Source organism: Streptopelia decaocto (assembly GCF_964273445.1).
Source record: "Streptopelia decaocto genome assembly, chromosome: 13".
NCBI classification, from domain to species: Eukaryota; Metazoa; Chordata; class Aves; order Columbiformes; family Columbidae; genus Streptopelia; species Streptopelia decaocto.
This window is the reverse complement of record NC_138668.1, coordinates 6,876,307-6,986,936: the sequence shown is the minus strand read 5'-3', so window position 1 is coordinate 6,986,936 and position 110,630 is coordinate 6,876,307. Positions and strand designations below refer to the sequence as shown.

Below are 110,630 nucleotides of genomic sequence, written 5' to 3'. Positions count from 1 at the left end.
AATTAGTTCTGACACACACACACTAAACATCATAAACTCAAAGCGTTTGAGAAACTCAGCTTGGAGTTTATGGGAACAACAGGCAGTAAAATTTGTGGTTTGCTGATGACCTGTTGGGAGGCTGTGAAGATGCTCAGAGGCTGGAGCTGCTCTGCAGTGGGACAGGCTGAGAGTTGGGGTGTCCAGCCTGGAGAAGGCTCTGGGAAGACCTTAGAGCAGCACCAGTACCCAAAGGGACCTACAAGAAACTGGAGGGGGACCTTTGACAGGGGCCTGGGGTGACAGAACAAGAGGTGATGGCTTTGAACCGAAAGAGAGTGGATTTAGATTAGACGTGAGGAAGAAATTCCTCCCCGTGAGGGTGGTGAGACCCTGGCCCAGGCTGCCCAGAGCAGCTGTGGATGCCCCATCCCTGGGGGGTTCAGGGCCAGGCTGGATGGGCTCTGAGCAGCCTGGGATGGTGGTAGGTGTCCTTTGCCCATGGCGGGGGTGGCACTGGAGGAGCTTTGAAAATCTCTTCAGCCCAAATCATTCTGTGATTCCACGATATCGCTTCCTCCGCTGCCACGGTTGCTGCTCTGGTGGTTGGGAGGGATCCTCTGTCTCTTTCCATGGGGACAGTCCCCAGAGACTCACGCTGTGTTGGGGGAGCCCCCAGCCCCAGGCAGGGCTTGGGGCTCGGAGCCGGCAGCCCCTGCTCCCAGGGCCGAGGGGAGCGGCTGTGACACCAACCAGCACAGCGCCGGCCGGAGCACCGCAGCACAGCGCGGCCTCGGTGCCGGGCGAGGGACGGGCTGGGGAGAGGTGTTGAAACAAACCACAGCGGGCAGGTGCCGGTGTCTCAGGGGAAGGCTGCGGCACAGGCCGTGCAGCAGGGATGTAGCTGCTGAGGGCACAGAGTGGTGGGTGAGGAGGAGCTGCTGGGGGCTGAGGAGCTGCAAAATCCAGCTGCACAGAGAAGGTTTGCGCCTCCCCCAGCAAGTGATGCCCAGACAGCAACAGGGTCTGCAAACACACGGAGCATGATGGCCCTTTGCTGTCCTGCTGGGAAGGAGACACCCCCACACCCGCATTGTGGGGGTACGGCCAGAGCCAGGACCAGATTCATCTTGCTTAACACACGATTGCCCAGTAACAGCCTTGAGGGGCACAGACCCAATCTGATTTTTCCAGAAAAATCTTCCCAATTTACCCTAATCCCATCAGTTTAGGTGTTTTGCTTGTGAGGGTGCCTGATGTCTGCACCTGTCCTGAGCTGCCCCCACAGAGGAGCACAGCAAGGGCTGTGCGGGCGCTTGTTCTGCCAGGAGGGTTTGTGACATGCGTTTGTCCCAGTGCAGTGGCAGCGCCCACAGGGCAGGGACCAGTCCCAGCACTGGCCTCCGGCCGTCCCTGTGCTCCCGCTCTCTGACACCGCTGTGCAAACACCAGCTGCCAACACCACAGCGAGGAGCAGCCGTGCAGACAAACCAGCTGCAGCAGCAGGACCTGCTGCTTCCATACTTTCGAGAATCGAAACTGCTTGGCAAATGCTTGTCCCAGGTGGAAAACAAGACTCTCACCCTGACTCAGCCTGTTTCACTCCTTGGCATGAACAGCAGCCCAAAAGTGACTCACAGACAGGATGGCCAAATACGGACAGATGTGAGGTTTCCCTGACAGACAAAACTTCATCTGGTGATCAAGAGAAAAACGGGAGCATCCAATCTCCCAGTCAACTGCAATGAAAAACTTGCCCAGGATGTGACAAAGAACAATAAAGCATGGATTCCTTGACAAACCTAAGACACATCCTGACCCCATCCAGGTCCCAGCTGGACAAGCACTGTGTCCCCAGCCCCCAGGGACGTCAGCCTGGGGAGGACACTCCAGCCTCCCTGGAGCCAGGGACAACTCAGGGCTGCTCCAGCCGGTACAGCCGGGCAGCACCCATGGGGTTAAAGGCTGCCTGGGCCACCCGGGTGACACTGCAGTGGTCCACAAAGGGCTTGGGAGTTAAATGCCTCATTAATGTGAATGGGGCTGGGAAAGGCATCTCCAGCACATGCCTATGGAAATGCTTCCAGGCTTTGAGCCTCCACAGTGCCCTGGAACCAGCTGCAGCCCTGGGAGGGCCTGGACACAGAGCTGGAGATTGTGGATGTTTGAATTTCACGCTTCCAACTTCAGCGCAGGGTGAGCCAGCTCCGTACCTGCCAGCATCAGGAGGTTTCTCCTCCAGGCAGCCAGGAAGGTGCTGGTAGGGCTGCGACTGCATCCCTGGTCGGACCCCCCGGCAAACCCACAGAGCCCACCGGAGCCCCCGACAACCAGGGCATCAGTTCAGCCCCTGGGCGGGACACCGGAGCTCCAGCTGCTCCCGATGGGCAGCAGTGACTTGGCTGGAGCCACAGCCAGAGTCCCCGACCAGCACTGCTCCAGGGCCCAACCCGGCTCTGAGGCTGCAGCCGGCGACTGTGTGACACTGCAGGTGCTGGCAGATGAGAACTTTGTTGTATGAAATTGTTGCCTTGGCTTGAAAGTCCCACTGCCCCTCTCGGGTGACACCACACAGCCAGCGCTGGGCCTCCCAGAGCGGTGTCCCAGGTCTGAGCTGTCCCCACCAGCCCAGGAGGGTGCTGGGAGCTGGAGCATCCCCAGCACGGACCTGAGCAGTGGCAGAGCCAGAGGGTTTCAGGCGAGCGTGAGTCAGGGGTGAACCCGCGATTGCAGCAGCTCCCTCTGCAGCGACGTGCCAGGACACGACTGCGGCGCTAATCCCGGGGCTGGCATCTCCCGGAGAACCGGCCGGACCGGGAGGCGCGGAGTCACCGGCCGAGCCCCCACGCCTCTGCCAGCACACACGGTAAAGCCGGCAGTGGGGCTGGGCCAGCAGCGCCGGCAAACCCCGGCAGCAGCAAGAGCTGGGGCTTGGAGGGGAAGGAGAAGAGAAATCCCAGGTCGTGTCCCCCAGAGGACCAAGCATCCCTGTGCTGCCCAGTGTGCAGGCAGGATTCCAGGGGTGCAGGAGGGGTTCTGGGGGTGCAGACAGGCTGCCAGCCCTGCGCAGCTCCCCACGCTCTCCCCCAACACCATACCCTGTGCTGCCCCAGACAGCACTTTTGCCCTGGCAGCCCTGCTGTCAGGTGACATTCCCGAAAGCAGCAGGATGGGACATTCAGCAACAGATCCTCTGTCCGGCTGAGTGACACAAACTGTGACATCCCTGACCTGCCTCCTGCTAGAGGACAAACCTCAGCAGCTCCAAACGCACCCAGCCCCACCCAGCACACTGATACGTGATCACTTCTGTCTCTTTACACTCAGGTACTTTGCCCAAATATATTTCTACAGACAGAAAAATGTGTATATTCACTAAATTTATTCACCTGCAGTTTAAATGCGCCGCAGTCCCAGGGATATGCGGTCCCTGTGCCGCTCGGCGGGGTGCAGGTGCCAGCCCGGGCCGCGGTGAATCACTCTGTTTTCACAACGCCTCTCACTGCGGTACCTTCCCTGCTTGTGTTTTAAGACCTTCTCACCCAAGTTTACATAATGAATCCTGATGGGTACAACCTGTTCCCCTAGATAATCACAACGGGTAATCATTCCTCACTCTTGTTATAAAAATTCATCAGTCACAAAATATTTCACATTTCCCCCAGAACATGGGAGAGGACTATAAAGCACCGGCCCATGGGGATCTTTACGGTGTTGGCGCCACACTGGCGCTGCCTGGCCTGTGCCAGGATACCATGGCATCCCTAGAGCCCACCGCAGCTACGGCATTGTCAGAGGTTGGAATAATGGCAGGCGGGTTCATTTTTCCAGTAAACTTCTACAGCAGACAAGGCAAATGAGTGCAACTAATTCCCTGTCACAGGCATTAGACAGGGATGGGGTCCGGGGAAGCCCCATGGGTGGTGCCCGAGCACGCAGCCTGCGCATCCTGTGCCCAGAGCCGCAGGTTCCCCCAGGCACGGAGTGCAGCCGGTGGGGTGGACCGGGGTGGGAACTGGTGCTGAGGCTGCGGCTGAAGGGAGATGGACCTAAGCTGGGCCTGAGATGGGCTTGAGCTGGGCTTTAGCTGGGCCTGCCGCATCCCCGCAGTGTGGCTCGCACTGGGGTGCACAACAGCGCCTGGCAGCGTGGCCCCAGCACCCACCAAGCCCCCAGCACCGACTGAGCCCCAGACACTTCCCTCGCCTCTGCTGCTGCTTGTAAAACAAAACCAGCCTCGGTTTTACTGCCTGATCTTTGTAACGCAAACAGAGGTCAGTTAAAAAGGTTTTATACGCAGCAGTTACCGGTACAGGTTGGTTAGTGAGATGCTCGCTATCATTTGACTGTGATTTTACTGGTCACAACTAAATTACTCTATTTTGTTTAGTGACAGTGTGTCTCTGAAAGTGCACCTGATAAACCAAGCTATTAAAGTGCTGAATGAGGCTGTTTGCACCCTGCATGGGAACGGGCGATGCCCGGCTTCCCTCGGCAGAGCGGGGCAGGAGCAGCGTCCCCGCTGCCAAGGCTGCTGTGCTAACGTGGGGCAAGCGACGGTGACAGGGACTGGTGACTGGGACAGGTGCTGGGATCAGCACACTCCTCCCTGCACACCCAGAGCCATCGGATGGGAAGCCAGGCTGCAGACGTGACTAATGCTGCACACATACATCTCGCAGCTCCTGCTGCATCCCGTGTAATTAGCAGGTGCACGTGGGCTGGCAGTGCCAGGCAGGGTGGCCAGTCCCCCTGTCCTGCACCCTGGGAGAGGGGCTGCCCGGGAGGGTGTCCCGCAGGGGCCGGGCAGGGACACAGGACTCACAGCGCTGCTCACCTCCTGATTCTGGAGCCCCAAGAGCCTTTCTGGGTCCTCATCAAACCTCGGAGCACCGAGTAGTGACCTCAGGTCTGACGGCTGCCACCACAGCTGGGACCTCACCCACCCACCATGCCCAGGGGCATAATCTGGCCCAAAGCGATGCACACACAATCAGATATGAACGACTCATGTGCTTTTTCTATGGACCTGGACTCAGCCCTCTCAACAGGGCTGGTTTTTTGGGGTGATTTCCTCCCTACAGAGCTGTCCTGGGGTCTCTGCATTGGGCTCCAGAAATCCTTTCAACCTTTGTATCTGCTCCAGTCACCATTAAAATATTTTCGTTTTACCAGATAAATTTAGGACCAGCTGATATTTTCGAAACACTACAGCTTAGACCAATGGTGGTGTTTTCTGGGTGACTTGTCCCGTGTATCCAGTTTCTCAGCTGTATTTAGCTGCTGTCAGCGGTGCCTCACGCCAACACAACACCCCAACTCGGAACACAATGCCAGGGGTGCACAGGAGCTTGCCATCATGGTTTTCAGCTGTATTTTTAGCAGGAGGGTTTTGCTTATGAAATAAACTTTCCCATGAAGCAAGCGAGAGAGACAACGCAAAGTCAAGCCAAATTCAAGGTCATTTGGCTTCACTGGCTTCACAGCTGATGCTTCAAACCACCGAACAAATGCAGCCTGCTCTATTTTCAGCGTTAGAGCTGCCAGTGCTGTAACAGACATTGTTCTCCAGGGAAATAAGTAGCGATATGAGGGCAATTATTTTGACAGGACAGAGGTTAGAAACTGGGTAAGTCCCAGTACTCTCCATCAAACCTGTTTGTTCTAGCTTCACTTGGAAATACTGTTTAATCACAATCCCGCATTCTACTTCTGACATAATGGCAGGAGGTACACTTGTACAATTTAAAAATAAAAATCCCTTTTGTTCCGAAACAACAAAACATGAGGACATTTGGGAAAGTCTGACCAAGTCCTGATTGAACAAGAACCTGAGATTACTTCTCCTAGTAAGAGGCAATCATTACCTCTGACAATGCTTTGCTGCTCTCCAGTGATTTATAGTTCCAAGGGGGTTTATACACATTTGCTGTTGTGTTGTGAGGAGTTAACATCTCCCACAGTCATTCAAGATGCTCAGGGTTTTACCTCTAAACCCTGTTTGTCCAGCAGTGTTGGGTTCAGGGATTTCACCCTGTGCTGTGCAGCACACTGGCCCCAGTGCAGGAAAACACAGAGAATAAATGTGAGGGGCATGTGTCTCCCCAGCTGCCCTGAGGGATCAACAGAAATCAGCGTGCAAGACACATAAGATTAAGTCATAAAATGCAGAAGCCCATGCTAACCACCGTGAAAATCGCAGACAATTAGCGTGTTCATGAGGGCACCGGCCCTGTTCGAGCCGCTCACGTTCCACCCTCAGAAGCAAACAGAAAAGCTGCTTAGTCTTTAATTTCATTGTCGTTTTATGGAAGCAGAGCTCATTGTTCCTGGCAAGAGATCATCACCTCTCGGGCTCAGCCGCCAGTGCCACCGAGGCAGTGTCCTGACCCTTCTATTTGAGCATCAACATCTTCTGAGGTCCGCACTGACAGACGCACAGTGTACAAAACACTCTCAGGAAAGCATGGCCAGCAGCAGGCTTGATAGTAAACACAGCTGTTCAGGGAGTCTCTTCTTAGGAAAAAAATAAAGCGTAAGATCTTATACTTCTTTCTTAAAAAAAGGTTATAAGATCTTAAAAAAAAAATTAGATCTTTTTTAAAAAAGGGTTATAAAACTGTTTCAAAATCCTACTGGTCATTTGTCCTGTGCCAAAGAGCTGGCACTGGTGGTGGCTGGCACAGGGGAAGCCACAGCAGCCAGGTGATGTCCCGGCGCCGGGGACATCTCAAACCAGCCCAAGAAGCACCCGCCCTTCTCATGGAACTTTTTAATTTTGGGGGGAAAAACAAGGCCCGGTGTTCATGTCCTCGCAGTGGGATGGAGGCGCAGCTCCCCTGGCATCTGCGGGGGGTACGGGCAGCGTCCCGGGAGGTTTGTGCCGCTGGGACTGGGGCGGGAGCAGGAGAAGTAGCTGCGAGTCCCGGGGGGGATGTTGGGAGCAAGTTAAAATTTCTGGGGGAAAATTCAAGCAAGCTCGCAAGGAAGCCTGGACGAGTCCCGACTGAAGCGGAGCCGCTCCGGCTGGAGGGAGGTTCAGAGGCCCCGTCGGAAGCGCCGAGGGGCGGGATGGGGCGGGCGGGGGCGGGGGAGCCGGCGGGGCCGCTCCCGCCCGCACCGGGAGCGCTGCCGGAGCCGCACGGGCAGGTACGGGGCACAGGAGGGGCCGGGGGGCCTGGGAGGGCGATGGGGCGCTGGCTGGTCCCTTGGGTACCGAGGGCACCCGGAGGATGCCCGTGGCGACCGGCAACTCCCGCGAGGGCTCGGGGCAAAGGGACCGGCGGGGACCCGCGTGGGTCAGGTGAAATGTCATCGTTTAAATGTCACTCGGGGTTTTGTTCCCCTGCTTCTCGGAGTGGAGGATGCGGGTTTAAGACATAGTATTGTTTATGGAGGGAGAAAAAGAAGGGGAGCCCTTTGTTGACATTTTTTGGGGGGTGGAATGACAAATTGAAGTCAGGTCGCCGTGTTTCTGCACCACTCCAGCACCTCAGTGTCGCTGCTTCTGCAGCCACGGGGCAGGTGTTGTGCTGGTTGGGTACCGTGGATGTGCATGATGTGCACTCAGGTGTAGTCGTTCTTATTTAATCTCCATTTATACAGGGTTTCTTTAATAGCCCTGATAAAAGGGATGGAAGCAAACAGCAGCTCTCTGAATATTTCACTGCCCGTTTCCTTTGTTGAGGGAAATGTGCATCCACCCCTGCTGCTGTGTCCAGGTGGGGGCAGAGGTTGATCCCTCTCTGGGACATCGGCCTTGCTGCAGAAAGAGAGGGCTGGGGTTGGGGAGGGAGCTGCTGCAGGGTTTGCTCCACTTACCTTCCAGGATTCACCTTATTCATTGCACAAGCAGCAGAGTTAATTCTCAGCAATGTGACCTTACTGGCACGTGGGGAGGAAGGCTTGTCATCATCCTGGGGGACAGGGACATCACGGGAAATGCAGGGTTAGGGAGGCAGGGGAAGAAGGGATGGACGATCTAACATAGGGAACAGAAAGTCAGTCAAATGCTATCTGAACTTCCAGAGTGTAAATACTCTTGGAGTGCTGTATGTGTGCCAGTCAGGATTAGAGACCTGAAGGTGCCTGCATGGAGCGGGGCAGCTGTGGCCGTCTGAGCTCTCTGTGCACACACAACATGAGGCCAAGCATCTGCTGAGCACCCTGTGACCCGGGACTCAGAAAGGGCTTTCATTGCTCACTGACACGTTACTGCTCCACTTGTCCAACTACCAACCTGTAAACTTGTGATGCAATCAAAACCTTTCCTCCAACTTGCAAAAATACCACAGGATAGCATAAAAGTTCCCTCTGGGAAAACAAAGTCTTTTCACCAGGCCCTGGAGAAGGTGGCTGAGGAGCAAGTGGTGCCCTAAGAGGCCAGACTGTCTGTGTCCCAGTGAAGTCCTGATCAACTGCAGAGTCAGGCTCAGCGGTGCCGGGTGGTTCTGCAGCTGAGGTACCATGCCGGGTCCCCCAGCAGTGTGCTGGGTTTTGCTTATGTCTCTGTTTCCCTGAAGTGGCAATTGCCCAGGAAAACCCCAGAGGAGATTTGACACAGCCAACACCATCATTTCCTAATGTGGGAGTCTGATGTCAGCACAAAGTGGAGGAGTTTCACCTGGGCTGACATGAGGTTGATGTTCTTATCTGCACATTAGGGACTGGGTCTGCAAATGGAGCAGTGTGAAATAAAAACTGCAAAGGAGAAAGAGGACTGAGGGAGCCTGATGGGTGTGTGTTCCTCTCCCCTGACTGAGGCCTTGGAAGAAGCAGCCAAACAAGAAATAAAACCAGTGAGTGGCAGCTGGGAGCTGCCAAATGTCCAGGCTGCTGAGCTGCCCACACTGTGCAAAAACTGCGGGTTTTGAGGGCAGCAGCAGGGACATGTTTCTGGAACCATTTCGATGCCCTGCATGCCGTGTGTCCATCAGGTCCCCAGTCCTGCTCTGCTCCTCCACTCCCTTTCTCTGGGGGGCTGGGAAGGGGTTACCTGTGTACTGATGGAGGGTGGGTCTGGTTGTCCTTCATGTGTCACTTCTCTGCTCCAGGCACAGCAGCCGATGGGGGAGAGCAGGACAGGCTCCAGGCTGGCACCAAACCCAGCACCGAAGCCCCTCCAGCCCACTACAGCATCCGAGCACTGAGCATCTGCGCCGGGGCGAGGAGACCCCCACAGCGGGGGCCTGGGCTCCTCATCGCACAGGACACCGTGCACAGAGCGGCTTTCACAGAGAGAACGAAACAACAAGGTCACTTGGAAACATTCTGGAAATAAAGGTAAGAAGAATACTATTAATGTGAGAAAAAAGATTGAAAAAAGTCATCCAAGTATGGCCAAGCACAGCTTTTGCTTAAAGCCATTTCTTTATCAAATGAGCTGTTAAATCACAGTTTATGCCTAAAGGAAGAGTAAACCTGAGTCCTCCACTCTGCTGCCACGTTAAGATGCCCCCGGCAAAACCAGTGACAGTCTGCTCGGCTGTATTGCCAGCACACCTTTGCTAACTTGGTTTCTTAATTTTGGGAGCCGCGTGTTTTCATGGCGGGCCAGGGATGCTGCAGGAATCTTGCCTGAGGATGTTCTTCCAGCCATCCCTGTCCCCATCCCTGTCCCCATCTGCAGCCCCATGCCTGTGCTCCCTCTGGCAGGTACCTACGTTCTGAATCAGTTTCAAACGTATCTAAAAACTAGTTTAATCTTATTTTCCACACTGTGGCCTGAATCTAACTTAAAAATGTGAAAATGCTGTCCTTTAGCACAGAGTTTTTACGGTTGGTGAGCTGAAGAGATAAAGTGAAATAGAAGGTGTTCCAGTCTTTGCTTAGAACTGATTTTGAGCTGGGTGTCCTTCCCCAGCACAGCACCAGCCCCGCGCTGTCACCAGCGTGCTGTGCCTCTGCAAACAGCACCCTCGGGTTTGCTGGTTAAATGGAAATAAATTCAAGGTGGAGAACAAGTGTATTGATGGCTTCTGCAAAACCGTGAACAAAGATAAAGCAGCATTAAAATTAGCTGTGCGGTATCTTTGACTTTATGAAAGTAGAGCTTTTACTCTGTGTGTGCTCCTCAACAAAGTACATGTCTCAGCATTGCCATCAGGGAAAAAAAAAAAGCTAAAATTCAGCCTTAGGAAACAATAAAAAAGAGGATCTTCCCACAGTGTCAGGTTGATGAGCGATGCGGAGGGATGTGCAGGACACGCGGGGTCCCTCCGCGGGCCGGCGGCTCCGGGCAGAGCAAACAGCGGCCGCAGGGCATGTGGCCAGGCAGGTCCTGCCGGGCTGGAGCTTGCCCAGCGCCGCGTGGGTGTGTTTGAAATTTTAATCTAATCTAAATCATTTATTGGACTTCTTAAAAGGTGGAAAATATTTACTAGTTTGCCTTGCTAGTCTCTCTAGATTTAAATGTATTTTGCCAATACAGTTTTATAAAGCAGAGGCTGATGTTGAGGTGGTGCCCTGGGATTGGTTTGTGTTCGTGCCTGCAGAGGAAGCTCGGACAGAATGGCCACACGTGTTGTGTCTTCCCTTCAGCAGCGGGTGGTTAAGCAGAGGCTGAGGTTGCTGCTCCTGTTTTCATTATAGTCCTGCCCAAAAGCCAGTGAGCACCCAATGTGATGTGAACTGTGAACAAACCTTCTGCAGGAGGCGGGTGGGAACTGCTGCAGCACAAGCTCAGGGAGGACGAGCCCAGGATGAACTGGTGGGGTGGGGTCTGGGACGTCCAGGAGGTCTGGGAGGTCTGGAAGGTCCGAGTCCCAGGACATGTGTTCCTTGGAGAACAAAACACTTTCCCATGGGAGCAGAGCCTTCCCTCCGATCCTGGAGGGAACTGCTGGAGTTCCTTCCTTCCTTCCAAAGTGCTCTCCCTTCAAGAGAGATGTTCAGTGTTCCGCTGTGTCCAACATCACTTGGAATAGCGTGTGCAATGAAAATCATCTCTCTTTGCATCACGGAATGAGGCGTCATAAAATCTATTGGGCTTATACTTTTATCAAACTCTGTATGTACTACTCAGGAGATTTTGCAGATCTGGCCAATAAATCAATGAATCAGCATTAGATTTTTTTTTTTAAAAAAAAAGCAGGGAGGAGCCGGTTGCCACGGCTCTGCAGAGACCTGTGCCCACCCCTCAGCTCTGTGGAACCTTTGGAGTTTATCTGCAAGTAACTGTGTGTTAATCTAGTTCCTGCATTGCTGAGTGCTGCTCATTATTGAAATATTGCTGTGTTATTTCAGCACTCTTTCTTCTACGATGCTGAGTTATACGCAGCATTAATCTTTAATTCTGTTCTCTTACCGTTTAAATCTGAAAAATGTTCTAAACAGCTGACTCGGGTTTGTTTTGAAATCCTGCCTCGGGATATCAAGATTTAGTAACACAAATTCTCACCTTAAAATAGCAGCACAAAATGTTCTATTTACTCCCAATATGAATGTAAAATATGCAGCATCCCTCACATGAGCAGCGGGAGCATACCGATAGTATCTGAAAGACAAAGGAATTTGGTGGAAAAAACCAATGGGCTGTCCTGGCTCTGCGGGCAGCAGCACCAAGCACATTCCTGGTGCTGGGAAAGGTGCTGCTGGCGCCAGGGCCTCTGCTCCTGCCCCTCTGACAGCCTGCTGCACCGTAATGCTTTTTTACTTCTAAGGAAAGTTGTCTTAAGCCTTGTATTAGTTTGAATACTAAATGCTGTTAGCCTGAATTCTACCTGACAGCAGCTCGTGTGTGCACTGCTTGGTTCATCCAGTGCTGGCAGAGGTTGCAGACGATGTCAGACATGTACCTGTTTGCACAGAAAACACTCACATCCAAAAAAGTGTTGCCATTTACTGCAGCCCGTGGCAGCCCCGGGTCGGTCACCGCAGGCACAGCCATGTCCCACAGGTCCCACTCGCTTCACCCCTGTGGAGCCAGAAGGGATGTGACAAAAACCTTCACGGCTTTGGGAACTGCAAACACAAACCTCCCCGCGTACCCTCTGGGGAGGTGCGGGGCTGTGTCACTGCCCCGGGGGGACCCTGAGCAGCATCTGCTCCGAGCTCCTCCCGGGCGATAAACCCACCACAGAACGACCCGGCTGAGCTTTGCTGCCAACACCAGCACCCCTGGCACAACACGAACCTGCCTCTCCGCACAGCTGTTTGTGGCTTTCTCCCGCAGGCAGCAGGATGAACCTGAAGAAGTATTTAATCCGCGCACTGCACCGCCTGCAGAAGGGCCCCGGCTACACCTACAAGGAGCTGCTGGTCTGGTACTGCGACAACACCAACACCCATGGCCCCAAGCGCATCATCAAAGAGGGGCCCAAGAAGAAACTCATCTGGTTCTTCCTAACGCTGCTCTTCGCATCTCTGGTCTTCTGGCAGTGGGGCATCCTCATCAACACCTACCTCTCCTATAACGTCACATCCTCTCTCTCCATTGGCTTTAAGACCATGAAGTTCCCAGCAGTCACGGTCTGCAATGCCAACCCTTTCAAGTAAGTTTTTCTTCACCTAATTTATGCCGTTGTGCTCTAACACCCTCAGATCTACTGCTGGCATAAGGTACCACAGACCCTTTCCTGTCTCATATATCACGTTAGGAGCATCAATGAAAATGATCCAGTGCCATTAAAAACAAAATAATGGAGCACAACACAGAGACGATGGCTCAGGTCCAGAGGAGGCTCCATGTCCTGTGCGCTTGCCCGGATGTCCCACTGTACCAGTTAATCTAATGATGGCTATTTCCTCCTGCAAACTTTCCCTGGCTTGTGTCAAAACTTGTCACAACCAAAATCAGTCTCTCAATCTTTCCCCACAATCCCTTTCTTCCTCCTTCCTCGCTGTGAACGTACCTCTTATCGCTCACACTCGGCCATTAAGAGCTGGTTAAACATTAGTATCAGCTGGGACCTGCAGGGATAGAACTCAGCCTAATTCCAAAGGAGTAACTGATCTTTGTAACAGTTGCTTTAAATTTATATTCGTGCAACAGTTCAGCCCAAGGCAAGATGCTCTCAACTAACACACAGGAATTACTTTGGGGTTGTTTTTTCTCACTGCTGGCTAGAGATGTTTTGTGTAAACCACAGTGATTTACTGAAATACAACCAGCTGCGTTCTGCGCTGGCGGGTTCACCACCGCAGCACTCTCTGTTTATCCTTCCACTGGTTTTCCACCCAGTTGCAGCTGCTGGGATGCCCGTGTCGAGCTGGCCGTGCTCTGTTGCTCCCCTGTTGGTCTCTCGGCAGCAACCCGAGGGCCCCGGGAAGGTCTGGGTCAGCGGAGCCGCAGCCAAGCTGCTGCACATCCCCACCGCCATGACACCGTCTGGTAATGGCTCTTTGTCCTGCAGATACTCGGAGGTGAAGCATCTGCTGAAAGACCTGGACAGGCTCATCGAAGCGGCACTGGAGAGGATCCTGCAGCCCACACCGGGGAACAGCAGCGAGAACATCTCCACACCGCTCAACATGGAGCTCTGGAACCAGATACCCCTGGTCCTCATCGATGAGCATGACAAAGACAACCCCATCATCCTGGACATCTTTGAGAGCAACCAGCCTGCTGTGGGCAACCAAACTGTGGAGGGCAATCGAACCACTGAGGGTAACCAAACCACTGAGGATAACCACACCTCCATAGGCAATGAAATGGCTGAGAGCAATGAAAGCTTCATGGGCAACGAAACCTTCATGGGTAACAAAACCTTCATGGGCAACGAAACCTTCATGGGCAACGAAACCTTCATGGGCAACGAAACGACTACTCCACCTGCCCCAGCAAACGTGACAACGGAAGAGAAGAAGTACAAGCTGGCAGTGAAGCTGGTGAGGGTCCCGCGGGAGGTGCTGGGGGGAGAGGGATGGGTGGTGCTGGGACCAGGGACCACCTGTGCTGGCAGCACTCACGGCACCAGGCACACAGAGCCCATGGGCGGTTTGCCCGTTATGGTGTGTTGTTTCACGGCTTCAGGTCTGTCTGCTTGGGTTTTTTTTGAGGAAGGCAGCAGAGAGGTATTTTAAGGGTTTTTTTTTTTACATTTCAGAGGGTATGTCTGATCCCCTGCAGGTTACACAGCCAGACACCTGGCTGAAGATGCTGGATGTCTGCATGTGGGGCCTCCAGCAGGATCATACCCTAAATATACCTCCCTGAATGAAAGGAAACCCAGCAAGGAGCTGTGTTAGTTTAGGGGCAGGGGCTCCCTGCTGCCTTCCCCTGCCTGAGGGCTGGCACCCAAAATGCTGGGGAAAGGCTGCAGCTGCTGCCGCTCACTGGGGCACATGCGGGTCTTGTGACCTCCACCCTCTGCACCCAGAGAGGCTCCAGGGACCCTGCCTGGGCAGCCCCAGCCTTAAAGAATGGACCCAAATGTGATGCTTTCCATGAGCTTGTGAAGGTCCCACTGGGACTGATGGAGAATCTGCCCAGCTGGGTCCCCCAGGGGGACCCGTCTGCAAACACCTGCAGATGTGACAGCAGATGTGACAGGTCCCGGCTAGCCCCAGCCCTCAACCCCCAGGGCAGTGGGCAGGGCTGGCACCTAGCACAGGGACAGGGGACACGACATACGTCCCTCCTGCCAAACCCCCACAGAACAGGGACAGACCTGCCTGTGTGTGTCCTCAGTGCAGCCATCAGGGCTCGGACAACTGCACGTACCGCAACTTCAGCAGCGCAGCGCAGGCGGTGAGCGAGTGGTATGTCCTGCAGTCCACCAGCATCCTGGCCAAGGTCCCGCTGCAGGACAGGATCCGCATGGGCTACCAGGCTGAGGACATGATCCTGGCCTGTCTCTACGGGGCTGAGCCCTGCAACTACAAGTAGGTGCATGCTGAGCTCCCTGCCCTTCTCTGTTACCTCGGGAACGGTACAGGACACTAAAGGCATGACAGCCTTTTGCTTTCCTCTTTTTAAGCTATATATCAGTTAATAAAGAGATTTCTGCTGGTTCTTAACTCTAACAACACTTCCCAGAGGGTTTCTGGATTGAGTTTTAGTTTTGGACGGGCTGTTCTGCTCATGACACACCGAGACTCACAGCATCAGCGGGACCTTCCCTGGGTATTTTGCGATAAGCAGCTGCCAGCCCAGGTGCTGGGTCAGCGAGTGCCTGGCGCAGCACTGCAGCCCCGGTACAGCCCCCCAGCTTTTACACGAGGCTCTGAGAACACACTTTAGCCATTGCTGTTTCTTATGAATGTCATATTTATAGATCCAGTTTCAAGAAGCACGAGTGCACAGCAGCAGCCCAGGCTGCAAGTCCTGCCCCTCTGCAATGAGGGCAGCAGAGAATTGTTATCAACGAACGTGACATGACACCAACCAAAACCCATCACCATAGCTCAGACCAAGCAATTATTGCTGTCTCCTCTGTGTGAGACAATTCCTTTTCATCCCAACAAAGCATTATCCCCATGGTGTGTCTCGGTACACACAAGTACCTTGTTTTGCTTTTTTTTTTTTCCCCAACAGTAGATTGATTGAAATTATATCTGCTGAAATTTCTATACAGCCATTCAACAAACTAAGCAATTTAAAATTAATCCCAGCCGTCACTGCCAAGCCCCGGTTCCATCAGTTGCATTGTTTTATAGCCCTTTAGTCCTTCCCGAGAATCTGAGTTTTGTATGTGTGATTCTTCCAGGAATTTCACCCAAATCTATCACCCGGACCATGGTAACTGCTACATCTTTAACTGGGGCATGGACGAAGAGGCCTTGAATTCTTCCAACCCCGGAGCCGAGTTTGGTAAGAGATCTCACTGAGGAAGGGGGAGTTGCTCTGTCCCCCTGCCCATTTCTGTTCTATGGACCAGACGGATTAGTGCCGTGTCTCTGGAGCTCTGCAGCGGGAGGAATGGTTTTCCAGAAGGGGAAAAGCCCCCAAAAGGGAAATGTGTCACACAGAAACAAGTAACGTGACTACAGATGTTACATGGAGCAGAAGGACAATATGTGGAGAGCTGAAGTATCTGGGGCAATGTCTGAATATTCTGTTAGCTGAAATATCTGAGGCAGTGTCTGAACATTCACTCAGATATTTCCACCCTGAGCATTTGCCATCGTGGGTATTTACACACAAGGCTGTGGTGAATCCGTCCTGTCCCACAGAACAGACATTTCTGTGCACAGTAAAAAGAAAATAGGCGTGTTTTTTTTTTTTTCCCCAAATATTCCCATTTTGACATGACTCCTGTTCTGAGTGTCGTGTCCATGTGCCAGGGCTGAAGCTGATCCTGGACATCAGCCAGCAGGACTACATCCCCTACCTGTCCTCAGCGGCCGGGGCACGGCTGATGCTGCACCAGCAGAAGAGCTTCCCCTTCCTGAAGGACCAGGGCATCTACGCCATGGCCGGGACCGAGACCTCCATCGGCGTGCTGGTGGTATGTCTGGCATTCCTCGGGAGCACATTGTCTGACAATAATGTTATCTGATGGGACCGCAACCAAGTTTGTGTTAAGTCTTGGCTGAACTGGCTCAAACCAAAAGAGACGAGGTGTGGGCTGGCCACAGGCTGGAACCGTTTATGGAGGCTTTTATGTAACTGTCCTGGCTAAGCACTTTACTGAAGCCAAAATATTAAGCTCAAGTCATTGTTCCCCTTCTCTTAGCATGTCAGCAGGTGCCGTGTTAAAACAAGCTGCTCCCAAACCACCTGCTCGGCCCTGATCCGCCCAGGGAACGGGCTGCAGCTCCTCTGCTCTGCCCCTATGGCTCTCTGAAATTTATCAAACCTGCAGGGTATACAGGAATTACAGTCTCTAGCAAACAGGCAGCAGGGCCCTGGGAGGAACAGTAACCACTGAAGTCTGCGTGTTGGTTTTCTTCAGGATGAACTGGAGCGGATGGGCTATCCCTACAGCGACTGCACCATGAACGGCTCTGACGTCCCCGTGAAAAACCTCTATAGCCAGTATAACACTTCCTATTCCATACAGGTAAAACATGTTTCTAAATCAAACAAGACTGTTCGGGAAAAATCGTCAAAGCACTTAAAATCTTTGACTAGTCTGCAGGATTACTGCAGCATCAGCAATGACAAAGTAGAAAGCATAACCTGAATCACAGGAACCTTCTTGTCTAGTAATGAATCCGCACTCGAGTCTGAGCGCTCAGTAGCCCCAGGTTTGGAAAAGATCCCAGTGGATCCAGTGGGATAACTGTGCATTGCAGGAGCAAGACCTAATGATGCAAATATTAAAACTTGCACCAAAGGTAAGGAGTGTTGTTCTGCAGGCAGCAGGCAGCACAGTTCAGTGTGACCTTCAGTTTTCATCCTCACCCCAAACAGTTACTGTTCCCTCAGCCACGTGGGAATTTTGTTTCATTCTGAGAGAAAGAAAATAGTCATTTTTCTAATTTTCTCAAAAGCCAAAACACAGCAAACCCCCTGGGATCCCTGTTGTTATTTAAGTCCCTGCTATATGCGACCTACCAGCAAAGTCCAAATTACCAGACAGAAAAGCAAATATTTTCACCTCCGGGTAGGAGCACAGTTTAATGCTGGTCCTTTCCTTGTACCCTGCAGCTCGGAGCTCAGCTCCCCAAAGCGGAGAGTTCCCACTTACAGCAAAACCAGAGCAGGGTGTGCCTGGGGCCCTCGGTCCCTGAAAACCCCCAGTTCTCCCATTGTCCCCCCTTTTGGCTCCTGAGCAGCCCCAATTGGTCACTGCCCGGCTCAGGGGGCAGAACCACGGCACCAGCCCATGGACCTCGAGCCCCCGTCCCACTGACATTTCCCCAAAAACACCAGCTTGTGTGCAGGACATGGAGACTGACCTTCTGTTCTTTACCTGGAGAGCAGGATGAGAAAGTTGAGTGTTTGTAAACCTTGAATCTGCAGAAAAATAGAGTGTAAATGTTAAGCACTGGTTAATTTGTAACAGGCTTTAACATGGAGGAGAAGCGTTTCGGGAGGGTGAGATACGGCAATAACAAAAACACCAAAACCTGAAGAATACACCCCAAACAAATGGGAGGGCTTTGGTCTGGCAGGGTTTGTTGATATTTCTGCCTTTATATAATTATAACAATTGGACCACTTACCCTACTTTTTAAGATGCTTATATAATGTTCAAGCAAATACTTGAAAGGATTGCATTATTACTTAAAAGTTGCTAAGTGCTGACTGGGGTTCTATGGCACATAATTCACATCACTCCAGAGACTGCTCAGCAAAATCAGGCTGGTCCGTCACTCCCCGATTGCACTGAGTTTTATGAGCATTTTCTATCCCACAGAAATTCTCTGGTTGTTCTACCAAGCTGGAGCTGTTAAATTTAATTATCTTTTCATAGACTTTGTTATTGCTTTGTGCACTGTTTCGTTCAGAATCCCCCTCCGATCCCAGCCAGTTGCCTTCACGCCTGGCTGAGCTGAGCCCGCACGCTGGGCTGCAATCCTTTCGAGGGGAGACGCAGATGTACAGATAAGATAATTCAGATTTCTAAACCCTGCTCTTTATGTTGAGGTATTTTTAGAGTCCCAGCTTTAAAGTGGAAACCAGCCCTTTGTCAGTATGTCCTATGAAGCCTGGAGACAGCAGCAGTGTCTAGGGGCATAGTAGAACATTTTCATTCCTTTTTGGAAACTCCATATTTCTTCCATGAAGCCCTAAATAGTTCAGAAATGAGCAGTTCCTGGTGCAATCTGGAGCAGGCACTGAGTCCCCTCCTGCGAGGTGACACCCACGGGCAGCTCGTCACCAGGATGTGCCTTCAAATGTGGAGGAGCAGTCACCAAAATGCATCAGAAATAAAAGGGTCCTGGCAGCATAGCCACCCACCTCCTCTTGCTGCTGGGAAGCTGGTGTCACCTGTGCCAGGTTGCAGAGCCCACTGTGCCACTGGTGATGCTCAGTGCCGTGCCGCCGGGATGCTCGGTGTGTGCTGTCAGCGATGCTCGGTGTGTGCTGTCAGCGATGCTCGGTGTGTGCTGTCAGCGATGTCAGCGATGCTCGGTGTGTGCTCCCTCTGCAGCTTCAGCCTTCACTGTGTGCAGCCACAAAATCAGCTGTTCAGGGCAAAGGAGAGAAAACACCTCAGAGCTGAGCAATTCTCCAGGCCAGTGCAGACTCAGATTCAGTGCAGATTCAGCCCATATCTGACCATCTCCCCCTTCCCTTTTTCAGGCTTGTCTGCGCTCTTGTTTCCAAATTCACATGATTGAAACCTGTGGATGTGGTCACTACATGTTCCCTTTACCTGAAGGGGTAAATTATTGCAATAATGAAGATAACCCAGGCTGGGGTAAGAACATGAACATCACTAACTGCGCAGCCTTCTCTGGGTCTTGGCACATGGGGGGTGGGAGCAGCCACAAGTGTTGTTGCTGTTGTAAATGCAGGAGGTGGATGGTTTTGCCTGAGTATGATTCCGCGTGGACATTCAGGTCGGTGCTGGGGTGAAGGGGCGAAATCTCCAGCCAGGGACAGCAACGGGAGCCCCTGGGTACCAGGGGAGCAGAGGGGACGCTGCAGCATCGGCTCTGCAGGGATGCGTGAGCTGCGGGACGATGCTCCCCGGGGCGGGCAGGGCCGGCAGCTCTGCAGGCAGCGGGCCAGGGCTGTGCCGAAACCACGGACACGGGCGACCTGGCTCTACCGACACTGTCTGCAGAAAAAAAATACTCTAAATGTACTATTAAATCGTCTGACTGCTTTGCCTGAGTTTCTCAAGGCAAGGAAGGTTAGAGAGGAAGATGGCAAATCTTTGCAGTAGGCTCATACCTAAACATTCGTTCTGTTACACAAAATGGATATAATCCAGTAAGTGGGGTCCTTATCTAAACAGACACTTTGATTTTTTGTTTTCACCAAACAGCATATTGCTATTCGTCACTGAGATCAAGCATAAGGGACAGACAGATCTGTATTGACTCCTGTAAGGAAACATGCAAGTGAGTACCTGGGTGCTGGTGGCTGGGACGGTGCCGGGGATCCCACATCCCGGGTCCTGTCACTCCGACCTTTCTAAAATGGCAGCAAATCACGCGGGGCTGCTCTTCTGCGTGAGAATTGAAGTTCCAGTGACTTCAGAGGAGGAGAAACCTCCGTGCCAATGCTCTCCTCTCCTCTGCAGTGACACACAGTACAAGATGACCATCTCCATGGCAGACTGGCCATCCGAAGCCTCAGAGGTAACAGCCATTTCTTGTTTTGGAACAGTCATTAATAATTGCCTGTTCTTAGCCGCATGAATCACTCTGTATTTTGTGAGCTAATGTCCAGGTAGCAAGTGCTTCTTTGCTAAATTACACATTTTCAGCTTGCAAACACACACCAGTGCCAGGGCCTGGGATGGAGCGGGGACATCCCCACGGCGGCTCCTCCTCGGGCTCCTGCCCCATGGGTGAGGATGCTTCTTATCAGCTCTGAATAAATTTTGTTTTCCTAGGACTGGATTTTCCATATTCTGTCTTATGAAAGGGATATGTCAACAAATGTGACTCTGGACAGGTGAGCAAAAGGAACAACCACTTTATCATCTCTACTGAGCCTGTTAACATTAGATTAACGTGAGCCTTGGCAATGGGCCAGAGCACGCGTGTGCTAATGCAAAGGAAGGACAAGATTTGGCACATGTTCGCCTGGAAGATACAGAAAGCAAACCTGAAACACACTTCACACATATCTTCTGCTCCCCGTAGCGACAAAGCGGGTCAGACAAACTCAAACACTTAAAACTGACATTAACCACAGCCCAGCTCTGCACTGAGCTGCCATTTGTCCTTTACAGAAACGGGATCATCAAGCTCAACATTTACTTCCAGGAGTACAACTACCGCACCATCTCGGAGTCGGCTGCCACCACGGTGAGTGCCCATCCTGCCCCCCCGCTGGTGCCACCATGCGCCACAGTGCCCGGGAGCAGCCGCAGAAATGTGTCACCCGAACGCACAGACGGGGCTCAGCCTCTGGGGCTGCTCAGACCTGCCGGGAGACGCCCCTCGCTGGGACCTGCTCCCAGTGCTGCTGCTTCACACGGCCGTGCCAGCACAGCCACCTCCACCAGGGGGTTTGCAGCCCCCAGGTTGTTCTTCCCCCCCACCTCCCATCCCCAGCACGGGGCATCACAGATCAGCAGCACCAGCTCCCCGGGGAGCACAGCACACACACTGAGAGGGACCTGCAGGTCCCTGCGGCAGGAGCATCCCCTGGCTCAGCACCAGCACATGGTGATGGGCAGGGATCAATCAGGGACCAGGGTCACTGTCACCGCCGCGGCTCACCCCTGCCCTCCTCCCGCAGATTGTGTGGCTGCTGTCGAACCTGGGAGGCCAGTTTGGGTTCTGGATGGGGGGCTCAGTGCTGTGCCTCATTGAGTTTGGGGAAATCATCATCGACTCGCTGTGGATCACCATCATTCACATCATCAGCTGGTGCAAGGGCCTGAACCAGAAGCGGGCGCAGATGCGGTACCCGGACGCGCCCCCAACAGTGTCGGAGCTGGTGGAGGCTCACACCAACCTGGGCTTCCAGCCCGAGGACACGGGGACCCTCCCCAGGGACGAGGCGCTGCCCCCCGAGCCTGGCACCCCCCCTCCCAACTATGACTCACTGCGTGTCCAGCCCCTTGACATCCTTGGTCCCGACAGCGATGCAGAAACCGAGTGAGTGGTGTGTCCCATCACCTCCCGATGGCAGGTGGCCGTTGCTGTGCTCAGTGTCACATCTGCCATCACCGAGCTCAGGGTGTCACTTGCTGAAAAATCTTCTGCTCTCCACCAAAATCAGGAAGGAACTAGAAAGCCCTGGCTGTCCTCCCCTCCCCACCTTAAAGTGTTCACTGTGAAGATTCTCCATCTAATAAACCCTGTAATAAATCTCGAGTCGGTGCCAAGCTCTGGCTTTAGCACATAGAGTGTGTATACATCAGTATTTTGCTATAGAACCGTTTCTGGTGCCAACACCGTGTGCTGTCTGATGCCAGGACACAGCTCAGAGTGTGCTGCTGTGCAGCCAGAGCCTTTGGCTGGGACCCAAAGTACCTTTGATGGCTGAAGTTGCTGTACTTCCACCCCTAAATGTCCACAACAGTAACAGTGAAAGAAAACGGTCCCTGTGCTCTGGAGCCCATGGTGCCGTGTCTGCGTTTGCTGCCCAGGGTTTGTTACCGCTTGCAGCACAGGCGGGCACGGCTGTTAATGTGTGTCAGAGACAAATACTCCAAACTCCATAAAGGCCCAGGTGTGGGGAGAAAGTGCCAAGCCCTTGAATAGTACCACACTCTCGGTAATAAATAAATTAATTTAAAAGTTGCGTTTAAGTTTCCCGTTGGCAGTGGGTGCAGTTCAGCACCAGCACATGCTGATGGCTGATGCAGGAAGGGCAGGTGCTGCGCTCGCTCCGACGTGAGGGGTCAGGGGTCTGGCGACCCCACGGGGCCGGGAGCTCACCTGGCACCCAGTGCTCCCAGGAGCCCATCACAACCCACCGGCACCTGCCTCCCTCAAGTACTTTTGCAAAACTTCAAGAGGAAAAACAATCGTGTGGTTAAATCACGCGCCCAGGAACACGATGTCCTGGGCAGGGTGCCCAGCGCAGGCTGGTGGGGACACTGCGGCCAGGGGGACCCCACTCCAACCCCCAGCACGGGGGCAGAGCTGTCATGGTCTCCCCACCTCCCCTCGGCCGGGAGGGGGTCTGGGTGCTGACAGGGACCGGGGGACGCTCTGCCAGCTGAGGTGCCGCCAGCTCGGCTGATGCTGCCCCGCACAGGGGAACTTCTGACTGCAAAATTCACTGATAAAGTCAAATCCTTAATCACGGCTGTACAGCTGCTCTAGGGCTGCTGCAGTAGTTACAAGACAACGTGTAGAATATCTGCAGCATTAGTTTCATAAGACTTGGTTCATGAATTTTTAAAATTTTATGATTAGCTCCAAAGGTAATGGCAACCAACGCTGCTCCGAGGAAACCACCAAACCCCGGGCACGGTGTGAGCTCAGCCAGCAGTAAAACCAGTGGAGCGGTGACAGGGCAGACGGAAGGTGGTTCAGACTCTCGTATAGACAGAGGAATACAGCTCTTACAAGAGCCATCCTAGGCTTATCCTGCCCTTCTCCCCAGAGGGACTTTTCCCTCCCTGAGCACCACACACCGGTCCAGCCTCCTACACCATAACGGAGAGACCTGGGCAGTGATTGTGCAGAGACTCCAGTAGTGACTGCGCTGAGACCTGGCAGTGAGCACACTTCATCCCGCAGCGTTCGTGTACGCACACCAGCCAATACTGATCTGGACAAAGACCTCTAACAGTCCAAACCCCCTGCTCCCAGCAACAGACACAACCGAGCAATATGCTTAAAACACTCGAGAGCTGAGAACAAAAACCTGGGCAACTATCCCCACGCTCTCCCCAACAGAGAACACTGTAACATCACTGCCAACATCTGCTCACGGGGGAACCCAAACAGCCACAGAGGCATCAGATGCTCTCCCTACGAGCCTGCTGCTTGTGCCATGAAGACTTGGCTGCGATGCGGAGGGGGTGGGATGAGAAGGGTCAGTCAGGCTGTTTCCCAGCCCCCCTGGGCACTTCAAACACAGTGCCTGGGCTGCGGGCGTCTGGGGTGGGCTCTGCGTCAAACCACCAGCAAAGGTAGCGGCCGGGCTGGGTCCACATCCAGCCCGCACACCTTCAGCCCCATCCAACCCACACACCTTCAGCCCCAGCTGGGTGCCTGCCGGGGCCATGTGCCCTGAGAACCGCAGGAGCAGCGGGCAAGGAACAGCCACAAAATCCTCCCAAAGGGACTGGGCGGAGGGCAGAAGAGGCACAACAGCAAGATGCGCCCGTCCCACAGCCAGGGTGAATCGGAACAGCATGTTCTTTGGCAGGACGCGGACAGTTTACTATTCCAGTTACTGCTGGTTTATAGAGGGCGTCTGACAACTAATAAAAGTGGAAAGTGTCTTGTACTTGACTTCAGCTCTTTCCCAGCCCGGCTCTCTCCCCAAAATGAACTGATTGCAGACAAGCATGTGCCTGCAACAGGGTTTTTGCTCCTGCTGCAGCAGCGGTGCAGCCGCTGGAAGCCTCAGCTGAGCGCTGCAGGGAGCGGGCACAGGGAACAATTCACAAATCACAGCCAAACAAGACAGCTGAGAAGTCCCAACTCAATACAGGACCCAATTTCCCATTCATTTAGGGATTTTTTTAATAGACTTTTCATACTCAAAAAAGTAAACATCTAACTAAAAACCTGCCAAGAAAAAAAAAATTCCAGGAGATACATTTTACTTCCCTGTTCTGAAATTTTTTTAGGTGCCAAAATTTCCAAAACCCAAAGACCGTTTACAAAGCACCTCTGCTCACCTCACTTCCCCAGACTGCAGTTTTGGTAGTAAAATGTCACTAAAGTCCAGCTGAGAACAGCAAAGGAATCCAGCTTCACTCCCAAAATACACCACTGGTAAAATACAATCCTCCCTTGGCAGGTTACCTGTGCCACAAACCAGAGAAGACATTGGGGTGACAAGCCAGCCAGGGACTGCCTGGAGGAGACGAGCCGGGGCAGCTGAGCACAGTCACCCAGGGGAGAACGTCAGGCCACCGAGTCCCAACATCAGGACCAGAAGTGACAGAACCGCGGCAGCGGGTCCAGACAAGGGGAACAAAGATGGTTTCCCCTCCAAAGCAGAAGCGTTTGCCTTGCGGGGTTTTCCCCAGCAGCCCCACACTCCAGCTCCAGGACCTCTCCGTGTTCTGTCCTATTTCCCCTAAGAACGCATACTTAGGCTGCTGATTTGTTTTACACAGATCTATATACCAAGCTGTAATAAATTTTACAAGAAAGCAACACTTCTGTTAAATTTCTTATAAACTTCATTGCTTTCAGTATAATACATTAATCACACAAGGAATGACCTACAAAACTGGTTTTATTCTCAGGGCTGAGCTTGATCATGCCTCAGCTGCTAACTGATGAGACCATCTTCTTGACTTGGTGAATAACAACAGACTTGAGCAACGCCAGCTGCCTCCAGGTAGAAGAGCTTCCAGTTGGTCAGTCTTGGTTGCACCTACCCCATAATTCTACATTCAGAATTACTGAAGTTTTCTGCAAAAGCCAGTCATCTCACCGCCAGAAACACGGCCTCCCCAGCGACCGGCAGAGCGTCTCCAGTCCGCGGGCAGCCCTCAGCCTGCTCCCGTCCACACAGACAGGTTTTGGTGAACAAAGCTGCCAGACATCTCTCCTCATTTCGGAAGATGGAAAAATGGAACAAGCTGTTCGTAGCCAAAGACATTTACCAAGAGTCATTCAGAAATAAATTCCCCTAATCCCCAGAGATATTTTCACTGTCCTTGGAAAGTTTACAGGGAAATAAACCCAAGCGCAATGCCGGGCCCTCGAGCTGTGTCGGCGGCAGGGCTGGGTCAGCTAACACTCCAGGCCCCGCATGGTGGCGATGCTGCTGGCCATTCTGCGGGGGACGCCTTTGGCAGCTTGCCGGTAGTCCTCTGGTTTTGTCTTCAACAGAGTTACAATATTTTGCAGCGTTCTTGACGGCTGAAGACCAAGGGCATCCATCACGTTTATTAGATAATCTGTAAGATAAAGGACAAACATGTTTGAACAGGTCATGGACACCGTGCAGTGACAGTTATCCTTCATTCTTCACAACAGCAAGAATCCTGTCACCGTCAGCTCAAGAACACCGAAAATGGCCACGTGTTTGGAATCTAGCTGTACTGACTGCTGGAGACTTTCATCTCCCTGCACACTAGTTGAGCCAACCATCTGTTTTGTTGAGAGGACTGAGACACATTCTGCCACATTTCAGTATCTTCATACAACATCCTCGGGGTGGCTGGTCACCACGGCCACAGATAAAGGACCACGGTCACACTCCCAAAGGCAAAGAGCTCGCAACAACGCTGGGAAGTTGTGCAGAGCTAAAGGGCTGTTGAGGCAGGAGGGAGTTCCAGCTCACTGATGTGAAGTCAGCTGGGGAATTATGGATGGCAGGGAGGATGCTGAGCAACCAGCCCTAATCCACTGGTTTGAAGCTGAGTGTGGTGGCATTCAAGCACGCTTCAAGGCAAGCTGAGGAGATGTTCCTGCTCTGACAGGGGGATTGGACTAGATGATCTTTCGAGGTCCCTTCCAATCCCTAACATCCTGTGACTCTGTGTGAGAGATTGTCTGTGTCCTCATTTTTGAGCCTGGCCATGGGGAAGTCAGCATCTGTGACTGACAGCAAAGAAAGGACTAACCAGCATTTACAACAGCTGCAGCGGTCTTGTGGTGACACTTCCATCAGCTTTGGATAAGAAAATCCCATCTCCTCCACACCCTGCAGAAACTCCTTCCCCAACACTTTCCCTGCGTCACTCAGCACAGCACAGGGGAAGGCAGAGATGAAGAAACAGTGCCAGCTACGTCCCACTTTGTTGCTGACAATGTCCCCATGTTGAAAGTACTTCACTGAAACAGCTCTGCCAGAGCAGCAGGCGGTGAGGGAACAGCGGCAGTGGAGCTGATCCTGGAGGCTCTGGTAAAAAGGATGCTGGGCAAGTGCTCCACAGCAATTTCTAGAAGGCCTCTAGCTGATCTTCTCTACTTCAGCTACCAAAGAGTGGAAGAAATCAACCTGCTGCTCCCTCCAGAATCCACCGGAGCACTTCCCAGCAGGCTTGGCATGTGCTGTGTGTCCCCACTATGGCACATACTGGCAGCACCGGGCACCCAAGCAGAAGGGAAAGAGCAGTGCCATGCTTGAAAAGATCATATAGGGATCTTTCCTGCTAAGACTGGCTTGTAAGGGAACAGTCTCAGTTTGCAATGACTTTGACTTGGTCAGTCAGAAACACAAGCAGTGAGGAAGCTGGAGCACCAGTGGAACATCACCCCTCCCTCCACCAGGGATGCGAGAGAACACTTGGCAAGAGGCGCTGTGAACCACTCCACCATGGAGGGTACCAGCCAAACACGGTCACGGTTAAAGCAGAAACCCTGGCTGCAGTTTGTTAAATCTAATGAAATGACAGAGGAACTCATGTGCTACGGCAACATGCGCACCGCGCTTACCGATGTCTGTGGCGAGCTGCTTGGCCGAGTGCACGGTGAGCGTCGGGATCTGCAGGATGGCCTCGCAGTACGTCTGCATAGTCGCTCTGGCGATGGAGCCCAGCCAGTAATCAGCCATGTTGTCCAGCTCAGGCACCTCATCTCCTGCACCGAACATTCTCGTGAGCTGTCAGCACTCTCACCTGCATTGGCTGCTTTTGTAACAACCTCTTAGAAGTTGATTTAAGTCACTTTACTGATACATTTTTGAGAGAAAGAGGGCCAGAAAGAAAAAAGTGAACACTTTTCTGTGGGGTTAATGAATGGAAACTGCTCTGCTGTGGAAACAGCACAAGGGTGAGGGCAGGAGGCAAAGCTGGAGCAAGGCTCCCCGTTCTGCGAGCTGTCACACAGTCAGAGCCACTCCGGCCAGGTGGACACGCAGCACACGCCGCAAAAGCTAATGGAGGAGTCCCTGGGGATGGATGGCTCAGCGCTGCCCTGTGGGCTTTGGGAACTGGCCCTAGGTACCTCCTGTTTGCTCCCTGCACCGAGATGAAATGCTGCTCCAGCTCTGGAACAGTCACATCGCAGACCCTGAGCCCGAACCACAGTTTTAATCAGCACTAAACCAGACCCAGCTAAAGTTTCTGTTTTAATGAAACCAGAAGACTTTTACTCATTATTTAGAGGCTCCTCCTGCATATTACCAAGAAACTCTTGGAAGAAACAGCATGATTAGGTGGTAGGAAACGGAGCTGGAACAGCTTTTTTACCATAACACATGACATCCATCTCGTGTCACAACATGACAGTTTTCCCCAGACACGCCGAGCCTTCGGTCTCACCTTGTTCTGGGGGGTAAGGCAGTTTTCCAGCATGTAATGCCAGTTCCAAAGCAGAATCCTCTTGAGTGACAAATGGCTCAAGGTGGAGAGGAAGCGACATAATATATTGCCCAATCTAGAAGAAAAGCACAAAGAGCTGAGTCACTGAACAAATGTGAAGCAAGTACTTTGCTAGAGAAAAATAGTCAGCTGCGGTAATACACACCTGAAAGCAGAAACCTGAGCTTGACAGCCACTCACCAGCCTATATTTGCTCAGAAACAAACTGTCTCTTGCTCATCATTACACTTTGTACAAGAAATAATTTTTACAAGGTCAGTGAACGAGTAATTGAAACAATCACGTTAAGAAAAACCTGTACAGAGAACTGTTACTCCACATAAAATCTTTGATCTCTGAAGTGTTCCTGGAAATTTGTTTTCTACAGATGAATCTAAGAGACTGAACCAAACAAAACCACAGAGAGGAAACACGGCTTCAAGTGACAATATAATAATGAATTACAGAAACGTATCACTCCCAAACAGGGACCATGCTCACAAATTCACATGCATAAGCTACATAACTTCGGGTGTACAAGTACTGCCCTGTTTATAAAGTGATTATCTGTGCCGCAGAGAACCCTCCCAGGTGCAGACACAGTTCAGAGGACTCTGCCTCCCCACGCTCAAAATAGCTTTTTCCTGAGCTCACTGAGCTCCTGCCTTTTCTTCTACACAGCACACGTACCACACCAGTTTGTTTCTAAACTCTACTTTAGTATTTTAGTTTTCAAATTTACTGCACAATGCAGCAGTGTTATTTCAAGACTATGCAAGAGAACGCCTTGGCTCAACTCGGCCCATCTATCACCTAGCAGCAGGACAGAGGGTAGATCTGAAAAGATGTCAGAAAACATACACTTTGTATCTGAAATTTTCTGAAGTTCCTGAGAGTGTCCGTGACCACCATAAAACAATGCTAACAAATAGTATGAACTGGGAAACACAGAAGAGGTTCCCCTGGCACTGGGCTCCCAGCGCGTGCCCTCGCGCGCTCTTACGTTGCTGATGTACTCCAGAGGAGTCAGGCTGAAGTTGGGCAGGTCGTCTGTCAGGGTCTCGCCAATGCCGCCAGAGCTCCAGCTCTGCAAGGCAAAACGTGCAGAAAGAATCTTTGAGTTTCTGGAGCATGAAGTCTATCGGTGTTCTAGGAAGGGGTCAGCCAGCGACATGAACTGTGACTAGCCAAGGACATTCTAAAAAGGAGAAAGGAACCACCACAGGGACCCCACTGGCAGCCCTGCCGGTTCAGGTCAGATCGATGTGCATGTCACTCACCTCCATCTTTGGGACAAGCAGGAGTTGTTGTTTGATACGAAGAAAAACAGAGTCAAAAGCCAAGTGGTGTGCCAGCTGGTTGAGGCGGCTCAGGGCAGATCGAGATGAAGACAACAGGTTGTGGTTACTCGTCCCTTTTTCCTAACACACACAGACACAGAAAAATGTTTACATACAGAAGTCATTAAAGTGACTGAAGCGAACCTATGTCAACATTCTTAAAGAGGTCTTTACTAGGCCAGCCTAACACAGAAGAGCCTTCCTCTGCACTGGCACAGCTTGTTTCCTTTGGGATGCCCTATTCGAACCAGTTATTCAAGGCATAAACTGCACACTACTCCCTCAAATGTAAAACAAAGAATCAGCATCACATTCCAGCTGTGTCATGCACCTGTACAGGCTGAATTCTGAGGAACTCACAGAGACAATGGCAAACTGCTTGTTACTTACAGGGCACAACTATCTGATTCCCTGTGAGGAATTAAGCAAAAGTTTTACATGAAGGGTACCTATGGAACTTGACTATTTAGCAAAGGTTTAACGTCAAACATAACACTGAGGCAGAGCTGTACAAGTTGCAGGTAGATTAAGTACAAAAGAAATCAAAACATTTTTAGGAAATAAGAGACAGAACTCACAACCCTGACTTCACTACTACATGTGACTGACGATGGCATAACTTAGATCCACCAGAAGATAACGAGTCATTCTACCCTGTTCACACGTGCATGCATGAATGATCCTGCAGAATTATATTTCAGAATGGATAAGGTAGCAGAATGTGAGTGGCAAAGAAAGTCTTGAGAAGCCAGTATGTGGGCTCCAGAGTTTGAGGTGGCTCCAACACGATCTTCCCAATGCTTTCTGCAACAAAATCTGCCTGATCAGAACTGACACGGGCACGTTCACAAAACACAGGCAGGATCTGTGGAGAGATGGAATAAGTCCAGACTTCCTGGGCTTGGACATTTCAGCTCTCCGTGGATCAAGCAGTGTCTCTGCAGAATACTTGGAATGTAGCCCATCAAAAGGCTGCAGCTCAGGATGAAAAGTAATCAGGCTGTGGGGGAAACCCAGGTCTCAGCTACCAAATGTGGGCCAAACAGCCCCCGGGACAGAGCCCAGCTCCCCCAGGCACCAGAGCTACCTTCAGGGTGTAAAGCGTTTCCATAAGGCTGGCATACTCGGATGGATTCTCCTTCAAAAGATAATTGTATTCCTGCCAGGGATTCTTTACAGAGCTCTTCTTATCTGCTGAACTGGTATCCTGAAAGCCAGAAAAACTACAAGGGCTGTAGGAGTCTGAGAGATACTTCCCAGCAGCTGATAAAATCCTGAAAACACACAAAACCACAAAAGTCACCAGCAAAACCCTCTGAAATCAGCACTGTTGTTCTCATGTTAGCCCAAGGACCAAGACCACTTTATGGTACTTCAAGGGAGAGAGTATTCATTGGTGGCAGACACTAATTACAGCCAACTCTCACGGCTACTGTGCAACTCAAAAATTGCAAAAATACTGAAATTAAAAAGGAAGAATTGTGTCCTCAGAACATGTAGCAAACACGGGACAGGCCCAGCCTCCCGTGCGCTGCAGGCTGCTGTGCCCTACACAAAACACAGGTACTCGAGTCAGACCAGAGTGTTTCAGCATACAAGAGGCTGAACAGTGCCCAGCTCACCAACAACAAAAGATCTACGTGCTGCCTGTGCTTGACACTCCTCAGGTTACAAGGAATCGATCAGTTAAGGCACACCTAGATTCAGTTCAGCAAATAATTCATGCCCCATGTCACAAGGGGGGTAAGAACGTTGCCAATTTGATCTGGTGGAAAATTCCTTCCTGACCCCAATCTGGCAGCCCGATTGATGCCCAGCCAGGTGCCCAAGAAAAAGGATTTGTGTGCCCGGCTCAGGACACACGACTGAGCGGAACAGTCTGTGAGCCCTCGCTGGCAGTTCAAAAGCTGGGGAGGGGCTGTGGGGGAATCACGGTGCCTCTGCTTTCCCTTCACCATCTATGCAATGAAAGCACCTTGGGATTTGTTTTCTTTCAACTTGGTACCTATGCTGACAGCTCACGAATTAAGTTCAACGATGCTTACCTGTTGGCCAGTTGCTGCTCAAAATCTCCACACTGACGAAGGAGCTCACCACAAGTACTAATTATCCTGGGAAAGAACAAGACAAAACCACATGTTGTGAGATTTGAGGCAGACAATTCCAGACCCCCACCCAGACAACCCATCTCAGACACATGTCAGCTGATTATAAAACACAACGACCAAACCACAGCCCACAGGTAACACATCCATCAAGAGTTAATTTGGCTATTAACTCTGCATCCATTTGATAACATAATGAATTTTTTTGCCCAGCCACCTCATCCACGTGTTACTTCTTGTCATGGTGGCTAAGGCCAGTTCAGTGTCACTGGGAAAAATTTGCAGAGCTGCTGATATTTCAAGTGATATGCCATGTGGTCTTGCTCCGGACAGGGTGGGGAGCCTCGCAGCACTTGCTGTGCAGCAGCAACCTGAAAGCCTGACAGCACTGCAGCTCAGCGGGCACAGCCATGCGTTCTGCACTGAGAACCTGGGTACACTGACCCTGAGTCACTCCCTTCCAACTCTGATACAAAATCAGTTCTGAGCCAGGACAAAAAAATGCCCTTTACCGGACAGAGTTTTGGAATGCAGTCCAGTCCTCCTGGAAAAGTGAATCTGACGGGACATCATCCAGTTTACATTTCTTTCGTATAGACTGCAGTGTATTTGTGAAGTCAGATGTATACCTGTAAAGAGAGAAGCACCAGCATAAGAAAACAGGCTGCAGAGCAGCATAACTGCGTGTCCTGCCATTTGCTCATTCCATCCTCTACAGGGGCCAAATAAGAACCAGAAATATTAAAAGTTGTTCAGGAGAGACACTGTTGTTCCAGTCTGAGCACACGGATGTGAAGAACTGATCAGCCACGGCCCTCTCCAGCCTACACTATTGATGGAAGACAGCAAGAAGCTCCGAGTAACAGATGCTGTGTGGCTATTTCCATTTGTTGTATGCGGGTTACTAGGAAGCCTCCCCTCCCCTGACAAGGTATGAGTAAGCCAGTCTTGTTACCACTGCACTAGTCACATTTCCTAGGAAAGGCCAGAAAAAGTTTACAAGGCTACTGCTAGCCCAGCATCACTTGGCCCTTACTCCAGGAACACAGTTACAACAAATCTCATGAATTTGTTTTCTCAGCTACTCCCCAGATGAGAACATGGATAAAAAGGAGAACATTTTGTTTCCCACACACCCCCTTTTTTTAATAATGCCCATAAGCTGGAGGCATGCACACTGCTATGTAATTGCCTATAAAGAAGGTGAGCTCAGAGCAGTGTGCTTTCCCCTTCCCTCCTCCCCACAGGGCAGCAAGGTAAGAGTCTGATTTACACCTTGTGAGCAGCTCTGTGGGTATCAGGAAAGAAGAAGGAGGTCATCGGTACCGGAACATGAACTAAGCAGACTGCCACCGATACTTCAAGACATGAACTTACAGCCAACCTTGCTCATTAGGGTGTCTCACACTTTCGGGTCGATTCGGGACGGGAGGTCACTTGTCCCAGTAAGGAGACATTTCCTCACTGAGTTTTACTTTCATCAGCCTCATTTGTCTTTGTCTTACTCTGTTTTGGGAAACTCCAAAAGTATCTATTAAAATGAAAATTCAGTCCAACCAAAACAGAAGACCGCTGATAAAAGCCTCACATTTAGCCACAAAAAGCTTTAATTTTTCCCCTTAGCAGCAGTCATTGCCTGAATGAGCAGCAGGAGGGGAAATCAGCTGATTCATTTACGGTTACAGACACTTTACACTCTCAGCCATTTTTCATAAACTCCAAAGCCCTTGGCCAGACGCTGAATACGTGTAGAGCCTCGGGATAAAAGCAGTGGGGTAACCACAAGTAACTTACTTTGTGAAGAGAGCTTTCAGCGCCAGGAGGAGGCCCCCGGCCCCCAGCCCGTCCGTGAGCTTCACACAGTTGTCAATGGCTCCCAAAGCCAGAATGAAGAGTTTGGTGACCGAATGGTTCAGCTCCTGGACACAGTCAATCACTTCCCAGTGCTCCTAAATAACAACAACAAAGCTGAGCCCGACCCTCCTCTCGGTGAGTGTCCAGGCATCCAGGACACCTTGTGTAACACGTTCCCTCAGCATCCTCCAGCCTTTGACACACTCAAGGGAGAACAATGCTGGTTGCTTCCAGCCTCCTGCACAGCGACTGCTGATAAAGGTCAGGCTGCCACATCCTACACTTGCCAGGTCTTCAAGGAAAAAACAGTTCTGCCAACAGCAGAATCTGCCACAAAAAGGACTTTCCTCCCCCGACCCTGTTCTTAATAAATTGTATCAAACCTCAAACAGGTTCTTGGTTGATTTTAGTAAAGTTTTTCTCCCGCAGATCTACACTGTGCCAGTTAGTGGGTGAAGGAGAAGAAGGAAGTTACCTCCCACCTAACAGTGCTCCTGAAATCAACCTTTATTTCTTAAACAAAATTTACTTAATAGTATAAAAATATACTGCAAACAAGAAATAAGACCAAAAGATTGCAGGAGGAAAGAGAGCAATAACTATGACAAGGACTCCAGTATTCAGCAGAGGTTTCAGGCCTCTGGCTGTGCAGACACTCCTTACCAAGGGCACCGCGCTGATCTGGATGAGCAGATTTTCTTCCTCCAGGTCTCCATACTCAAGCTGATAGGGCTTGTACGGACCATACACTGCTTCTACCAGTTCCATCACTTTAACCAGGTTCTGCTCCTCTGCAAAGAATCAGATGTTTAGTCTACAAATAGATAAGCATGGTACTAAAACCCTTGTTCCAAGCACCATGCAGGACCTCCTCAATTAGAGCGTGCTGCCTACACAGGCTTGGAATGTTGCCAAACAGCTTTAAGTCTCAACTACACAGACTTTTTTTTTGCATTTTTTAAAAACAAGGTTATTATCTCTACCTGCTTCCTAAAACCAAGATGTTCTACCTCAACAAGTGCCTCGAGAAAATTATCACTCACTGCTCCAGAACAGCCTGGGTGACAAAAATCTATTAAACACTCCGACCTACAGCAGAAGGAAAGTAATGAAATCGTTTGAGAAGTGAAACACATTACTCCCACAACGTAAAAACAGGGGCAATTCTCATTTATCAGAAAGTCTGGTTCATACTTAAAGTAATTGACACTAACTCAACGCACTTAGCAGTACTGCTTCACGGTGTTCAACCAGAGCTGAACCAGATGCGCAATCCGGGCATTTCAGTGCTGTTCTGTGGAGCAGGGAGCTGCAAACCCCCACAAAAAACAGGTCTGAATGATTATTCCTCAAATCAGAACTGGACACTAGCTGTTCTTGTCAAGTTTTGGCAAACTCAAACTAGCAGCAAACCAGAATTACTTTAAGTCCTGGATGTAAGAAAACGCTGTTATGCACTGTGGTCTGACAAGCCATGGAGCAAGTTGTCCAAGGCCTGGGCTGTCTCTGTGTTTGGACTTTTTCAAGATCGGGCCGGACAATCCCGTGAGTAACATGGGCTGAACTCGCAGCAGATCTTGCTGGGAGCAGGAGGTTGGACTAGATCATCTCCAGAGGTCCCTTCCAACCGGAACTGTCCTGTGAATCATAACCGAACCCTCCCCGCGCATACACATGGAGGAACTGGTCTGACTCTGCTCTGCTGACTCACCTGGCGTTTCCATTCTCGGGATATTTCTCTTCCCAAACATCTTACCCAACAGCAAAAGAGATGGAAATAAGAACTTTTCTTTTTTTTTTTTTAAAAAAAAACACACTCAGATAACATTTTCAGCAACATACTCCATCATCTTCTAGAACTTGACATTGTTTTTCCAAGTTCTTTTTAATAGTTTTTATTACAAAACACAAATTAAATCAAGCCAAGGATAGAAAATTACTGACGAGAGTATGTGATCACAAACACGACAAAACCAGACATGACAGTCATACTCCCTGCAATTGTAATCATAATTTACGTGACCAAGTGAGAAGCAGTTTAAATAGCTCAATACAATGTTATGAGGAATGAAACAGAGGAAATACAGCATTAGGAATGCCCCATTAGCTTTAATTTAGGATTTTCCCATACCTGGTCTTTGAAGGGGGTCTACCAGCTGAATAAAGGACTATAAATAGCCAAGAGCCCAAGTCAGGCACAAACCTATGTAAACACAGCACCACACCACTTTGTGGTTTGTGGGAACTACTCGCCAAGTCATGACCAAAATGAGATGACAAACATCACAGGGTAAGGAAAGCACAGGTCAGACTTCAAATTAAACGCTGAGGATGCTGCTAAGGAATAAACTACTGACGGTTCACAAATAATATTTGGCCCTGCATTTTCATTTGATTAAAACATAAGCCAGCAGCAACAAAAAAAAAAAAAAATCAAGAATCCAATAGATGCAGCTTTCAAGCAGGTTTTCTCTTGTTCAGTAAGGTGTGACTTAATTCCAGGAAACTCCTTGACTTTTATGCTTTGTGATCTTTCGCAATGGGTTTCACAGACAGCTTACCAGAGACATTTCCTCGTCCGTTAGACAGAAGAAATACTAATGCTTGTAAAAGAAAAAGTGCTACATGTTATTTACCCAAGACAGTAAGCCTGCTCAGAACAGGTCTGCTTCAGTAAACTCATTCAGTATTGTGTCAATATCTTTAGTGGTAAGATATATAAATACGCACACACACAAAGTTGCAAATGCCATGTAACTGGTCAACATTGTAGAAGATAAAATCCCTCCCTGCGTGTAAAACTACGCAAAATCCCACAACGGAACTTTACCGAAGAGTTGGCAGAACAGAAACACAAAATTCAGCACAAGAACCTTACTCAGGTTTGGTAGCATCGCCACTTCCAGCCCTTTGGCGAAGTGGATGGTGGCATCGTAGAGCTCCAGCAGCTTGTTCAGCCTGGCGTCCCGGCCCGTCCTCTCCATGGCGGTGCCCAGGCAGACAGGGATAGAGGGCACCAGCGCGCCCAGCGTCTGGATCAACAGCACAGTCACCACCTCATGGGGGTTCTTGAAAACCTGCGGTCACAGAAAAGCTGTTAGCACAAGCACGTTATCTCTGAGAAATGTGACAGGCAGCAGCAGCTCCCAGAGAGCTCCTGACAGGGAGGGACAGATGAGGCAGAACCCACAGGTCTGCAAATGCTGCCAGCAGAGCTGGGCTGCACAACCGGGCACACAGCTGGGGAACAGCAGCAGCAGCCCGGCCTGGAGGTTCCACAGCCAGGGCAGAAAACCACGCGGGGTGTGTGCTTCCTCCTGGTAAAGAACTCATAAAATTACCTATTGGTGAAAGACAGTGATACACAGATCAAGAAGATGCCATTTTGTGCACTAACAGGTCACAGATTCCTCAGATGACGTGAGCTCTCAACCCAAAGGGAATGAAAACAGATTTGAAAAACCTCTCGAGGGATAAAAAAAAACCCACGAGAGGTCTGGTCTGACTGCAAGAACCTCGCTGGCCCAGCACACAGGACAGCTGAGCACTAAAGTCAGCATCAATACGTATTATATCATTGAAAATGTGCTCCAAATACAGCAACCAAGAAACCAGAACATAGGCACAAGTCAAAAACTGAATTCAGCAGCACAGTGGCACTGTAGTAATTCAAAAAACCACTGGGCAAAAAAGGGCAAAGCACGTGGTTTACAAAAAGATGCAGACTGGTAAAACATGAAGAAATAGTACTGTCTCACCAGCCAAATCGCTGATCAGATAGGCAGAAGTCAGTACTGGAAAGGCTAGAAAAACTGAAATCAGCTCAGAACTTTTATTTACATGCACCACCCCCAACTCCACTAGCACAAAATGCCTTACAGCCTTTTATTGTGACTCTTTTGTCAGCTGTTCTTTGCTCTGGAAGCTGGGATCACTGCAAATCTCCCCAGCAAGGTCACCATGGATACTGAACAGCATGAGAAAGGGCCAAGAATTCTTCAGAAAGCAGAAGCAGCCCAGGAGACTGAGTGACAAGAGCTTTGCCCCATGTGCCATTTCTCTCTCTCAATCCCCAGTTCAAAGAGTATCTGCTAAAATGTAAACTGACATCTGACCTGTAAGTCACATCGAATCATGGGGCAGAAAAAATACATTTCAAGGAAACACTGAGCTCCTCTGCAGTGCAGGCCAAGCAGTTGCACCAGGCTTCATAATAAAAAGATAAGCATCTCTTACCCTTCATGGATGAAAAACTCCTACAGGCTCAAAAATATGAACTTATTTCTTCATTTCACTAAAGGACAATAACTTTTTTTGGATCCCACATAGTTCTTGGCAGGAAAAACAAGCACCCAGACTCCAGCGGGTGATAGCAGAACCCTAGATATCTTACAAAGAGTGACACAGATCACTCCAATACGACCTTGAGGGCTCCTCTGGGCCAAGTGATAAAGCAATCCAGGCATTTCAAATGCCTTGTAACAGAACACATTTGCAACACCAAGAAATTAGATTTAACTTAAGATACAGATGAACCTGATACAGCAGCTTGAATGTCAATAACACAACAACCTTGCTGTTGGTACAACACCAGAGATCAGATCTTGTCTAGGAGCTGGTCAAGAAACAGCAGGCAGGTCCCCGGCCTGTCCTGCATGGAAAAGGCGCAGAGCGTAACTGAGCAAGCACCGTGAACTGTCCGGAGCTCTGAGAGCCAAGAGTGTGTTCAACCTCGTCCTCTCCCACCCGCGGACCAACCCTGAAACATCCCCGCACCTGCGCTGCCCACTGGAGCTGTGAGTGCCAGGTCCCCAGCAGCGTGTCGTACAGCTCTGTCAGCTGCCGATCCAAGCTTAAGTCACTTTGGCAAAGATCCTGCCACACTGCCACCAGCTGCACCTGTGGGGCAACAAGAACCATCCTAAGAGAACTGACAGTCCGCAGATCCAGCTTCTGTTATTTCACACCCAGAACTCCCCATGCAAAGCACTTTTGCTAAAGCACAATGCCCTCCCTGGGTCCTCTCTGCACATTTCAGCATAACACGCTCCTATAATTCAGCACCACAGAAGGAAGTGACTTTCAGCATGAAGCTAGAGGCTTCTTAGTTGATTCAGAGATTTAATTAACATTGGTATTTTACTCATAAAATGAGACTGTAACTGATACCCTCACATAATAGTTGAAATACTTGGCAAGCCCCAGCCCTGAACTTAATCCTCAAAAGTCACAGTCATGAGAGAACTTTGGAGGATCAGGTTATGGCTACAGAACTGTCTGGAATTCCAGCTTTTAATCTTACCTGAAAAGAGTTTACAGAAGTCAGCAGCTGGCAAGTTGCAGCAATAAAGTTATTGCTGACATAGCCACATCCAAGAAAAGCAAAGTAAAACTACAAAGCACAGAGAAATCCAGCAGTACACACATATCCTGTGTCTGTTGAAGGAAGGAACACAAAGCCCTGAATGGAGAATTACTCCTGAAACACGGGGAGTAAATAAAGCTGCTCAGAGCCAGAAGGAAAAGTCAGAGAAACAAACAGGGAAAGAACAGGTTTCACCTTCCTTCGAAAGGGAAAGGTACAATATGTGATGTAGCAGCCCCACCTACAGCCCACACCATGCAAAGACTCACATGTTTATTCTGCCATATCAAAATATTATCAAAATACTTACCTTGTGACATTTGTAATAATAAGCAAGAAGCTGGGGCATCCGATCGATTTCAGTGAAGACTTTAACAAATGTTTTTGCCTGATCTAAACAAAACAAAATCATAAGCAGTTACAGAGGTTGAGACAACTGAGCAAGAAAATTCTTCTTTGGAGGGGGTACACACAATAGCCTGTACAGAAAGACACGCTTTCACCTTTTATTCATTTATCTTCTCAAATAGGAGCAGAACTCCCTAAAAACCTCACTCAAACAAGAACAGGGAGAGACGAGGAATGAACGTAACTTCTTAAATTTAACTTCTTAACCAGCAAATGGATCTAGCATTAAAGACAGCTAAAACAAGAGCATTTTCTAGAAGGAAATAATTTTTCAGAAACAAGCTGTTCTCTACAGAACTAGAACACACCTCACAAAGTCCTCAGCTGTGCTGTCAGAGCTCCTCATACTGACACCCACATCAGCTCCCTCCGGTGTGCTCTGACACAAACCTTTCAAGTCCAAGTTCCTCAGAAGTCTGTTTTGTACTGTATGACTATAGTTCTGTCCACAAAATACGTCTGGGGTTAGAGAAATTAGTTAGAAATAGACCTTGTTTTCCAAACAGGACCCAGAAGGCAGATAAAGCAGAACACTCCATAACCTGACATGCTCTTCAGCTGTGGAAGTCACAGCGTATAGACTCCCCGCGGACACGTTTACTGCTTTGTGTTACATTTATAGGAGCTGCACTGCACTCCACAGTAAACAGAGAAAATCTGTTCAATGGGAAAAAGCCAATGTCCCCACATGTCCAGAACAGACTTAGAAAGAGAACGCAAACCGTGCTCCAAGTGAATAATTCTGAGTAGCAAGGCTGAGCAAAGGACCTCGCAGCAGCGCCCTTGCTGCCAGCAGCTTTCTTGCAACTATGGTGGAGAACTCACAAAGCACATGAATATTCAATTTGCTCTCATCCTAAGCAGATAAAATATTCCAAAACGTCATCCTTTCTCTTGGGTAATGCACTGCAACAGTAGAAAAGAAGGCCTGGGACCTCCTGGGAAGGTGATGATCACAGTTCCAGAAGACAGGACACTTCGCAAAGAAAAGCCAGCAGAGGAATGGGAGAGAGATGTCTATGCAAAGGATGAAGCATGTTTCTTAGGAGCACAACACTCAGTGCTGCGTCCATCCTCCGCTTCCCGCTGCCCATGGTCACACTCCGCTGGCCTTGCCTGTCCCCAAGCTGTGCAGCAGGAGCACCCACCGGGACCTCAGGGTGCAGGGACAGCAGGTGACACCTGGAGCAGGTGTTTCTCAGAAGCACTGTGACAGAAGGAGTTGGAAGGAGGAGCACAAAGAACAGTCCAAACAATCAAATCTTCTGAAGGAGAGTTTATAAAACAACTTTTACAAGGCAGTAAGGAGTTAGGACATTTCCAAACAAATGCCCTTATTGATTACAACTCCAAGCTGTAGCCCAGTAGTGCTATGATAGTGCAAAACCAGAGGCCTTCTGCTCACCTGAGCAGCACTGCCCATTTGGAGTGCTCCTGTGCTTAACTGAACCCTGACAGCTGGGCTATCCTGCCTCCACATTCCCATTCCACACACCGGCACAGCCCACAAAACCAGCCCCACTTTCCCTGTTTCCCACTGTGGCCACACATTCAACAAGCTGCAGGAGAATCAAAGATGCACTGGACCGCAAGGAGCTGCAGAGCGCAGAATGTGTGTCAGCATCCGGCTTCACCAGAAAAAGCACAAAACCCAGCACCAGGAGCCTTCAGGACATAAACTCCCCGCCCAAACAACATTTTACTTTTTAAAGAAAACAAATTCCACACTGATAGTAAACAACACTGAGACACACTGACCTACAGCCTGGGAGTTGAAGGCAGCGACGATCTGGGGGCTGGCCATGGCCTCCAGCCGGTTCTTCAGCGCCTCCAGGTGCACACACTTCTCCGAGTAGTCCGGCGTGTCCACCAGCATGGCCAGGCTGCTCTGCATGCTCGTCAGCTTGGCCGAAATCACAGACACGTCCTGCACGAGGGAACGGCGACACTGTTACCAAATGTGACCTTAGAAAGCATTACTACCAGCTTCAAAATGACCATTTCCAAGCAGGTACATGTTTCAAAGTTACTTGGAAAACCTACTTCTAAATACAGTTTCCCTAGACAGCTGAAGGCACAAAGAACAGAAAGAATAATGGGGGATCTACCTGTGTTTTAAGAGTCTCTTCAATGTCTGCACTTAATGTGCTCCATTTATCTGCTTCCTGAAGCGACTCAGCAGCCAACTGCATTCTCGATTTCACTCGGTCAATCTCTACCAGAACCTGAAGGAAAAAAATAGTAACATTGCCCATCGAAATTAAAGACAGGTGCCACAGATACTTGTATTACAGGAGTTATTGTTGGTTTGATTTTTAAAACTGGGTGGAACGATCATGCCCGTTACAAGGAGGAGGGAGCTGGCTGAAAGAGCTGGACATGTTAAATCAATTTCCAACATCAAACAACAAAGGGTTAGTTTGAATTCTGGATTTGCGCTTTTAGTATGCACTTTGCCTGAAAAATCCTACGTGCTCCAACTACCAACAGACAGGAATCTGGGCAGAAATCGGTGTCCCAGGTAACTGTCTGAACTAAAACATGACGAGCTGTTTCGAAGGAAATGCAGATTGCACTGCTCTGTGTCACACCTGCTTTCCTACTATTCATGTTAAAAGAAGCATTTTTTTCTATCTTGAGATTACACAGCTGTTTAATTTGAACAAGTCTGGAAACTTTAGAATTTCACAAGTTGCAAATAAACACTAAGCAAGACAAGAACCTGCCTGCATTGACTGAGCTGTGTCTTGTTCAAATTTCTTGATATCTTCTTTAACAAGGATCATTTGCTCCTTCAGGAACGTTGCCTCCTGTTTCAAGACCTCCACCTCCCGCAGGACGCGGGGCATGTTCTGGAGAGCCTGGTGGCTGGTTTCTGCAGGAACACCAAGCGGGACAGTGAGGAGGCCTGAGAACCCTCACGGGGAAGAGAGAGTTTTCCAGTAAACTTGCATAATCTTCCATGCTTCATAAGAAAACCAGTGAAAACTAAAACTTTATTTATTTATTTATTTATTTATTTAATTTAAATATGTACTTTCTCATAGAATCATAGAATCATTTTGGCTGGAAAAGACCCTGGGGATCATTGAGTCCAACCATAACCCACCCCTGGCACTGCCCCATGTCCCTGAGAACCTCATCTCCATCTGTTTAACCCCTCCAGGGATGGTGACTCCACCACTGCCCTGGGCAGCCTGTTCCAATGCCCGACTGCCCTTTCCGGGAAGAAGTTCCCCAAATCCAAGGCAAAGCTCCCCGGGCCGGGCCCGCGGTCTCACCCTCCACGGCGTTGTTCACCTCCTGGATGAAGAGCTGCAGCTTCATCACCAGCGTGGCGGCGTGAGCGTCCACCTTCCCCGGGGCCTCCTGCTGCACGGCCCGGAACGCCCCGTTCACCCAGCCCTTCACCTCGAAGTCATCCGACAGGAACCGGGAGAAATCCATCGCCGCCTCCGGGCCCGCCTGGGCACCCGCGGGGGCGAACCGACCACAGCCGCGGCCCCGCCACGCACCGGGAAACGCACCGGCAAACGCGGCACCAGCCCCTGCCGGCCACCGTAGCGCTGCGGAAGGCCCTGCCGGCCGCCGTCCTGGGCGGGGCCCCGCAGGACACAGGTCCCTGTTCCCGCCCCCCGCAGCGGCCAGAAACACCACAAGTCGTCTTCCGGCGGGATTTATCAAAGCCCGGCCTGAGAGGGGGCTCAGCCCGGCTCCCCGGCGGAGAGCGGAGCCCTGGAGCCCGCAGAACGGAGCCGGACGAGCGGCGGGACCGGGGCTGTTGGGCCGTTCCTCCCTCCAGCACACCCGTACCGACCCCATCCCTCCCTTTGTGCCCCGCTCTCACCGCACAGAGCAGGCGGCCCCGGAGCGCCCAGAGCCTGCCCTGGCTCCAGCCGCTCTGCTGCCAAATGGTGGTAGAGGGTTGGTTTGTTTGTTTTAATTCAAAAATAAAAAGTAACAGGAGAGAGGGAAAACTGGCCGAGGAAGCAGCAGGAAACACTTGGATGGAAGAAGCGCTTGGGCTCCTGGGGAGCAGCGGCAGCTCCAGCAAAGAGCCAGGGCGGCAGCAGCCAGGTCACCCTCAGTCACAGAACCACAGAAGGGAGCTCTGGAGATCATCCTCCCGCCCCACACAACCCCGCGGGAAGAGACGGCGGATCCCGTGGACAAGGGCCGTTTCGGAGTCCAGGTGGCTCACAGTCCCACCCAACCGCCACGGAGGCAACACGGCAACGTCCCAGCTGCTGAACTCAGCTCCTGCCCCTGAGCACCGCGGCTGGGAAGCCGGTGACCTCTCCCACCTCGCTGAAGGGCTGCACACCACGCGTGAAGGCCAGTCGGTACCTCAGCCGGACGGGATCCTGCGGCAGAACGGAACAGAGAGGGGCATGTCCTGGGGGCAGAGGGCTGTGCCCCTTCAGCCTCACCCCTCGCAGCCTTGCTGCCATGAATCGCCCTCTGAAAAACCTGATTCAGTGGGAAAAATGTCTTCCCAGCACAGTCCAGACCGCTCTGTCCCTATCCTGCATCTCCCCATTTTTCATACAAGCACCGCACCCACTGCAGTGACAGTCCCAGTGCTCTGCCAGCCGACTCCATCACTGACCCCATCACCGCACATACCTTGTGGGGGTTGGCAAGGAGCAGGACCTGGGACACCACAGCGGGCGGGACGAGCGGGCTGAAGGCAGGCAGCTCAGAGCCTGATGGCGGCTGTAACTTGATTTGCATGGTCTGAAAGAAGAAAGAAGAGGAATGCTTTTTGCTCCATGCTGAAAAAGTGCTGGGAGCATTACCAAGCCACAGAGCTGGTTAAAGATACGTCAGCCAGATTTTGTCATTCAGTGAGAAGTGTGCCCTTCCACAGCCTGCATCTAATGGCAGATCCCCCTCAAGAGACAATTCTGTGCCGCACAGACCCAGGCAAAACAAGAGCCATACCCAGGATGCTAAAGCAGCATGTCTGGAGCCCTGTCCAGTTGTCTCAAGACCAGGGACACAATCTGCGAAACAGGCACCACCATGCAACAGATTCACCATCCAGAGCAAGAAATGGCAAACTCTCTCCTCAGGATATTTCTGAGTAGCCCTGCTCTCTCCTACTCGTCAGAGGCTTCTCACCTTTGGGACCGCAGCTTGGAACACGATGTCCTTAACTGGCTGAGCTGATGTGCTCAGCATGGACAGAACCATCACCAACACGTCAGGGCGGCCAGGAGCTGGTTCTCCGGAGAAATGGAGCATGGCCTTGAACCCGTGCCGGTCGTACACGGTCAGCGGGCAGATGCTGCCTGCAGGGGCGAGAGGAGAATAGAAACAAAGCATGGATTCCCTTCCCTTCTGGGGGCAGAACAGCAAGGATGGGATAAAGAACAGCAAAAAAGAAAGGTGAGTACGGACTTTTACTTCCTCCAGCAAACTCACAGACCAAGCAGCATACAGCACCTGCCTGGGATTTCCATTTTACCCCTAAGGAGAATAAAGGAACCTGAATGTCTAAATTAGAGATAGGGAGACTAAGAGCTCAGATTTTAAGTCAGATAGAGATGTCAGGTATGAGTCCAAAACAGATTTGATGGGCATGTACAAGACTCAGCCTCCTGTCACCACAGAGTGGTGAATCCCCACACTGGTGTCACCATTAGCCCATCCAGACCATCCAGATACATCAAGTCCTTCATGGAATAGCCATTACTTTTGTCCAGCCAACCCACACAGTATGAAGCTACTTAGGCATGTTTCGCTGCAAAAATCACAGAGGAGCTCTAGTAAGCAGAGCTGGGGCCCAGAAATCATTGCACTTACTCGGTGTAATTGAAATTAAAGGAACAAAAAGATTTTCTAGAGATGCGCCACGGACAGCTGGATGCAAAGAGGCAGAAGGCTGTGGCTCCTGGCCAGGGCTGGACAGTGAAGTGTCTGCTGTTGAGCTGGCTGGAGGATCTGGAAAGGGCAACTTCACTGGTGAGAAATCCCTGGAAAGAAAAGCATGTAGAAAGCTTATGTTAACTGGGGAGGCTTCACGGTATATACCATCTTCTGCTGTGTCCGTTTGTGTTCTAAATCCCTCATCCCTTTTAGGTGTAAACAAAGTACAAGTTTACCATCTCTGGCTTGTTGAGAAATTTGAAAATTGCCTCTATTTTATATGGAAGAAGCTGCTGTATCAAATTCTTTAAGGCAGACTTTGATTTCTGTTACTATCATGCAACTTCATTTCAGGGCTCGGGAAGTCTGCTCTCCCTGCGCACAGTCTCTCTGGAGCTCTACTCAGTGAGATTAAACTAAATTCTAGCTCAGGGACAACCCGAGAAGCTGGGAGTCTCCAGTACACTTTCCTGGCTTGCATTACGGCAGACTAGACAAGTGTATCGTAATGGTCACCTGCTCTGAAGATTTAATGATTTAATTTGGTTCACAAACCATTAGGTTTCCACTGAATGCCTGGAAACTACTTTGTCACAGCCTGCAGAACACTGGGGAAAGTGGTTTTTTGAGTCACAGGCTATTACAAAGTAAGGTTTTTGTTCCTTTAGCTCAAGGTCCCCTTGTTACTAAGCCATAGGATTTGTCTCCCCAAGTTTCTGACCCTCAAAAGGTCTTAGTTTGCAATTACACAAAGTGCAGTTAACGGGTGCAGAGCTGCTGCTTCAGAGCCAGAGCAGGGATGGACAGCTTGCCATCACTAACCAGCTGTAGCTGAAAGGTTTTCCCAAAACTCTGTGCTGTAAAACACTATTTCTCATCCCCAAAGTCAGGCCGTATAGGCAGAGTTTGCTTACAGGGAGAAGGTCTCGGTGCTGGGTGGTGGAGGGAGCTGATCAGCCCAGCCCTGCGACTCCTGCAGCCCCAGCGCTCCAACTGCGCTCACCGCTGCACTGTGGCCATTGTGCACAGCAGGCTGAAAAACACGGCATTTCATGCTATAGACTGTCAGCAAAAATCAGACTTGTTGCACTGAAAAGAACCTCATTTTTAATCGCACTACTTAAAGTAGAAATGAGTGATCTGGTTGCAAACTGCAACTGTGAAATTAATTGTAGGAGGATTCCAGTTTCCTTACAGAATAGAGTGGTGTAAAAAAAAGGCTGTCAGAGAAAGCAAGATCAAGACTCGTGTCTGATTTTTGCCCTTTGAACCTTATGGACTAAAGTATCTGAGGATCACTCACCTCTGCTAAGCCAAAATCAGGTGGTGGTTTCTGTACAACAGGAGAGTTGCTGAGACCTAAGGAAGATGCCAAAATGCCACAGATCAATTACAGAAAACAGAGGATTTCCACAGGTTCTTCCTTTGTTGTCTAACAGCAGTTTCACCATGGTCTAACAACATCAAAGAAACTACATTCTTGAAAACTTAGAACACTCCCCAGCTAAAAGGGTCTCATTTCCCTTAGGACCAATATTAAGTCTACGTTCTCCTCTCTTTATTAAACGGCACAGGGCAACACTGCACTGACTTGTACATACAAACCTAAGGAGGTTAAATCCTCCTCAAGCAGACAGGCAGAGGTTGTGCTGCTGTGCCGGGAGGTGGTGACCATTGCAAACTGGTCTTCAGGAGACTGGGATGTTGCCTCCAGCTCGGAGAAGTCAATCAGAGCATAGGTCTTCGTGCACTTTGGGGCTGGCTGGCATGCTGGAGGAACAGCAGAGAGTTAAAGAGAAACCTCCTGAAAGGAACGGAATGTTTATGACAGAGGCACACCTGAAAGGGCTCACAGTGAAGAACTTCAGCAATATTTTCTATCAACCATACGTAAAACCAGATGGTCACATAACAGTTTTCCTGTGTTACAGGGTTTTCTCCACATTTACTCTCCGAGCAGCACTTCCCTTCCGGACACCGCTGGTCCCCGACATGTGGGAGCAGAGCGTGAGCGCTGCCAGATGCTCGTTACCTGTGACACCCACGGGGCCGGGGGCTGAGCCACCTGCACTCCCGTGTTCATGGCCAGCGACCACCTGCCTGTGCCGCCCCAGCGCCTGCATGAGCTCGTCATTGGCCTGCAGAATTTCAGCTGGAAACAAGACAAGAAACAAAATATTGATGTTCTAGGAGGGGAGTCAGATCCCCAGCCTTTCCAGACTGCTCCTGAGGAAGGTACTGTGCACCCACGGACCTGCCTGGAGCATGGGCTGGTGGGACAACCTCCCCACAGCTCCCGACTGCTTTTCATTCCACTTTCTGAAGTGCAGCGTTTTGCATATCCATCTGCTGATTTCTGGCCTCTCTCTAGTTACCATGATCACTTTGAAATCTGATCCTGTCTCTAGAGCACTGACAGTTCCTGCCACCTCTGTGCACTTTATCATTCTCTGTGGGTTCTCTGAGTGTACCTGAGTCTATAATCCAGGGCTGCGCAGCTGAAGAACCCCGGCATTCATGGGTAGGAACGAGATGTTTGAGTCACAGCTGAGCTCTTAGGTTTGCTGTTTAAGATGCCTATTCAGCAAGGCATCACTTCGGAATAGAAATCCAAGGACAGAGTTGGCTCTTACCTAGAGCCTCGTCGTCATCAGCTGTCTCACTGGCAAGGCGGAAGAGCAGCGGCCGGAGCTTCTCGCAGCGCTGAAACAGAATCTGTGGAAGGAAACATTTCATGTCATTGCTCAGGAGATCCCAGACACTCTCACTTCTCTGTCTCTGTGAGCACATACAAGCGATGCTGCCTCTAGAAAAAGATGCACTTTCTGCATGCAGAAATGTGTCCATGTACAGCAGCTGCACTCCCAACAGCAGCCGACTCCTGACTGTGCTGTCACACACAGACACAGTTCCTACCTACAAAAATTCACTTGTTTAAAGTTTGTTGGTTTTGTTTGTTTTGTTTTGGTTTGTTTTTTTTAATTTGAGAGTCTGGTTGACATCCTAGTGGAGTTTCAGGTATTTAAAACCATAAAGCTATTCTGACAGCCCTATTAGTGACATCAAACGTTTCCTCAGTTCATTGATAGCTATGAACAGCAGCAGACCAGGAACTCTGGGCAGAAAAAAGGGGAATCACAGAAACCAGAGCACAAGCTGAAGAACCCAGAGCTTTGTGCTTCTCTGGTCAGAGCTTGTCACACCCACAGAGCCAGGCCCGCCACAGGGGCTCCGTCTGTTCCACCACTGCTGCAACAAGAACCATTTCCCCATCAGACACCACACAAAGAGCAGCTGAACTGGGCAGAAACTCCAAGCAGCACAGTAGGACACAGTTCCATCCCAGTGTCTGTTACACTGGTGGGATGGACCATTATCCATCAATGTTGTTGGAAACCCTTTCTGCCGTGGTCATGCTCTTGCCATGGCAGAAGCTGAGTACAGCGCACTGCCCTGTAAGTCCTGTTGCCCGAGGCCCTCCCAGCCACGGCCAGACAAAAGAACGTCTTACGCAGGAAAAAGCATATTTACCTGTAGGGTCTCCTGGTCAGATTTGGATAATTCTTGTCTCCTGTAGCTTTCCAGCAATTCGTCCATACGTTTAACATTATCAGAAACTTCACTGATGGCATTCGCTCTTCTGGATGCCTTAGCTGACTTTTCTTGTTCCTTTGATGAAAAATGAAATAAAAGCAGATGATGATTTGGCTGATACAGCCTGTGCACATGCTTGGCTGAGTCACTCTGGGTCACACTTGTTGGGCAGCTGCTTCACACTAATATCTTACTGCAGCAGAGGAGGCACAAGGCAGCGGGGGGACAAGGACTGAACCCCAGCAGCTCTGGTGTTTGTGATGCCCCACAGCTTCCAGACCAGGGGAAGGACCCCTGCCCAGGCTGCTGGTCCATGAGAGTTCATTTAAGCACAGGCACAAGTCAGGCTGCAAAAGCAGAGCTGGGAGTTGGTAGGTTCTGCACAAGAAGCGCACTCCCAGAACTTCTGTGGGGATTTCGTTAAACCAGACCAAATCTCCTGTTTCTGCGGAGAACAGGGGTGCCCTTTCAGGTGGACAGTGACACCAGACACAGCAGACGTGCCCACACACACTGCAGAAAGAAGCAGTTCTGGGCAGATGCGGCTTCTTTCCACCTGGGAGCTGAGTGTGTTTTTGGAGACTTTCTATCACTAAAGCTGTGCTCCTGCCAGGATCCCCAATGTGGAAGCGTCCTGCCATGCAGGATGTGCATTCCCTCTGCCTGGCAATGGCAGCTTTTAGGGAAACAACACAAAACAATCCCCCACTGTAACTTCAAATAACAAATACTGAAATTCATCCCTGCTCTGCAGCAGCATCACGGAGATCAGGTACAGAGGACCCACTGTCAAAAACCGAATTGCCAAGTCCCGTCCCGCCCCCCCGGCCGCAGACCCCACAGCTCTGCCGTTCCCACCTCTCGGATGGTGCTCTGGATCAGCCGGTTGGCAGCCTGCAGGTCCTCAGAGCGGCGGCTCCGCAACAGCCGTGCCAGGAGCTGCGGGACAGCGGGACAGCGGTGAGGGGAGATCCGGCACGGCACACGAGCGGCTACTGAGGGGCACCCGCTGCTGCCGTCATGTCTATAACACCCTGGGACCATGTGGGCTTGTGTCCCACGATCTAATCCAGGTTATATCACTGCTTTCTACAGCTGCTGCACAGACTATTGGGCTGTTCGGGATTGGAACCCTCTGGCTCTGCACAACTTCTGTAGGACCTGGAGAAACCCTCCCCTGGGAAAGTTTCATAGAAACTGATGTTTTTAATGTAAAAAAGTTTCACTTATTACTAAGCAAAAATTTCAGACGAAGCATCAAATAATTCTTTAGCTGCTGTGCAGCAACAAGTATTAGCATTATTCTGAGGATGCTCTGTCTGAAACAGCAAAAGCTCCCAAAATACGACTGTGTTTTCTCATCGGTACAAATCAGAGGGGGAGCAGGCATGAAAACCCACAGGTTTACCTTGGATTTCTCTTCGTCTGTGTCAAAAATTGAATTCTGAGATCTGGGAGAAGGGGGAGGTAAAATTTTGTCTTCTGGCACTTTGGGATCTTCTTTTACAATGCCTGGAACAGATAACAACATTTGCTCAGACCCCAATCCTCACCAGTTTGTCCTGAGCTGCTCTGTGCAACACAGCCCAGCCTGAGCCTGGCTCAACAAGGCTGCTCTTTGCTGAGTCTCTTTTGAGCAGTTAAAGCACCCTTAAATACACGAACAGCCTTGTACGTGTGGCCTTTGCTCTTTTCTCCTTGCACACGTTTTGAAGAAGCTGAGTCACAAAGCGGAGGGCAGAGCTCTGTGGTCTGGAGCCGCGTGACTCGACAGCGAAAAAGGAAACAGGAATAACAGAACTAAACCTTGTTTCTTCAGCATCTGATAAGCATCCCGGATTTTAACTTCCTGAGGAAACCAGACTGTCCAACTGAATATTACTTCTGTGACTCTTGACTTGACTTTTTCTGAAGTCCAAATCCCATAGTACTGAAAAACAAACAAAACTGATTAAAACCAAAGAATTAGTGCCAGATACGACATACAGGTCTTGCCCCAAGCTGGTTGTGTGCAGAGACCAAGCAGCAGATGGATTCCTAACACTTTATTCACAGTGTTATCAACTGTATCTTGTGGTATAGGAAACAGTGTGTACAGCTGTGGTTGTAGATACGAGGAATGCCATTATGCATATGATTATTACAGAAATATTATATGACAATCAAAAAATGTCAAAACTTCTCTGAACAGTTATTGAGCCCGAACCCAAAAGTAGGCTGTTTCATTTTAGTGAAAAGCTTGAGTTCAGTTCCCTTAACTGCCTGCAATGCAAATAGCACCGCTGGCTCACCCAGGCCCGAACAAATGAAAACTGAACAAAACTAGAAATGAAAGTTATTGTCTTTTATCAGCATCTTAGTGTTCTCTCTGTTTTTTTTTCTCATTATTGCCTACAAGCACTCACTTTAATCTATTGTAAAAACATGAGGGAGAATGATGAAAGCCACACACATACCTCCAAAGCATCAGGCATTTCAAACTCATAAAATGAACTCTGTTCTGTCAAAACCACAAACACATGTGGTGACATATCCTTTAAGCTTTGTTGTTACACCGAAATAGCTTTACCAAACCTGGGACCAAGAGAAGAGGTTTTCTTGTTTGGCTGGACATTTCTCTGAAATCAGCATTTTGCAGCTGTGCCACCAAGGTGACATGATGGAAAATGCAGCCTGGACAAGTGCAAATGTCGCAGGACCCACAGACAAGGGGAATTGAGCACTGGGCTGCTGGGGGGGTATTTGAGAAGCTCCAGGGCTGCTCGTACCACCGAGGTTTGAGGACAGGGCACACAGAACCACGGGACAGGCTCTGGGCAGCTCCTGGCAGCTCAGTCCTCTGCCATTTCCACAACCAACGTGCTGTAAATCATCACAAGGCAAAAGGGCCACAGGCTCAGGGGTCACAGAACAATTTCAAGCTCCTGTAGAGTCCCCAGCCTTCCCAGCAGAGCTGGGAGGAGCCACAAGTGAAAACCTTTTCACAGCTGGTTTACACCTTTTACAGGGGGATTCACATCCAGTGTTTGTGTCTGGGGGCACAGAACAGATTCTGCTTTGAGATTAGTTCTAAATTTCCACATCCAGTGCAAAATAAACAGTGTGTCCCCCTGCAACATCCAGCGTAACCAGGACCACTTACCTTTGGGGAAAGCACTTTAATCAGCTCATTCAGAAACCTGAATTTTGCGATTTCATTGTGGAATCTTTCACCGCAGATATTCACACAGGTCTCAAGCACCTGCAGGAATCAAACCAGCACCAGACAGAAACCGTACACACATCTTAGGGAATTTTTAAAAACTTTGCCATTATAATACCGAAACTAAGAACTTGCTGGCATTGCATTCACAAACACAAGATACTGAGGAAGTTGTGCAGCAAGAACATGTATTTTTCATTTCTCCAGCCTTCCTAAGCAGCATGTCCAGCACTGTCTGCCCTGTTCTACCCATCACTAACAACTTCTGGGCCACCGAACCTGCAGTGGGAACTCAGGGCAAACCGCAAGAGCCGCAGAGAACGAAACACCCCAGCAGAACGAGGTGCGGAGGAATGGCAGGGGCCACTCATCGTGACACCCTGCGTTCTGCATTCCTCGGGCAGTGGGAAGTTAGAAGGGACAGACGGCCAAGAGACAGACAGTGATACCAACCCTACCCCAGGTCTCTGCTGCCTCCCTCCACTCACCGTGAGCGCCCGAAGAGCCTCCAGCTCCTGCGGGGACTGGATTTTGTGTGCCAGCAGCCTCGGGGCGAGCGACGGGCTGGGGAGGGGCAGAGCAAAGTCAGACAAGCCACGAGGTCCCAAGAAACACAAATGCCGCTGATTCTGTCTGTCTGTTTGCCTTACCCGTCTGTGTCAGCGTTCACCTGGTCACAGAACCGCTGGATGCATTCCCAGTTTTCCTCAGGGATACTTGGGTTGGTGGCTTTATCTTACACAGGGGAAAAAGAAAATATGGAAAAGCAGCTGTAGCACAAGAGGCGAGTGAGCGAGCGGCACAGGCAGGAAGCGGCTCAGACCTCACTGTGCCACCAGCTGCTTCAGGGCTCGTTGTACAAGAGGCAGAAATGGAAGACGTAGGACGAGCAGGAAACAGCTGGTACTAAAAACTGCCTAAAAATACAGTCCTGAGCACACACTCTTAAAGAGTCGCAGTCACAAACTGAGGTGTTCAAAGCAGCAACAGCGCAACGTCGCTTTCAGCAGGGAGCATGAGAAACTGCTAAAGAAGCCTTTACGGGCGGGATGGCACTGCAAACCTGGCCGTGCCGGGACACCGGCTCAGCTTTCACCTCTGGCAACACCCCGCACGGCCCGTCCCAGCGGCAAAACCAGCCCCAGCCCCAGCCCCAGCCCCACTCACTGAGCCAGCGCTCCAGCTCCCTGGCCATGGGCTCTCGCTGCACCCCGTTGCCAGCAGGAACCAAATCCACCCGCCAAAGCTCCTCACGTGGTGCCGCTCACCCCCCTGGGAGCCCACGCGAGTTCTTGTGGTGTGGAAGCATTTGCTGTAAGCGTGGGTTGGCTCCGTAAAACACCACCCCCCCAACCACCGCCACCCCCGCGGCTGCTCCTCCCCTCGCTGGCGCGCGGAGCAGGCACTGGCGAGACCGGAATCAAAAGTCACCGTGTTAATTTAATAATTAATAGGTTGTCATCCAAAAAGAGGAAAAACACACCAATCTCCTTGTCAGGGATCCTTTTAGCAGAACCACATGCATGACACAGCGCACAGGGTGAAGAGTTCCCCTCTCCCAGCAGTTCGCCCAGCCCAGCAGGATACCATGGCAGCTAAGAGGGCCCCAGCTATCATATACATATATTACATATTTATATATATTTTAAAATACCCTCCCCACAGTATTTGTTGAGGTCCTTTGTAGTTGTAGCTGTAGGTACTCTGACTGCCTCTCCAGAAAGAGACCGATCATTTCAGATGAGCCATGCTGGTATCAGGAACAGCATCACTGTCTGTCCACGTGGTTTGAATTTAAACATTGATAAAAGTCTCTTTCTCCCAACGGAGAAACCAGGTTCCTTGCACAAGATGAAAGCAGAAGGATGGACCTAATTCTGTATTGGGTTCCTCTCCCAGACAAGCTGGTTGATGCTTAATGCAGACACACACGGACCTGGAAACTTCATGGTGACAAGTGCCTGCGCTAACGCCAGCTCATCCGATCACAGGTGATCACACTGAGGTCAGAAAACACAGGTCTAGGACAAGGACACGTGCTGCCTGCACCATCTGAGTCCACGGCCCAACGTCGGTGTCGTCTGTCTCGGGTCAACTAGAGAGCGCTTTGTGTATCCTCCCACACACCTCCTTGGGTCCCAGGGTCACCATCATCTCAGCGACACTCGGTCCGTGCTGCAAACACACCAGAGTCATTGTACAAACGGAAACTCATGCTTTTCAGCCACGGCGGAAGCAACAGAGGGATCAGCTATCAGATTGCTGTTAGACTGAGGGCAGGGGGTTTGTCAGCAACCTCAAAACAACCGTTTGGCGCTTTTTTTCCTCCCGAAGTAAAACACTAAGAATGGTCAAACTGACCCAGAAGGATTGACGCCAGAGCCTAAGCCAGGAAAAGGCTCTCCAGAACTTTTGTGAAACTTGTTTTTGGACTTTGTAAAAGCAGTTTGCACATAAAATCCCAGTTTTGCCCAAAACCTACAGCCTTGCCAACCCTCCCTACAGCTGGTCCAGAGGTTTTTCTAACTTCAGATTTGCGACCAGCATATTCACACTTTGACAACTTCTGCCTTTCTGAAACTTTCAGAACAGCCTTTTCATCAGAATTGCTGTACTTCGGTACACTCGCTCCTCACAGAGACTGATGTCAACTCTTGCAAGATGTCCAAATACCAGTATCTTGCTACCAGAGAGAAGACAGCTGTTTAAAAAAAGGAGATGAAGGTCCCAGTCTCAGAATTGTTATTTTTTACCTGCTGCCCACTGAGAGCCAAGCGAAGGAGCTTCATCACACTGCTGTACTTTGTCTCCTGGGTTTGCTTCTGGACGCTTCTCAGCTCTTTGTTCAACTCCTCCATAGTCAAACCACCCCCCTGCCTTGTCATGAGCCTTTAAGAAAGAAAATGCTCTTACAGGGGATGCACAAAACACAGGATTCTTCCCCAGAAACACCTAATGACTTCACTGGCTGCCTCTGGGGCAGGCACAGACTTGGGCAGAGACACTTACCCTAAGACCAGCTTTCCTATTTCATCTACTTCTGCAGAAACAGTCTGTAGCTGCTCTCGGGACACTGAGGGCCTAACCCACAGGTAAGAATAATCTGATGACACCAGGTTCTTCAGGAAGCTGATGTGGCCCTGCAGAAAGAAAGCAGAGCTGTCAGGGCCAAGGGTTAAGCTGTGGGGAGCAAACACACCCCGCCGGGATTCACAAAGGTTGAAGAGGGACCCGACACCCCAGTGTCCCCCACACTGCTCAAGGAAACAGAACTGCTGACATTTAGGCAAATGCAAAGAGGTTGATTGACTTTGCTTCCCAAGCTGGAGCAGCAGCCGAGCAGCAGCACCGCATGCTGCCTGGTCAGCAGTGCCATCACTGAGCTGTGTCCCCGCGGGGACCTTCCCCCCACAACCCGCCACAGCTGTGGTGGGAAAGTTTGCAACGCTCCTCTGGACAAAGCTGCAGCTGCCCCAATCCAGCACTGCTGACAGCCCTGCCTGGGCACCACCCAGAGACCTGACAAGAAAACCCTACAGAAAACCTTACGGGACATGGGTTAGTGCCAGAGTTAGGTTATGGTTGGACTCAATGATCTTGAGGGTCTCTTCCAACGAAAATGATTCTATGATTCTACAATTCCGTGAATTGCCTCCATGGCAGGGACACGTCCTCCCTCTGCTGAGGCTGCTCTCTGTGGGCTCGGCAACGTACAGACGAGCTCACGACTCTGCAGGGACCGCCAGGACGTTCACCATGCCCGTCCCTACCGGTTGGCTAACGACACCGCGGGGTTTTGGCAGAGCGTGCACACAGTTGCTGGAGCTGGCAGGGACGGTTGCGGAGCCTCAAGATCAGATCAAAGCAGGGCTGGGACTCGGATGAGTCGTCACCCAGGAATCCCACTAAACCTCAGCTCCTGGAACGGCAACACGGCGCTGCCACTGCTCGTACTTTTCTCAGCAGGAGGACTCGTTCCACATACTCCTTTTCTAGAACCTCGGGATCCACGTGTTGATCCCCATAGACCTGCTCCACCAGCAACTGCAACTCCTTGATTAGCTTCTGTCGCAGCCCTTCATTCTCAATATGACGGGTGAGGTGAACCCTGTAACAAAGAAGAAAACTGCTTTTGGACTCCTTTGAGTTAGATTGGATCTAATTATCCTGACCTCACAACATTCACCAGTTAAAACTGTTAGAAAAGCAACATTAAACCCCAGACAGACGCTACAACAAAACCTTGGTGTTACCGCAGTGCAGTGCAGCAGAGATGTGGGAACTCAGCAGCACAGCATCCCCGCAGCACACAGGGGCACTTGCAGAAATACCCTCTGGAAGTGCTGCCTCTTTTTAGATGTTATTTTGGATCTAAACTTCAGACCTTTCATCCTCCTCGCCACACAGCAAGTGACAGAATCACAGAATGGTTTGGGTTGGAAGGGACCTCTGGAGATCATCTAGTCCAAACCCCTGCTAACACAGGTACAACTAGAGTAGATTGCACAGGAATGCGTCCAGGCAGGTTTGAATGTCTCCAGAGGGGACTCTACACCCGCTCTGGGCAGCCTGGGCCAGGCTCTGGCACCTCACAGCAAAGAAGTTTCTCCTCATGTTCAGATGGAACTTCCTGTGTTTCAGTTTGTGCCCGTTGCCCCTCACCCTGTCACTGGGCATCACTGAACAGAGTCTGGTCCATCCTCTGACACCCACCCTGGAGATATTGATCACATTGATCAGATCCCTCTCAGCTTCTCTTCCCCAGCTGAACAGTCCCAGTTCTCTCAATCTCTCCTCATCAGAAAGGTGCTCCAGACCCCTCAGCATCTTTGTAGCACAAAGCCCAAGTCCGAGCGCAGGAGAGGAGACAGGATGGTGTGAGCAGAAACTTCTATCTCATGATATCACAGCCAAAAAGCTGCTGTACTGGGACCATGCTTGATCTAACAAACAAAATCGCCAGACAAAGCCAAGCGCTAGGAATAAATTCTCACTGATGTACACATTCTTAATTTTACAGTTACCATGGATATTTATACCTGTTGAATTCTGGCAGTTGTTCAAGATCCAGGAGGGCAGAATGGGATGTAATTCTGCCTATTTCAAACTGTGAGATCAGCTCCTCCAAAGTCCTCCCCATCTGCTTCTCTGCAAAGTAACCAAAAGCGAATGACATACACGTGCTGTCCTACAGGAACTGGCATCGCTGCTTTTCATGATGAGCCTCTGGCTGGGGCAGCCGCACACCAAGAAGTGACAGAGAAGAGCCACTTTTCATGGTGTCAACGGGGACGTGGAACAGCCCAAACAGCCAAAAAGCACCAACAGCCAGGAAGCTCCACTGCCCCAGGAAGGTTTCACTCCACACCACAGTTCCCGAAACACAAGTTAATTTGTGATCCCCACACAGCAAGAGCAACAACGGGAGACGTTGATTCAACTTCTCATGGTCTTTCAGGTTAAACAAGAAGTGCAACAGATGTAACACAGAGCACTGCGATAATTAGCCACAGAATCCAAGTTTTCCCAAGAGTTCACAGGCAGTTTCTTCACCTTGAGATGAATGTTGTCCCAAATGGGAGCCCACTAAGCATCAGACTCAATGTGAATGGCTGCACAGAACGATTCCCACCGCTCAGCACACCACCCAGCCCTTTGGAGCTCTGCAGAGCCCTGGTGGCATTTCAGTGACTGACTGCTCGCCTGACACATGCTTCCTCATCCCTTCAAACACTGTCAAAGTGCTCAGCTATTAAAATAGACATCACCCCTTCCCCAGAGTCAGCACAGAGGAGTGTCTGGCATTGAGCCTGTGGTTACCTGGGAAGCCAGAGCCGCAGTTCGTTATAATGTCCAGCAGTGCCTCGGGCAAGTAGCCTTCCCGAGCAAAGTGCTCCAGGAAGATGTCCCCCTGTCTCTTGGACAGCTTGCCCCCATCCCTGTTCAGCAGCAGCGGGAGGTGGCCGAACTGTGGGGGGTCCCAGCCAAAGGCTCTGTACAGAAGGAGGTGCTTGGACGTGGACGTCAGCCACTCGGTTCCCCGCAGGACATGGCTGATGCCCATGTGGTGGTCGTCTACCACGTTAGCCAGGTGGTAGGTGGGGAAGCCGTCCCCCTTGAGAATCACCGGGTCACCCTCCACGTCTGCCACCTCGTGCCTGCTCCAGCCATACACCAGGTCCTGAAAGGGCTGCACACCCTTCTCCAGGCGGAACCGCACCACCCAGTCCAGGCCCTGCGACAGCTTCTCGGCCACTTCTGCAGGCGTCAAGTGCCGGCACCGGTTGTCGTATCTTTGAGAAAGGAGAATGAAGGTCTCAGTTCAACACAGGCCAACCCCATCGGCCATTTTCACATTCTCAAATCTCTAAATTGATCCCTGAATTTTAGCTGTAACCTGCCCAATACATGCCCAGTCAAACCACCTCATCTCTGGAGGTTGCTGCCCTAAGCCTGAGGGTTACACTGGCTTCTCTCTCAGGCAGTGAGGTTACAGTCCCACTGCTGCGCACCCTGTGGGGTTTTACCAGCGTGCAGCACCAAGGGAAGCACCCAGGGGCCGAGGAGTCCTACCGTGGGGTCTGCTGTCTCCGCAAAGCCTCCTTCTTCAGCAGCTCCAGGCGCTGGGGGCTGCAGAAGCAGCGGTAGGCGGCCCCGCTCTCCAGCAGCGCGTCGCTGGCGCTCCGGTACAGCTCGAGCCGGTGCGACTGCAGGTAGGGCCCGACGGAACCACCGCGGCGAGGGCTCTCGTCTGGGGGAATACCTGCAATATCCATGTAATGGGACTTAGAGAGCGCAGATCAAACACTGAGGCTCTGGAGAATGCCCAGTGACGGCTCCTGCTCCGGAGCAGCCAGCTGAGGACTCAGAAGCCGAACAGCAGCCAGCATCACCAGCATTAAAGAACTGTGTGTGTGTAGCAAAAAGCAGAACACAGCAGAACCTGGTAAATAGTTGAGCAGCTCTGATACGCTACTTAGAGAAAAATATCACCAGATGTGCGCACACCAGGTAGTGTCCACCTTTCTGACCATAAAGGAGACTCTCACTACAGAAACACAGTGAGACCTTGGCCAGTTATTTCACCTACTCCAAATTTCATTATCAATGTGACAGTCACAGTCCCTCACAGCTTAAAAACCCATTAATGGTAGCACCTGTGGGATCTGGCTCTTCAATCTATCGTAATTCTGTATTCTAAAATCACTCTCACTTTTAGCACTTAAACTCAAAAAGCAGCAGAGGATTAAAATGAAAAGTGACACTCCAGATCTCTTTTAGCAAATAGTCCACATACAAACAATTGAGCAGTTTACAGCGAGGTCTCTGAGCTCCAACTTCTGACCTTCCCATCACGTCCTTGTGCACAATCTTTGTTATGACTGCACACTGGGCCACTTAGGCAACCGAGCCAAGCCCAACCAGTTCTGTCGGCTGTAAAAACTGCTTCCAGTAAGACTGTGCTGATGCCTCACTAGAGAAATAATTATATTTCAAATAATTCATAATTTGAAACACTGCAGAACTTGCTATTGTAAAAAATACTCTCAATTTGGTTACTGTTAATATCTAAAAAGAGGATAATTTTTCAGTAAGTAAAGATGAATGGTGTCTGAGTACCTGCCCACTCCAGCATGTCCTCGATTCCCTCTGCAGCTCCAGGCACCACCCGGTTCTGATCTGTGTCCTCCAGTCTCAAAATAAAGGTCCCTTGGTTCTTTTTAGCAAAAATGTAATTGTATAAAGCAGTCCGCAGGCCGCCCAAATGCAGGAAACCTGTTGTGGTGGGGAAAGAGGAGATCATAATAATTAATGCCCGATAAAGAGATTTTAACCCGCAACGGGCAGGGGCTGTGACACACTGACGAGGGGACCCCGCACTGCGGACACCGACCGGCCCCCGGGGGCCCCGGGCACTGGGGATGCCCCGGGAACGGGGCTGGAAACCCCCGAGGGGGCGGGAAACGCCATTTTCCTGTTTTTTTCACGGGAAGGGAACGATCCCCCCGCCCGCACCGCTGGAATGACGTCACCAGCCGCAAACACGTCAGAGGGTCTGTTATCTCCGCACTACAGGGCGAACCCGGCCCGGGGAGCAGCAGCTCCCGCACAGCGCGCGGGTGTCTGGCAGCACCGGCACCGCCGCACACGCTCCCCAAGTGTTTGAATTCACGTTGTCCGACACAAAGCGCCGCCCCCGCCCGCAGCGCAGCCCCCAGGGAGGCGAGGGGCCGGGTTACCTGTGGGGCTGGGCCCGAACCGCACCCGCGGTCCCGCTCCCGGCCCCACCGCGCCCCGCAGCGCGCGCGCCATCCCGCCGCACAGCCCACGTGGCCGCGGGCGCCGCTTCCGGCCGCAGCGCGCAGCCAATCCCCGCGCCCGACATGGCCGGGGGGCGGGGCATGCCGTAAAGGCGCCGCCACCCTCCTCTTACTGCTGTGCGGTACCGGCAGCGCGGGCCTCACCGGGCAGGGCCCCGGCGGCGGGAGGGGCCGGGGAGAGCCCCTGCCCGCCCCTGCTCGCGGAGCCTGCACCGCCCGCACCGCCCACTGCGCTGGGAGGGGCGGAGGGGGCGGGGCTACGGGAGCCGGCGCGGCCCAGCAGGCGGCGGCGGGCGTTTCCCGGCGCGCCCCGCGGCGGATTGTACACAATCATCATGGCCGCTGCCGCCTCCGCCGCCGATGGTAGGAGCCCGCGGGGCCGGCGGCGGGGCCGGGCGGCGGAGCAGCCCCGCGGGGCGGGGCGGGGAGGCGGTGGGGCGGGGAGGTGGCTGTGGGCGGGGGGCGGCGCGGCGGGGCCGCGGGGCCTGAGCGGGGCCGGGCCGGGGCAACCGCGCTCCCTCCCTCCCGCACTCCCTCCCTCCCTCCCGCCGGCCGCGCTCTTCCTGTCCGCTCCCGCAGGTGCCGCGGAGCCGGGCATGGAGCCGGAGGAGCTGCCGCGGGGCTGCGGGGGAGAGGGCGGCTCGCCGGCGGCGGGGCGGCCTCCGGAGGGCGAGGAGCGGCCGGAGCCCCCGGACGCGTCTGTCAGCAACGGCGGGGACGCGGCGGGCGGGCGGGAGCTGGTGGAGCTGCGGGTCATCTGGAACAAGAACAAGTACGACGTGAAGTTCTGCCTGGACAGCACGGGGGCCGAGCTGAAGCAGAAGATCCACTCGCTCACAGGTGTGTGGGCCCCCGCCCGGCCCTGCCTGCGGCCCCGCTGCCCGCGCCCTAACGCGTGTTCCCCGCAGGGCTCCCGCCGGCCATGCAGAAGGTGATGTTCAAGGGGCTGCTGCCCGAGGAGAAAACCCTGCGGGAGATCAAGGTGACAAACGGAGCCAAAATCATGGTCGTCGGCTCTACCATCAACGACGTTTTAGCAGTAAATACACCGAAAGAAGCTGCTCAACAGGAGGTCAAAGCTGAAGAAAATAAGAAGGAGCCACTCTGCAGACAAAAGGTTATTGATGACTCAAACACGGTTATTTACGTGCTTCTCTTGTATTACTCTCCAGTCACCTTTGGGTCCTGTTCCTCCTCAGAGCAGGTGGGGTTTATTTTCTTGCAGCTGAGCGATAGAAGGGTCCTGTGCAGAGTTCCAGCAGCAGAGAGACGTTGAGCGTAGCAGAGCCTGGGGCTCTGCACAGCAGCGCTGGTGCTGAGTGCAGCCTGCCATTTCAGACAGGGGTAAATAATGGAGATATGTAATGGTTGTTAGCTCAGACACAGTCTAGATTATTTCTGTCAAAAAAAAATTAATTTTTATTGGCATAAGATAATTTGATCTCCAAAAGCTGCCATTGAAATGACCAGTGAGAGCAGCTCCTCCAGCCGCTTGAGCCCTGAAGGGAACATGGTGTTGAGTGTTCCTCGAGCAGGGAGCAGAGCACAGCACAGCTTGGTTGGTGATGGTGCTGCCGTGGTGTGGGGCTGAGAAAGGGTTTTCAGCTCCAGGTATACCAGCCCCATACGTTCCTCAAAGTAAACTTGATTAAAAATAAAATAGCGCATCGTTGAACTTTGTGAAACATGCTTTTGTTTTTCTGGAATTTAGCACAGTTCACTGTGAATTCCATCACTGTTTAAAGGTACTTGGCCACGAACAAGCCATGAGCGTGGTTTTGTAGTTACCACTGCTCTGCTCCGTGGCTGTGGCCGCCTTGCTGCACATTGTGCTGTCAGATGTGGAGGGTGTTCTGCCATTCACTTCACTTTAAATGTGCCTTGCCAGATGCCCGCTGTGTGATTCAGCATGCACAGTAGTAAAGTAGGACTCAGGATTTTTTCAATTTTTGATAGATGTATAGTTATATATATGTATATTCTGGAAGGGATGTTAACCTTTGTGTTATATTGGGGTTTTATTAATTTCTATTATTTCTTTAGACTGCCGTAGAAAGTGCTAAGTTAACTCGGAAAACTAACCGTTTCCTGTGTGATAAATGACCATGAATAGTCCTTAACTGCCTCTTGGTGCTGTTGGGATACAGTCAAGGGTGCAGCTGGAAGTAAATTGAAGAGTTCTCTTGCGTTTCTGTAAATTCTAATTTCTGTTTTTATATTGTAGCAACACAGAAAAGTATTGGATAAAGGAAAACCTGATGACGTGATGCCTTCTGTTAAAGGTGTTCAGGTAAGTATATAAGTACTCAAGATGTTGTAATCAGAAGAGAGAGACTTTTTTGTGGTTTGAGACCTTTCTTTGCTGGTTCAATCGTTCTTGCTACCTTAGCAGAAAACTGGAAAGATGGATCATCCATATGCTTAAAAAGTGAAGAGAATGTAGCTTTTCCTGTCCAGGTCCCTCACCATCACTTACTGTGTTGCCTCTTTGTAGGAGCGGCTGCCATCAGTGCCATTATCGGGCATGTACAACAAGTCAGGGGGAAAAGTCAGATTGACCTTTAAACTTGAGCAAGACCAGCTATGGATTGGAACAAAAGGTGAGCAGCTCCCAAATTCTGAGATGAGTAATTGATAATTGGGCTGTGAGTTGTGTGACCTAGAAATAGCTTCTGGTGTGTCTAAATGGTGTTTAGGGAATAATGTTGGTATTGTGATACTTCACAACTGAATTTTGCTTCTTCTTCTCAAATGCCGTTCTCCCAGATCATTGAATATTACTTGATATTTTACTTCTTTTCTTGAAAAACTTGAGTTCAGTTGTGCCAGTAAAACCATGTTCCAATCTGCTATTCATAGCCGCAAATGTAAATGATAATATTTGGCATTTCTGGCATATCTCAAAAGCACTTTCATAAACATTGGTTTGGGGCCAACATCACACAGAGGCTCAATGACTTGGCTAAGAGTCGAAAGGGAATCTTAAGACCAGGATTAAAACTCAAAGTTCTGGCATCTCTGTCGTTGTCTGTCCTTCCAACCAAAATTAGTTGGGTGTCTTGTTTCAGCGATGTGCAGCTGCAGGAACTCTGGTGTGTGTTGCTGTGCAGAGGAATCAGTTTACGGCTTGAGCAGTGCCAGGAGGAGCTGCCGGTGCTGATAACGTGTCCCTGATACCCTCCAGGGCCACCCAGCTCCTCTGTGGTGACCAGGACAGTGTTGTAGTGATGAGCAAGAGCAGCAACAGCGCTTGCTCACTGTCCGGGACAGTCATGTCGTTGAATCCTAATATTAGCTTGGGATGGTGCCTCCAGCTGCTGCATTACTGCCAAAGGAAGCAGAAATCTCAGAAGTTTTTGACCTTTCCCTTGTAGGACAGACTTGACTGGGAAGGTTTTTCTGGCTTTAAAATCTTGATCGGTACCAGTTGCTGTGATTTTTCTCTTGGGTGCAGTGATGCAGCAAGACATTGTTCTTTTTCCTCTATAGGTTGGGCAGCCAGATCTCTTTGTTACTGGTAGTATGTTCTAAATACATGATTAGTATTTAGATAATTAATCTCTTCCTTCATCTTCTAGATGAGTTTCAAGTTTGGTATTTCTGAAGTGTTCTAGAGTAGTGTTTAAACTGTGAAATTTGATTCTTCTTGTAGTCAGCTGTTTTTCATGTAACCTGTTTCCCTACTTCTCCAAATGAGCAGCAGCTCCCTTCCCTGGGGAACGGTTGTGATTGCTGGCGGTGATTCCTGCTCTGAGAAACTCATGGCAGGTGCCACCACGTAAGGGCTGGAATAAAACCAACTGCGTTTTAATGCAGTTTTTCACTTGCTAGTCCTGGAGAGTTGAATCTGCTTCTCCCCCCAGCCCCCCTGTGCTCGACTGGTCAGTTTGTACATTTTTGTGCTCTGAGGTTTGGTGTAGGTGGATGTTTCTCACTTGCTCGGTGTCGTTTTCATAGCGACATTGATAATATGGATTTGTCTGTTGCTGAGATGTCGTGAAGAGTAATTGATTTGCAGGTGCTAAAGTAGTGCAAAGTAAGATTTTACTCAACAAATGAATGTCGCGAGTCTGAGTGGGGTGTTTCGGAGTCAGCTGAGGTAGGGAATGTTTGTCTTTACATCACTACGTTTTTCTCCCTGTGTGCATTTTTTAGGTAGGTGCTTCTTTTCTGGATCACACAAATTAGTTAGGTATATCTGAGAAATTCGTAGTTCAGTTTCTGCTTTGTAGAGTGGTTATGGTTTTCTCTGTCCTGTGTCCAAGAGGATAATTTTAAGCTGGCACTGAAAGCTGGAACCGAAAGGAAGAATCTTGGAGTTAAGTTTTCAGAAAGAAGTGAGGACAGAATTGAGACAGAAACATCTGCCAGGATCCTCATACTTTGTTATTCATGTTGGTTGCCTCTGGCGGGCTGACATTACTCTGGCATGTCACTGAACTCATCTTTTTTTTCAGTTTCTCTCATTTCTTTCCCTGTGTTCTCATCAACATTTCCCTGTGCTTTTATAGTAACAGCTGAGCGCTGCCTCAGGGTAAGACCAGAACTAGGCTTTCAGAGCGTTAGTGTCCTGTCTTCATTCAGCTTTTTAAGCCTTGTCATTTCCATAGAGCTTAGTTTAATCCTTGGAACTCAGTCTCAAATAGTCTTACACCTGGACCAGGTTTCACTGTGGTGAGTAATCCCGCAGTCTGAGTGGAGTTCCTGTGGGAAACGCTAAATAAAGGCAGGGTTTTCCCCTCACCCGCTCACTTTAGGTCTGAATTGGGCACATTGTCATACTTAATGTGATGCAGAGATGTAAAATGCAAGGAACTGTGTGATCCAGTTGTGGATTCCTTGGAAAGCTCGGCTGTGGGATGTGGGAAACGCCTCCTCGGCCGCGGGTGCCCAGCGTCACCCAGAGAGGAGCCTGTGGATGTGAGGAGCTGCTGGAAGCCATGAGGTGGTGTTTGAAATGAATCTGAAATGCTGCTTCCTCATCCCTCAGAAATAATCCTTTGATCAATTTTAATGTAGAGAGAACAGAAAAGTTACCCATGGGGTCCATTAAAAATGTGGTGAGTGAACCTATTGAAGGACATGAGGATTATCACATGATGGTGAGTAAAGTCTCTACTTTCATAATATCCCATCTGATTCCTTCATGCAAATGCCCAGAGTGAGGCTTTGGAAGGGGAGCAGGTGGAGGTGGCAGCAGCACCAGCTCGTGTGCTGTGGGGTGGGAGTGCGGCCATGGGCTGTGTCACCGGACATGTGTTTGGGTGGCATTTTGAATATCTGCTCTTTGCATTATAGAAACCTGGGGTGATTTCACACCAACATTAAGTGCTTAAGCATTATTTCATATCTTCTGTCTTGTGACTGTTAAAACAGTGAAGATAAAATATAGCTCATGATTTTATAATGTTAGTAATATTTTCCTGTATCTAGTTTACTTTCTAGTTTCTGTTTCTATAAACAAGAGGCCTTGCTGGAGGTTAAAATAAAACAGTGATTTGATGCTGTAACATTTTTTTCCATGTGTAATTTTATGAAAAACTGGTATTTGGTCTAGAAAAGTCACACATTTAAGAAGAGAGCTGTGCTAATTCTACTGAATTATTGGCTGTTTCTTTTAATCTATGGGTTTTTTGGAGGTCTCACTTCGCAAAGTACAATAACTAACTTTGAACGTTAAAGTAAGTTCCTTATAAAAGTCTGTTTCCTTCTTTAGGAGAAGAAAGGGGAAATGTTATACTTAAAAATTCTTGTCTGCAGGAGGGTGCTGATCTAGTCTTAGTACAAATACTTGATTTTTGATCACCCATGTAAGAAAATGTCCTCTGCAGAATACGCTATGATAAACTCTTACCCTAAGGCACGGGCAGAGGTCACTGCATGCCCTGTTCCTCCTCTCCTGTTTGTGCTGACAGCAGTTGGGAACAGGACCTTATGCCTAAATATAAAACTCTGTGAAATGCTATGATCATTGTCTTAGTTCCTGTTTGGCATTGTGGTCGTTTCTTTCGAGTTACACTTCAGATTCTGTCTTCCAGAATAGTTTCCTCATGTTCTTCAGATGGCCAAGAGCTTTTGTTGCTGCTGTGATATCGTGGAAGGAAAGAGCTCAGCATCTGAACTGGCCCTTTGCAGTTCTTGTTTCTCTGGGGAATGGGGTTTTAAGTGTTTACCCAATACATGCTGTGTGCACCAAGTGCTGGAAGGCAGCAGTAGGAATAAGAGACTGGTTTGATGTTATAGGGCTGAGCTGTATCTGTCCGCTGGTATCAGCTGTTGTGTTTCCTGTTGGTAAATGTTGTCGTTTTTAACTTTGCAGGCGTTTCAGCTGGGCCCAACAGAAGCATCTTACTACTGGGTCTATTGGGTACCAACTCAATATGTTGATGCAATCAAAGACACGGTGCTGGGCAAGTGGCAGTATTTTTGAAAGCACGCTCACCTCTGGCACAGGAAAATGACACAAAGCTAAGGACACTGCTGGGAGAGGCCTCCACCGTCCCTGGATGTGATAGTCCTGGAACTTGTTAATAAAATACGAGAAACGAGGCATTGATGGAAGCCAGAGGTGATGTTCTTTCACCATTAGTTTACTTTTAACTTAAAAGTTTCACCATCCCTTTTCTGCAGTCAGCTTCAACCATATTTAAAGCAAATACAATGGAAATCAATAAATCTTAATTCACAAAATATTGTGTGTAATACACTTAAATCTGCTGAGAGTTGATCTTCCAATTTAGTTTTAAAAAGAAAATATTACAATGTATTATTGAGGATTTTTTACATGGTTTGAACAAAAATATTTTCATAATCTTTCAGTTACAAGCGTTAGACTTAATTTAGTTACTTGGTTGTGACTGAGAATTTCAGAAACAGTTTTTTAAAAATAAACAGTATGCAAAATCAATGTTTAGTAAGCCATATTCTGCTGGCCCTTTTATTTCAGGTTCGACTCTTTGGTAGCAAAACTAATTTGTTTGTTTTTTTTTTTTAACCCAAAGACCCCCTGCTTATCTCTTTTTATTCTTCTTTTTTTCTTGCTCCCCCCTGCCCTTGTTTTCAGTACTGGAAGCTGGGGGTGGGTGCTGGGTGTAGCATGCGTGGAGCAGGTGAAAACCACTGTGGCTGTTCTGTGACCGCAATGACCCGGTGCTGCTTGCTGTCCCCGTCCATGCCGCCCGCCCTGTCCCTCCCTCTGCTCCCGCTGCCTCTGCCCCCTGTGCCGCGGGCTCGGGAGCGTGTTCCTGGTCACGCTGCTGCAGTCACCGTGCAGCTGCTGCGATGCTGCTTCCCCGCGAGGGTCCCGCACAATGCGGGAACCAGAGACCTCCCACCTTGTCTGGGGTGGGGAGCCGGGGAGAGAGAAGCTCAGGTGCCGTTTTGGATCCTGAATAACTGCAGTAGTCTTGTGTGACCTGGATTTGAAAATTCATAGCAATCTTATTCAGTGAATCTTACCCAATTTAGAATATCTATCCAGCAACCGATCTTTTGAAACTTAAATCACCTTTCAGCTTTTCCTCTTGCTCAAGTTTACAAGAATTTCTTGCATCCCGTCCTGTCTGACGCACGCTCCTCGCCGTCAGTTTGTGACACTCTGAGTGTCATCTCAGCCATTCATGTGCCATTTCTCTCAGGTTTTCTGAACGGACCTTGCAGTCCTGAACAGGTGCACACTCTGAACAGATTGTATCATGCAGTCAGACTGAATCAGTCTTGCTCGGTCTTAAACCTGCGCCTAACAGATCGCTGTTCTGTTTTTAACACTGTAGGCCTGACTTTGTGCAATGCAAGTAGCTCAACATTCTGTGAAACTCAAGGAGAACCAGCCTTGTAGGGACAGCTGATCTTTATGGATTCTGTGGCCGTTTCTCACTCTCCTTGATACAGTTGAATCTCGGCAGGTGCAAACTCCCAAATGAGCGTTTATTTGGGAGACTGGGCAAAGCATTCACTTTATGGTACATGTTAATACTACGTATTTACCTGTCGACTCTTGATAGCAACATAAGCAACTTTTGGTTTTCAGTTAGAACATTCACGCAATCCAAATTTAAAGGTGTTTTGTATCCTACATATAAACTAGTGCTGTGCTTGTTGCTCTTGTAGCTTGAGACCTTTCCTTTCTGTGTCCAAGCCACCAGCAGCGTGTTTGGGATAATGCAGGGGGACTGGAGCTGGGGGGACAGGAGCTGCAGGGACTGGAGCTGGCATCAGTTAGTTGGAGGTAAAATTACAAATTAAATGCAGCTATCACATTTCTAATTGCCAATCCCAGTGTTAAGGCTTAAACTTAAGATTCAGTACCTGGTGGAGAATACATGCCACAGGATAAAGAAAACAGGTGACACTGGCCTTTCCTGTCACTTGGGGCCACCTTTAACTTGCTGTCTTGTTGGTTCTGTGATTACCAGCTTCCACTCACTACTTGACATGCTTGGACCTGCCTGTCCGTCTGTCCATGTTCCGTTTTCCTTTCCTGTTCTCTCCTGTCCTCACGGTGCTGAGTGACCAGGTGGAGGGGCTAGCAGGGTCTGTCCTGCCCATGGGCACAGTCACTGCAGCCGGTACAAAACCTCATGTCAAAAGAAACTGAATATAAAAACTGGGGGTTACAAAGCAGTTTTAAACATGGAGCAGAAAATACTATAAGAAGATGCGATACTATTTAGGTGCTTCTTTTCAAGTTGCATTTGATTTGAAAAATGATATTGTTTCACTTTTTTGTTCTAAGTGCAAAGTCTGAATTAAAGTACAGGGAAGTAATACTTACATAAAACGTTTTAATTGGTGTCTGTTGGCTTAATGTAGGAGGTTTCTTGGGAGTTCTTTGAAATGAATATTCCAACTGAACTTGGCAGCACCACTTTTAAGATCCTTTCTCTTTTGGAATGTTGTGGAGCTTTGTATCTTCTGGTGTAGACCAGTTTTCCCAAAGCAATTACTGACATTAACTAATGATCTTTAGCATCTAAGAAAATCCCATCTCTTTACCTGGGTAGTGTCACAGCTTGCCTAACCGGGAGCCATTTCCAGCCTCTCTTTTCACTTAGGATTTTACTCTCTGATATTTGTGGTCGTCTCCAGGGCAAACTCAGCACAAGCGGCCCTGTGGAGGAATTTGGCAGTTAGTCCTCAGTAAGACATAAGCATTGTGGGTAAAGAGCAAATATAATCAATATTTTAAGTAGGCTGATAAAGATTGCTTTGGGATTCAACGTGTCATCTGCTGTAGGAAGTTTATGGTTCTATCTGGTGATTCCCACGCGTTCAGTTAAATGACAATTCAATGATGTCCTGTCAATGGAGATCGATCCCCGTTGTATATCTGTGTGATTCCCTGTGAACATTCTGGGCTGTGAAGTTGTGCTGAGCGCTTTGCTGGCTTTACTAACCAGGAATTGACGTGCCTGTATGCAAACTTGGGTTTCCCCAGCACAGCACCGTGTTTCCCTGGCACAATGCTGCGTTTCCCCCACCGCGGGGCTGCTGCTCCTGCTGCCCAGGCAGCGTCTCCCCCACAGCTCTGCACACCCCTCCCCTGGCATCCCCCTGGGCCGCCCCTTGTCCTTCCTCATGCCCGGCACCCCGGGTTTCTTCATCTCTCCTTGTCCCGAGTCGAGTGTTCCTTCCTTTGCTCTGTGCATCCCAAGCGCGACCGGTTACGGGGTTAGTGTTGCATTGGGAATGTAAAGTACATCACTACACCTCATGTGGGTTTGAACGGAGATGGAATCTTGCATGGAAATCTTGTATTACCCACAAGCTTTTTGTATCAAGTTTGAGATTAAAGTAAATAATTAATTTCCGTTCATGATGCTGATGAGAAAAGTATAACTAAAATAAGAATGTTATGATGATGAAAGAGAAAAAGTGACCTGGATACAAAGAACAAGATAAGAAACTGTTAACATGCAATACATCATAACTGGTAACACGTGAAGACAATGTGCTGAACGCTGGACTTATGCAGTTCTATCTGCTCCCTCACACACCAAGGGCCAGAGAAGCAGTTCCCCTGCGGTTCCCCTGGCGGGTGCGGGCGCAGCACCTGTTCCCCATGCCCGCTGCAAGGTTTGGTTCCAGACTGTCCTTCCTCTGTTTACTTTTTATTCCTCCAGAACTTGATTTTTTTCCAACACAGCTGTTTCTGTTTTCAGTTCTGTGCTCCAGCCGTCTGCACCGTTAGGATTGGGTTGTTAGCACCTTGTTTTGCTCATTGATGTCCTTGTCACTGGGGGAGGGAGGATGGGGACCAGGAGAGCTGTTGCAAGTCTTGTATGAAACATACGGCTGTGTTACCTTCTAGCCAAGGATTCGCTTTCTGTGGCTCATGGAAGTTCACTATGTCTTATCTGTATTCTAAGCAATTAATTCTTTGGTTTTATATATTAAAAAAAAAAAAAAAAAGAACAAAACAACAAGTCTTATGTGTGTGTGTCCACTGCAGATTTATTTTAAATGGAATATGTAAGTACCATGTATTATGGTATTTTTAAATAATCTATTGCCTATTCCAGGGGAGGGGGAGATGACATATTTAGTCTTAGATTTGCACTGCTGGATTTTTTTAAGTGTAACCTTGACTGGTTATCTTATTGATTTATTCTGTAAAATTAGTCTTATGAATTAAAGTTTGATAATTAAGTATTTCTGCATTTGAGTGTTTCATCATTCTGTACGTACGAATCTACTTCCCACCGCATGAACAACTGTTAGCAAACGGTTTGTAGTTTGTTTCTTGGCAGGAAGATTGATGCAGGAGGAATCCATGGGAACCCACGCTCATCACAGCTGCTGCCATCCGTGCCTTCCTCCCCGGGCGAGGGGTTGGCTCTCCTACTGCCCTATGTCACTTCATAAAAAAGGCTGTGAATGACAGGACAATTTTTTAGTTCCTGCTCCAAACCCAGGGCTTAATCTTGTTCATGATTGTAGGTGTCCTTGTGCTGAGCATGTTCACTGTAATTTGTACGTGGAGGCAGCTCGGTGCTGGAACAGCCCACAGGAACAGGTGCTCAGCGGACTCAGCTTTTTAATGCCGGACAGATGCTGCTCGTGTTTGTTTCCGGCTTTAGAGAGTTTCCTTGGGTGTCATTAAAAAAAAAAAAAAGGGCTATAATAGTTCAATAGTGTTATCACTGAAATAAAGTTAAGAAAATGTGATCTCTAGTCCACCTAACGTGCACAAATGGGCAAGTTCTTGTGCAGTTTAATGTCCAGGTGTGCCCGACCTGCAGGGGCACCGGCATAATTCATGAGTGGGGGAGCTAGATCCTTTCACCCCCGGTCTGTCTTGTTGGGAATTGCTCCTGTGTGAGCAGCTCTGCCCTGCGCCTCCCCGGGGCGAATCTGGAGGTGAGCGACGGGCTCGGTGTGTCCGGGGCCGCGGAGGGGCCGGCGGGACCCGGCCGGTGCTGCTCCTGCAGCCGGTGCCGCTGACCTGGGGGGCCGTTCCGCTCCGCCCGCGTTACCAGCGAGAGGGATTTTCCGCAGGTCGGTGTTAAAGCCGCTGCGCTGGGGCCGGTGCCCGCGGGAGTCGGGGAATGCGAAACGCGAGGGACCGGGACACCGAGGGGGCGGCGGGGGGGCCGGGGCCGGGCCGGGGGGGCAGGAAGCCGCATCCTGGACCCGCCCCGGCCCCGCTGACTCACGGCGATAATCGCGGCCCGGCCCCAGCGCCGCGGCCCCGGCATGTCCGGGACATGGGCGGCCCCGCCGCGCCGCTGTGCCCGGGGCTGCTCCGGGGGCTCCCGCTGTTGCTGCTCCCGCTGCTGCTGCTCCCGCTCCCGCTGCAGGTACGGCCGCGCACAGCCCGGGGGGACGGGGGGCGGCGGGCGCATCCCCAGCCCGTGAGTGCGAGTCCAGGGGAGTGCCCGGCGGTGCCGGCCCGGGAGCGCTGGAGCCCGGCGCCGGCAGCGGGGGGTGGCCGGGGTCGGTGTCCAGCGGCGGGGGCTGTGCGGGGGGTGGGGGCCGGTCCTGGGGCCGCACGTTTCAGTGTCGGCAGGTGCGGGATGGCAGCCGGCGCCTCTCGCCCCGGCGGAGGGGTCGCACCAGCGCCGAGGGCGGGGGCTGTTCCCTCCGCCCAGGAAAGCGTCCCCAGCCCGGCCGGGCTGAGAGCAGCGATCCCTTCCCAGGTTCTGCCCGATGGGGTCGGGGGCAGCTGCCGGTGCCGTTCCGAGCAGAGAGCACCGTGCGGGCTTTGGGCAGAGCTCAGCAGCGCTGCTCCGGGCGCTGCCGCGGGGTTTCTACCTGTCCCCCTCTGTCACCGGGGGGCCCAACGTGCCCCGAGCCCGTGGCGGAGCTCCGGCCACTGTGTGGGAGGCTTGGGGAACCCGGGGCCTGTGGACACCCCTGGGGAGCAGCAACTGTGCTCCTGGGCTGGGAGCACAGGGGAGGGTAGCAGCTACCAGGCACCCAATGCTCCCATTTCTGCCCTTGGTGTGCGGGGAGCAGGCTGGGCAGCCAGGCCTTTGTTCAAGTGCCCTGTCACCAACAAAACAGTAGTTGCAGAAGAGATGGAAGAAACTGCAAAGCATCGGGGGGGAGGGAAAAGCAGGACCGCTGTGACTCTGACAGCTGGAGGGCTCAGTGGTCTCAGTTCTGTTTCTGTGCAGGTGGCCACACCACAAGAGCTCTGTGTCTGCTGGCCGGGCTCATTGCAGCAGCAGCAAGCCAGCCTGCGTGGCCACGCACTGCTGGGGAGCGGTGACTGGTGACGGGAGCAGCCGCCCCCACCGCCTGCTCTACCGCGTCCTCTGGACAAAGCCAGAGCAGGAAAACTTGCTCTGACCTCATATAAAAATTAAGCAAGAAGGGCAAACAAAAGAATAGGGTTTGAAGCAGTGGGGTGGGTGTGAGGTGTGTTGGAAGGGAGCTGGTGCATGCTCCTGGCAGGAGGTACAGCTGGAAAACAGGAGACCTGGCACCCATCGGGGCTGCTGCTGGGCTGTGGGAGCTGGAGGGATTCCAGTGACTCGAGGGAGAACATGTTCCCTGGCCGCACTGCACCATGGCTGGTCTGTCACCGCATCGGGTTCTGCTCTGCAGACAGGCCCGTGTTCGGATGTGGGCACGGTCTGGGCACAGCAGCGAGCCCGGCATTGTGCTGCCTCTCCAGCACTGGGATGGCCCAGCCAGCCCTACCTGGCCTCCCGCTCTGGGTCCCCGTGCTGTTTGCTGGTCCCTGTTTGCTGATGGGGTGAGGCTGGTGTGTGTGCTGCTGGCTGAGCTGGTGCTCACTGTGCAGACACTGCACACGGAAGCAGCAGCTTCTCTTCCCAGCATCAGCTTGCAATTACTCCCTCAATGTCAGGGCAGCCGAAATCCATAGCTTTGAAGGCCAGGGTGACCATTAATTGCATTTCTGGCATGAAAAGTCACCCAACTCGTTTGTTTCTGGAAGGAGCTGGTAGCTGGGCTGTTTGTGTCACATTTAGAAAGGCACCTGGGAGCTGTGGCTGGGAACAGTGTTGGGACTGCGCTGGTGGCACAGGACCGGTGCTGCAGGAGCTGGGACCATGGGAAAAAGCAAATGTAACACATTGGTGCAAGGAAATGAATTACTCTCCCTCCCAGTTGTGCCTCACTGGGGACCAGAAGGGACTTTTGGGCTCTGCCCCATGGTGTACGCAGTATGAGAGGCTGTTCGGTGTGGGGGCTGTGGAGTACATCAGACAGCCCTGGGGGCTCATCCACCAGCCTGGCCTTTCTCTCTAAGGATGGTGTTTCTGTCCGCAGTGCCTCAAAGCTGGTGCTGTGACCGTCCCAGAAACCCTGCTCTTCGTATCCACTCTGGATGGACACCTGCACGCAGTGAGCAAGAGCACAGGGGACATCAAGTGGACCCTGAAGGATGGTGAGTTGTGCCCTGGGGCTGTTGGCTCGCAGCTTGGCCCCCAGACTTGGGGATGCAACCCCAGCTGGGCTCCTACTGGTCCCGCTCTGGGCCAGTGGGGCCTCCAGGCCCAGGGACACTGTGGAGCAGCTGGGGGGGCCAGACCTCACTGCCGGCAGTGCCTGATCTGGGTCCGAAATGCAAACATGCTGCAGGCTGGCAGCGCTGGGTAAACACTGCCACGCTGTCCCGCTCACGGGGAGTGGCTGCTGACGTCTACCTTTCGTTCTCTGTTTCAGATCCCATTCTGCAGGTGCCGGTTTATGTGGCAGAGTGAGTGTCCCCTTCGGTGGAGTGCCTTTGCCAGGCCGGCAGTTGTGTCTGCGCAGGAGGCTCTTGGCGATGCCGACTGCCCTGACAAACCAGCAGATTCACAGCAGAGGGGGAGACATGAACCCCCAGCCCAAGCCGTGGTTTTGCCTTAAACCTGCCATTTGTGCTGGCACTTCCTGCATGAGGATGAGGAATAGCTGCTCCATGCTGCTGAACTGCAGCCTTTCTGCAGGCAGATGGGAAGCTCTCAGCACCAGCACACACAGAAGAATAGGGAAAACAGAGGAAATCTCCCTGGAAGCGCAGGGGAAGGCAGGAGAGCAGAGCTCCCGGGGGTGGAAGGGCACCGGCCAGCACGGCCGCGGGGCGAGGGCGGCAGATGGAGTTACAGTGTTGACCTGGGGGGATCTTCTCCTCCCAAATCCGGGGCTGTAGGTTTCCAGGAGACATTAAGCCCGGTGGTGAATCACCCTGGAGCAAACTGCTGAAGGGGTTTCTGCAGTGCAGCTCCTCTGCAGCCCTTGGCATGTGCCCGGGGCAGCTCACGTTTCAACCTCCTCTCTCCTTTCCAGGCCAGCGTTCCTGCCAGACCCCAATGACGGCAGCCTCTATATCCTGGGAGGAAAGAACAAAGAAGGCTTGATGGTCAGTGGGGCTGTGAGCATCCCCCTGCACCCCAGGGCTCACTGGGCTGGGAATGGGGCGAGCCCGGGGCCTTCGGTTGCTCCAGCTTGTCTGCAGCCCTGGGAAGGTGTCAGCCGAGCGGTGTGGAGCAAACCCAGCCCGACCCTTTCCTTCCCAGCCCGTCCTGCAGCGGGGCTGAGCGAGGAGGAGGAGGGGGTGTCCCGGGGCTGTCCTGCCCCACACCCACGCTGCCGTCTGTGTTGCAGAAGCTCCCGTTCACCATCCCGGAGCTGGTGCAGTCCTCGCCGTGCCGCAGCTCGGACGGTGTGCTCTACACCGGTATGCTGAGCCCAGGGCAGGGGAGAGGCTGAGCGGGGATGGGGATGTGGGGTGGGACGGGAGGAAGCCTGGTGGGTGGCTCTCAGGGACAGAGCTGCAGAGACTGATGGAAAAATGTATTTTTGTTCTCAGGGAAGAAGCAGGATACCTGGTTCATCGTGGACCCCAGGTCAGGAGAGAAGCAGACCACTCTCTCGACAGAGGCCTGGGATGGTCTGTGCCCGTCAAGCCCCCTCCTCTACATCGGCCGTACCCGTAAGCCAGTCCCGCTCCCTGTTGGTCCCTCCAGTCCCAGGAACGGGGCGCTGGGCGATGACCCCGTGCCCTGCTCCTGGCCCCAGAGTATGTCATCACCATGTATGACACCAAGTCACGGGAGCTGCGCTGGAATGCCACCTTCTCCGACTACTCAGCGCCATTCTGCGAGGAGTCCTACCCCTACAGTGAGTGCCTGCGGGAGCCACCGGCTGCATGGGGACCCTGCAGTGACACTGCCATAGCTGGCAGCTCCAGCTGTGCTGATTGCTGGGGAAAGCGGCTGCTGCGCCGGCTGCAGCTCATGGAAGCAGAGCAGCCGGGAACAGCCCCTGGCCAGTGGCAGCGCTGGGGGGGATGAATCCCCATGGCCAGCATGGCTGCATCGCCCCGTCCCTCTGGTTCTGCCTAGAAATGGCTCACTTTGCCTCGAGCGGGGACGGGCTGGTGGTGACACTGGACAAGGAGAGCGGGGAGGTGCTGTGGGCACAGAACTACGGCTCACCCGTGGTCGGCATCTACGTGTGGCACCAGGACAGCCTGCGCCGCGTCCCCCACCTCAACCTGGCCATGGAGACCCTGCGCTACCTGACCTTCCACTCGCAGGACATCCCCCTCCTCCGCTGGAGCTACCAGGCTGTGAGGGACTTCACCGCCACCAAGACTCAGCTGCTGTATGTGGCTCCGGTGCTGCGGCAGCCAGTGGCAGCTGCATTGTTTGTGCTTGGCCGCTCTGAGCCGTGGCTCAGAGTTGGAAGGCTCATGCGTGTCCCTGCCTTGCAGGCCAGCTCTCTACGTGGGGAAGGACGCAGCTGGCTTCTATGCCTTGACCTCCCTGGTCCATGGCAGCGTGGCTCTGGTGGTGAGTGTCCCCACTGTCCCTGTACATGCTGCGCCGCGGCGGGCGCATGTCCTGTCTGCACGGTGCTCCAGGAGCTGCCGGACCCCAGCCACAGGGCATCACGCTGGCCAAGATCGACGGCCCCACCACGGATGATGTAACCATGAGAGAGTCGGGGGAGTGCGAGATCACGCCCAGCACCGACGTCAAGTACCCACAGGGCAGCATCACCTCGCCCCACAACCAGTGGCTGCTGATAGGTGTGGAACCTGGGGACATGGGCGTCCCCTGTGCCCTCATGGTCAGGGTGGCCGGTGGGGGCAGGTCCAGCTGCTGGGGTGTTTCAGGGGCAGCCCCAGCTGCTGGGGTGTTTTGGGGGGCAGCCCAATCTGCTCTGAACAGTTGGGTGAGTGGGGCTGAGTCTATGGCTCGCCCTCGGGGGCTGCAGTGACTCCGGGCTGGTTGCAGCTCACCCTTGTCCCCCCCAGGAGGGACATTTCAAAGCCCAGCACACAGTTCCTTGTGCGGCTGGCTGTGCCATTGTGCACTGAGCCCTGCATGCAGCTGCTGGGTTAATTAACCTGCCCTGTGATTGCTGCACAGGTGTGATGGCTGTTGGCATGTTTAGAAATCAGGGTGGTGTCTCGGGGCCATGGTGGGGGTGCAGAGGAGCAGGGTCAGACCCTGCCACATGCTGAGGGCAGGGGACGGAGCTGGCAGGTTGTCACTGTGGTGGTTCCTGTGCCTCCAGTCAGAAGTGACACCCCCTGTCCAGGCGCACCCTGCCTGGCACATGCACAGTAGCACTGTGGGGACAAGGGACTGGTGTTGTGACCAGAGCACCACTGATGGTCATGTCTGTTCTCCACCACAGGACACCACGAGCTGCCTCCTGTGGTCCACACGACGATGCTGCGAGCCTTCCCCGAGAACCTGAGGAAAACAACAGAAACCATAATTCCTCGGGGTCCTCCTGCCAGGACTGCATTTGATGATGTGGGTGTTGGAGTGCTGGAGCTCCCGGTCCCTGCTCTGTGCTGGGGACCTCGGGCAGCACTGGGTTCCTGCAGGGGCTGGGCAGTGGGTCCCCAGCGTGGGGTGGCATGAGGAGGAGGGTCCTGCCCACAGGGCTGGAGTGGGGGCTTCCAGCAGTCTGTCCCTCTGGTGTCACCAGCCACGGGCATGTGTTGCAGTTCCTGGCCCCAAGCAGCCCGGAGGAGCTGGCTGTGCGCAGGGAGGTGCAGCCCCCACCGGAGCCCATGCCAGGGGAGCAGCTGGAGGTGTACCCTGAACCCGGCACCGCGGACCTGCTGCTGGCCGCTGTGGGCACGGCCCTGCTAGGGGGAACAGTCCTGGCCCTGCTGCTCAGGGTGAGTGCTGGCTGCTGCCCGCGCAGAAACCCGCTGCCCAAGGGCCGGGACCCCTTTGTTTTTGGCCTTGCAGTGCACATGGTGCCGGAACTGCACCGAGCTGCACAGCTCCCATGTGTCCCGTACCCCGCCATGGGATGGAGCCAAGGGCTGCACAGCTCACTGCCAGATGCAGGGACAGATGTGCAAACACATGTTGTTCCCAGCCCCATGCTGCCCCAGCCTCCCCGGGCACAGGGGCTGAGCACACCATGGGTTCTGTTGCAGAAGCTGCAGCAGCAGCAGGTGGTGCAGCAGCGGCAGCTGGAGAAGCAGCTCCAGCTCCTGCAGCAGCAGCAGCAGATGCTGCTCCCGGGCCGGGGCCCTGGGGAGGCGGTTCCCACGGAGCCCGGGGAGCCACGGCTGAGCCAGGGCAGCGTGGTGCAGCCCTCGCAGAGCTCCGGCCCCTTGGCCCACCCGGAGGACCTGGCTAACGGAATGGTCAGCACAGATCCCACTGTGCCGGCAGCTGCTGAAGGTGTGTGCAGGTGGGAACGGGTGAGGTGTGCGGATCTCTGTCTGCAGATGTTGTCACCCAGAGCAGGAACAGATGCTCCACAGATGAGGCTGCAGCCCAGCTGGGGTGGGGGGAGGTGCAGGAGCTGCCCTTGGATAACTGTGGGCACAAAAGTGATTGCAAGAGTAACAGCACCAAAAGAAGGACTGGGTGGTTAAAGAACAGGGTGTCCTTCGTACAGGACTAAGGCTCACAGGCTTCCTCTTCCTCTGCAGATGCAGAACCAGACATGATTGTAGTTGGAAAAATTTCTTTTAATCCCAAGGATGTGCTGGGCCATGGAGCTGGAGGAACCTTTGTCTTCAGGTGGGTGCTGTGGCTGTGACAAGTCTGGGTGTCACTCCCAGGTGACCCGTGCTGGGCAAGGCTGTGCATGGACACTGTCATCGACCCTTGTGCAGGGGACAGTTCGATGGCCGGAACGTGGCCGTGAAGCGCCTCCTGCCCGAGTGTTTCCATCTCGTGGACCGTGAGGTGCGGCTGCTGCGGGAATCGGACGAGCATCCCCATGTTGTCCGCTACTTCTGCACCGAGAGGGACAAGCAGTTCCACTACATTGCCATCGAGCTCTGCTCTGCCACACTGCAGGAGGTGAGCCTGGTCCTGGGGCTGCTGCTGGGGCTGGTGACTGATCTGGGTTGTCCCCATCCCCGTGTTTGCAGGTTGGTCCCCTGGGTTCTGCCTGTGCTGTTGGGAGCAGTGTGCTGTGCGTGCCTGGGGCAGGGCTGGCAGCCAGCGACTCCCACGTTTGAGCCTCTTTGGGCTCAGTCGAGCCCCTGCCCTTGTTCTCCAGCTGATTTCCCTTCTCAGGACGGAGCAGGCAGCTCCAAGCCTCAGTGATGGCAGGGGCAGTTGTTCCGCGTTCCCTTCTGGGCACCTTCAGCCCAGCGAGAAGTCTCCTGTTAAGCCTTTGCTTTCCACTCCAGTAAACCAGGGGCACATCAGTTCATCTCTGTTTACCTCTATGTGGTTCCAGTACGTGGAAAGCCCCGGCTTCGATTGTCGCGGCCTGGACCCGGTGTCTGTGCTGCATCAGACCATGGCCGGGCTGGCCCATCTCCACTCGCTCAGCATCGGTGAGAGGGCAGGAGGGCAATACACGGGCAGGAAAGTCATATGTCTTGTCCTGGTCCCATCCTCAGCTGAGGCTGCGGGGTTCGGGCAGCATCCCTCGGGTTGGGGCAGAGCCCTGTGCTGGTGGCAGTGCCAGCCCTGCTGCCGTGGTGGCAGGTGACACTGTGCTCTCTCTCCCAGTGCATCGGGACTTGAAGCCCTGTAACATCCTCATCTCTGTCCCAAATCGCCACGGCCAGATCCGAGCCGTCATCTCCGACTTTGGTCTCTGCAAGAAGCTTCAAGGGGGACGACAGAGCTTCAGCCTCCGCTCCGGCATCCCGGGCACCGAGGGCTGGATTGCGCCCGAGCTGCTGCAGGAGGCCCCGAAGGAGAACCCGGTCAGTGAGCTGCAGATGCCGCCCCCCCACCTAATGTGGTCTTCAGACCTTCGTGTTCAATAAAATAATGGAAAACTGGGGGAGGTGAAACCTTCCTCGCCCTTTGCTGTGAGGGCCCATTTCCCTCTCTGTTTTGCAGACCTGCGCTGTGGACATCTTCTCCGCCGGCTGCGTCTTCTACTACGTGCTGTCTGGGGGGCAGCACGCGTTTGGGGACAGCCTGCGGCGCCAGGCCAACATCTTGTCGGGCTGGTACCAGCTGAGCTGCCTGCAGGAGGAGACTCATGGTGAGACCCATCCCCACGGGGAGCCCTGAGCCGTGGGGCACAGCTCCCAGCCCTTCTCGCGGGGTTATTTCTCCAGCGTGTTTTTTCACCCGCCAGACAAGGTCATTGCACGGGAGCTGATTGCGGCGATGCTCAGCCCTGAGCCCCAGCGCCGGCCCACAGCCCCCGCCGTCCTTGTGCATCCCTTTTTCTGGAGTCAGGAGAAGCAGCTGCAGTTCTTTCAGGTGAGCATGCGCTCAACGTAGGTGTGAGCTGAAAAACAGGTGCTGGGAACTGCTGCGTTTTGGTCGATGTGCTCATTCTGAGCTACTTCTGGGTGGGAGGGAGGGTCCCTGGGTTGGGGCCAGGGCCAAACCCTCTGTGCCCGCCTTGGTCCTGGCTCTGTTGCCCAGTGCTGGGCGGCAGCGCCGTGACCCCCATCCTCTCTTTGGCCACACAGGACGTCAGCGACCGCATCGAGAAGGAACCGGCTGCAGGCCCCATCGTGTCGGCGCTGGAGGCGGGGGGGCGGGCGGTGGTGAGGACCAACTGGAGGATGCACATCTCCCTCCCGCTGCAGACAGGTGAGCCCGGGCCTGTTACTGGGCAGGACGCATCTGCTCGTGCCCAGGGGCCAAAAAATCAGGGTGGGTGAACGTGCCAGCCTTTCCCTAGGAGGGCAGAGCCCTGGTTTGCCGCAGGCTGCCACACTCGCTGTGCTCTGCCGGGGTGGGGGCAGCACTGGCAGCCCCATGCGCCTTGCTCTGGCCACGTCCCCCATTGCTCAGCATCTATCCCACTCTACCCAGACCTGAGGAAGTTCCGCACCTACAAGGGGGGCTCTGTACGCGACCTCCTGCGGGCCATGAGGAACAAGGTACGTGCTCCCCGGCCCCTCGTGCCCCTGCCGCCAGCCCCCTGCTCACCTCGCGCTCTCTCCTGCAGAAGCATCACTACCACGAGCTGCCGGCCGATGTCCAGGCGGCCCTGGGCTCCATCCCCGATGGCTTCGTGCGGTACTTCACCTCCCGCTTCCCACGGCTGCTGCTGCACACGCACGGGGCCATGAGGGGCTGTGCCCGTGAGCGGCTCTTCCAGCCCTACTATGGCCAGGACCCAGGCAGTGGCGACGAGTGAGGGGACAGATGGCAGGATGGCACCCAGCTGCTGCACCCTGCCCACACCCACCGCACTGTCCCAGAGCAGCTGGGAGCATCCCCAGGGCCCTCGGTTGTCCTCCCCCTTCCCTCGAGTGGAGTAACATGGTTGTAACGTGGGCTACAACAGCACAGGCCAGAAGCAGCGAGTGGAGGATGGTACCAGCTGCTGACCCAGAGGGACTTTCTGCTCACCCATTTTTGCAAATGCTCACAGCCGGACTCAGCAGCATTTGTGTCAGAGAGCAAGAAAAATCTCTGTGGTGGACGTTGTGCTTTGAGAAGAAAGAAATATAATGTGTGTTGTGTCAGGGATGCACCAGCAGAGTGACACAGCCGGGCTGGTGCTGGTCCCTGCGGTGTGGTCCCTAGGGACTTGGCAGCTTCGTCCTGTGCCACATGCCTGGGAAGGTGGTTCTTTGGACAAGACATGGCTGTGACACAGCCTGACACTGGATCTGATCCCTCAGCCCAGGGCTGAGGCACAGTGGGTTGGGCTTTTAGCAGCTGCCCAGGCTTGGACCCACTGTTTGCATCAGTGCTGCTGCATGAGCAGTGCCACCAGCCCTGGGGGAGGCATGGGGCCTCCAGCACAATCCCCGCAATGAACAGTTTCATCCTACCTGGGCTGAGAAAAAGGTGTTCTTCCTTTCAGGCACCAGCAGCCCAGTGTTGTGCCAGAGGCCCCCCTGTCAGCCCCATGCCCAGGAGCCCTGAGGAGGTTGTAGAGCAGAGGTGCTGGGCAGGAGCAGTTCCCTGGGGCTCCCACTTCTCTGAGCACAGCCTGTGCCTGCAGCTCCCGCAGCCTCTGCTTGCCCCAAGGCTGCTGTGAGTTCTGACAGCCTTGGTTCCAGGAGGTCCTGAATGTCACAGGAGACACACAGGGGCAGCTGGAGCCCTGGGCAAGGGTTCCTTTCAAACAGCAATAATTGTATAGAGTCTGATTCTTCTATGTGCTGGGGCATGGGGTTTTGTTACATGGGTAACAAGGGGGGGTGTATTTCATTTATTTTCAGAATAATGTATGGCCTAGAGCATTTTGTACAAAATGTTATAAAAAAATAACAAAACTAAACTAAAAAACATGTCCTGTTTAAAAATAAACTGGCCTGAGACCAGCAGAAGGTGCTGGCAATCAGCAATGGGGGGAGAAAAGCCAGCAAAGCCAACTGGGCTCCTGACAAAGCCTCCTACAGTAGATGAGTTTTGCTATTTCTATAGTCACATTTTTGAGCATCTTTCATGTAGCAAAGAAAGGGGAAGGGCTGAGCTCAGTAAGGGCCATCGAGACAGTGGCCCCTTTGAGTGGCAGCTGAGGCAAAGTGCTGCTCTTGCCATCACAGCAGGGTAAAGACAAGCACAAGAGGCTGGAATGCTGCAGGAAAACAGTCTTTAATCAAGTTATATAACATACAAAAGTTTAGGTTTCTTGTAGATTAATTTCAGTATTAAAAGGCTGACTGCTCAGTCTCACCCTGGGCATATTAAATATCTTACTGGAATTTCTAAAAGAGACAACAAAAGCTTAGAGCATCAGCACAGACATGTACAAATAACTTACATGATAGTTGCACTCTCCCCATGCTTTGTTATCTCAAGGCCCAGGAGCTTCACACAGGAGGGCTGTTTTCCAAGCCAGGTTTTGGGAAATTAGAAAAAAAGACTAGGTATGCAATTAAAAAATAGGCTATTAGGAACAAGGAGCAAGAAACCTCTTTGGATACCAGTCAGAATGAACAACACCATCCCCACCATTGGGGGCTTCCTTGTGGCAACCAGAGTGTACCCGGAGTGGGAGCCCAGCTGTGTGACGGGAGGTGACCGTGCGAGCAGCGACGCTGCCAGACCTCCCCCTCCACAGCTGGAACAGTTTGGCACAGATGTGGAGTCCGTCAAGAACAAAGTCTAAGCGGAGGGTTTCACACGGGCTGAGCCGGACTTAGAACTGAGGAGCTTCTCCACCATGGTGCGAGCATAGCGGAGCCGGCTGGCCAGCTCCTTGCAGCACCCGTGTTCCTCGATGAGGCTCAGCTTGTACGTGCGGAAGTCCCGGTTCTCATCAATGTATGAGACAGCAGCCATGAGAGGGCAGAGGATGACCTTGGTGTGGTCCTGCAGGGAGAGAGGACACAGTCACTCTGAGCGCCCTGCTCCTCAGGGACTGCATTTTCTCAGGATAAACCATCCCAGCAGCGTGCTGAGCGAGCACCCCGCTGCAGCAAAGGGAGGTGGATCAACCTGCCCAACCAGCTCAAGATGACAGCACCTGCACAGCATCTCCCTCCTGCTAACAGGGACAGCCCCTTCACGAGGAGCATCCAGGTGGCTTAAGTGCCAGCAAGGTGTGCGAGGGGTCTCCCAGTGCTGGGTTCACCGGGCAGTTTTGGCTCAGGTAGTCCCCTCCTGCTGTCCCTCGCACAGCAGGAATCCCGCAGCCACTGGAGCTGTGGCCCTGGAGAACAGAGCAGCAGGCTCACCTGGAAGAAGTTGATCTGCACAGTGCCATTGCTGAGGTGCAGGACGATGGCGCTGCGGGTCCGGAACCATGTGCACAGGTAGGGCAGACGCGCCAGCTCATCTCCTTCCCGCGGCGTGATGTTGGCACCTGCCTTCAGCAAATGCTCGCTCATGTAGTTCCGGAAGTATTTCAGTAGTGTTACCTGTGGAGGGGAGAGACTGTGAGCAGGGCAACCCAGGGAGGGCAGGGCTGCAGCCAGCCCAGAGCCTCCTTACAGCTTCCAGAGCTCGAGGGGTCACTGCAAAACTTGTGCAAATTTTCACACTCAAAGTTAATTTGGTCTGTGATACTTGAGACACGCTTCACTGAAAAAGCTTGTGAGCACTTGATTCTGAGAAGATGCTAATAAATGAGCTTCAGATAGCAACTAGAAACAGTCAGAGCTGCCAGTGTCTGCCCTCAGGGCCAGAGGCAGCTGGCAGAGCGGCAGTGACCCCCAGTCACAGGTGTTTCTCCCCAGAACCCACGCTGCTGGCAAACCCCAACACACTGGCAGCAGCCTCACTGGAGTGCCCCCCAGGCAAGCGCTCCTGGCCCCAGGACCAACCTTCTTGTTCAAGGCCGAGGGGTAGGAGCGCACAGTGAAGTAGGACTCGGTGCTGTTCTGCTCGATGTACTGCAGGTTGTCCCCATCGTTGTACATAATGAGACGAGTGGAATCGTTGAAGAGAACGCCAACGCTGTTGTCACACAGCTGGTAACCTGGTTCACAAGGGAGTCTGTTAGGCCTCCAAATACACAGGACCACCAGTTGTGTGAAGTACAACTGCAGAAGGTTGTGTCATCTGCAGGTTCCCCAACAGTCACCCCCCACATGTCCCTGCCAGGTCTCGAGAGTCTCCTCTCTGGGGGGGTCTGTGTGACACTTTTTCTCCTTTGGGTTTGTCACCCTCCCTTGTTGCATCTCCTGCTGCAGCAGCAGCTTTAAGGGTCGTGGTGGGTACAGGTGCTTGCTGCAGGGCAAGGGCAGCAGGAGCCGTTTTGCACCTTAAAGCAGCCAGGGGTGATGTTTGGTAACATCCACTGGGTACTGTTCTGGTGGTGGTCTTGCCCACACACACTGGAATATGCAATTAAAGAACCAGACCTATGCAACACCCAAATCCAAGCCTCCCCCACCCTCTTCAGAAACTCTAAGAGGCTGCAGGATTGGCCCCATGTGATTTACCTAGACCATATTTATCTGAGTAGTCCACCCATTTGCTAACCCAGAAGATGGGAATGCATGCCGGGTCTTCAGCTTCTTCTGCAAAAGGAAAGGAGTTGGTTAGAAGACATTTCACAGCATCTTGTGCACCCCAGCAAGCAAGCAAGGCCAAAAGAAAGGTAAGTAGCTACTCCATTGCTTCTCAGCCTTCCAGCCTCTCACTTCAGACAACAATGCTGGAGTGACAGAGAAGCAAGTTACGCAGCAGGACGTGCCTGCAGGGCTGTCCCCAGCCTCACCTTGTCTCACTGCTACTCTCTCGGAGGGCTTGGCCGAGGTGACAACCGTCAGCTGCTGCAGCATGTCAGCCAAGTGACAGTCCACGGCATCCCCCAGCTCCCGCAGCCCGGCTACATCTTCCTTCTCCGGAAGGTTCTCCAGCGCAGGGCTGTCCGGTCCTGGGTCAGGAAAGAGAAGAGTGTGGTGGGATGCCCAGGGAGCAGGTGTCTAAAGGCACCAGATTCACATTCTACCCTAGCTATTAGAAACATGTTACATACCATATAGCTAAAGCTAGTGCTGGTGCTTCCTCCCTGCTTCGATTCTGGGCAGAGAGCAAGGAAAGCCTTCTCACTCACAAAATGCTCCAGGTTTCCCTAAGAACTGTGAGGGGAGGAAGCACCACGCTCCCCATGGCTGGTTGTGGACCCTGCTGGAGGCCAGGGAGGATCCGACCCACCGAGCCTCACCCAGACACCCGCTCGTACCTTTGTTGAGAGCAGTCAGCGGCTTTCGCCCGTTCTGTTCCAGTCCACTGGGAGCAATTGAAAATCTCGGTGCGATGGTGAGGCAGCTGGTGGGCAAGCGGCTGGGGATGTATCCCGACGTGAAGAATTCGTCATTCAGCAACTCGCTGATGGTCGGGCGCGTGGCAGGGTCAGACCTCAGCATCTTCTGGATGAGGTTAGCAGCTACAGGGTTGATGTGCTAAAGAGGAGACATCAAAGTTTAGAGATGGGTCAGGAGACAATGCACACTGGTTTTGTTAAAAAACAAGTTTCTCTTTTAGTGAGTTTTCCTGTCAGCTAAAGTCTTCTTACTAACTGCACTTTTCTGAAAGTTAGATACATGTTTTAGTAGATATAGCAATGGAATGCAAGGTCTCTGAACTGATAAGGATGGATGAACACCCCACAAGAGGTGCAAGAAGTAGTGAACTGAAACTGACCAACTAAGTATTCCACCCCATTCATGTGATACTTCATATAAAAGTGGGAGATCACGAGGATCTCGTCCCTTTTTCCTTATGGCAAACATTAGGAAAGGACCTCGTGAGTTGTCCCTGCAAACTGAGGCCCAGTGACAGACTGAATCCAGTTCTGGTTGGCTGCATAGTCCAGTTCAGTACTTCGGGTGCCAGCCCTACATCTTTTGGAGCAGTTGCTGGGACTTTCAAGATTGGTTTTGTATATTCTGTATTATTTTATCTATTTTTATTAGTAGTATTAGTAAAACATATTTAGTTTTTCCAACTCTCCTCTCTGAGTCCTTCTTTCCCTCCCAATCATCTGTCCTTAGTGGAAAAAGGGGAGAGGAAGGGGCTAGGGAGGGAGAGGGCATTAACAATACATCTGCCACAGTTTATTGTCACCCTGCAATCAAACCTTGACAAGTGGCAAATATGTTGGAGATACAATGCGGGAGAAGTTCTGCTTGGAGCAGAGCTCTTGTGCTGCGCCAGGCAAGCAGGACACAAGCTTGGGGAAAGCAAAAGGGCCAGCACCAACAGCAACTTCCAGGCAACAAGCAAAGCCTAAAGCTGGCTGACTTTAGCAAGACTGACTCAACTGCATTGGGATGAGCTGAGCACCTGGCCCAGACCTCATGGACTTGAGTGTGTCCACTTAACCCCACGGGCCAACTGTCCAGCTGAAAATTTTGCTGTATTACAGGGAAAGGGACCTGCTGGCTCCCCAGGAGGAAGCTGGTCTTGCAGGTTCGCTCCACCATCAACTGAAACATCCCCTTCATGGCACTGCAGTAGGAGAAGTTTCGGCATTATGCGAGAGCCAAGTGAGTCCCAGGAAGAGGATGGTGCAGCTGAAGGCTGACAAAGAACTGCTGTTGTGTAAACAGGTCCACCCATGGGAAGCTCCATACCTTGGGAATAGTATACTCGTTCTTCTTGATTCGGATATACGTATCTTTTAGACAAGAAGTTTCAAAAGGCGGTTTCCCCACCAGCAGAGTGTACCTGCGTGTTAACAGACACAAGGGTATCAGTTTTGCAAAAGAGACTCAGACTTGTGTGCAGACGTAACCCCATCGTAAGCACCCCCTGGGACTTTCCTGGCTGAGGGAACGCACTAGGCATCAGACACGCAGCAGCGCAGACAGCTACGTATGCTGGGTCTGGTCCCTGCCCTGGAAATGAAGCTGGGATCCAGTGCTCTGGGGGAAAGGTGCAGCTGGGGAGTGTGGGCTGTGCAGAAGCGTCCAGAGAAGCCATGCTGCATGGCAGGTCAGCCTGCACACAGCACAGGGGGGATCATGTGCTGGGGGTTCACCCAGGGCAGGAGCTCTGGGGTGGAACACCCAAAGCTTCAGCTCACACTGAAACCCAGAGGGGCTGATGAGATGGGGACCACCTGTCCCCAAGGCCATACAAGAGGCATTTTGACTCACATAATACAGCCGATGGACCAGATGTCCACCTCGAAGCTGTGCCCCTTCTTGCCCAGCACCTCCGGGGCAATGTAGTTGGGAGTCCCACACAGGGTTTTCTTCCGCTCGCCATCATATTCCACTTTGGTGGCCAGGCCAAAGTCACCTGGGAGAGATGGGGAGATGGGGCATGACTGGAGGTGCCCTGGAGGGCTGGGGTCCCCAGCACAGGGGGCTGGCAGGGTGTGGGGCCACTGGCACCTACCGATCTTCACCTCCATGTCATCGCTGAGGAAGAGGTTGCCCAGCTTGAGGTCACGGTGGATGACACGGTTGTTGTGCAGGTACTGGCAGCCCAGGATGGTCTGGCGCAGGTAGTACCGCACCTCGGGCTCACTCAGCGCCTTCCGCCGCTTGTGCAGCTCCAGCAGTGACTGTGAGGGATCACAGAATCATTTTGGTTGGAAGAGACCCTCGATCATGGAACCCAACCGTTACCCCACCCCTGGCACTACCCCATGTCCCTGAGAACCTCATCTCCCATCTGCCCAACCCCTCCAGGGATGGTGACTCCACCACTGCCCTGGGCAGCTGGTTCCAGCGCTGGACGATCAGCAACGTGTGACACCAACACCCCCCAGCCCGGCGGGTTCCCCCGGCTCCTCACCCTGCGGCGGCAGAGCTCCAGCACCACGTAGACAAAGTCGCTGTCCTCGAAGAAGCCATGGAAGCCGACAACGTGGCGGTGGGACAGGCTGCGGTGGATAGCGATCTCCATGGACATCTTCTCCTTCTGGTGCGGCTTCACCAGCAGCGACTTGGGCACCACCTTCCCCGCGAACACCTCGCGGCCCTCGGCCTCCGCCAGCTCGTAGCACCGGGCGAAGCCGCCCTTGCCCAGGAACCGCCCGCGCACGAAGTTGCGCCGGGTCCGCGGGTCCGTCAGCACCTTCGGCACCTCCTTCCCGCCCGCCGCCGCCGCCGCGCTGCCCGCCCGGACCGGCTCCACCGCGGCCACCGGCCGTGCCACGGCCACCGGCCGCACTGCCTTCCCGCCCGCCGCGCTCATGCTGCGCCGGGCTGCTGCGGTGCTGGGGAGCGGGGCTGCGCCGGGCCGAGGCTGGGGAGGCCGATCCAGCAGGAGGAGCGGGCAGCGCAGGCAGGATGCGGCAAGAGGCGCTGGCAGGCGCTGCCCGATTCAAACGCGGCTCCGGAACGTTACGCGCCCGCGACCGCTCCCCATTGGCCGAGAGGATTTAAAATCCACGCCGCCCGCCGCGGGGCACCATGGGAGCGCCCCGCCCACCTGCCGCGCTTAAAGGGACAGAGACGCGCGCCGCGGCGACTGGGGAGGGACACGCCCCCTCCCCGCGACATGTGGGCGGGAACCGGGCAGCGCGTGCTCCGGCGGCCGTTGGCTGCGGCCACGCGGGAGCGACCGCGGGACCGAGAGGGCGTCCGGGGCTTCCGGGGCCGCTTCCCCAGGCGCAGCTCCCGCGGCACGAGCAGCCAGCAGCCCCGCACCCCCCGCCGCTCCGGCTGCCCGTTCTCCCGCCCACGGGGTGTCCGGGGGCTCCCAGCGCACGGCACGCGGCGTTTGTGACGGGCTTTCTCCGGGAGCGAAGCTGCCGCAGACGGTTTGTGTCCCGCGGCGGTTTGTGACACCTCCAGCCGCTGCTCCTGTGCGGACCCCGTTCTGTTCTGTTTCGCTGATGTTACCCCGCGCAATCCCACCCGCTCCCCGGTGACGCTGTCCCAGCTGTGCGCAGCTGTCCCCGACCCCACTCAGGGCTTTTTCCCCTCTTCCCACAGACACACTGCCCCACTCAGAGCCGTCGGGAGTGACACAGCCGGGATGAACGAAGTGACACAGCAACTGGGTGTTTGAAGTGATCTGTGTTTGTACCAGACTCCTGGCAGAGGGGTCTCCCTGCTCCCCGGGCACCCCCAGCTCCTCTCGCTGTTGGGACGTCATGGTCATTGCAGTGTGCTACGCCCGCGGTGCCACCAGAACCGTGTCACTGCCGGGTGTCACAGCATGCTGCAGCCAACACACTGTGTCACTGCCAGGTGCCACAGCACGCTGCAGCCCAACACGCCGTCCTTCCAGGGCTGGCAGAGGCGCAGAGGTGAGCCCAGGTCACAGGGACGCTTCCGCAGGCAAGAGGATAAAGTTGTCAAATCTAAGGAGTGTTAACAGTGCTGAGCATTTGAGATCTTCAGTGGCGACTTGGTTTTAGACCCTGGCAGAGGCCACCTTAACAGAGACAATAAGAGTTTTAATTAAGGCAGAAAGATAAACTCAGCCTGCTAAAAGGAAAAACAGACCAAAAACCACAAAACTGTGCAGCCATATGTCCCTCCATGCACCACACCCACACTGCTCCAGCGATCGTGGGGCGGCATCACTCAGGTTTTCCAGCTCCCACTCACAAACTCTCCCTGCTCACCTGGCAGCCACCGGTCCCAGCCCTCTGGGGCGCACAGCTCCATGCTGCCCAACTGTGGCCACCAAGCCAGTGACCCTGGTAAAACTACGTGGTGTTGAAACTGTGCCGTGACACCATGGCGACACAGCACACACAGCCGCTCTTCACCAAACACAGCCAGCTGGCAGGGCAATGTCGTGCTCCCAAGCGGCAGCACAAACACCGAAACATCGGACCTGCAGGAAATCTTGCAGGAATCCCCAACCTTGGGGATTGTGACAGGGAAGGACTCTTACAGCCCCTCACGGCAACTGGCTCATGCAAGAGCTGGTCAGATTCTGGTCAGCAGGACTAAGTGTTTTGGGAAGGTGGAATCAATGAGGAGGCAGCCTGTGGTACAAACACAAGGAACATTCAACACTTTTTCACGTAGGTAGAAAAAGTGGCGAGCCTGGGCCTTTCACAGGGACAGCCCCGATCCCACGGAGACGGCAGCAGGAACACAGCTCCATCTGCGTCTCCACCACTCCCGCTCCAGGAACGCAGCTGCCGCTCAGCTGGCACTTCTAGCCTGTACCGGACGAGGTTCTCACTTCAGCACAAAGAACAGAAGCAAAGATGTTCTGTGTCAGAGCCACTACCAAACAACACCCCTGGAATCACTTGTGGGAAAGTAATCAGCCCAGAGGCAGAAAGAAGCAGCTGTTTCACACTGTACTTCACTTTTTTAATGCACTGACACACAACAAGGGGCTGCAGCTCAGGCACGGCAGGAACCTTGCTCTACTCTCAAGTTTGATTTGAAGAGTCACAACCGTGAGTCACTTGAACAACTGAAGAGGCTTTAATTTATGTACAGTAAAAATACAAACAAACCAGTTGGGGGTTTTACATTTGATTATCAGCAGCTACTACACGCTTTAGTACTCATACAGCTGTTTGCTATGTAAGGTGTGTCAGTATTACACAGAGCAGCCGAAGGCCCCAGCACTGCTAATCTCGCAGCCGTGCACCTACTACATCACTAAATACACGTCCTAGCCCCCAGCTGCTACACTACGACATGCAGGAACCCCAGTTTTAAGAGCTGGAGAAGGACAATGCTCAGTTTTAATATTGCACAGCTGGAGCAGGCAGATCCACCTGCAGCCAGCTGTCTGTATGGAGTCAGGTACACAAGAGTGTCGGCCGTCTCCAAGGTTCAGAGCTGCTCCCAGCAAGAATTATTCCTGCTCTATTACACACCCAAAATGAAATGTTCACTCTTTCCAAGAAGTGTGAACCTCCTTCTTAAGTTTTACAATGCAGTCAAGCAACAAAGAGCTTTCTGCAAATATACATACTGGGTAATAAGTGGGGACAAATGCAGCATTCTCTGACCCATCTCTGGTTTCTGCTTTTAATTACTCCCTTTCTGCTGCAGTGAATTCTGTGAGTGACATGCAATCCTGTTCCCAAAGCCCTTTGGCTTTTTAAGGTCTGCGATATTCAGGAGGGAGCACGCGCACCAGCCACGAGCCTCACCCTGCGTGACAGGCGAGAGCGCAGGACTGATGTCTGTGTCGGAGCTGTAGCTCAGCAGTGTCCTGCTGGGCCAGGCACAGAGCGGCGTGTCAGCCAGGAGCCCCAGAGCCAGGCCCAGGATCATCAACAATACCCTGTCCTGACTGGGGAGAATCTCGGGCTGCAGGGAAGAAAGCAAGAGGCCATCACCTCAACACAGGCTGCAGAGCAGCAAGTGTTTGTCCAGAGGGAAGCAGTGGGTATAATGAACCCTAGTGAGTAACTGCCCATAACAAACACACACCACACAGCACTTTGTTCTGGGATGGAGATTGCTTCTAGTGAACGGAAACCCACCTGCTTTGGGTTAGGGACAGAACTGACATGAAAGACAGGTGGAGGCTGCAGAGCATGCACTGTCAACTCTGCCTTGTTCCCCAGCTGCAACGAGGAGACGTGCCCTAAAGGGAGTTCTATCAGCTCTCCTAGCGCCAGAACATTTAATGGCACAACTCAGACAACATGGAGTGAATTACATTCAAATGAGCACACAAAGTTTAAATGACGTGACACAGCAGCTTTGATGAGGGATGGCTTGGCCAAGTGTTAGTGTGGAGAACGTGGGCAGAGTGCCCAGAGCAGCACAGAGCCGAACCCTGCGCCGCTGAACGTCCCTCTCCCTGCCCAGTGCATCCTGCTGCCTTCACCGCTCCAAAACATGGGAAACGGGCTACTAGACCTGAGTGAGTGGCAGGAACTTCTGGTAATAGCTCTTTGTAACATCGATCATGAGCTCCTGGGTGCATTCTGGGAGTTCCCCAGAGAAGAGTCCTGGAAGAAAAGAGTATAACCATCAATGCTCTGGCAGGGAAAAACAGAAATAAGCTTGTATTCAACATTCAAAGCAGTGACTTGGATTAAATTGTCAGTAAATACTAACAGGACAGCAAAGGGCTCTTCTCATGCAGAGCAATACAGCAGAATCGCTCCCATAAAACACTAAATGCCAAGAGGCAACTTTGCTATAGCAATCTCATTTTAAAATAAGAATATCAATGTTATTCACAATTCTGTGCAAGGGAACTAAGCGGGAGCGTACCTGGGCAGCCCGAGAAGACTGTGAAAGGTGGGACGACTGTTTCGGGAGGTAGCACGGTGTTGTCTAAGATTTTGCAGCAGTCTTTCAAAACGCATCTACGACCCTAAAACAGAGATTACATAAATTTTATACTGATAATACTGTATGCTTTTGGTTACTGCTGATAAGTTACCTAAATTTCAACAAGTTTAACTGCTCAAAACACATTCTGTGCAAGGAATCACGGGAATAAATCTTTACCCTGACTGAATGCTCTTCCCAACAGAATTCACTTTCTTTTTTGCACACACACACAGGCAGCTGCATATTAACACAACAAAGTGCAAACTGGAACCTCAAAACTGAGTCACAGAGTAACCCAGCATGGCCTTCTCTAACTCAGCAGACAGCAACCTTGACTATTCTCTACTATTTGTGCAGAAACACAGTTCCACTAGCAACAGGTGGAAAGGTTGTGGTTCCCGGACAGTCGCCACCGGCCACGAGATTGTTGGGAGTCGCTATCCACAAACCAGCAAAACTAAAAGCAGCACTTTCTGTGCAGAGGGAAAAGGGGGAGAAAGAACAGCAGGGATGAGTGTGCTTGCTCCAGCAAGTCAGTGCGGATACCTTTCCAGTGTTGTTACAAAGCCTCTAGAGTTTCCAAAAGTTTAAAGAAAAGAGTGAGAACCGACACTTACAATGACACAGTTCTTGCCTATGTGGACGTAGGAACCGATCTGGGCTGCGTTGACAACACAGTCCTCCTCTATGAAGACGTGATCGCCAATGTGAAGAGGGAAAAAAGCCACCCTGTGATGGGAGAGGGATTCGTTCCAGTGTACAATGCACAGACTGATCTGTGGCACCGTCACAGCCCAGATCGCACTGCGGAGTCTCCCACCCCCAGCTGTGGTACCAGGGGCAAAGCTGACACTAAAGAAAATTAAACAGCAACTGAGGAAGATTAAACAGCCTCTGGGCTTTCTACAGAAAATTAAACAGTCACGGGGTTTTTCTCATCTCCCGCTACAGGGTGGCCCAAGTGAGCAACAGGAAGATGCTGTGAACAAACAAAGAACAAGCGAAACATGTTCTTCACTTGGCTGTTCTAATATATCCCCCCAGCCTCTCCACGTTGTGTCTGACAGGAACTCTGACCCTCAAGGAAAAGCCAAAAATTTGAGGGAAAGGCAGGTTTAGAGGGTCATATTTCAGCAAACTGTTGTTCAAGGAGCACAGCCCTGTGCATACAGACCCCAGCCAAGCCGATACACTCTTCAGGTATATGGATTTTAATGTCAAAGGACCTCTCACCCTTTACTGAACTTCTTGAAGGGTGGCCTAATGACGCTGCGGCTTTTCACCACGCAGTGCCGTCCCACCCGCACGTTTGCCAGGTCACCGCGGATGATGCAGTCGTTCATAACTATTGTCTGGAGAGGAAAACAAAGAGAAATAAACGAGCTCCGGTCTCTCCCCGTGTTACCAGTTGTCATGCAGACCCCTGCAGGCCTCGGGCTGCTCCAGCAGGACGCTGCGGGGCGGCCCCGGGCCGTGCAGCCGCTCCCGCCGCCTACCTTGCCGTTGAGGACGATGTTCTGGCTGCCGCACAGCACGGACTGCCGGCTCACCTTGTTGCCGGACGCCTGCGGGGAGAGAGAAGGACCGGGTCACTGCGGCCGCCTGCCCGGCCCCGCCGCCGCCCCTCAGCCGCCCCCCGTGCCGCCGGTCCCCCCCGCACCGTCTCGATGTACTCGGACTTGTTGTACAGCATCTCGCTCAGCTCCATGGCGCCGCCACTTCCGCACAGCCACGCCTGGCTTCCGACACGTCACTTCCTCCCGCCAGCGAGTGCTTCCGCCGCGGCCTATGGCGGCTCGGTTGCCATGGACACGCGCTTCCCGCGGGAGGCGGCCATGGCGGGACCGGCGGCCGTGGCGGGGGAGGCGGCGGCCGGCGGGGCGCTCAGCGGTGTGGAGAAGGAGAAGGTGCGGGGTCGGGCGGGAGCGAGAGCGAGCGAGGCCCCGGGCGGCGGGCGCGGCGGTGCCAGCCCGGTGCGTTGTGTCTTGCAGCTGCGGGAGAAGCTGGCGCTGCTGCGGCGGGAGTACAGCGAGACCGTGAGCCGGCTGCGGGTGAGCGGGCCGGGCCGGGCCGGGTCGGGTCGGGGCCGGGCGGGCGGTGCCGGTGCCCCCGTCCCAGCCCTGCCCGGTGTTGTGTCCGCAGCGGGCGCGGCGAGCGGAGCGGGCCCGGAGCCACGGCTGGGGCGCGGCGGCGGGAGGCGGCCGGCGGGAGCGGAGCCCCGCAGGTAGGAGGCGGCCGGCGGCCCGGAGGCCTCGCCAGCTGTCGTGCTCCCCCTTGCCCTCGCCTGGGGGTCCCGGCCCGGCCGCCATCGCCCTTCGGAGCCCCTGCGGCCCGTCCGGCCGAGCCGGGACAGAGCCCAGCGCTGCCTGTCCCGCTGTCCCCATCCGCTGTCCCCCCGCACACCCCCCCTTGCCCGCGCTGCCCATCCTTGCTCTGCAATAACATCTCGGGTTCTTCTTCGCCAGCTCTGCGTTGCACTCTGATCCCGCTCCTTCTGAAGGCATCTGATTATACTGTGTGGTGTTTTTCTTGGACAGGACTTTGCTGGGAGTACTTTACACGTGTGACATTTTTTCCCACAGGTTCTAGTGATAGCATATCTCCTAGTGCTGACAAACATGGAACCTCTCAGTTACAGACCAAAACCTGCTCTGATCCTGACACAGAGAAGAAAACCTCTGCCGCATTTAAACAGGTTCCTGGATTCTTCACTAAAGAGCTCAGCCCGCAGGACGGTTCGCAGGCAGGAAGCGCACGGGGCAGCCAGGAACACCTGTGCTGTGGGACTGCCGGGCTTGCCCCTGAGGAGAAAAAACCCCAGGCCTCCAGAAGCTTGATGAAGCTGAGGAGGCGGACGAAGGTTCTGGCATCAGATAAAAGGGAATCGGTGCCTGACGTGCATCTAAACAACACTGGTGAGATGGTGAAAAACCAAATTGACAGTACTGAGGAGCTTCGGTCGCCAGTCTTCAGGCGAAGCAGTCTGTCAAACACTGAGGAAGGTGCTCAAAGAGCATCCAGACCAGCACTTGTGCAGAGAGTAGAAAATGGTTTTGCTCCTTCCGATGCGACAGTAGGAGCTGTGCAAGACACTCGTGAGGACTTCGTCCCTCCAGGAGCACCCAAGCTGTCCCCATATGTGCCGGGGGACAGCAGCGATGTCCAGCAGCCTGAGTGCCTGGGGGCTGTGGCCTTGTGTGGTAACCAGGAGCCTGCATGGCCATGTTCGGAGAACAGCGACTCCGTTTTACTGGATACCAGTGACGATGGAGGAAAAGACTCCTCCAGTGTAATGCAACAAACTCCCAGTGAGAGTATGTGTGGAGATCAGGAAGAATTACGTAGGCTCTTGGATTTCATGTCAGAAAATGAAGTATTGCCTGCTGACAGAAATAACAGTATAACTACCAACAGCAAAAGCCATGAAGGAAATCAAAGTGACGCTAAGAGCTTAAATCCCTTTCCTACAGTTCTGGGCAATATTGAACAACTGTCGGAAAATCAGCTTGAAATTCAGTCAAAAGTTTCTCGTCCAGAGGAGGTGGCAGCTCCTGAAAGCACGCTGAACTCTTGCACGGTGGTTGAAGGGCTTCTCTTTCCCGTCGAGTACTATGTCAGGACAACTCGACGCATGGCTAACTGCCAGAGGAGAGTGGACCTTGATGCTGTAATTCTCAGCCAGCTGGGCAAAAGCAAGAAAAGTCAGCGAAGTAAGTGCAAGCAAAAAGATGCAAATTCAGATCAGCCCTCCCAAGAAAGAGCTGAAAATGATTTGGAGTCAGAGATCGTGCCATTCCCTTTTCTCAGTGCAGAAAATGATCCAGCAAATTCAAGCAGTCCTCAGAAATCTCTTCCTGTGTCCAGTGGCAGCAGCACTTCACGGGGATCGATTTCTCAAAACAGCATCACTGGCACAAATCGAGGTCAGAGACGATTGCAGAGAAAACAAAAGGGAAGAAGGAAGTCAACCTGCAAACCCCCTGTGCATCAAGTGTCGCAGGAACTGAGGGAGAGTTTGGATCTCACAGCACCGAGGGAAGGCAGTCTGCTGTCCAGTGAGTGCCAGAGCGAAAAGGAAAACTCTGAAAAATCATCTTCAGCTGAGAGAGGGTTGTTTGCTGCTGCAGCTCATGGATCTGGAGAGACAGAAGTGGCGGTTGCTGTGCAGCCAGCAGGTGCTGACCCTGCTGCAGGAAGCCAAGTGCTTGACAAATGCTGGAATCCTCCATTAGAACAGGTTCAAAATCCACTTCAGAACAGTGATTCTCAGAACCCAGGGAATGAAACTTTTGCCAGCCATACAGGAGAGCCAGCAACCAACGTGGGTGTGTGTCGGGCTGATAAATGTCCAGTGGAGCACGTCAAGAATCGGGATGTGCGAGGAGCCTGCGGGGCTGAGCAGCTGCTAGAGATTAATGTCCCTCTGCGGCGCTCCCTGCGTTCCTCTGCGAGACATGGAGCCAGTCGAGTCCCAAAAGGTACTTAATCAGTATCAGCATCAACATTAATTGGGATGAGAGATTCTGAAAAGGCAGGTTGCTGGTTATTTTATGATGTAATATTCTCTCTTGTTGTGTTTGTCTAGGTGAAAGAAAACAAGGACGGAGCTGTTCAGTGGGCTCGGAGGGTCCTGCTGCTCTCGGACTCCCTGCTGTGGCCCCTGGTACTTGCGGCTCTCTCTTCTCCTTCCGCAGTCTGCAGTGGCTGCTCCCCAGGCTGGGGATCAGTGACTTTCACTTACCGGATGAGGAATTTGGACTACTAAAACTTGAGAAATTAGAATCTTCCCCTGTAAATGACTTGGAGAATTTTGTTCCTAGTGTGTCTGGAGATGGTGCAGCTTCAGTACACACACAAGATGCACAAATGAATCCAGAAGAAAAAAGTCTCAGAAGTGATTTGGTTTTGCCTTTTAAAAATGGATTGCCTCAGTTACCTCATTTTGAAAGTCCAGCTTCCAAGAAGGAACTTTCCACCCACGAATTGCTGTTTACTCCCGTGGGGACTGTCTTAGCTGCTGCTCCCACCCAGCCTGACTCTCAGATCTCATCTGCTTTCCCGGTGGTGGGTGCAACCCCAGCCGTGGTACCGTCAGGACACAGTGAGATCTTCCCCCTTTCGCCTTCTGTGGCCCCCTCGCAGGCGAGCCCACGTTCCTCCCAGCGCCTGGGTGATGGGGAAGGCAAAGGCTCTGCCGTTCCCCTGTGCTCACATGGCCCTGGTGCAGGATCTGCTAGAAAAGAGGAGGAACAAGCTACAACGTTTCCTTTAGAAGCTGAAAGAGGTCCTGATAATAAATCTGATGAGGCTGTGGCCATGGAGAAGCATCAGCAGCCAGAGAGCAAACGGCAGAGACCCTGCAGAGCTTCCCCTGAACAGGTAACAAGCTGGCCAAGGGTACTAAACCAGAGGTTTTGTGGGCAAATCCCCTTTCCAGAGTCTCACCTGACTTTAGAGGAAAGACCTCTTTGCTGCTAGCTCTGCATGCTTTTAGCTGGCTCAGTAAATGTTTGGTTTCTATCTGTTGCCGCAGGTCTTTTGACCTCAAGAGCGAATTCTTTAAAATCTTACTTGTTGAAATCAGAGATGTGTGTCTCAATGCTCATTGCAGGATGCTTGTCTGAACTGTGTATATGAACAAAAAATTTCTGGTGCCACACATCGTATTGATCTACCCTAAGGAAAATCTTCAGCTAGGATTTGGTAAAGGAGATTAACTGACTCGCGTGCAGGATGGGTACTGAGTGACTCGTGTCTGAAGGCTGGAAGATGTGGTGTGGTGGTAAAAGACAATTTTCAGGTGAAATCAGGAAATAACCTGTCTGGTTATCTCTTGTTTTTCAAAGACATGCAAGTACAAAAAGAGGTGCTGCTACCTGAGCTCTCCAGGAACCGCATGCAGAGTGCATTCACACTTCTGCCTCATTCTTGCAGGTGCTGAATGTAATTTCAAAGTTGAATTATCTTCATTCTTCTTTGTGCAGAAAAAAGGTGTAGCAGAAGAGTTGACTCCAGTACTGCTTGATGGCGTGAGAGAAGAGAGCTTGCAGCTTGTATCAAAGCTAAAGGTGGGATAACATCGGATAATTGTTTACTGAGTCAGTAGCAGCTCTTTAATACCCAGTTTAACAAAAATGCCACAAAAAGTGCAGAATGGCAAGTTGAACAAAATAGATTGCTGTCTCATTGGATCAGGTCTTGTGGTAAAGCATGCTGCAATTCTCATCACACTGAAAGTCGATGGTTTCTCTCAGCCTGAACCTCCAGGTCAGATAGATGTTTCTCAGCAGCCAACCAGCGCTGCTCTGTTTTGGGCAGGACTCATGCAGCTGCTGCGCCGTGGACGTGGGCGCCGTGTGGTGGGAGGCGGCGGGCGGCAGGGAGCTGCGCGTGGTGACCGCGGGAGAGAGCGCCGTGTCCCTCTGGAGACCTCTGGCACCCGACCGCTGGGGAAAGGTCCATACCTGGCAGCTTGGAGAGGTACGAACACAATCCTTATTTGGAGAATTTGGGGCAACTTTCTTGGCCCAGTGCGTCAGTTCCCAAGATAGAAGGAGCTTGCAGTCTTGGGTCCAAGGTTGGTTCTCTAGGTGGCATAAATTTTTCATTCCATCAGGCAGCAGAGGAGAACGTTTAGCGCTGCTGGTGGAAAAGGCTGGTAGCATGTGTGGGCTTGTGTTATCTGCTGGATTTTGATACTTCATGTACTGAATGGTGGCTGCAGCCCCTGACTTGTGCTTCTTCCCCTCATGCTCACTGGAGACACTTTTTTTCTCTTATATCAACAGGGTTTGTTAATCTAAGTGTACTTCTTCAGCTGGGTCTGAAAATCAGTTCTGCTTCATATCATTTTACTTGAAACACTCTGGAAAATGGGAATGAAGTCAAAGAGACTTTGTAGGTGACACTGAATTCTTATTTTGCTGTCCTAGATTCCTGTGATACAGATTGTTCCTCTGCCGGACACCTGTAATCTCGTGTGTATAGCACTGGGAGATTTGGAGATTGGAGAAATAAGGTGGTGTATTTATTTCTGGCTAGCACTTTGCACCCCAAATAGCTGCAGTTTAACTCTCCTCTTGTGTAGTGGCTGAAATTATCTCTTTCTTATGTGTCACTTTATCAGTTGCTTTAACAGTTGGAAAATATGGAAGGGATTTCTAAAAATCAACTAGAAGGACTTTCTTATTTGCCACTAGAGGTGGTAGACTTTAAACAAATGCTTATTTTTATACCCTGTGGCATGTTTGAGTTATGCTTCCGTCTGTCATTAGGTGTGCTTTTCTCTTAATTTAGGCTCTTGCAAATATCTTCTGAGAATGACTCATTGAAGCAATCACTAGTAAAAACTGGAAATATAAAAGCTGTTCTTGGGCTAAAGGACAGGAGGCTGGTCAGCAGCAGCAGGACCATGCACGAGCAGCAAGTGGAAATCACGTCGCTTTCGGAAACGGGAAGGTGCGTCTGCTGGTTTTGGGGGGGTCTTGGTGTGGCAGGTGGAAGAAAAGTGGGGAAACATCTGGATGTAGAAAAGTGTGGGGTTCCCCTTCTCCCTGGAGGTGTGCTGAGTACAGAGCACGCACTGATCCCACTGCCTGTTCTCACTTGCTGTCTGCTGTTCAGGAGCAAGGGCGGATGGACTTTGATGCCCCCCGAAGAAACCGTTCTAGCTTTTGCTGAAGTAGAAGGAATGGGCGACGCCTTGGTTGGCACCACCACAGTGAACAGCATTGTCGTTTGGTCAGTGTTTCCTTCACAACTCAAGGATTTCTGCCGGCATACGTGGTGGCCGTCAGGGCTGGTGGCGGGTGGTGCGCAGGGGTGTTGGTTGGTAGCTGATCTGCCCATTAATGATCCTTGTCCAAGGGCCCACAGTCCAGCCCCATGATTTTGTTCAACGGGTACCAGTGAACCAACCATGCTGCTGTAGTTCCACTTGCTTTTGCAGCATATTCATTGCATCTCTTCCTGTGGCCTCTTCTCTTAGTTTGGTTTATATAGAACCTAAACTGCGTCCGTCTTGTGTAGTGAGGTAACTATGATTAGAAAATAACGGATAGAGGATGGAAATGCAGTCAGAATTTGTATTTTCACCAACTCCAGGAATTTGAAGACAGGCCAGCTCCTGAAGAAGATGCACGTTGGTTATTCCTACCCAGCTTCCATCTGCCATCGAGCGTATTCTGACTCTGTACGTATGTGAAATAGGATGTGTGATTTATGCATGGACTGCACTGACTGTGGTGGGGACTTAAAGGATGAGGGTTTCTCGAGTGGATTGAAATAGCAGCTCTGTTTAGATACACTGAAGATATTTTAAAGGAGAACGGATTAACTAGGAGGAATAAGCCATGTCAGCTACCTTGTGTATTAATGAAACGACATGCTTGCTTCCCCCTGCACTGCAATTCCAGATTGATTTGTGTAGTTTATCAAGGATTTCATTGTTTCTAGTGAGCATTAAACCTTTTGGGACAAGAACGTCTCGTCCAATAGTGATGTTTTAGTCAGACTCTTAGGAGACTTCCTCAGAATATGTGTCTCAGCAGATTTTTTGCTGGCCTGTGTCTGCTCAGAGAGACGCTGTTTCCAGCTCTGCTGGTTTGCATGGAAATCCTGTTAAATTTAAAAGCTCCTAGGCATTAAAATGAAGCCCAGAAATTTTACTTTAAATGTCACTTCATCCTACACGAAGTTTAGCTTTTTCAGGTAGAAAGAGAAGTGCATGAGTCCATTGGGTCACTGAGCTGTCATCGTGCTGTATTGCATCAGCCCTTATCAGTCAGCAGCTGCTTTGTTTTTTATCTAATTTGATAAGGAAAATAAACCGGGAAAATAATGCATCACTGTCCGTGGGGCTTTGATTATAGAGAGAATGTAGCAATTAATTTGTGGAAAATTCTTTGGGTTTTTTCCCCTCTCGCTGTTGTTTTTAGTGATGTATTTTTCCTCTGTGTACCAGGGCCTTCTGTTTGTTGTTTTAAGTCATCCACATGCCAAAGAGAGCGAGTCCTGTGGAAACCCTGCATTCCGTGTGGTCGCATTCAACCCCAGAACAGCCCGGAGCACGGGGGTGATGTTCTTGTCCCTCCCGCCCGGGCTCGCTGGAAGGCAAGTACCGCCGGGGACTCTGTGTCCTGGCTTTGTGACTCCTTCCCGGTGGTTCTGGGGGACAATCGCTGCTGGCAAGGATCCATTTGCCATCTTGCCCATGACAAGAGGCCGCAGCCGTCACTGCCGTTTGTCCTGTCGCGGGCAGGGACGGGGGAGGGTGGTGGCCGTTTCCTGCCCATTTCCCGTGCCAGCCTGTGCCCTGACCTGGGAGCTGCCGGTGTCACCACGTGAGGGGCTCCACGCACCAGAGCTCTGTGTCAGTTTTCTGCACACTGGACGCTTTTGTCTTTCTCCCTTCACAAAATCATTGTGGAAGTGCTATAACTGGGCTCATCAGGCAAAATTCCCTGACGATATGTCAGCGAATGTGAGCTCTGAGCCTTCGTGCCATTAATGAGCACTTTGGTGGGTTTATTTATGTTCAGCAGCTGTTTGCAGTCAGATGACCTTTTCCTTCCGAAGTCTTGCATTTTGAAGACTAAGCTCTTTAAGGCTCAGTCGTGCAGTGCGCTCACACCCATGGTCGTGCTTCCTACGTGCACAGGCGTGAGCAGGTTTAGATCTTGGTTTAATGAACATTTTTCAAGTACATACGAAGGCTGCGGAAGGGTTGTCTTGACATCCTTTGTTCTCGGGTGCACTGAAGAAACAGTATGTGACATAACCTGGCTTCCTACAGCTGGCTTAAACTTTCGTATTAATTTTCTACACTTAAAACTAGCTCATTTCACAAAATGGTGTGATGGTGTTTTGACAAACAAGCTGCAGCACCGTGACCTGTGTGTGTGCACCCTCAGGTATCTGGAGGGTGATGTGAAGGACGCTTCTGCTGCCGCGGTGCTGACGTCGGGCGCCATCGCGGTGTGGGACCTGCTGCTGGGACACTGCACGGTGCTGCTGCCCCCGGACCCCGCGGGGAGCTGGGCACTGGCCCGCTGGGCCACCAGCAGCACCTGCCTGCTGGCCGGGCAGCGGGATGGCACCGTCTGCCTCTACCGGTACCGGCAGCCTCAGCCAGGAGCAGCCTGACGGGGCTGGGGGCGAGGGCTCCGTCACTGGCAGCTCCGATGGAGCCTGCGGCTTCAGCTCAGGTGCGTCACGGCCGCCAGTAACGGGCTCTGCGGGGCTGCGCGTGCGCTCGGGTGGGCACCATCTGTGCGGGTGCTGCTGGGTGCCCTGCTGTGTGCAATAACATTAAACTGGTTTGCTTGGAGTGACTCTGGTTTGCCCTGGAATGACTCTGTGCCTGCTGCTGTGCTGGGGGGTGCCCAGGGTTCCGGGGGAGCTGCGCCCAGGGGTTCAGCCTAGGACTCCGGGTGCTCTGTGCCCGGGGGTTCTGTCTGGAGGTTCAGCCCAGGGATCCAGGGGAGTTGTGCCCGGGGGTTCAGCCTGAGTCCCCGGGGCAGCTGTGCCCTGGGATTCAGCCCGGGTCTCCGGGTGCTCTGTGCCCGGGGTTCAGCCCGGGGGTTCAGCACAGGTCCCCGGGGGGGCTGTGCCCGGGGGTTCAGCCCGGGGATCCGGGGGAGCTGTGTCCGGGGGTTCATCCCGAGCCGGTTCTGCTCCCCGGGCACTGCTCAGCGCACCCTCCAGCCGGCAGGGGTCGCTGTCGGCCCCGCCCCTCCCGCGGTGCCCGCGCTGTGTTTGGCGGCGCGGTGCCCGCTGGGAACAGGTCACCATGGCGGCCCGTGTCCTCTCGGCCTGTGTCCGCCGCCTCCTGCCCCGGCCGCCCCCGGCCGCCCCGCGGCCCGCCGCGCTCAGCAGCCTCTGCCCCCGCCACCCGCGGGCCCCGGCCCCGCCGCAGCCGCAGGCCCGGCCCGGGGCGGCCCGGCGCTGCCCGCCGCTGCTGCCCGGTGTCCTGCGGGCGGGCGGGCCGCCGTGCCGACGCTTCTCCGACATGCCGCCCCTCACCTTGGACGGCATCAAGGAGCGCGTCCTCTACGTGCTCAAGCTCTACGACAAGATCGACCCGGAGAAGGCGAGTGCGGCCGGGCCGGGGGCGGCGGGGGGACGGCCGGCAGCGCCGTGCGGCCGGGGCTCGGTGGCCCGGTGCCCACATTGCCCGGTGCCGCAGTGCCGGTGCTGTAGTGCCCGGCGGCCACGGTGCCACAGCGCCCGCTGCTGCAGTGCCCGGTGCCACAGCGCCTGGCTGCGGCACTGAGTTGTGTGGGTGGGACAGGCGGTGCCGGCCCCGCTGATGGGGAGGGGGCAGTGGGGGGCCGGTTGAGCGCAGGGGTTCCCCTCGGGTTCAGCCACCCGCAGTGGCTGCGGCAGCTGACCTGTGGTTTTCTCCTCCCTGCAGCTCACAGCTGAGTCCCACTTCATGAAGGACCTGGGCTTGGACAGCTTGGACCAAGTGGAAATCATCATGGCCATGGAAGACGAGTTTGGTAACTTGGGGCTTTTCGCACTTGGATCCGTCCCTGCCTGGGTTTGGCTGAGCCTTAAGCGCAGCTGCAGCAAACCAGCGTTAGTTCTGTGAATAGTCACGTTGACTTTTCTCTGATGTAGTTCAGAGAAAATTGTGCGGTTCTCCGTCAGCGAGAACGCGTGCCGGTCGCTGGTGGCACTGGTGGGAGGCAGGAGAAGGTGTCTGTCCATTTGCTGGGTCTGTCCGGGAGCAGCGAGGGCTCTGTCCCAGTGTCACTCCTGCGCAGCCCGTCCTGTTGCTGGGGAGGGGATGGCGGGTGCAGCAGATGTTGCATTTAACACCAAGGCTGCATCTGGAGCCAATTTTGCTCCTGCTTGTGAAATCACACATACTCCAGGTTTTCCCTCAGTGGAATTTTTTTTCATCCTCAGTACTCGATTCTGCTAGACAAAAAGTGGGGTTCTCTCCTTGTTAGGTTATATTTCAAGTTTCTTTTTACATCATTGTAGCCTCCTTCCTGCTCTTATTTAAAGCTCTTCAATTCTGGCATACATGCCTAATTTGTCATATTGGGCCATAAACGTCCCTGAGGTTTGGTCATCTTCTGAAACCTGAGCAGATGTTTCACTTCCAGAGCAACTGCTAACACTAGATATTTAATCCACTTACGGGACAGTGTGGGTGGAGTGTCAGCGTGTGGCCGTGAGCACTAGAAAGAAGAACATACATTTTCTGGAATGCATTTCTGACCAGTTCTGCCGCCAAGAGTCCTCATGCTCCTGCCCCGACTGTGGCTCCCTGTGAGCTGTTGGTCGTACAGACCTTTGACAGCAGCCCCTGAACTTGGGGCTTCTGGCTCTGCCTGGCCCGGGGTCCCTGGGAATGTCCCCAGGAGTGTCCCCTCCTGCCACACACGGGGCTGCGCAGCACTGGGAAGGTGCTGGTGGCCTTGAGGAGGCACGGGGACACTTGTGGCTGGCTCAGCCTGGTCCCTTCTCCACAGGCGATGTTGTGGGAGGCAGAACGTGGCTTGGGACGCAGCGCAGTGTTGGGCTGTTGGCTCCGAGACATGGAGCAGCTGCCCCCTGCTCGTGCCCTGCCAGGCTGTCTCTGAGCCAGCAGGAATTGCTTCCCTTCGCCTTGTTTCCGTTGTTTGGGGCTAAATCTGTGCGCTTTCTTGCAGGGTTTGAAATTCCTGATGGAGATGCAGAAAAGTTAATGTGCCCACAGGAAATAGTAGATTACATTGCAGATAAGAAGGATGTTTATGAATAGAAACAGTTCTTCAAAGGCGGGTGAGTAGAAATGTGCCCCTGCGAGTGTCTCGGGGATGGTGGTGTGCACAGGGTACATGGGGAGTGTGTGGCGTGAGGTGACGCCACCACTGGGCTGTGTGGCAGCTCCGGGGTGATGGCAGCTGCCCGCTCTGAGCGGGGAGGGGCACGTGTCTGCGTGTTCCTGCAGCATCTCCTGCTGGAGGAGGATGTGGGGTCCGGCAGCCTTCATCTTGCCCTGCGTGGCACTTCCAGCGCTCAGATTATCCACAGGTCTGTTAACAGTCGATGGCAAATTGACTTCAGTCATGGAAGGCAATGTTTTTAGCGCTCCTTGGCCGTGCAGGGTAGGACTGCACAGCTCCAGCTGCCCTGCGCCACCATGTCTTCCCCAGTAGCCACAGCCGGGGACAGCGGCAGGCGGGAAATGGGCAGGAAAGGGTTATCGGAGCGACTGTGCTCGGGGCTGCAGGGGAAATGAGCCCTGACCTGGCCCTGCAGCAGCAGATCCTCCAGCTCCTGGTTGTTCCTGTTTGTTCCTGTGCGCACTTCTGCCCCCCCGGGGAGTTTGTGCCCGTGGCTGCTCTGAGCCAGGGGAACCCCAGTGGTTCCAGAGCTGCGGGCTCGTTTCTGTGCCTGCCCCCGGTGTTCTTCAGTGCTGGTCTTGTCTGCCTGACCCATTTATTTTGTGCCGAAACATGGTAGCTCTTGCTTGATGAAATATTGAATATGTGGATTTTATTTTTTAACAGGAGTTGTCTCTGCCACGAGGCCTGGGCTGGTGGCAGCGGGTGTGAATGTGAACGCACATGCTGAACTGTTGCTGCTTTCATCGGAAAGTTGTACTTGGACGTTGTATTTAAAACTGTCTGAATCTGTTGTCCCTTAAAAACAAGGAAAAAAAAGGAATAAATATATAAGACCATTGTTGCATTGATGGCTTTTCTGTTTCACACTCTGCGGGTTGGCCAACTGCGTTGTGTTCAGTGCGTGGGGGCAGCAGGGACGAGGAGCTGCCCCCGCTCCAACTCCTGTCCCAGCCCGGGCTGTTGCTGGTCCCGCTGCCCCAGCGCTGGGGAGCTGCTGGTGGGTCTGGCTGCGCTGAGAGTCACGCTGAGCGTGTTCTGCTGTTCCTCCTCCCCGCGTGTGCGAAACCTCTGGCAGCGCCTGTGCGGTTTGTGCCGCTGGGCACAAAGCTCTGTGCTGCTGGCGCGTTGCTCGCCCCTGCTCTTGCTGCTCGTGTCTACTCTTCCTAGTAAACCACCCCTCTGCTGCCTTTGCTCTTCATCAGTGCTGGTAACAACAAGCAAGTTCCGTTTGGAAGGCTTCTGTCTTCCTGATGGAAAATCAAGGGGGGAATGACTTTCCTGCTGCTGAAAAGCAAAATCGCATCCGCATTTCTGTCAGCCAAACTAATCTCAGCACAGGAGCCTTGCTTTAAATCTCTCCCGAGACAGAAACAAGTTATTTCTGGACACTACACAGGTTTTCCCTTGAGCCAAGAAACACTTTCATATGTCAAAGAGGTACTGCTGGGCTGCGAGCCAAGAAAGTGTCACTTGATAATGTGTCCTCTGGCAATCAGGGTGACGGAGGATGGAAAATAGACCCGAGTCCGTTGTCACTGCACATGGTGCCCGTGTGGCTGCTCTCGGGGCTTCCTCTGGAGCTGCACTTGGCTCTTGGCATCATGCGGCGCTGACGGCTCTGCCGCTGGGTGACCCTCTGCCTCCAGGGCCTGAGTTTTGCTTTCGTTGTGCGTGAGGCTTGTGCCTTTGGAAACTCCTTAATCACTCCTTCACCCCAAATCTCTGCTCAAACAGCTTCTGAACAGGACACAGTTGAATTGGGAGTAAACAGTCGTTTTGGCCACCACATCCGTGGTGGTTTCTCTTTTCAGGGGTGTGGACACGAGGTGCTGGCTCGGCGGCAGGAGCACGGTGGCTGCAGAGCTGTCCCTTGTGTCCAGGGTGCTGGTGCCGCTGGCCTTGCTCGGTGCCCTAGCCCTGGGGGATCTGCTGAAGGAGCTGCAGGCAGATGCAGCCAGAGGTGCCCTAGAGGAGCCTCTGCCGTGAGCCGGGCGCGGCTGGAGGTGGCCTTGGGGAAATCCCGCGCCCTGGAGCCCCGGCAGCTCCGATGTGGCTGCTCTGGGACAAGCCGGTGGTAGCGGAGGGCGGGTATAAACCGTGTCCCCGCTGTCCCCGGGCACGGCGGTGCGGCCCGCGGCGGGGGACAGCGGCCGAGCCGGCGAGCAGGGACCGGCCGGGCCGTTTCCCCCCGGGGGTCCCGCAGCGCCCGCAGCGTTTGGGCAGCGCGGAGCCGCCGGGACCGATGCTCCCCGGGGCGTGGGCGGGGCCGGGCGGGGCCGCCGGGGCGGGTGGGGCGGGACTGGGCCGGGGGCTGCGGCTCCCGGCGCCTCCGCCCGCCGCAGCGGGGGTTTCCTGCCGCCTCGGCAGCGCCATGGAGCGGCTCTGGCTCTGGTTCCCGCGGCTACCGCGGCTCCTGGCCGCCGCAGGTGAGCGCCGGGGCTGGCAGCGGGGGGCATGGCTGGGCGGGTCTCCGCAGCCGTGGGTCCCCCGGCGGGGTTTGCCGGGCTCGGGGGGGCTGCGGGCGCGGCGCCGGCGCAGCCCGGCGGGCTCGGGGGTTTCGCGGCGGCAGGGCCGGTAGCGGCGGCGGGCTCGGGTGGGTCTGGGCTCCCCCAGTCGCGCTGGGGTGGTGGGTGGTGGCTGCTCGGGTGTCTCCGGGACCCGCAGTGGGGCTCAGCCGCGGGGTCCCCGGGACACGCGCCGGGGGGAGCGGGGCCGTGAGCGCAACCGGCGGCCCGGGCGGCCCCGCGGGTTTGGAGGCGGCCGGTGCTGCGGCGAAGGAGCAGCGGGAGCCCCGGGAGGCGCAAGCGGAGAGCGGGGCCGAGGGGCTCCCGGGGACCCCGCCAAGGTGCCCGCTCCCTCCGGGGAGCAGCGGGACCGGGGTCCTGGCCGGGCCGCGGGTGTGATGCTCAGCCCGGGCCCGGCGGTGCCAGTACCAGCACATGTCGGCTCTGCCGGACCGTGGTTTGGGTCGTGGCAAAACCGGCATTTCCAGCACATGGCAGCATGCGGGGCAGGATCAGTTTCGGTTGCTGAGACGAAGGCAGGTGTTTTCCAGCCGGGTTTGGGTCGTTCCTGAGCGTCTCCGTCAGCATCGCTGCCCACGGGTGGGTGGTTCATGGTGCTCGGTGCTGCTGCCCAATGCCGGTGCACGATGCCCGATGCCTGACAGCAGCACACGCTGCTCTCTCCACAGTGATCGTGGCGTGCTGTGCACAGCTCTGCCTGGGGCTCAGCAGCGGGACGGGCTCCACACTGGACACTGCTGTCCCCTGCACCCACCTGGGGACCGCGATGAGGGAGCGCTGCCCGACAGGTACCACCGGGGCTGGGGCTGTCCTGCTCACAGCCCTTTGTCCCTCACACCGCATGCCAGCCACGTGTTGGTGCTGCTGGGGCCCAGGGTGCCGAGCTGGCAGCTGTGGGGTCCTGTCCATGGGTCAACACTGCTCAGTGTCCCCACTCCTGCCTCTGCCCCTAGATCCGCAGAGAGGAGCTGGCACAGCGCGGGCGCCGATGCCGGAGGCCGTGAGGCAGATGCAGACGGAGGCTGAGCTGCTGCCCTTCCCTGGGACCCCTGTCAGGACTGTTGAGCCCCCCAGCCCCTGGGGGAGTCCCAGAGGCCCCTGGGCAGGCGAGGAGGGGACGGGGCCTGCGGTGCGGGATGGAGCAGCCACTGGGCGCCCGGTGGCCCTGCTCTCCGTGGGCACCACTGAGCAGGCAGCTGCGGGCAGCAAGCGGTCACCGAGTGCCAGCCTGGGGGTGACCAGTGTGGGGACCCCAGCACCCACGAGGGCAGACACAGCCTCTGCCACTGGATCCACCGCCAGGACTGACCCTGTAGGAAATGTGATGGTGGGAAGTGCCACGACTGCACAGGGGACGCATTTGCATTCCCCACCCACCGCAACAGTGCCCAGCTCTGCCGGGGGGCAGTGGGGGTCCTCCACAGGGCTTGTGCAGAGACAGGGCGGCTTATTGTCCCCAGAGCCATGGGCCAGGGAGGGTCTGGGTGCCACTGTTTCACTGTCGGGCAGCAGCCCAGGGACCCGCTTGAGCATCACGCCGTCTACAGCCAGCACGGTGCAGGGGACAATCGAGACATCGCCCTTTGCGGGAGGGTTGCAGAGGCTGCTGAGCCCCGTGGGGACACTGAGGGCGACGCAGCAGGGGCTGCCAGGGACAGTGGGAGGACGGAGCTCTGACTCTCGCCCATGGCATGGGACAGATGTTGCCTGGCAGGGTCCCCACTTTGTCCCTCACCCCTCTGTGCCGTCCCTGGGGGCTGGTGGCCATGGAGACACTGTGGCCAGCACAGCCCAGCCAGCTGTGGGGACAGGCCCAGCCCTGCTGCCGGCTGCAGGAGAGGAGTCACGTCTGCCTGTCCCCAGCGCCACGGCTGCCACCCCAGGAGTGACATCCCCCAGCCTGGGGCTGTCTGGGCCACCCAACACAGAGGGTCCCCCTGACCCCCATGTCCGCAGGGACCAGACCTTGCGGCCGCCAGCGGTGCCAGGGCAGCCCAGCACTGTGGCGGCCCTGGGCAGCACCGCAGTGGCACAGACCGCAGTGCCCCGTGCCAGCCCAGGGTCCCCACATGTCTCCTCCTCCCCACAGCCTGTTCCAGCCAGTGGCTCTGCAGCACCCACGTCACCCACCCTGAAGACCGACTGGGGTGTCCCAGGGCTCGGCCCCACAGTGGGCACCCCCCTGGCAGGGCCGTCCTTGGGGCACCGGCTGCCCCACGCCAGCTCGGGGGGGGAACCTGCTGAGACCCCCCAAATCCTGGGAGGGACCCCAGTTGGGGTGGGTGACGCTGAGCCCTGGACAGCAACTGCCCTGCTGAGCCAGCAGCTGGGCAGCCTGGCCCCCCCAGCAGCCCCCAGACCCCCCCAGCAGCCGCCTCCGTCCCAGTCTGTGGCTCCCTTGGGGCTGACCACTGCTATGGGCATCACTGTCACTGCTGTCACCGCCACCATGGCTGCCACCAGCCCAGCACTGCGCAGGGACGTGGGGACGGTCACGCCGGAGCCCGGAGCTGCTGTACTGCAGGGGGATGTGGCAGGGCTGACACGGGGGCCCACAGCTCGCCTGCCCACCATGGCGCCAGAGTCCCCCCAGCCACCCACAGAGCCCCCTGGGACCCTGGGCCATCGTGGGGGCCCTGGGTCCCCCCCAGCTACTGGGAACACAGACCTGGTCCAACCATCCAGCAGCCCCGGAGGGCAACCAGACACTGACACCCCCCAAGTGACACCAGCCCCCGCCGGGGCAGGCAGGGGCCCCCGGGTGTTCATTGTGGAGGATCAGCCGCCCCTCCTGAGAGGTGAGTCTGGGGGCTTGGGACCCTCTGCCCGGGCACAGTGAAGGGGAAGAACTCTGAGGA

The 110,630-nt window shown here is 53.0% G+C and overlaps 11 protein-coding genes across 16 annotated transcripts in view; 6 read left to right on the top strand and 5 right to left on the bottom strand.

Moving 5' to 3' along the window:
- Positions 1-12,156: 12,156 nt before the first annotated feature.
- SCNN1B (sodium channel epithelial 1 subunit beta) lies at positions 12,157-21,598 on the top strand (the record flags this gene model as incomplete). The annotated part of the gene is made up of 12 exons (XM_082064330.1): positions 12,157-12,470; positions 13,332-13,806; positions 14,609-14,802; positions 15,627-15,730; positions 16,204-16,367; positions 16,815-16,922; positions 19,115-19,232; positions 19,806-19,881; positions 20,064-20,121; positions 20,379-20,440; positions 20,721-20,796; positions 21,233-21,598. Exons 1-12 carry the CDS (start codon positions 12,160-12,162, stop codon positions 21,596-21,598), a joined length of 2,112 nt encoding a protein of 703 aa, XP_081920456.1. The 5' UTR covers positions 12,157-12,159.
- Positions 21,599-24,143: 2,545 nt separating this feature from the next.
- On the bottom strand, positions 24,144-42,538 carry COG7 (component of oligomeric golgi complex 7). The gene is made up of 17 exons (XM_082064569.1): positions 42,241-42,538; positions 41,686-41,834; positions 41,068-41,184; positions 40,718-40,886; positions 38,862-38,944; positions 37,963-38,085; positions 36,065-36,263; positions 33,850-33,977; positions 33,127-33,281; positions 31,845-31,961; positions 31,273-31,338; positions 30,315-30,501; positions 29,168-29,308; positions 28,891-28,974; positions 27,849-27,963; positions 27,022-27,165; positions 24,144-25,538 (listed from the first exon to the last, which is right to left on the bottom strand). The coding sequence occupies exons 1-17, from the start codon at positions 42,404-42,406 to the stop codon at positions 25,372-25,374; spliced, it is 2,310 nt and encodes a 769-aa protein (XP_081920695.1). The 5' UTR covers positions 42,407-42,538; the 3' UTR covers positions 24,144-25,371.
- A 346-nt stretch (positions 42,539-42,884) lies between these two features.
- Positions 42,885-52,945, bottom strand: GGA2 (golgi associated, gamma adaptin ear containing, ARF binding protein 2). 3 transcript variants are annotated; one of them, XM_082064570.1, is made up of 17 exons: positions 52,794-52,945; positions 52,277-52,361; positions 52,115-52,190; positions 51,567-51,665; positions 50,231-50,354; positions 49,833-49,936; positions 49,283-49,363; positions 48,362-48,499; positions 47,464-47,545; positions 46,863-46,982; positions 46,436-46,600; positions 46,134-46,189; positions 45,745-45,863; positions 44,768-44,937; positions 44,084-44,253; positions 43,586-43,696; positions 42,885-43,323 (listed from the first exon to the last, which is right to left on the bottom strand). In XM_082064570.1, the coding sequence occupies exons 1-17, from the start codon at positions 52,819-52,821 to the stop codon at positions 43,213-43,215; spliced, it is 1,839 nt and encodes a 612-aa protein (XP_081920696.1). In that variant the 5' UTR covers positions 52,822-52,945; the 3' UTR covers positions 42,885-43,212. The 3 variants fall into 3 exon arrangements, with proteins under 3 accessions (XP_081920696.1, XP_081920698.1, XP_081920697.1); XM_082064572.1 differs by lacking the exon at positions 46,863-46,982; XM_082064571.1 differs by lacking the exon at positions 51,567-51,665.
- Positions 52,946-53,046: 101 nt separating this feature from the next.
- Positions 53,047-60,300, bottom strand: EARS2 (glutamyl-tRNA synthetase 2, mitochondrial). Of its 2 annotated transcripts, none has more exons than XM_082064097.1 (9): positions 60,092-60,300; positions 59,247-59,402; positions 58,200-58,389; positions 57,447-57,919; positions 56,666-56,774; positions 55,581-55,734; positions 54,636-54,766; positions 54,380-54,515; positions 53,047-53,801 (listed from the first exon to the last, which is right to left on the bottom strand). In XM_082064097.1, exons 1-9 carry the CDS (start codon positions 60,282-60,284, stop codon positions 53,718-53,720), a joined length of 1,626 nt encoding a protein of 541 aa, XP_081920223.1. In that variant the 5' UTR covers positions 60,285-60,300; the 3' UTR covers positions 53,047-53,717. The 2 variants fall into 2 exon arrangements, with proteins under 2 accessions (XP_081920223.1, XP_081920224.1); XM_082064098.1 differs by lacking the exon at positions 60,092-60,300 and adding an exon at positions 59,867-60,053.
- On the top strand, positions 60,192-66,870 carry UBFD1 (ubiquitin family domain containing 1). Its single transcript, XM_082064099.1, has 7 exons — positions 60,192-60,310; positions 60,527-60,787; positions 60,856-61,064; positions 62,172-62,237; positions 62,442-62,547; positions 64,967-65,049; positions 66,267-66,870. Exons 1-7 carry the CDS (start codon positions 60,283-60,285, stop codon positions 66,375-66,377), a joined length of 864 nt encoding a protein of 287 aa, XP_081920225.1. The 5' UTR covers positions 60,192-60,282; the 3' UTR covers positions 66,378-66,870.
- Positions 66,871-71,616: 4,746 nt separating this feature from the next.
- ERN2 (endoplasmic reticulum to nucleus signaling 2) lies at positions 71,617-82,219 on the top strand. 3 transcript variants are annotated; one of them, XM_082064986.1, is made up of 22 exons: positions 71,617-71,745; positions 73,688-73,805; positions 74,084-74,117; positions 74,690-74,762; positions 75,008-75,080; positions 75,213-75,335; positions 75,451-75,523; positions 75,748-76,009; positions 76,119-76,197; positions 76,269-76,436; positions 77,051-77,172; positions 77,370-77,546; positions 77,814-78,063; positions 78,318-78,408; positions 78,504-78,693; positions 79,079-79,178; positions 79,357-79,556; positions 79,696-79,843; positions 79,940-80,067; positions 80,283-80,406; positions 80,632-80,699; positions 80,768-82,219. In XM_082064986.1, exons 1-22 carry the CDS (start codon positions 71,653-71,655, stop codon positions 80,957-80,959), a joined length of 2,886 nt encoding a protein of 961 aa, XP_081921112.1. In that variant the 5' UTR covers positions 71,617-71,652; the 3' UTR covers positions 80,960-82,219. The 3 variants fall into 3 exon arrangements, with proteins under 3 accessions (XP_081921112.1, XP_081921113.1, XP_081921111.1); XM_082064987.1 differs by having other exon boundaries at positions 75,422-75,523; positions 76,286-76,436; positions 77,370-77,456; positions 77,850-78,063; XM_082064985.1 differs by having other exon boundaries at positions 75,422-75,523; positions 76,286-76,436.
- Positions 82,220-82,352: 133 nt separating this feature from the next.
- Positions 82,353-88,541, bottom strand: PLK1 (polo like kinase 1). The gene is made up of 10 exons (XM_082064988.1): positions 87,976-88,541; positions 87,574-87,742; positions 87,330-87,474; positions 86,805-86,898; positions 85,412-85,631; positions 84,944-85,102; positions 84,666-84,743; positions 84,045-84,199; positions 83,457-83,639; positions 82,353-83,091 (listed from the first exon to the last, which is right to left on the bottom strand). Exons 1-10 carry the CDS (start codon positions 88,375-88,377, stop codon positions 82,885-82,887), a joined length of 1,812 nt encoding a protein of 603 aa, XP_081921114.1. The 5' UTR covers positions 88,378-88,541; the 3' UTR covers positions 82,353-82,884.
- Positions 88,542-89,192: 651 nt separating this feature from the next.
- On the bottom strand, positions 89,193-94,136 carry DCTN5 (dynactin subunit 5). Its single transcript, XM_082064386.1, has 7 exons — positions 94,063-94,136; positions 93,899-93,967; positions 93,636-93,754; positions 93,020-93,131; positions 92,340-92,442; positions 91,980-92,071; positions 89,193-89,565 (listed from the first exon to the last, which is right to left on the bottom strand). The coding sequence occupies exons 1-7, from the start codon at positions 94,108-94,110 to the stop codon at positions 89,545-89,547; spliced, it is 564 nt and encodes a 187-aa protein (XP_081920512.1). The 5' UTR covers positions 94,111-94,136; the 3' UTR covers positions 89,193-89,544.
- Positions 94,137-94,193: 57 nt separating this feature from the next.
- PALB2 (partner and localizer of BRCA2) lies at positions 94,194-102,661 on the top strand. Its single transcript, XM_082064341.1, has 13 exons — positions 94,194-94,309; positions 94,394-94,453; positions 94,545-94,626; positions 94,985-96,880; positions 96,988-97,781; positions 98,387-98,470; positions 98,721-98,882; positions 99,335-99,420; positions 99,699-99,860; positions 100,026-100,142; positions 100,506-100,593; positions 101,365-101,513; positions 102,314-102,661. Exons 1-13 carry the CDS (start codon positions 94,208-94,210, stop codon positions 102,543-102,545), a joined length of 4,014 nt encoding a protein of 1,337 aa, XP_081920467.1. The 5' UTR covers positions 94,194-94,207; the 3' UTR covers positions 102,546-102,661.
- A 501-nt stretch (positions 102,662-103,162) lies between these two features.
- NDUFAB1 (NADH:ubiquinone oxidoreductase subunit AB1) lies at positions 103,163-106,085 on the top strand. The gene is made up of 4 exons (XM_082064329.1): positions 103,163-103,491; positions 103,816-103,903; positions 105,068-105,179; positions 105,911-106,085. Exons 1-3 carry the CDS (start codon positions 103,192-103,194, stop codon positions 105,157-105,159), a joined length of 480 nt encoding a protein of 159 aa, XP_081920455.1. The 5' UTR covers positions 103,163-103,191; the 3' UTR covers positions 105,160-105,179; positions 105,911-106,085.
- A 1,209-nt stretch (positions 106,086-107,294) lies between these two features.
- Positions 107,295-110,630, top strand: part of LOC309445681 (uncharacterized protein) — a gene marked incomplete at its 5' end in the record, with an annotated part of 6,967 nt that continues 3,631 nt past the window's right edge. Inside the window, 4 exons of the mRNA XM_082064684.1 lie at positions 107,295-107,673; positions 108,441-108,560; positions 108,726-110,050; positions 110,159-110,570. Coding sequence (XP_081920810.1) covers positions 107,295-107,673; positions 108,441-108,560; positions 108,726-110,050; positions 110,159-110,570 — 2,236 coding nt within the window. The remainder of the gene's footprint in view (positions 107,674-108,440; positions 108,561-108,725; positions 110,051-110,158; positions 110,571-110,630) is intronic.

Bases quoted from the DNA above. Each gene is read 5' to 3' on its own strand.
- COG7 (XM_082064569.1), bottom strand. From the start codon at position 42,406: ATGGATTTCTCCCGGTTCCTGTCGGATGACTTCGAGGTGAAGGGCTGG. The intron at 36,264-37,962 runs GTGCGGGGATGT...CTGTGACCGCAG, and splicing joins AGCTCCAGTGGGCAGCGCAG to GTTTTCAAGAACCCCCATGA. The intron at 30,502-31,272 runs GTAAGCATCGTT...GTGTGTTTTCAG, and splicing joins GAGCAGCAACTGGCCAACAG to GATTTTATCAGCTGCTGGGA.
- GGA2 (XM_082064570.1), bottom strand. From the start codon at position 52,821: ATGGCCAGGGAGCTGGAGCGCTGGCTCA. The intron at 46,601-46,862 runs GTAACGAGCATC...CTGTTCCTCCAG, and splicing joins CGGCCCCGTGGGTGTCACAG to CATGCCAGCCAGCCCCAAAG. The intron at 43,324-43,585 runs GTATGTGCGGTG...GTTCTGCCGCAG, and splicing joins TCCTTGCCAACCCCCACAAG to GATCCCGTCCGGCTGAGGTA.
- UBFD1 (XM_082064099.1), top strand. From the start codon at position 60,283: ATGGCCGCTGCCGCCTCCGCCGCCGATG. The intron at 62,548-64,966 runs GTGAGCAGCTCC...ATTTTAATGTAG, and splicing joins GCTATGGATTGGAACAAAAG to AGAGAACAGAAAAGTTACCC. The intron at 65,050-66,266 runs GTGAGTAAAGTC...TTAACTTTGCAG, and splicing joins ATGAGGATTATCACATGATG to GCGTTTCAGCTGGGCCCAAC.
- EARS2 (XM_082064097.1), bottom strand. From the start codon at position 60,284: ATGATGATTGTGTACAATCCGCCGCGGGGCGCGCCGGGAAACGCCCGC. The intron at 54,767-55,580 runs GTACGAGCAGTG...TTCTTTCTGCAG, and splicing joins GAGTCCTCCTGCTGAGAAAA to GGCCACATCAGCTTCCTGAA. The intron at 54,516-54,635 runs GTAAGTGTCTCT...TCTTTCTTAAAG, and splicing joins ATAGGAAAGCTGGTCTTAGG to GCTCATGACAAGGCAGGGGG.
- ERN2 (XM_082064985.1), top strand. From the start codon at position 71,653: ATGGGCGGCCCCGCCGCGCCGCTGTGCCCGGGGCTGCTCCGGGGGCTC. The intron at 75,336-75,421 runs GTAAGCCAGTCC...TCCTGGCCCCAG, and splicing joins CCTCTACATCGGCCGTACCC to AGTATGTCATCACCATGTAT. The intron at 77,547-77,813 runs GTGAGTGCTGGC...GTTCTGTTGCAG, and splicing joins TCCTGGCCCTGCTGCTCAGG to AAGCTGCAGCAGCAGCAGGT.
- PLK1 (XM_082064988.1), bottom strand. From the start codon at position 88,377: ATGAGCGCGGCGGGCGGGAAGGCAGTGCGGCCGGTGGCCGTGGCACGG. The intron at 86,899-87,329 runs GTGAGTCAAAAT...GTTAACACGCAG, and splicing joins TGGTCCATCGGCTGTATTAT to GTACACTCTGCTGGTGGGGA. The intron at 84,744-84,943 runs GTGAGGCTGGGG...TTCCTTTTGCAG, and splicing joins GAGAGTAGCAGTGAGACAAG to AAGAAGCTGAAGACCCGGCA.
- DCTN5 (XM_082064386.1), bottom strand. From the start codon at position 94,110: ATGGAGCTGAGCGAGATGCTGTACAACAAGTCCGAGTACATCGAGACG. The intron at 93,132-93,635 runs GTGAGAGGTCCT...CTCCCATCACAG, and splicing joins TTCAAGAAGTTCAGTAAAGG to GGTGGCTTTTTTCCCTCTTC. The intron at 92,443-93,019 runs GTAAGTGTCGGT...TCTCTGTTTTAG, and splicing joins TAGGCAAGAACTGTGTCATT to GGTCGTAGATGCGTTTTGAA.
- PALB2 (XM_082064341.1), top strand. From the start codon at position 94,208: ATGGACACGCGCTTCCCGCGGGAGGCGGCCATGGCGGGACCGGCGGCC. The intron at 94,627-94,984 runs GTAGGAGGCGGC...TTTTTCCCACAG, and splicing joins GCGGGAGCGGAGCCCCGCAG to GTTCTAGTGATAGCATATCT. The intron at 99,861-100,025 runs GTGCGTCTGCTG...TCTGCTGTTCAG, and splicing joins TCGCTTTCGGAAACGGGAAG to GAGCAAGGGCGGATGGACTT.
- NDUFAB1 (XM_082064329.1), top strand. From the start codon at position 103,192: ATGGCGGCCCGTGTCCTCTCGGCCTGTGTCCGCCGCCTCCTGCCCCGG. The intron at 103,492-103,815 runs GCGAGTGCGGCC...TCCTCCCTGCAG, and splicing joins ACAAGATCGACCCGGAGAAG to CTCACAGCTGAGTCCCACTT. The intron at 103,904-105,067 runs GTAACTTGGGGC...GCTTTCTTGCAG, and splicing joins GGCCATGGAAGACGAGTTTG to GGTTTGAAATTCCTGATGGA.